General features: G+C 38.9%; 8 protein-coding genes, 1 non-coding gene and 1 pseudogene across 15 annotated transcripts; 7 read left to right on the top strand and 3 right to left on the bottom strand.

Annotated features, from left to right (window-relative positions):
- The first annotated feature begins 15,571 nt into the window (after nucleotides 1–15,571).
- On the top strand, nucleotides 15,572–16,513 carry LOC114682696 (olfactory receptor 12D2-like). The gene has a single exon (XM_028856667.1). It carries the CDS (start codon nucleotides 15,572–15,574, stop codon nucleotides 16,511–16,513), a length of 942 nt encoding a protein of 313 aa, XP_028712500.1.
- A 14,519-nt stretch (nucleotides 16,514–31,032) lies between these two features.
- Nucleotides 31,033–31,974, top strand: LOC114682697 (olfactory receptor 12D2-like). Its single transcript, XM_028856668.1, has one exon. The coding sequence runs from the start codon at nucleotides 31,033–31,035 to the stop codon at nucleotides 31,972–31,974; it is 942 nt and encodes a 313-aa protein (XP_028712501.1).
- Nucleotides 31,975–49,085: 17,111 nt separating this feature from the next.
- Nucleotides 49,086–53,571, top strand: LOC114682660 (olfactory receptor 12D2-like). Its single transcript, XM_028856623.1, has 3 exons — nucleotides 49,086–49,179; nucleotides 50,986–51,189; nucleotides 52,643–53,571. Exons 1-3 carry the CDS (start codon nucleotides 49,086–49,088, stop codon nucleotides 53,569–53,571), a joined length of 1,227 nt encoding a protein of 408 aa, XP_028712456.1.
- A 13,305-nt stretch (nucleotides 53,572–66,876) lies between these two features.
- Nucleotides 66,877–67,998, top strand: LOC114682686 (olfactory receptor 1361-like). Its single transcript, XM_028856658.2, has one exon. The coding sequence runs from the start codon at nucleotides 67,043–67,045 to the stop codon at nucleotides 67,970–67,972; it is 930 nt and encodes a 309-aa protein (XP_028712491.1). The 5' UTR covers nucleotides 66,877–67,042; the 3' UTR covers nucleotides 67,973–67,998.
- A 1,606-nt stretch (nucleotides 67,999–69,604) lies between these two features.
- On the bottom strand, nucleotides 69,605–71,168 carry LOC114682687 (annotated as a pseudogene).
- A 1,300-nt stretch (nucleotides 71,169–72,468) lies between these two features.
- LOC114682685 (patr class I histocompatibility antigen, A-126 alpha chain) lies at nucleotides 72,469–77,766 on the bottom strand. Of its 6 annotated transcripts, XR_003733076.2 has the most exons (9): nucleotides 77,640–77,765; nucleotides 77,166–77,435; nucleotides 76,678–76,953; nucleotides 75,443–75,718; nucleotides 75,234–75,338; nucleotides 74,285–74,317; nucleotides 74,102–74,149; nucleotides 73,647–73,844; nucleotides 72,469–73,053 (listed from the first exon to the last, which is right to left on the bottom strand). XR_003733076.2 is itself a non-coding variant. In XM_028856656.2 (8 exons), the coding sequence occupies exons 1-7, from the start codon at nucleotides 77,710–77,712 to the stop codon at nucleotides 74,106–74,108; spliced, it is 1,077 nt and encodes a 358-aa protein (XP_028712489.1). In that variant the 5' UTR covers nucleotides 77,713–77,765; the 3' UTR covers nucleotides 72,469–73,946; nucleotides 74,102–74,105. The 6 variants fall into 6 exon arrangements, 5 of the variants coding, with proteins under 5 accessions (XP_028712489.1, XP_028712487.1, XP_037055444.1 ...); XM_028856656.2 differs by having other exon boundaries at nucleotides 72,469–73,946; XM_028856654.2 differs by having other exon boundaries at nucleotides 72,469–73,844.
- Nucleotides 77,767–83,332: 5,566 nt separating this feature from the next.
- On the top strand, nucleotides 83,333–83,414 carry Trnaa-agc. Its single transcript has one exon. It is a non-coding gene; the product is annotated as a tRNA-Ala (tRNA).
- A 5,154-nt stretch (nucleotides 83,415–88,568) lies between these two features.
- LOC114682695 (olfactory receptor 12D3) lies at nucleotides 88,569–89,621 on the top strand. Its single transcript, XM_028856665.2, has one exon. It carries the CDS (start codon nucleotides 88,569–88,571, stop codon nucleotides 89,538–89,540), a length of 972 nt encoding a protein of 323 aa, XP_028712498.1. The 3' UTR covers nucleotides 89,541–89,621.
- Nucleotides 89,622–97,385: 7,764 nt separating this feature from the next.
- LOC114682666 (saoe class I histocompatibility antigen, A alpha chain-like) lies at nucleotides 97,386–103,599 on the bottom strand. 2 transcript variants are annotated; one of them, XM_028856637.2, is made up of 7 exons: nucleotides 103,452–103,599; nucleotides 102,989–103,258; nucleotides 102,484–102,759; nucleotides 101,499–101,774; nucleotides 101,277–101,378; nucleotides 98,320–98,352; nucleotides 97,386–98,010 (listed from the first exon to the last, which is right to left on the bottom strand). In XM_028856637.2, the coding sequence occupies exons 1-6, from the start codon at nucleotides 103,522–103,524 to the stop codon at nucleotides 98,327–98,329; spliced, it is 1,023 nt and encodes a 340-aa protein (XP_028712470.1). In that variant the 5' UTR covers nucleotides 103,525–103,599; the 3' UTR covers nucleotides 97,386–98,010; nucleotides 98,320–98,326. The 2 variants fall into 2 exon arrangements, with proteins under 2 accessions (XP_028712470.1, XP_028712469.1); XM_028856636.2 differs by lacking the exons at nucleotides 97,386–98,010; nucleotides 98,320–98,352 and having other exon boundaries at nucleotides 100,698–101,378.
- Nucleotides 103,600–114,834: 11,235 nt separating this feature from the next.
- Nucleotides 114,835–115,895, top strand: LOC114682639 (olfactory receptor 5V1). Its single transcript, XM_028856608.1, has one exon. It carries the CDS (start codon nucleotides 114,882–114,884, stop codon nucleotides 115,833–115,835), a length of 954 nt encoding a protein of 317 aa, XP_028712441.1. The 5' UTR covers nucleotides 114,835–114,881; the 3' UTR covers nucleotides 115,836–115,895.
- The last annotated feature ends 28,284 nt before the right edge of the window (nucleotides 115,896–144,179 follow it).

Here is a 144,179-nt window from a genome sequence, read left to right as displayed (position 1 = left end):
GTATTTTTATTTAATGTTCATACATGTATATGATGTGTTTGGATCGAATCCACCCCATTCCCTTTTCAATTCCTCCCCTATATATCCTTTATGTTTCCCACCAAACTTTGTGTGCTTTCTGGTAAGGAAGAAGATGTCTATAGAGTTTACCGGGTATTAGACACTAGAATGCAGTTGCACAATGAACTCACAATGGATGAGACTGCAGGCACAAGACTTGAATAAGATGAGGCCAGACAAGATTCCATGAAACCTACCCCTGTCTGAGTATATTAGGCAGTTGATAGCTACTGGGAGAGGGAGAGTCACTTTTCTTTAGGAATGTGGGCCCGGAGAAGATACCCATGCTCTAGTGAATGAGCCCTCACACCCATGCACATAAAGGCAGTATGAAATGGATTCAATGTGTATTCAATTAGATTATTTTTATGGAACCTTGTACTTTCCAGAGTCCATGGCCTTACCCCTCCAAACAAACAAAACAAAACAACTAAAGATATTAAAAAGAAATTGATAAATTTTCTCATGGAAGGGATTTTTTTTTTTTTTTTTACAAAAGTAAGAAGCTCTCTCCCTCAGTTCCAGAAACTGGGCCACAAGACTGCAGAAGCTACAGCTGAGTCAATGAGGCCCTTTGCTGACAACCTAGGGCAGATCTGATGGAGATGTCACCACTGTTAAGTTCTCACAGCCAGCAAACCTTTCCTGCTGAGCCAGAACTCCTCATGACCGTAATGTAAAGATTGTAAGAGTTTCACAGAATCATTAAGTGAATGTCTGTTTTCCTACTCTCTTGTCATTTCAGTTTGGATCCAAGGAACAATGATCTCTTCTGACTAAGAGGTGGTACCCTTGTTAGATTTTCCTTTTCAAATAAGTGCTGTCCATTCTTTAGTTTACAATCTTTTCCAGGACTGGGGAGATGGTGCATTGGTTAAAAGCACTGTCTGCTCTTACAGCTGAATGTGATTCAATCCCAAGTACCGCATGGTGGCTCACACTATTTGTAACTCCAGTTCCAAGGCATTTAGATGCCCTCTTCTGGCCTCCTGGATGAGTGTGGTTCATAGACATACAGGTAGACAACACCTCCCCCATTAAAACAACAACAATAAAATATTTTTGAAAATGCTTCAGATTTTGCTTTTTTTTTTTAAATCATAGGGCATGCTTTTTGTTTTTGTTTAAGTTGCCCAGGTTGTGTGTGTATGTGGATTTCTAAAAATTAATTAATTAATTAATTTATTCTTCTCTCATATATTATATCCCAACTACAGTTCCTCTCCCCCATTTCCCCACAGTCTCTCCCTCTGACCTCTGCTTTGCCCCAGATCCACCCCTCTTCTGTTTCCCTTCAGAAAAAGGCAGGCCTCCCCGTGATATCAACCAAACATGGCATATCAACTTGCCATTATACTAGGAGCCTCCCCTTATATTAAGGTTGGACTAGGCAACCCAGTAGGAGGAAAAGGGTTCAATAGCATGTAAAGAGTCAGAGACAGCCCCTTCTTCCACTATTAGGAGTTGCACAAGAAGACCAAGCTACACAACTATAATATACATGCAGAGGGTCTAGGTCAGACCCATGCAGGCTCCCTGATTGTTGGTTCAGTCTCTGTTTGCTCCTATGAGCCCTGGTTAGCTGATTATGTGGGTTTTCTTGTGGTGTCCCTGAACCCTCTGGTTCTTACAATTCTTCCTCCCTCTCTTCTGTAGGATTTCTTGAGGTCTGCCTAATGTTTGGCTGTGGGTCTCTACAACTGCCATCATCAGTTGCTGGATGAAGCCTCTCTATTGACATTTATGATCTAGGCTCTGGTCTATGGTCTATGAGTATAGCAGAGTGTCATTAGGAATTATTTCATTGGCTTTTCCTTGCCAGCCATGTTTGGTTCAATCCTAGGTCTCTGGGCTACCCAGCCTATGGTTCCTGTCTCTTCAGGCAGTGTCAGGGGTGGGCTCCCTCTCATGACATCGTTCTCAAGCTGAACCAGTTATTGGTTGGCCACTTTCACGGATTCTGCTCCACCTTTACCCCAACACATTTTGCAAGCAGGACAAATTGTAGGTCAAAGGTTTTGTGGTTAGGTTGGTGTCCCAATTCCTCCACTGGAAGCTTTGCCTGATTAAAGAAGATGGTCAGTTCAAGTTCTGTATCCCCCATTACTAGGAGTCCTAGCTAGCATTACCCTTCCAGGTGTCTTTCCTAGTAATCTCTCTCTTCATCCTTCCCCTACCTGATCCCTCATGTTCCAGTTTCCACCTGCCGCTTGTCCACCCACAATATCTATTTCCCCTTGGGAGGGGAAATAGAATAGATCTATGTGTCCCTCCTACACTCCTCCTCTTTACTGGGTCTGTGGATTGTAGCTTATTATTTACTTAAGAGTTAATATTCATGTATAAGTGAATACATACCATACCAGAAAGTATTTCTTTCTGGGTCTGGGTTATTTCACTCAGGATGATTTTTTTCTAGTTCCATTCATTTGCCTGCAAATTTCATGATGTAATTTTTTTCCCAATAGCCAAGTAATACTCCATTGAGTAAATGTACCACATTTTCTTGATCTATTCTTTGGTTGAGGGACATCTAGGTTGTTTCCGTTTTCTGGCTATTATGAATAAAGCTGCAATGAACATGGTTGAGAAAGTGTCTTTATGGTAGTATGGAGCATCCTTTGGGTATATGCTCATGAGTGGTATAGCTGAATCTTGAGGTAGATCCATTCCCAATTTTGTGAGGAACCACCATATTGATTTCCATAGTGGCTGCACAAGTTTGCACTCCCACCAGCAAAGGAGAAGTGTTCCTCTTGCTCCACACCCTTGCCAGCATGAGCTGTAACTTGTATTTTGATCTTAGCCATTCTGACAGATGTAAGATGGAATCTCAGATCATTCTGATTTTCATTCCCTGATGGCCAAGAATGTTGAACATTTATTTGTTTCTCAGCCATTTGAGATTCCTCCATTGAGAATTATTTTTAGATATGTATCCCATTTTTAAATTGGATTATTTGGTTTGTTGATGTCTAGTTTCTTGAGTTCTTTATATATTTGGATATTAGTCGTCTGTTAGATGTGGGGTTGGGGAAAATCTTTTCCCATTCTCTAAGCTACAAATTTGAATGACAGTATCCTTTGCCTTACAGAAGCTTTTCAGTTTCATGAAGTCCCACATATTAATTGTTGATCTTAGTACCTGAACTATTAGTATTCTGTTCAGAAAGTCTTCTCCTGTGCCAATGCATTCCAGGCTATTTCCACTTCCTTTTCTATCAGGTTCAGTATATCTAGCTTTATGTTGAGGTCTTTAATAAACTTGGACTTGAGTTTTATATAGAGTGATGATAAGTATGGATCTATTTGAATTTTTCTACATGCAGCCATCCAGTTTAGCCAGAACCATTTGGTAAAGATGGTATCTTTTTTCCAGTGTGCATTTATGGATTCTTTGTTAAAAATCAGCTATCCATAGGCATGCAGATTTATGTTTGGGTCTTCAATTTGAGTCCATTGATCAATGTGTCTGCTTTTATGACAATACCATGCAGTTTTTATTACTACAGATTTTTAGTACAACTTAATGTCAGGAATGGTGATACATCTGGCAGTTCTTTTATTTTCAGGATTGTATTAGTTATCCTTGTTTTTCTGATTTCCATATGAAGTTGAGAATTATCCGTTCATGATACATGAAGAATTGTGTTATAATTTTGACGGAAATTTCATTGAATCTATAGAGTTCTTTTGGCAGGAAGGCCAATTTTACTTTGTTAATGCTACCCATCCATGAGCACAGGAGATCTTTCCATCTTTTCATATCTTCTTCAATGTTTGAAAAAGACTTGAAGATTTTAATTATACAAGTCTTTCACTTGCTTGGTTAGAGTTACTCCAAGATATTTTATACTATTTGTGGCCACTGTGAAAGGTATTGTTTCTTTGTTTCTTTTTCAGCGTGCTTATTGCTTGTATATAGGAGGACTACTGATTTTTTTGACTTAATCTTGTGTCGGACCACTTTGCTGAAGGTGTTTCTCAGATGTAGGAGTTCCCCAGTAGAATTTTTGGGCTGGCTTATTTGTACTATCATCATCTGTGGATAGTGATATTTTGATTTCTTCCTTTCCAATTTGCACCCCCTTAATCTCCTTCAGTTATCTTATTGTTCTTGTTAAGACTTTAAGTACTATATTGAATAGATGTGAAGAGAGTGGCCAGCCTTGTCTTGTTCCTGATTTTAGTGAATTGTGTTGAGTTTCTCTCCATTTAATTTGATGTTGGCCATTTGCTTGCTGTAAATTATGTTTAGGTATAGCCCTTGTATGCCTAATCTCTGCAGGGCTTTTATAATGAAGGGGTGTTGGATTTTGTGAAAGGCTTTTTCAGCATCTAATGAGATGATCATGTGGTTTTCTTCTTTCAGTGTGTTTATATGTTGGATTACATTGACAGAATTTCATATGTTAAACCATCGCTGCATCTCTGGGATGAAGTCTGCTTTATCACAGTGGATGGTTTTTTTTTTTTAAAGAAATATGCTCTTGTATTTTGTTTTGCCAGAATTTTGTTGAGTATTTTTGCATCAATGTTCATGAGGGAGATTGGTCTGTAATTTCCTTTGTTGCATCTTTGTGTGGTTTAGGTATCAAGGTAACTGTAAGCTCATAAATAGAATTTGGCAATGTTTCTTTAGTTCCTATTGTGTGGAACAATTTGAGGAGTATTGGTTGTATTAGCTCTTCTGTGAAATTCTGGTAGAATTCTTCACTGAAACTATCTGGCCCTGGGCTTCTTTTTTTTAAAAGACTTTTATTGATTGTTTCTATTTTCTAGGGTTTATAGGTCTATTTAAATTATTTATGCAATTTTGATTTATCTTTGGTAAGTGGTATCTATCAAGAAAATTGTTTGTTTCTTTTAGATTTTCCAATTTGTGGAGTACAGATTTTTGAAGTATGACCTAATGATTTTTTGGATTTCCTCAGTGTCTATTGTTATGTCCTCATTTTCATCTTTGATTTTGTTGATTTGGATATTCTCTCTCTGCCTTTTAGTTCCCTTGGGTAAGAGTTTGTCTGTCTTGTTGATTTTCTCAAAGAACCAACTCCTTGTTTCATTGATTCTTTGTATTGTTCTCTTTGTTTCTTTTTCATTGATTCCAGCCCTCAGTTTGATTATTTCTTACTGTCTGCTCCTCTTGGGTGTGTTTGCCACTTTTTGTTGTAGAGTTTTAAGGTGTGCTGTTAAGTCGCTGGTATGAGAACTCTCCAATTTCTTTATGAAGGCATTTGGTGCTATGAAGTTGCCTCTTAGCATAGCTTTCATTGTGTCCCACAAGTTTGGGTGTTTTGCATTCATTTTTATTGAATTCTGGAAAGACTCTAATTTCTTTCCTTTTTTTCTGTGTTGACCAAGTAGTCATTCAGTAGAGAGTTGATCAGTTTCCATAAGCCTGTAGGCTTTCTGCTATTTCTGTTGTTGTTGAAATCCAGCTTTAATCTATGGTGGTCTGATAGGATACAGGTTTGTTTTTGTTTTTGTTTTTTTTTTCCAATTTTCTTGTATCTGTTGAGACTTGCTTTGTATCAGAGTATGTGGTCAGTTTTGGAGGAAGTTGCATGAGGTGCTGAGAAGAAGGTATACTCTTTTGTGTTTGGATGAAATATTCTGTAGCTATTCATTAGGTCCATTTGTTTCATAATGTCTATTAACTCCCTTATTTCTCCATTTACTTTTTTTTTCTGTATATCCTGACTATTGGTGAGGCAACACATTTAAATCTCCCAATATGTGTGAGGTTCATTAGGTAATTTAAGCTTTAGTCATGTTACTTTTACATGTGTGGGTACCCTTGCATTTGGGGCAAAGATTTCAGAATTGAGACATCATTTTGGTGGATTTTTCCTTTGATTAATGTGAAATATCTTTCAACACCCTTTGATTAATTTTTGTTGGAAGTCCATTTTTAAATTGGGGAATTGAGTCAATTGATATTGAGAGATAGTCATGACTAATGATTGTTATGTTGCTGTTGTTGGTAGTGTGTGTGTGTGTGTGTGTGTGTGTGTGTGTGTGTGTGTGTGTGTGTGTGTGTATGCTTCTTTCTTTTGGTTTTGCTGGTGTGAGATTACTTATTCCCTGCATTTTCATGGGTGTAGTTAGCCTCTTTGTGATGAAGCAGTTTAGTACCTTCTGTAGGGATAAATTTGTGAAAATATACAGTTTAAATATGACTTTGTCAATGACTATCTTGTTTTTTTTCTTTATATGGTGATTGAAAGTTTTTCTGGGTATAGTAGTCTGAACTGGCATCTGTGGCCTCTTAGAGTCTGCAGGACATCTGTCCAGGCCCTTCTGACTTTTAGTCTACATTGAGAAGCTATGTATAATTCTAAGAGGTCTGCCTTTATATGTTCCTTGGCCTTTTCCCCCTGGCAGCCTCTAACATTCTTTCTTTGTTATACATGTTTAGTATTTTGATTATTATATGCTGGTTTGGGGCTTTCTTTTCTGGTCCAATCTACTTGGTATTCTGTAAGCTTCTTGTACATACATAGGCATGTCATTTTTAAGGCTAGGAAAATTTTCTTCTATAATTTTGTTAAAAAGTATTTTCTGGATTTGTGATTTGTGATTCTTCTCCTTCTTTGATTTCTATTATTCTTACATTTGGTATTTTCATTGTTTCCCAGAATTCCTAGATGTTTTATGTTAGAATTTTGTTTAGATTTAACATTTTCTTTGACCAATTTATCAATTTCTTCTAATGTATCTTCTCTACCTGAGATTCTCTCTTCCATCTCTTGAAGTTTGCTGATGATAATTGCATCTCTTGTTCCTGTTTGCTTACCTAGATTTTCCATTTCAAGAACTCTGTCAGTTTGTATTTTCTTTGTATCTTCTCTTTACATTTTCACGTTGGTCTTGAACAGTTTTATTCATATCCTTCACCTGTTTGTTTGTTTGGCTTTCTTTAAGGGATTTATTCATATACTCTATTTGTTTACTTGTGTTTTTCCTTTATTTTTTTTTAAGGAATCTATTCATTTGTTCCTTAAGGAGCCCCATCATCTTCATAAAGTTGGTTTTAAGGCTTTTTTCTTGTGCTTCAGCTGTGTTGACCTATTCAGAGCTTGCTGTAGTAGGATAGCTGGGCTGTGGTGGTGACATATTGGCCTGGCTGTTGTTGATTGTTCTCATGCTTGCTTCTAGGCATCTGAGTTTGGGGTAATTGGACATTTAGGTGCTGTTTTATTCAGTGTTCTCTAGAGTCACAGAACTTATAAAATTAATCACTCTCTTTATATATACATATATATGTATATATACATACACATATATTATTTATGGGAATTTATTGAAATGACTTACAGGCTTCAGTCCAACACTGGGTAGGTGTGAATGGAATATCCAAGAATCTAGTAGTTTCTGAGTCCCATAAGACTGGCCATCTCAGCTGGTCTTCTGTAAATGCTGAAGACCTGAAGAAGTAGGCTCCAATGCCAGTGAAGGAATGGGTGTAATGACAAGGTGAGGGCAAGCAGGTGAAGAATGAATCATCCCTTCCTTCTTCCACTGTTCTTACATGAGCTTCCAGCAGAAGGTGTGGCTCAGATTAAAAGTTGTGCCTTCCCACCTCAAGATCTGGATTAATGGTATGTGTCCTCCTGCCTCAAGATCTGGATCAAAAGCCTGTGCCTTCTAGCCTCATGATCCAGATAAAAGGCATGTTGCTTTCCTGCTTCAAGATCTGGATCACAAGTGTGCTGTCCATTTATGGATTGTAGTTCATTCCAGATACGTTCAAGTTGACAACCAAGAAAAGCCATCACCATCCACCCCTTGTCAACTTGACACACAATCATATCTCCTTATGACATAACTAATTTCCAAATGAAAACAATAACCAGGTCTTAATAACACCCAAACATAAATTAACTATCCCATGTACAATTGCAATTGCATGATATAATTTATCAGGTCATAATTATGCCTAACATGATACAAATATCCCTTGTACAACCACAAATGCATATAAATTTAGAATAGGTGGTGGTGTTCACTGGGGAACATCCTTGTAGTACCTCAAACTTACATATGATGGCCATTGATATTCTCTTAATTGTTGTTTCAACATATGATAAGGAAATTGAAAGAAAACACAAATATCTGTACAAATACATCCTTAAAAAGATACAACAGAAGCATTCATGTTAGTTAAAAATCAATCCTCCTTTCTGAAACTGGTCACATGGTCTTAGATTGTATCTTAGTCGTTTTAGTGCTATGAAGCGACACCATGACCACAGAAACTCTAATAAAGAAAAACACTTCATTAGGTGACTTACAATTCAGAGGTTCAGTCCATTATCGCATGGTGGGACAGCCATGCAGGCAGACATGGTGCTAGAAAAGGAGCTGAGAGTGAAGAAGGAGCTACATCTGGATCCCACAGGCAACAGGAAGTGGTCTTAGACACTGGGTATGGCTTGCACATATATGAGACCTCAAAGCTCTTCCCTGCCTGACCCCCCACCAGTGACACACTTCCTCCAACAAGGCCATACCACCTTCAATAAGTCACACCTCCTAATACTGCCACTCCTGTGAGCTTACGGGGGGGGGGGGGCACGAAAACTACCCCAGGTACTGATTTCTGAGTTTGTCTTTCTTTCATGGGTATTTTTATCCCCTGGTTTCTGTTTCCTCTCTGGTCTTCTGGCCTGAGTGGCCTGTGGTTCTGGTGACCAGCAAGACTTCTGGTCTAGAAGGCCGCCTCCACTTGGGTTTTGGCAGCCTGCATGACCTCTGGGGTTGTGGGTGCCAACATTGCCTCTGGGGTCTTGAGAACTTGTGTGGGCTCAGGTTCCCGAGTGTGGCCTCTGGTAGGGCACAGGGCTTCTCTTTATTTATTTGTTTTTTTGTCATGTTACCTGGGTAAAATTTCAGGACACATGCGGGGTGGTACAGGATTCACACGTATATACTGTACATTGAAGGGGTAGGTATTTCCAGAGTTTCTTTGTTTATATTTTCCTTATTACTGGAAGATATATGTATACTTAATGCAAGTTGTATTTGCTGTGGCCAAGAAACTCTGGTGCACAGCTTTCTTTGTTCTGTGGAGCTGATAAGAGTATAAATGAAATTTTAAAAGCAGGAGCCATGGGTTTGTGGGGGTAGGTGTTTAAAGGGATCGGGGCACAAGAGTATGTAATGGGACAGGAAAGGAAAAATATTGCATATTTTATCTCCTTAGTCCTTTAAGTATATATACCTAAAACAAGAAGGAGTACTCTTTGGGAGGAGGAAACCAGCAAGGGAGGTGGTTGGGAGGGATGTGAGGGAAGTGGGGGAGAAAAATGAGGAGATACAATGATATATATGTATGCAGCTGTCTCTATGAAACTCATTTTTGGACTCTAGGGAGGAGAGGCTGTGATCTGGATGTCTTGTATAAAAAAGAATAAAGAAAAAGAGAAAGAAAAGAAAGTATAAAGAAGACACCTGACTATGGTAGAACCTCAACTGTGCCCATTTTAGCAGCACTAATATTGCAAAATCGGGGTATTACCAAAAGCCATGTACAGATTTTGCATAATTCTCATCAAAACCCCAGTGGCATTTTTGGCAGAGATAAAAGGAAGAATTTCATATGAAGTTTGAAAAGACCCTGAAGATCCAACAAGGAGAAGAAAGAACAGTGCTGGAGATGTTGCAATATTTGATTGAAGCTACTCTGTAGAGAAATAGTAACAAAGATATTACCAGCACAAAACCAGAGACAGACCAATGAAATAGAATAGAGGCCACAGAATTCAACCCACACAGCTACAGACATTTGGTTTTCTTCTTTTTGTACACATGTATACATGTTTGCATGTGTGCAGGTACAGGTGTCTTTGTGTTTATGCTTGTAAAGGCTTGAAATTGACACCGAGTGTCTTCTTTAATTGCTCTCCACCTTATAGAGGCAAGACAAAGCTTTCACTGAACCAGGAGCTCTTTGACATGGCTAGTCCAGCTAGCCAACTTTCCCCAGGGATCCTGTTTTTTGCCTCCTGAGTACTGGCATTTCAGGCTGTCACTATGCAAGTCTGGCTTTTAGGTGGATCTTGAAAATACAAGCTATGTTTCCCATGCTTGTACAGCAAGTGTCTTATCCACTGAGTCATCTCTCCAGGCAATACTGATGGCATCAAAACAGATGTTGGATAAAAGATAGACTATGTAGCAAGGGATACTATGGAGACAGGATATCCTCCCATAGAAGATGGCTAGATCCCCACTCAGTCATGGTGACATATCTCTGTAGTTCCAGCACTTGGGAGATGGAGGCAGGAGAACAAAAAAGATTATTCAATAACATCACCTCTTTGCAAAAATCAAAATGATGCATCTGCCACTCATTAAAAAATCTTTTATGTACAATCTATCTTCCATTAAATGGAACAAGATGCATTAAATGCATTTCCGGGCAAATTTCCTAGGTGAGGGAGTGAACTCAAAATCTAAAGAGATGAAAGAAAATTGTTTATGATAATATAAAAGTCCACTAAGACCTGTGTTGTTCATGAATCGGAAATTAAAGAACAAACAAAGGGAAAAACCCTGGAAGAAAGAAAACAAAAGGAGCATAGAAGAATTGTCTAGGGACATTTCCCCTATTGAAGGTGGGAAAAAGTGCCCTGTTTATTTTCACATCTATCCTGCTCAGCACAAGGGACATGCTCCCTCAGGATTTTATGCCTAGAGCTTGGTCTCCTTAGAGTGCTGGCAGAATTTCAGGATGGCTTAGAGATTTTTCTAAATGAAGACTGCCAGCCAGATTCACAACATGAACTGTCACTTCAGACACTTCACAGACTGCAGTTTCTGGACATGCATCTGAAAACCATTTTGTTGTTGTTGTTTGTGTGTTTGCTTTTAGCAGTCAGTCAGGTAAGAGAATGAATTAGGACTAGAATTTCCTGTTCTTTAGGGGTGGTTTGTCAGTTGGCAACATTAAACACTGATAGGCAGGGTCAAGGCTGGTTTCCTTTCTTCTGATAGACTCCTCACTGTGTGTGATGATTATAAAGGCTCTTCAGCTTCTGTATTTCATTGCTACGTCTCATCTAATTTCACTGTACTCAGTTCCCTACACATTCTCCAAATCTGCAAGCTCCAAATATTGAAAGTGTGGTGAACAATTCAGGTCTGATTGTATAGAGCAATTTCATTGATTCTTTTCCTGAATAGTTAGGTAACTATTTCCCCCGTATGCATACTATTTTGATTTCTGGTTCAGAGAATTATAAATAAATTTTGTCATGGGACTTGATTTTAAACAGAAATGTCTGTTGTATTTATAAACACATTGAATATGGATCACTAAAGAAGCTAACCAGAATTGTTTGAAAGCAACCCTTCACAGAATTACACTAGTTATTACATGATTTCTCAGACTGCCTCCCAGCTATAAATGTCAGAATCCCTCAGGATATCTATAAGTTTTCACAGTTTGTTAATTTTGTTTCTCTAGTTGCACAAATTATTTTCTTCCTCTAGTGATTTCTTACTCCTTGAGTGGGTCCCATTTGTAGGAATCACCCCACTGCCAGTCTCTGTCCAACTCTATGTGCAGCCTGGGGATTCTCTCAGTGCCTCCCAGCAACATGGGTTCCCCCTCCCCCGACACTGATTCTGATTCTTCTCTTCTGTACACAGAGTGCACCCAGCACATCTTTAAATGAAAGGAATTAGAAGAAGCTACTTCTCACAGCTATGTCTGCTCTGAACAATGTATCTCAGGGAGATAATTCAGGTGTTTTGCTAATAATGAAGAAAGCAATAACTCCAGAACCCTTTTAGAAAACTTTGAAAGTGTAGTCAATTAATAAACTTTTTCACAATTAATTTATTCATAATCACTGAAGATTTTCCTTTCATTGAAAGAAACACTATTAATTATGCAACTGAATATAAAAGGATACATTACTCATAGAGAATAGGAATTTGAAAGAAAGGAATAGAAAGATTGTATTTAAAGAAAGCTAGACAAATATAACATGTTTTTGATAAAAGAAGAGCTGGAAAGTTCCAACATCTAGGGAGAAATCTGTGATGAGGCAGATGGAATTCTGGGTCTCAGAAGAGAGCACAGTTACCATTGCAACATTGATGGAGCTAGAAGAGAGAAGGGGAAAATCACTGTAATATCTGAGGAGTGATCTTATTTTAAGGTAAGTGAAAAAAAAGATCCAATAAATAAGACCACAAGAGAAGACAGGATTTCAAGGGTGCTGAAGCCATGGGTATTTGACAGTTTTTCTGTTGAAAAGAGGGAGGGATTGCTGAGTTCACAGAGGAAGAGCAGTTTTGATCCAGGGTCTCTGGGATTAAAAAAACAAAACCAAAACTCAGGGTGTGTAGGGGACCAGAAGCACAATAACGCATAATTTATAATGTAAGAAGTAACTTGGGCCAGTTATAGCAACACAGGACTATAATTCTTGCCCTTGGAGACTGAGGCAGGAGGATTGAAGCAAATTTGAGGTCAACATATGTGTATATGGAGACCATTTTCCAATAAACATACAAACAAAAAACAAACAAAAAAAGAGGTCTGGGGAAAATGTCTCCATCTGTTAAGTGCTTGCTATTCAAGCATGAAGATCTAAGTTCAGATCCCTAACACTCAGTTAAAAAGCTTGGTGTGGTGATGTGTGTTTGTAAACTCAGTTCTGGAGAAGCAGAGGCAGGAGAATTTATGGAACTCTCTGTCAAGTCAGTCTAGCCGAATGGGGGAGCTCCAGATTCAGTAGGACATGCTGTTTTGAAAAACAAGTTTGAGGAAGATGTTTGATATCAACCCATTGCTTCTACATTCACTCACATACCATCAGGAATCCATTTGAAAATAATTAATGGCTCAGATTTTAGGAACATGAAGTTCAACATCAAATACAGTAGTAAAAATAAGCATAAATACCGTCAGACTCTGTGACTAATATGATCATTTTTCTCCATGATGCTTTTTGGGTTTTGGGTGAAAAACAAGTCTATACAAGAACATTTCTACTTTTTTTGCATTTTAAGTAGAGAAACTATAATTACCACTATATTAAAAAGCTGGTTTTCCTTTTATTTTTATTGTACATTTAAAAATACTAGTTATTACATTTTAAAATTAGCTCACAAGGTAGTGCATTTCCACATGGGATTTTCATACATCTTTCATTTTGGTTGATTCTGTCCCCCCCCCCACTACCTCTTGTCTTCTTCCTGTCCCTTCTTCTTTCTGTTGTACCTGTTGGTACTACCCTTCCACATTGTTCTATTGTCTTTCATACTCCTTACTTTAAAGGTTTTATTTTTAAGTCACATGGTCCCCTTCTGGTTTTCTTTACCCATGTCCATACCCACTTGTTTCCACATATTTAATAATTAGAGGCTAAACTGTATATGAGAGAACATGGTGCTAGGTGGTGATAGTGTATTCCATTAGTCCCAGAACTTGGGAGGTGGATCTCCAGGTTCAGTTCCATAGTGAGTTCCAGGAACAGCCAGGGCTACACAGAGAAACCCTGTCTCAAAAATACCAAAGAGAGAGAGAGAGAGAGAGAGAGAGAGAGAGAGAGAGAGAGAGAGAGAGAGAGAGACGGTTTTTGTCTTTCTGTGTCTGGGTTACCTTGCTTAATACCATATGTTTAGTTCCACATATTTTCTGGCAAGTTCATAATTTTATTTTATTTTACAGATGGGTAAAATCATTGTTTATATGTATCGAATTTTCATTATTCGTTGTTACTTGATAAGCATCTAGGCTGATTCCTTTTCCTGACTATTATGAATACAGTACATGAACATGGATGTGCCTGTATCTTTGCAGTAGTATGTAGTATCCTTTGTGTTTATCCCAGGATCAGTTTGTCTGGGTCACATGGTGATTCTTTGATTTCTCTAGAAATAACAGACTGATTTCCATAGTGGCTGCATCAGTTTACATTCCTCCAACATCCTTCACTAGCATTTGAAGCCATCTGCTTTCTTAATGATGGCCATTTTGACCGGGGTGAGATAGGTCTTGAAGGAATTTTAAGTTCTATTTTCTTGATATGGATTGAAATTGAACATTTTAAAAATATTTATTGGTTGTTTGTATCTTTTCTTCTGAGAAATGCCTGTTTAGGTAATCAGTCCATATTGATTTGTAGAGATTGTTTTTGTGGTTAACTTTTTGCAATCCTTTACATATTCTAGATACTGACCCTTTGCCTGAAGCATAGCTGGAGAATATTTTCTCCCATTCTGTAGGGTCCGTTGAAGGCATCTTTGCTGTGCAGAATATTTTAATTTCATATAATAACATTTGTCAATTATTGGGTGATATCTTTCTTTTTAAAGTGTCAGTGGTTGAGATGAGTCCATCAGCTCCTATTCTTCTCAAGTTGGAAACTTTCAAGTCTTTTTACTCACCAGGAGATGTCTTCCTGGTGGAGTATTTAAAAGATGCTCCCTGTTAGATCCAACTTAAGAAATGAGAAGAAAATTGGTTCAAAATGTAAATGCTTGCAGCTAGAAAATATGTTAGGCTAGTGATCTACTCAAAAATCACTCAATAAAAAGAAATGATTATTGATAATATAGTAAATTAAAAGATATTTGATCACAATTCACGACAGACACTTAGGATTGTTATTTAAAATACTAATGGGTAGATGAACCAAAAAATTTGAGAAGGTGCCATGGAAAACAATGTCTTACTCTCAACATACTTTGATTGGAAAAGAAAATCCATGGCCAAAAAGACTGGTACATGAATGGTAGTGTTGTGCAATAACTGTCCTTTCTTCTCTTTTATTAATTTTAAATAAATTTATTTTTTTGTATTTTGTTCATTTATTTTACATACTGACCACATTTCCCCTCCCTCCTCTCCTCCAGTTCCCTTTCCTCCCACTCCCATCTACCCTCTCCCCCTCCCCTCCTCCTCCATCTCCATTCAGAAAGGGGCAGGCTTCCCATGGGCTTCAACAAAACATGGCACATCAATTTGAGTTAGGACCAAGCTCCTTCCCCTGCATCAAGCCTGGGCAAGGTAATCCAGCATGGGGAACAGGTTCCCAAAAGCCACTAAGCACCTGGGACAGGTCCTGATCTCACTTCTAGGAGCCTTATAAGTAGACCAAGTTACACAACTGTCACACACATGCAGAGGGCCTAGGTTGGTCCCATGCTGGTTCCCTAACTATTAGTCCAGAATCCATGTGCTCCCATGACCTCAGATCAGCTGTCTCTGGGGGTTCCCCCATCATGACCTTGATACCCCTGGGTCATACAATCTGTCTTCCCTTTCTTCAGGAGGACTCTTGGAGCTCAGCCTAGTGTTTGGCTGTGGATCTCTGCATCTGCTTCCATCAGTTACTGGATAAAGGCTCTCTGATGACAATTAGGATAGTCACCAATCTGATTATAGTAGAAGGCCAGTTCAGGTACCCTCTCCACTCTTACTAGGAGTTTTAGCTGGAGTCATCCTTGTGGATCCCTGGAAGTTTCTCCCCGTCTTTTCTTTTAAGTAATGTCAAATCAAACCTCAGTCACTGAATTTCTCCTCCTGGGAGTGACAGACTTACAAGAATTGAATCCCATTCTCTTTGCTATTTTCTTCACCATCTACTTTGTCAATATAACTGGGAATGGAGCCATCCTGATGATCATCATTTCAGATCCAAGACTCCACTCACCTATGTATTTCTTCCTGGGAAATCTAGCATGTCTAGATATTTGCTTCTCCACTGTGACAGTGCCAAAGATGTTAGAGAACTTCCTTTCCACAAGCAAAACAATTTCTTTTTTGGGATGCATAACTCAGCTTCATTTCTTCCACTTTCTGGGTAGCACAGAAGCCCTGCTGCTGCCAGTGATGGCATTTGACCGCTTTGTGGCTATCTGCAAACCACTTCACTATTCGGTCATCATGAATAACCAGCTCTGTATTCAGATGACTGTTACTATCTGGATCATTGGCTTTTTACATGCCTTGCTTCACTCTGTAATGACATCTCGTTTGAGGTTTTGTGGTTTGAATCATATCCATCATTTCTTCTGTGATGTTAAACCATTGCTAGATCTGGCCTGTGGAGACACTGAGATCAACCTTTGGCTGCTCAACACTGTGACAGGCACCATTGCCCTCAGTCCCTTCTTTCTGACATTTCTCTCCTATTTCTATATTATCACATACCTTTTCCTCAAGACCCGTTCTTGCAGCATGCTCCACAAAGCACTGTCCACTTGTGCTTCTCATTTCATGGTTGTCATTCTTTTCTATGCTCCTGTTCTTTTTATTTACATCCGTCCCTCCTCAGGCAGCTCTCTGGATCAGGACCGGGTCATTGCCATCATGTACAGTGTGGTCACTCCTGCTCTCAATCCACTCATCTACACCTTGAGAAACAAGGAAGTGAGGGGTGCATTGAATAGGAAGATGAGAAGATGGCTCCAACTTGAAGAGATCTAAAGAAATCTTCTGAGGCATAAATTAACCAGGCAATTAAAAAGTTTAGAAACATCTATATTTTTCAATTTTAAGACTGTATGTTATTGAGAAAATTAGACAACAAAAATATATCGGAAAACTGTGTGGTGGTATGAAACAATACTTCTCAGATAATACAAGGGAAACTTCAACATGTATGGCTCTAGCTACAGGATACTACTGATTTTGTTTGAGAATGCCAGTTGATTATCTTGTCTTGTGATATATTCAAATATATTATCACATTTAATTAGGTTTAGAAATATGTCTATACCATCCATTTTTAAGATAAATAAATAGTACTTGTTTGTTTAACTGTGTAGACCCTTTTGGTTAATACATATTTGTGGGGATAATAAAGTGATTATGCTTCTTTCCCTTTTATTAAAAATAGATTCTCTTCCTCTATAATATATCCTGATTACAGTTGCCCTTATGTCTACTTCCAACCTTCCCTCCCCTCTAAATCCAATCCCTTTCTGTTTATCATTAGAAAAGAACAGTCTTCTAGAGATAACAACAAAACCTGACAAAATAAAACATAGTAAGATAAAACCAATACATCACATTGAGGTTGGTCAAGCCAACCCAACAGAAGAAAAAGAGCCCCAAGAGAAGTCAGAGAAGTGGAGGGATTTGGTAGAGACATCTCAATTATATCTGTGTATTCCAAGGAAACTCTCTTTGCATAATGTCTGGCTGTGGGTTTCTGTATCTGTTCTTGTTTGCTGCAGAAGGAAACTTAACCAATGCTGAATGAATAAGGCACTCATTTATGAGTATGGGAGAATATCATTAGGAGTCATTTTATTGATTATTTATATTAGACCAGTAATGCTTGGCTTTACCTTAGGTCTGTAAGATATCTAGTCTCTGGTTCTTGGTCACCAAAGCAGTGTCCAGCATGGGTTCTGTTTTGTGGAGTGTGCCTTAAATCAAATCAGACACTGGTTGAATACTTCTACAAGTTCTGTGCTACCATTGCCCTAGCATATCTTTCAGGCAGGACAGATTGTAGGTCAAAGGCTTTGTGGCTGGTTTGGTGGTTATGTTTTTCTTTAGGTAGCCTGCAGAGTACCTTCCTGCACCAAAGGCACTAGAAGATGGGGTGAAGGCTCCATTTAGGCACCAGTTGGACTTCTCAGTGCTCAATGAGTTGTGTGGGTGTTGTCCCTGGCAATGTGGCCCTGGGTCAGTTTGTGGAGAGCAACCTATTGTATAAGCAATTGTTTGGGGTTTTCCATGGGACCACCTTGGCCAATAACTAAATTGATTTTAACCCAGTTCCACAATTAGAAGCCCCATTTGATGACAAGAAATGAACTCCTGTGACTCTTACTTCCCCATTATTAGGAGCCCTCATAGATATTGCTTGCATATATGTTTGAAAGTTTCCACTGCACTAGGCTTCCATATCATTCCCTCAACTGCCCCTCTATTCCAACTTTCTCTCCTCACATTTCCTCCCTCAACCCTATCTCGCTTTCCCCTACCCATCTGATAATCTGTTTCCATCCACACCTACCCCCAGTCCACCCATAAGATCTATTCTGTTTCCCCCTCATAGGGAGGTCGATGTGTTCCTCCAGTCCCTTCCTCTTTATTTAAGTTTTCTGGGTCTATGGATGTACATTTGTTATCACTTATTTAATAGCTAATATTCACATATAAGTAAATACATACCATATTTATCATTCTGGGTTCGGGTTATCTCAGTCAAAATGATTTTTTTCTAGCTTCATCCATTTGCCTAAAAATTTCATGATGCCATTTTTTTTAAACAGATGAGTAATACTCCATTGTGTAAATTTACTACATTTTCTTTATCCATTCTTCTGTTGAGGGACGTCAAGGTTGTTTCTAGTTTCTGGCTATTATTAATAGAGCAGCAATGAACATGGTTAAGCAAGTGTCCTTGTGGTAGGATGGAGCTACCTTTGGGTATATGCCCTAGAGTAGTGTAGCTGGATCTTGAAGTAGATTGATTCCCAATTTTCTGAGGACCCACCATATTGATTTCCCCAGTGATTATACAAGTTTGCCCTTCCATCAGTGATGTAGTGTTCTCTTTGTTCCAGATCTGTGTTAGCATGAATGTCACTTGGGTTATTGATCTTAGCCATTCTGACAGGTATAAGATGGAATCCCAAAGTAGTTCTACATTTAATTTCCCTGATGGGATGGCAGCCATACAGTTTGGGTAACACCACTCAGTGAAGAAGCTATCTTTTTTTTTGTGTGTGCATTTCTTGCTTCTTTATATAATAATCAGCTGTCCATAGGTGTATAGATTTATTTTGGGGTCTTCAATTTGAGTCAATTGATCAGTGTTTCTGTTATTATGCCAATATCATACAATTTTTATTACTACAGCTTTGTAGTACAACTTGATATCAGGAATGGTGGCATATCTGGCAGTTCTTTAATTGTTCAGGATTGTTTTAGTTATCTTGGTTTTTCTGTTTTTTCACATGAAATTGAGAATTAGCCTTTCAAGATATGTGAAGAATTGTGCTGTAATTTTGATGGAAATTGCATTGAATCTCTAGAGTTCTTTTGGTAGGATGGCCATTTTTACTATGTTAATGCTACTAATCCATGAGCATGGGAGATCTTTCCATCTTCTTGTATCTTCTTCAATTTTTTCAAAGACTTGAAGATTTTATCATACAAGTCTTTCACTTGCTTAGTTAAAGTTACTCCAAGATACTTCATATTATTTGTGGGTAGTGTGAAAGGTGTTGTTTCTTTGATTTCTTTCTCAGCCCATTTGTTGTTTGTGTATAGAAAGGCTACTGATTTTTTTTGAGTTAATCTTGTGTCTGACCACTTTGCTGAAGGTGTTTCTCAGATGCAGGAGTTCCCCAGTAGAATTGTTGGCCTGGCTTACTTATGCTATCATATCATCTGTAGATAGTGGTATTTTGATTTCTTCCTTTCCAATTTGCATCCCCTTGATCTCCTTTAGTTATCTTATTGTTCTTGTTAAGACTTAAGTACTATTTTAAATAGATGTGAAGAGAGTGGACAGCCTTGTCTTGTTCCTGATTTTAGTGGATTGTTTTGAGTTTATCTCCATTTAATTTGATATTGGCCATTTGTTTGCTATAAGTTGCCTTTATTATGTTGAGGTATATCCCTTGTATCCTTAATCTCTGCAGGGCTTTTATATTGAAGGGGTGTTGGATTTTGTGAAAGGCTTTTTCAGCATCTAATGAGGTGATCATGTGGTTTTCTTCTTTCAGTGTGTTTGTATGGTGGATTACATTGATAGAATTTCATATATTAAAGCATCACTGCATCTCTGGGATGAAGTCTACTTTATCATGGTGAATGATTTTTTTTTTTTAAAAACATGTTCTTGGGTTCTGTTTTGCCAGAATTTTATTGAGTATTTTTGGATCAATGTTCATGAGAGAGATTGGTCTGTAATTTTCTTTGTGTTTTGGGTATCAGGGTAACTGTAAGTTCATAAATAGAATTTGGCAATGTTCCTTTGGTTTCTATTGTGTGGAACAATTTGAGGAGTATTGGTGGTATTAGTTCTTCTGTGAAATTCTGGTAGAATTCTACACTGAAACTATCTGGCCCTGGGCTTTTTTTGAGACTTTTAATGACTTTCTATTTTGTTATTTTGTTAAGGGGTTATAGGTCTGTTTAAATTGTTTATGTGATTTTGATTTACCTTTAGTAAGTGGTATCCCTCAAGAAAACTCTGTTTCTTTTAGATTTTCCAATTTGTGGAGTACAGATTTTTGAAGTATGACCTAATGATTTTTTTTTGGATTTTCTCAGTGTCTATTGTTATGTCCCATTTTCATCTCTGATTTTGTTAATTTGGATATTCTCTTTCTGCCTTTTAATTGGTTTGGATAAGAGTTTGTCTATGTTGTTGCTTTTCTCAAAGAACCAACTCCTTGTTTCATTGATTCTTTGTATTGTTCTCTTTGTTTCTTTTTCATTGATTCCAGCCCTCAGTTTGATTATTTCTTGCTGTTTGCTCCTCTTGGGTGTGTTTGCCACTTTTTGTTGTAGAGATTTAAGGTGTGCTGTTAAGTCACTGGTATGAGAACTCTCCAATTTCTTTATGAAGGTACTTGGTGCTATGAAGTTGCCTCTTAGCACAGCTTTCATTGTGTCCCATAGGTTTGGTATGTTTTGCATTCATTTTTGTTGAACTCTGGGAAGGCTCTAATTTCTTTCCTTCTCTCTGCCTTGATTCAGTAGTTGTCCAGTAGAGAGTTGATCAGTTTCCATAAGTTTGTAGGCTTATGTTTAACATAAGTTTCTTATTTCTGTTGTTGTTGAAATTCATCTTTAATCTCTGTTTGTCTGATAGAATACAGGAGTTTATTTCAATTTTCTTGTATCTGTTGAGACTTGCTTTGTGTCAGAGTATGTGGTCAATTTTGGAGGAAGTTTCATGAGTTGCTGAGAAGAAGGTATATTCTTTTGTGTTTGGATGAAATGTTCTATAGATGTCTGTTAGGTCCATTTGTTTCATAATGTCTATCAACTCCCTTATTTCTCCATTTCCTTTTTTTTCCTGAATGTCCTGTCCACTGGTGAGACAGGACATTTAAGTCTCCCATCATGTATGGGGTTCATTGTGTGATTTAAGCTTTAGTCATGTTGTTTTTACATGTGTGGATGCCTTTGCATTTGGGGCATATTGTTCAGAATTGAGACATCATTACGGTGGGGTTTTCCTTTGATGGATATGAAATGCCTTTCCACATTTTTTGATTAATTTTTGTTGGAAATCCATTTTCTAAGATATTACAATAGCTGCACCAGCTTGTTTCTTGGGTTCATTTGCTTGGAAAATCTTTTCCCAACCCTTTACTCTGAAGTAATGTCTACCTTTGATGTAGAGGTGTGTTTCTTGGATAGACCCTGATTTTTCATCCATTCTGGTAGCCTGTTTTTTTTAAATTGGGGAATTGAGTTAATTGATATTGAGAGATAGTCATGGCTAATGATTGTTGTAATTCTGTTTTTGGTGTGTGTGTGTGTGTGTGCGTGTGTGTGTGTGTTGTTGTTGTTCCTTTCTTTTGGTTTTGTTGGTGTGAGATTATTTATTCCCTGTATTTTCATGGGTGTAGTTAGCCTCCTTGTGATGGAGTTTTTCTTCTAGCACCTTCTGGGTGCTTCTAGGACTGAATTTGAATATAGATATTGTTTAAATATGAATTTGTCATGGACTATCTTGTTTTTTTGTATATATGGTGATTAAAAGTTTTTCTGGGTATAGTAGTCTGAACTGGCATCTGTGATCTCTTAGAGTCTGCAAGACATCTGTCCAGCCCTTTGGCTCTTAGTCTACATTGAGAAGTAACATATAATTCTAAAAGGTCTGCCTTTATATGTTCCTTGGCCTTTTTCCCCTTGTAGCCACTAACATTCTTTCTTTGTTATACATGTTTAGTATTTTGATTATTATATGCCGGTTTGGGGCTTTCTTTTCTGGTCCAGTCTACTTGGTATTCTGTAAGCTTCTTGTACATACATAGGCATGTCATTTTTAAGGCTAGGAAAATTTTCTTCTATAATTTTGTTGAAAAGTATTTTCTGGATTTGTGATTTGTGATTCTTCTCCTTCTTTGATTTCTATTATTCTTACGTTTGGTATTTTCATTGTTTTCCAGAATTCCTAGATGTTTTATGTTAGAATTTTATTTATATTTAACATTTTCTTTGACCAATCTATCAATTTCTTCTAATGTATCTTCTCTACCTGAGATTCTCTCTTCCATCTCTTGAAGTCTGCTGATGATAATTGCATCTCTTGTTCCTGTTTGCTTACCTAGATTTTCCATTTCAAGAACTCTGTCAGTTTGTATTTTCTTTGTATCTTCTCTTTACATTTTCAGGTTGGTCTTGAACAGTTTTATTCATTTCCTTCACCTGTTTGTTTGTTTGGCTTTCTTTAAGGGATTTATTCATTTGCTCTAATTGTTTACTTGTGTTTTTCCTTTATTTTTTTTAAGGAATCTATTCATTTCTTCCTTAAGGAGCCCTATCATCTTCATAAAGTTGGTTTTAAGGCTTTTTCCTTGTGCTTCAGCTGTGTTGACCTATTCAGAGCTTGCTGTAGTAGGATAGCTGTGCTCTGGTGGTGGCATATTGGCCTGGCTGTTGTTGATTGTTCTCATGCTTGCTTCTAGGCATCTGAGTTTGGGGTAATTGGACATTTAGGTGCTGTGTTATTCAGTGTTCTCTAGAGTCATAGAGCTTATAAAATTAATCACTCTCTTTATATATGCATATATTACATACACACATATACATTATTTATGGGAATTTATTGAAATGACTTACAGGCTTCAGTCCAACACTGGGTAGGTGTGAATGGAATATCCAAGAATCTAGTAGTTTCTGAGTCCCATAAGGCTTGCTGTCTCAGCTGGTGTTCTGTAAATGCTGAAGTCCTGAAGAAGTAGGTCCCAATGCCAGTGAAGGAATGGGTGTAATGACAAGGAGAGGGCAAGCAGGTGAAGAATGAATCATCCCTTGCTTCTTTCACTGTTCTTACATGAGCTTCCAGCAGAAGGTGTGGCTCAGATTAAAGGGTGTGCCTTCCCACCTCAAGATCTGGATTAAAGGCATGTGTCCTCCTGCCTCAAGATCTGGATCAAAAGCCTGTGCCTTCTAGCCTCAAGATCCAGGTCAAAGGCATGTTGCTTTCCTGCTTCAAGATTTGGATCACAAGTGTGCCGTCCATTTCTTGATTGTAGTTCATTCCAGATACATTCAAGTTGACAAACAAGAAAAGCCATCACCATCCACCCCTTGTCAACTTGACACACAATCATATCTCCTTATGACATAACTAATTTCCAAATGAAAACAATAACCAGGTCTTAATAACACCCAAACATAAATTAACTATCCCATGCACAATTGCAATTGCATGATATAATTTATCAGGTCATAATTATGCCTAACATGATACAAATATCCCTTGTACAACCACAAATGCATATAAATTTAGAATAGGTGGTGGTGTTCACTGGGGAACATCCTTGTAGTATCTCAAACTTACATATGATGGCCATTGATATTCTCTTAATTGTTGTTTCAACATATGATAAGGAAATTGAAAGAAAACACAAATATCTGTACAAATACATCCTTAAAAAGACACAACAGAAGCACTCATGTTAGTTAAAAATCAATCCTCCTTTCTGAAACTGGTCACATGGTCTTAGATTGTATCTTAGTCGTTTTAGTGCTATGAAGCGACACCATGACCACAGAAACTCTAATAAAGAAAAACACTTCATTAGGTGACTTACAATTCAGAGGTTCAGTCCATTATCGCATGGTGGGACAGCCATGCAGGCAGACATGGTGCTAGAAAAGGAGCTGAGAGTGAAGAAGGAGCTACATCTGGATCCCACAGGCAACAGGAAGTGGTCTTAGACACTGGGTATGGCTTGCACATATATGAGACCTCAAAGCTCTTCCCTGCCTGACCCCCCACCAGTGACACACTTCCTCCAACAAGGCCATACCACCTTCAATAAACCACACCTCCTAATACTGCCACTCCTGTGAGCTTACGGGGGGGGGGGCACGAAAACTACCCCAGGTACTGATTTCTGAGTTTGTCTTTCTTTCATGGGTATTTTTATCCTCTGGTTTCTGTTTCTTCTCTGGTCTTCTGGCCTGAGTGGCCTGTGGTTCTGGTGACCAGCAAGACTTCTGGTCTAGAAGGCCGCCTCCACTTGGGTTTTGGCAGCCTGCATGACCTCTGGGGTTGTGGGTGCCAACATTGCCTCTGGGGTCTTGAGAACTTGTGTGGGCTCAGGTTCCCGAGTGTGGCCTCTGGTAGGGCACAGGGCTTTTATTTATTTATTTATTTGGGGTCAGGTTACCTGTGTAACATTTCAGGACACATGCTGGGTGGTACAGGATTCACACGTATATACTGTACATGAAGGGGTATGTATCTCCAGAGTTTCTTGGTTTATATTGTCCTTTTTACTGGAAGATATATGTATACTTTATGCAAGTTGTATTTGCTGTGGCCAAGAAACTCTGGTGCACAGCTTTCTTTGTTCTGTGGAGCTGATAAGAGTATAAATGAAATTTTAAAAGCAGGAGCCATGTGTTTGTGGGGGTATGTGTTTAAAGGGATCGGGGCACAAGAGTATGTAATGGGACAGGAAAGGAAAAATATTGCATATTTTATCTCCTTAGTCCTTTAAGTATATATACCTAAAACAAGAAGGAGTACTCTTTGGGAGGAGGAAACCAGCAAGGGAGGTGGTTGGGAGGGATGTGAGGGAAGTGGGGGAGAAAAATGAGGAGATACAATGATATATATGTATGCAGCTGTCTCTATGAAACTCATTTTTGGACTCTAGGGAGGAGAGGCTGTGATCTGGATGTCTTGTATAAAAAAGAATAAAGAAAAAGAGAAAGAAAAGAAAGTATAAAGAAGACACCTGACTATGGTAGAACCTCAACTGTGCCCATTTTAGCAGCACTAATATTGCAAAATCGGGGTATTACCAAAAGCCATGTACAGATTTTGCATAATTCTCATCAAAACCCAGTGGCATTTTTGGCAGAGATAAAAGGAAGAATTTCATATGAAGTTTGAAAAGACCCTGAAGATCCAACAAGGAGAAGAAAGAACAGTGCTGGAGATGTTGTAATATTTGATTGAAGCTACTCTGTAGAGAAATAGTAACAAAGATATTACCAGCACAAAACCAGAGACAGACCAATGAAATAGAATAGAGGCCACAGAATTCAACTCACACAGCTACAGACATTTGGTTTTCTTCTTTTTGTACACATGTATACATGTTTGCATGTGTGCAGGTACAGGTGTCTTTGTGTTTATGCTTGTAAAGGCTTGAAATTGACACCGAGTGTCTTCTTTAATTGCTCTCCACCTTATAGAGGCAAGACAAAGCTTTCACTGAACCAGGAGCTCTTTGACATGGCTAGTCCAGCTAGCCAACTTTCCCCAGGGATCCTGTTTTTTGCCTCCTGAGTACTGGCATTTCAGGCTGTCACTATGCAAGTCTGGCTTTTAGGTGGATCTTGAAAATACAAGCTATGTTTCCCATGCTTGTACAGCAAGTGTCTTATCCACTGAGTCATCTCTCCAGGCAATACTGATGGCATCAAAACAGATGTTGGATAAAAGATAGACTATGTAGCAAGGGATACTATGGAGACAGGATATCCTCCCATAGAAGATGGCTAGATCCCCACTCAGTCATGGTGACATATCTCTGTAGTTCCAGCACTTGGGAGATGGAGGCAGGAGAACAAAAAAGATTATTCAATAACATCACCTCTTTGCAAAAATCAAAATGATGCATCTGCCACTCATTAAAAAATCTTTTATGTACAATCTATCTTCCATTAAATGGAACAAGATGCATTAAATGCATTTCCGGGCAAATTTCCTAGGTGAGGGAGTGAACTCAAAATCTAAAGAGATGAAAGAAAATTGTTTATGATAATATAAAAGTCCACTAAGACCTGTGTTGTTCATGAATCGGAAATTAAAGAACAAACAAAGGGAAAAACCCTGGAAGAAAGAAAACAAAAGGAGCATAGAAGAATTGTCTAGGGACATTTCCCCTATTGAAGGTGGGAAAAAGTGCCCTGTTTATTTTCACATCTATCCTGCTCAGCACAAGGGACATGCTCCCTCAGGATTTTATGCCTAGAGCTTGGTCTCCTTAGAGTGCTGGCAGAATTTCAGGATGGCTTAGAGATTTTTCTAAATGAAGACTGCCAGCCAGATTCACAACATGAACTGTCACTTCAGACACTTCACAGACTGCAGTTTCTGGACATGCATCTGAAAACCATTTTGTTGTTGTTGTTTGTGTGTTTGCTTTTAGCAGTCAGTCAGGTAAGAGAATGAATTAGGACTAGAATTTCCTGTTCTTTAGGGGTGGTTTGTCAGTTGGCAACATTAAACACTGATAGGCAGGGTCAAGGCTGGTTTCCTTTCTTCTGATAGACTCCTCACTGTGTGTGATGATTATAAAGGCTCTTCAGCTTCTGTATTTCATTGCTACGTCTCATCTAATTTCACTGTACTCAGTTCCCTACACATTCTCCAAATCTGCAAGCTCCAAATATTGAAAGTGTGGTGAACAATTCAGGTCTGATTGTATAGAGCAATTTCATTGATTCTTTTCCTGAATAGTTAGGTAACTATTTCCCCCGTATGCATACTATTTTGATTTCTGGTTCAGAGAATTATAAATAAATTTTGTCATGGGACTTGATTTTAAACAGAAATGTCTGTTGTATTTATAAACACATTGAATATGGATCACTAAAGAAGCTAACCAGAATTGTTTGAAAGCAACCCTTCACAGAATTACACTAGTTATTACATGATTTCTCAGACTGCCTCCCAGCTATAAATGTCAGAATCCCTCAGGATATCTATAAGTTTTCACAGTTTGTTAATTTTGTTTCTCTAGTTGCACAAATTATTTTCTTCCTCTAGTGATTTCTTACTCCTTGAGTGGGTCCCATTTGTAGGAATCACCCCACTGCCAGTCTCTGTCCAACTCTATGTGCAGCCTGGGGATTCTCTCAGTGCCTCCCAGCAACATGGGTTCCCCCTCCCCGACACTGATTCTGATTCTTCTCTTCTGTACACAGAGTGCACCCAGCACATCTTTAAATGAAAGGAATTAGAAGAAGCTACTTCTCACAGCTATGTCTGCTCTGAACAATGTATCTCAGGGAGATAATTCAGGTGTTTTGCTAATAATGAAGAAAGCAATAACTCCAGAACCCTTTTAGAAAACTTTGAAAGTGTAGTCAATTAATAAACTTTTTCACAATTAATTTATTCATAATCACTGAAGATTTTCCTTTCATTGAAAGAAACACTATTAATTATGCAACTGAATATAAAAGGATACATTACTCATAGAGAATAGGAATTTGAAAGAAAGGAATAGAAAGATTGTATTTAAAGAAAGCTAGACAAATATAACATGTTTTTGATAAAAGAAGAGCTGGAAAGTTCCAACATCTAGGGAGAAATCTGTGATGAGGCAGATGGAATTCTGGGTCTCAGAAGAGAGCACAGTTACCATTGCAACATTGATGGAGCTAGAAGAGAGAAGGGGAAAATCACTGTAATATCTGAGGAGTGATCTTATTTTAAGGTAAGTGAAAAAAAAGATCCAATAAATAAGACCACAAGAGAAGACAGGATTTCAAGGGTGCTGAGCCATGGGTATTTGACAGTTTTTCTGTTGAAAAGAGGGAGGGATTGCTGAGTTCACAGAGGAAGAGCAGTTTTGATCCAGGGTCTCTGGGATTAAAAAAACAAAACCAAAACTCAGGGTGTGTAGGGGACCAGAAGCACAATAACGCATAATTTATAATGTAAGAAGTAACTTGGGCCAGTTATAGCAACACAGGACTATAATTCTTGCCCTTGGAGACTGAGGCAGGAGGATTGAAGCAAATTTGAGGTCAACATATGTGTATATGGAGACCATTTTCCAATAAACATACAAACAAAAAACAAACAAAAAAAGAGGTCTGGGGAAAATGTCTCCATCTGTTAAGTGCTTGCTATTCAAGCATGAAGATCTAAGTTCAGATCCCTAACACTCAGTTAAAAAGCTTGGTGTGGTGATGTGTGTTTGTAAACTCAGTTCTGGAGAAGCAGAGGCAGGAGAATTTATGGAACTCTCTGTCAAGTCAGTCTAGCCGAATGGGGGAGCTCCAGATTCAGTAGGACATGCTGTTTTGAAAAACAAGTTTGAGGAAGATGTTTGATATCAACCCATTGCTTCTACATTCACTCACATACCATCAGGAATCCATTTGAAAATAATTAATGGCTCAGATTTTAGGAACATGAAGTTCAATATCAAATACAGTAGTAAAAATAAGCATAAATACTGTCAGACTCTGTGGCTAATATGATCATTTCACTCTATGATGCTTTTTGGCTTTTGGGTGAAAAACAAGTCTATACAAGAACATTTCTACTTTTTTGCATTGTAAGTAGAGAAACAATAATTACCGCTATATTAAAAAGCTGGTTTTCCTTTTATTTTTATTGTACATTTAAAATACTAATTATTACATTTTAAAATTAGCTTACAAGGTAGTGGGTTTCCACATGGGATTTTCATACATCTTTCATTTTGGTTGATTCTGCCCCCCCCCACTACCTCCTGTCTTCTCCCTGTCCCTTCCTCTTCCTGTTGTACCTATTGGTCCCTGGTACTTCCCTTCCACATTGTTCTATTGTCTTTCATACTCCTTACTTTAAAGGTTTTATTTTTAAGTCACATGGTCCCCTTCTGGTTTTCTTTACCCATGTCCATACGCACTTGGTTCCACATATTTAATAATTAGAGGCTAAACTGTATATGAGAGAACATGGTGCTAGGTGGTGATAGTGTATGCCATTAGTCCCAGAACTTGGGAGGTGGATCTCCAGGTTCAGTTCCATAGTGAGTTCCAGGAACAGCCAGGGCTACACAGAGAAACACTGTCTCAAAGATACCAAATTGAGAGAGAGAGAGAGAGAGAGAGAGAGAGAGAGAGAGAGAGAGAGACGGTTTTTGTCTTTCTGTGTCTGGGTTACCTTGCTTAATACCATATGTTTAGTTCCACATATTTTCTTGCAAGTTCATAATTTCATTTTATTTTACAGATGGGTAAAATCATTGTTTATATGTATCGAATTTTCATTATTCGTTGTTACTTGATAAGCATCTAGGCTGATTCCTTTTCCTGACTATTATGAATACAGTACATGAACATGGATGTGCCTGTATCTTTGCAGTAGTATGTAGTATCCTTTGTGTATATCCCAGGATCAGTTTGTCTGGGTCACATGGTGATTCTTTGATTTCTCTAGAAATAACAGACTGATTTCCATAGTGGCTGCATCAGTTTACATCCCTCCAACATCCTTCACTAGCATTTGAAGCCATCTGCTTTCTTAATGATGGCCATTTTGTCCGGGGTGAGATAGGTCTTGAAGGAATTTTAATTTCTATTTTCTTGATAGGGATTGAAATTGAACATTTTAAAAATATTTATTGGTTGTTTGTATCTTTTCTTCTGAGAAATGCCTGTTTAGGTAATTGGTCCATTTATTGATTTGTAGAGATTGTTTTTGTGGTTAACTTTTTGCAATCCTTTACATATTCTAGATATTGACCCTTTGCCTGAAGCATAGCTGGAGAATATTTTCTCCCATTCTGTAGGGTCCGTTGATAGCATCTTTGCTGTGCAGAATATTTTAATTTCATATAATAACATTTGTCAATTATTGGGTGATATCTTTCTTTTTAAAATGTCAGTGGTTGAGATGAGTCCATCAGCTCCTATTCTCCTCAAGTTGGAAACTTTCAAGTCTTTTTACTCACCAGGAGATGTCTTCCTGGTGGAGTATTTAAAAGATGCTCCCTGTTAGATCCAACTTAAGAAATGAGAAGAAAATTGGTTCAAAATGTAAATGCTTGCAGCTAGAAAATATGTTAGGCTAGTGATCTACTCAAAAATCACTCAATAAAAAGAAATGATTATTGATAATATAGCAAATTAAAAGATATTTGATCACAATTCACGACAGACACTTAGGATTGTTATTTAACATATTAATGGGTAGATGAACCAAAAAATTTGAGAAGGTGCCATGGAAAACAATGTCTTACTCTCAACATACTTTGATTTGAAAAGAAAATCCATGGCCAAAAAGACTGGTACATGAATGGTAGTGTTGTGCAATAACTGTCCTTTCTTCTCTTTTATTAATTTTAAATAAATTTATTTTTTGTATTTTGTTAATTTACTTTACATACTGACCACATTTCCCCTCCCTCCTCTCCTCCAGTTCCCTTTCCTCCCACTCCCATCTACCCTCTCCCCCTCCCTTCCTCCTCCATCTCCATTCAGAAAGGGGCAGGCTTCCCATGGGCTTCAACAAAACATGGCACATCAAGTTGAGTTAGGACCAAGTTCCTTCCCCTGCATCAAGCCTGGGCAAGGTAATCCAGCATGGGGAACAGGTTCCCAAAAGCCACTAAGCACCTGGGACAGGCCCTGATCTCACTTCTAGGAGCCTTATAAGTAGACCAAGTTACACAACTGTCACACACATGCAGAGGGCCTAGGTTGGTCCCATGCTGGTTCCCTAACTATTAGTCCAGAGTCCATGTGCGCTCATGAACTCAGATCAGCTGTCTCTGGGGGTTCCCCCATCATGACTTTGATACCCCTGGGTCATACAATCTGTCTTCCCTTTCTTCAGGAGGACTCCTGGAGCTCAGCCAAGTGCTTTGCTGTGGATCTCTGCATCTGCTTCCATCAGTTACTGGATAAAGGCTCTCTGATGACAATTAGGATAGTCACCAATCTGATTATAGTAGAAGGCCAGTTCAGGTACCCTCTCCACTATTGCTAGGAGTTTTAGCTGGAGTCATCCTTGTGGATCCCTGGGAGTTTCTCCCCGTCTTTTCTTTTAAGTAATGTCAAATCAAACCTCAGTCATTGAATTTCTCCTCCTGGGAGTGACAGACATACAAGAATTGAATCCCATTCTCTTTGCTATTTTCTTCACCATCTACTTTGTCAATATAACTGGGAATGGAGCCATCCTGATGATCATCATTTCAGATCCAAGACTCCACTCACCTATGTATTTCTTCCTGGGAAATCTAGCAAGTCTAGATATTTGCTTCTCCACTGTGACAGTGCCAAAGATGTTAGAGAACTTCCTTTCCACAAGCAAAACAATTTCTTTATTAGGATGCATAACTCAGCTTCATTTCTTCCACTTTCTGGGTAGCACAGAAGCTCTGTTGCTGCCAGTGATGGCATTTGACCGCTTTGTGGCTATTTGCAAACCACTTCACTATTCGGTCATCATGAATAACCAGCTCTGTATTCAGATGACTGTTACTATCTGGATCATTGGCTTTTTACATGCCTTGCTTCACTCTGTAATGACATCTCGTTTGAGTTTCTGTGGTTCGAATCATATCCATCATTTCTTCTGTGATGTTAAACCATTGCTAGATCTGGCCTGTGGAGACACTGAGATCAACCTTTGGCTGCTCAACACTGTGACAGGCACCATTGCCCTCAGTCCCTTCTTTCTGACATTTCTCTCTTATTTTTATATTATCACATACCTTTTCCTCAAGACCCGTTCTTGCAGCATGCTCCACAAAGCACTGTCCACTTGTGCTTCTCACTTCATGGTTGTTATTCTGCTCTATGTTCCAGTTCTTTTTATTTACATCCGCCCCTCCTCAGGCAGCTCTCTGGATCAGGACCGGGTTATTGCCATCATGTACAGTGTGGTCACTCCTGCTCTTAACCCACTCATCTACACCTTGAGAAACAAGGAAGTGAGGGGTGCATTGAATAGGAAGATGAGAAGATGGTTCCAACTTGAAGAGATCTGAAGAACTCTTCTGACGCATAAATTAACCAGGCAATGAAAAGTTTAGAAACAGCTATATTTCTCAACTTTAAGACTATGTTGCTGAGAAAATTAGACGAGAAAAATATATAGTAAAACTGTGTGGTGGTATGAAACAATATTTCTCAGATAATACAAGAGAAACTTCAACATGTATGGCTCTAGCTACAGAATCCTGATTTTGTTTGAGAATGCCAGTTGATAATCTTGGCTTGTGATATATTCAAATATATTTGCACATTTAATTAGGTTTAGAAATATGTCTGTACCATCCATTTTTAAGATAAATAAATAGTACTTGTTTGTTTAACTGTGTAGATGCTCTTGGTTAATACATATTTGTGGGGAGAATAAAGTTATTATGCTTCTTTCCCTTTATTAAAAATAGATTCTTTTCCTCTACAATATATCCTGATTACAGTTGCCCCTATGTCTACTTCCAATCTTCCCTCCCCTCTAGATCCAATCCCTTCTGTTTATCATTAGAAAAGAACAGTCTTTTAGAGATAACAACAAAACCTGACAAAATATAATATAATAAGATAAAACCAATACACCGCATTGAGGTTGGTCTAGGCAACCCAACAGAAGAAAAAGAGCCCCAAGAGAAGTCAGAGAAGTGGAGGGATTTGGTAGAGACATCTCAATTATATCTGTGTATTCCAAGGAAACTCTCTTTGCATAATGTCTGGCTGTGGGTTTCTGTATCTGTTCTTGTTTGCTGCAGAAGGAAGCTTAACCAATGATGAATTAATAAGGCACTCATCTATGAGTATGGGAGAATAACATTAGGAGTCATTTTAGACCAGTAATGCTTGGCTTTACCTTTGGTCTGTAAGATATCTAGTCTCTGGTTCTTGGTCACCAAAGCAGTGTCCAGCATGAGTTCTGTCTTGTGGAGTGTGCCTTAAATCAAATCAGAAACTGGTTGAATACTTCCACAAGTTCTGTGCTACTATTGTCCTAGCATATCTTGCAGGCAGGACAGATTGTAGGTCAAAGGCTTTGTGGCTGGTTTGGTGGTTATGTTTTTCTTTAGGTAGCCTGCAGAGTACCTTCCTGCACCAAAGGCACTAGAAGATGGGGTGAAGGCTCCATTTAGGCACCAGTTGGACTTCTCAGTGCTCAATGAGTTGTGTGGGTGTTGTCCCTGGCAATGTGGCCCTGGGTCAGTTTGTGGAGAGCAACCTATTGTATAAGCAATAGTCTGGATTGTTTGGGGTTTTCCATGGGACCACCTTGGCCAACAACTAAATTGATCGTAACCCTGTCCCACTGTTAGAAGCCTCGTTTGGTGACAGAGATGAGGAGTTGGGACTCTATCTTCCCCATTATTAGGATCCCTCATTAGAATTGCTTTCATATATTTTTTAAAAGTTTCCACTGCGCTAGGCTTCCATATATCCCCTCAAATGCTCCTCTATTCTAGCTTTTCTCCTCACATTTCCTCCCTCAACCTTATCTCCCTTTCCCCTATCCAACTGATCATCCAGTTGTGATCCCCATTCACCCCCCAGTCCACCCATAAAATCTATTCTGTTTCCCCCTCATAGGGAGGTCCATGTGTTCCTCCAGTCCCTTCCTCTTTATTTAAGTTTTCTGGGTCTATGGATGTACATTTGTTATCACTTATTTAATAGCTAATATTCACATATAAGTGAATACATACCATATTTATCATTCTGGGGCTGGGTTACCTCAGTCAGAATGATTTTTTTCTAGCTTCACCCATTTGCCTAAAAATTTCATGATGCCATTTTTTTAAACAGGTGATTAATACTCCATTGTGTAAATATACTACATTTTCTTTATCCGCTCTTCTGTTGAGGGACATCAAGGTTGTTTCTAGTTTCTGGCTATTATTAATAGAGCAGCAATGAACATGGTTAAGCAAGTGTCCTTGTGGTAGGATGGAGCTACCTTTGGGTATATGCCCTAGAGTAGTGTAGCTGGATCTTGAAGTAGATTGATTCCCAATTTTCTGAGGACCCTCCATATTGATTTCCCCAGTGATTATACAAGTTTGCACTTCCGTCAATGATGTAGTGTTCTCTTTGTTCCAGATCTGTGTTAGCATGAATGTCACTTGGGTTATTGATCTTAGCCATTCTGACAGGTATAAGATGGAATCCCAAAGTAGTTCTACATTTAATTTCCCTGATGGGATGGCAACCATACAGTTTGGGTAACACCACTCAGTGAAGAAGCTATCTTTTTTTGTGTGTGTATTTCTGGCTTCTTTATATAATAATCAGCTGTCCATAGGTGTATAGATTTATTTTGGGGTCTTCAATTTGAGTCAATTGATCAGTGTTTCTGCTATTATGCCAATATCATACAATTTTTATTACTACAGCTTTGTAGTACAACTTGATATCAGGAATGGTGACATATCTGGCAGTTCTTTCATTGTTCAGGATTGTTTTAGCTATCTTGGTTTTTCTGTTTTTCCACATGAAGTTGAGAATTAGCCTTTCAAGAAATGTGAAGAATTATGCTGTAATTTTGATGGAAATTGCATTGAATCTCTAGAGTTCTTTTGGTAGGATGGCCATTTTTACTATGTTAATGCTACTAATACATGAGCATGGGAGATCTTTCCCTCTTCTCATATCTTCTTCCTTTTTTTCAAAGACATGAAGATTTTATCATACAAGTCTTTCACTTGCTTAGTTAAAGTTACTCCAAGATACTTCATATTATTTGTGGGTAGTGTGAAAGGTGTTGTTTCTTTGATTTCTTTCTCAGCCTGTTTGTTGTTTGTATATAGAAAGGCTATTGATTTTTTTGAGTTAATCTTGTGTCTGACCACTTTGCTGAAGGTGTATATCAGATGCAGGAGTTCCCAAGTAGAGTTTTTGGCCTGGCTTACTTATGCTATCATATCATCTGTAGATAGTGGTATTTTGATTTCTTCCTTTCCAATTTGCATTCCCTTGATCTCCTTTAGTTATCTTATTGTTCTTGTTAAGACTTAAGTACTATTTTAAATAGATGTGAAGAGAGTGGACAGCCTTGTCTTGTTCCTGATTTTAGTGGATTGTTTTGAGTTTATCTCCATTTAATTTGATATTGGCCATTTGTTTGCTATAAGTTGCCTTTATTATGTTTAAGTATATCCCTTGTATCCCTAATCTCTGCAGGGCTTTTATATTGAAGGGATGTTGGGTTTTGTGAAAGGCTTTTTCAGCATCTAATGAGGTGATTATGTGGTTTTCTTCTTTCAGTGTGTTTGTATGGTGGATTACATTGATAGAATTTCATATATTAAACCATCACTGCATCTCTGGGATGAAGTCTACTTTATCATGGTGGATGATTTTAAAACAAAAAACATGTTCTTGGGTTCTGTTTTGCCAGAATTTTATTGAGTATTTTTGGATCAATGTTCATGAGGGAGATTGGTCTGTAATTTTCTTTGTGTTTTGGGTATCAGGGTAACTGTAAGCTCATAAATAGAATTTGGCAATGTTCCTTTAGTTTCTATTGTGTGGAACAATTTGAGGAGTATTGGTGGTATTAGTTCTTCTGTGAAATTCTGGTAGAATTCTTCACTGAAACTATCTGGCCCTGGGCTTTTTTTGAGACTTTTAATGACTTTCTATTTTGTTAAGGGGTTAGAGGTCTGTTTAAATTGTTTATGTGATTTTGATTTACCTTTGGTAAGTGGTATCCCTCAAGAAAACTCTGTTTCTTTTAGATTTTCCAATTTGTGGAGTACAGATTTTTGAAGTATGACCTAATGATTTTTTGGATTTTCTCAGTGTCTATTGTTATGTCCCACTTTCATCTCTGATTTTGTTAATTTGGATATTCTCTCTCTGCCTTTTAATTGGTTTGGATAAGAGTTTGTCTATGTTGTTGCTTTTCTCAAAGAACCAACTCCTTGTTTCATTGATTCTTTGTATTGTTCTCTTTGTTTCTTTTTCATTGATTCCAGCCCTCAATTTGATTATTTCTTGCTGTTTGCTCCTCTTGGATGTGTTTGCCACTTTTTGTTGTAGAGATTTAAGGTGTGCTGTTAAGTCACTGGTATGAGAACTCTCCAATTTCTTTTGAAGGTACTTGGTGCTATGCAGTTGCCTCTTAGCACAGCTTTCATTGTGTCCCATAGGTTTGGTATGTTTTGCATTCATTTTTGTTGAACTCTGGGAAGGCTCTAATTTCTTTCCTTCTCTCTGCTTGATTCAGTAGTTGTCCAGTAGAGAGTTGATCAGTTTCCATAAGTTTGTAGGCTTATGTTTAACATAAGTTTCTTATTTCTGTTGTTGTTGAAATTCATCTTTAATCTCTGGTTGTCTGATAGAATACAGGAGTTTATTTCAATTTTCTTGTATCTGTTGAGATTTGCTTTGTGTCAGAGTACGTGGTCAATTTTGGAGGAAGTTTCATGAGGTGCTGAGAAGAAGGTATATTCTTTTGTGTTTGGATGAAATGTTCTATAGATATCTGTTACGTCCATTTGTTTCATAATGTCTATCAACTCCCTTATTTCTCCATTTCCTTTTTTTTCCTGAATGTCCTGTCCACTGGTGAGACAGGACATTTAAGTCTATCATGTATGGGGTTCATTGTGTGATTTAAGCTTTAGTCATGTTGTTTTTACATGTGTGGATGCCCTTGCATTTGGGGCATATTGTTCAGAATTCAGACATCATTACGGTGGGGTTTTCCTTTGATGGATATGAAATGCCTTTCCACATTTTTTGATTAATTTTGGTTGGAACTCCATTTTCTAAGATATTACAATAGCTGCACCAGCTTGCTTCTTGGGTTCATTTGCTTGGAAAATCTTTTCCCAACCCTTTACTCTGAAGTAATGTCTACCTTTGATGTAGAGGTGTGTTTCTTGGATAGACTCTGTTTTTTCATCCATTCTGGTAGCCTGTTTTTTTTTTTTTTTTTTTTTTAAATTGGGGAATTGAGTCAATTGATATTGAGAGATAGTCATGGCTAAGGATTGTTATAATTCTGTTTTTGGTTGTGTGTGTGTGTGTGTGTGTGTGTGTGTGTGTGTGTGTGTTGTTCCTTTCTTTTGGTTTTGTTGGTGTGAGATCATTTATTCCCTGTATTTTCATGGGTGGAGTTAGCCTCCTTGTGATGGAGTTTTTCTTCTAGTACCTTCTGGGTGCTTCTAGGGCTGGATTTGTGTATAGATATTGTTTAAATATGACTTTGTCATGGACTATCTTGTTTTTTTTTGTATATATGGTGATTAAAAGTTTTTCTGGGTATAGTAGTCTGGGTTGGCATCTGTGATCTCTTAGAGTCTGCAAGACATCTGTCCAGCCCTTTGGTTCTTAGTCTACATTGAGAAGTTACATATATTTCTAAAAGGTCTGCCTTTATATGTTCCTTGGCCTTTTCCCCCTTGCAGCCACTAGCATTCTTTCTTTGTTATGCATGTTTAGTATTTTGATTATTATATGCTGGTTTGGGGTTTTCTTTTCTGGTCCAATCTACTTGGTATTCTGTAAGCTTCTTGTACACACACAGGCATGTCATTTTTAAGGCTAGGAAAATTTTCTTCTATAATTTTGTTAAAAAGTATTTTCTGGCCGGGCGTTGGTGGCGCACGCCTTTAATCCTAGCACTCGGGAGGCAGAGCCAGGCGGATCTCTGTGAGTTCGAGGCCAGCCTGGGCTGCCAAGTGAGCTCCAGGAAAGGTGCAAAGCTACACAGAGAAACCCTGTCTCGAAAAAACAAAACAAAACAAAACAAAACAAAACAAAAAAGTATTTTCTGGATTTGTGATTTGTGATTCTTCTCCTTCTTTGATTTCTATTATTCTTACATTTGGTATTTTCATTGTTTCCCAGAATTCCTAGATGTTTTATGTTAGAATTTTATTTATATTTAACATTTTCTTTGACCAATTTATCAATTTCTTCTAATGTATCTTCTATACCTGGGATTCTCTCTTCCATCTCTTGAAGTCTGCTGATGATAATTGCATCTCTTGTTCCTGTTTGCTTACCTAGATTTTCCATTTCAAGAACTCTATCAGTTTGTATTTTCTTTGTATCTTCTCTTTACATTTTCAGGTTGGTCTTGAAAAGTTTTATTCATTTCCTTCACCTGTTTGTTTGTTTGGCTTTCTTTAAGGGATTTATTCATTTGCTCTAATTGTTTACTTGTGTTTTTCCTTTATTTTTTTTAAGGAATCTATTCATTTCTTCCTTAAGGAGCCCTATCATCTTCATAAAGTTGGTGTTGACCTATTCAGAGCTTGCTGTAGTAGGATAGCTGTGCTCTGGTGGTGACATATTGGCCTGGCTGTTGTTGATTCTTCTCATGCTTGTTTCTAGGCATCTGAGTTTGGGGTAATTGGACATTTAGGTGCTGTGTTATTCAGTGTTCTCTAGAGTCTTAGAGCTTATAAAATTAATCACTCTCTTTATATATGCATATATATATATATATATACATACACACATATACATTATTTATGGGAATTTATTGAAATGACTTACAGGCTTCAGTCCAACACTGGGTAGGTGTGAATGGAATATCCAAGAATCTAGTAGTTTCTGAGTCCCATAAGACTGGCTGTCTCAGCTGGTTTTTTGTAAATGCTGAAGACCTGAAGAAGTAGGCTCCAATGCCAGTGAAGGAATGGGTGTAATGACAAGGTGAGGGCAAGCAGGTGAAGAATGAATCATCCCTTCCTTCTTCCACTGTTCTTACATGAGCTTCCAGCAGAAGGTGTGGGTCAGATTAAAAGGTGTGCCTTCCCACCTCAAGATCTGGATTAATGGTATGTGTCCTCCTGCCTCAAGATCTGGATCAAAAGCCTGTGCCTTTTAGCCTCAAGATCCAGATCAAAGGCATGTTGTCTTACTGCTTCAAGATCTGGATCACAAGTGTGCTGTCCATTTCTGGATTGTAGTTCATTCCAGATACGGTCAAGTTGACAATCAAGAATAGCCATCACAATATAGATGTTAATTTTTATACATACATAGTGGCAAATATTTTCTCCTGTTCTATAGGTTGTATCTTTATTCAAGTAATTCATTCCTGTGTTGCAATTTCATGAAGTCCCATTTACCAATTATTGATCTTATTTTTTGAGGAACTGGAGTCCTACTGAGAAAGTCCTCACCTATGCCTATATATGTTAGTGTTGACAATTTGACAGCATCTAGAATCAGCTGTGAGATGGACCTCTTTGAGGGTATGCCTTTGGGGGCTTATGATAATTAGGTTAATTGACATGGAAAGACTCTTCCACTGTGGGCCATCCTTCCCAGGGATCTTTGACTGTATAGAAAGCATAAAAAGGGATGAACATAGGCATTCATCTTTCTCTGCTTCCTGACTATGGACACAGTGTGACTGTCTTGTTTTGTGCTCCTGCTACATTGACTACCCTGCAAGGATTGACCATATCCTTGAACTGTGAGCCGGATTAAGCCATTTATCCTCTAAGTTATTTTTGATATTTTTAAATATCAAAATATAATTTTAAGTACCAAAAATAATTAAGTTATTTTAAGTTATTACAGAAACAGGAAACACAAGTAAGACAACTTATATTTTAAAGTGTGTCCCCTATTCTTTTCTCTAATTCTTTCAAAGTTTCACATCTTACATTGAGGTCTTTGATCTATTTGAAATTTCTTGAAGGGTAAGACATATGATGTAGTTTTATTTTACATATGGATACCTTGTTTTGAAACACCATTTTTGTCTAATGTGTAGTTTTGACATGCTTGTAAAAAACAGTGGGTTTATATCAGGATCTTTTATTTTATACCACAGAACTATCTGTTTCTGTGTCAGTATTATGCTATTTTTTCCTATGGCTCTATAGTATAACTTGAAATCAAGTATGGTAATATGTCCAGCACTATTATTATTTTTTTATAGAATTGCTTTCCATGGGTCTTTTGTGGTTTCATATTCCTTTTAAGACATTTTTTTCTATTTCTGTGAATAAAAGTTTTGGAACTTTGATTTGGATTACATGGGATATCTAGTTTGCTTTTGGTAAGATAGCCATTTTTACAGTATTAATTCTTCCAATCCATTTGCATGATTAACCTTTCCATTTCCTAGTGTTTTTCTCAATTTCTTTCTTCAGTATTTTAAAGTTTAATTGTAGGGCTCTTTTACATTTTTGGTTAGGTTTATCCAAAGATACTTTTTTTGAGGCAATTATTATTATTTTTTCGTTCAATAGGATTTTATTATTTCATTTCTTAAGCTATAGTTTAGATTTAGTTAATTTATTTGTATGCATCTAGTCTATTATAAGACTCTTCCTTGTATTTTACAATACCTTCCATCATTACGGTATTATAGTAATAGGAAACAGGGAAGTAACAGAATATGAAAAATGCTATCATTTCTTTTTGACAAATAAATAGGAGTGATGATTTCTACTTGGAGGTTTTTATAGCTGAACCTGTTATGGAAGATAGAGAATGCAATGAAAGACAGGCGTTCTCTCCTTCTTGAACTTAGAATAGCAATACATAAGAAGCCACCCTAGAATACAAGAATAATAATAGTTTAAAACATTTTAAACTGTGTGTTCCATCCTTGCAAATTTCATGAACATTTTATTAATAATACAAGAACAATTGCATTTACCTTTGAGAAAGAGAGGGAGAAGGGATAGGGAAAGGCATATTTTTACTTATAAATGCCCGGCCTTAGCTTGACTTGTTTCTAGCCAGCTTTCCTTAACTTTAAATTATCCTGTCTACTTTTAGCCTCTGGGCTTTTATCTTTCTCCGTTCCTGTACAACTTTCTTTGTTTCTTACTCCATGGCTTGCTGTGTAGCTGGGTGGCTGGCCCCTGGAGTCCTCCTCCTTCTCTCACTCCTTCTTCTTTTCCTCCCAGATTTCTTCTATTTATTCTCTGTCTGCCAGTCCCACCAGCCTTTATCCTGCCTCACCTATTGGCCATTCAGCTCTTTATTAGTCCATCAGGTGTTTTACACAGGCACAGTAACACAGCTTCACAGAGTTAAACAAATGCAGCATAAACAAATGCAATACATCCTTGCATCATTAAACAAATGTTCTACAGCATAAACAAACTCTGTGTATGATTTATTTGGGAGCTGGGTGGCAGGCCCTCCAAAGAGCTGAAGAGCCAAAAGAGCAAAAATAACCAACAACAAGAGTGAGGAGGTTATAATTAGGAATATATATGTATATATGTGTATTCATTATATATACATATACATGTATATATATATATAACAACAATTATTGAAAAAATAGGCCATACATTTAAAAGGGAGAAAGGGATTGGGGTGCTTCTAAATTCTTAACAAATCTTGAGGCAATTATTAATGATATTGTTTCAGTTTCTTTTCCTCAGCATGTTTGTTATTAGTATACAGGAAAGGTGTTTTTTTTAAAAAATTGTTAGTGTTGTATCCTTCTACTTTGCTGAAAATGTTTGTCAGCTCCAACAGCATTCTAGTGGAGCATTTATGCTATCATTTATTTGAACTTTATCACCTGAAGATAAGCATATGTTCTTATTGTTACCTCTTTAATTTGCAAAGGGGACATTTTAATCAAGTGACCAGGCAGTCTACCAAATGGGAGAAAGATCTTTGCTAGCTGCACATTGACAAAAACCCAATAATAATAAACCAGTCATCCAATCCAGTCAATTAATAGTTTAATGAAATGAGCAGACAGTTCTCAGAAAATGACATACATATGGTCACTAAACATACGGTGAAGTATTCAGCTTCACTAGCCATTAAGGGAATGCAAATTAGAGCTACATCAAGATTCCATCTCACTCCAGTCAGGATGGCAATCATTAAAAAAAACAAAATATGCTGGTGAGGACAAATAAGGACCATTATAAACTGCTGGTAGGAAAGTAAACTTGTTAAGAATTGGTTTTTAGCATAGAAAAGAAATGCACACTTAATGATAATGGATTGGTGGCCCTGTCTTCATGAATTAACTTCACCAGGTGCATTAGGTTTGTAAATGACACGAATTGCAATTTTAGGACTGTCTATCCTTCTTACGTCTTGTCCTACTCTCAGAGATCAAGAAGGAATATGGCTAACTTTACAACAATGACTGAACTTCTTCTGGGCCTTTTCAGAAAACCTGATGTAAACATAGTATGTAGTGCACTTTTTTTGGCTTTAGATTTGGTGGCTTCAATTGGCATTATCTTCATTATTGCTGTTATTTCTATGGACTACAGTCTCTGTTTACTTATGTATTTCTTCTTGAAACCTCTCCTACTTGGATCTCTGCTACATTTCTGTGATGGTGCCAAAGTACACCTGCAGCTCATTCATGCACAGTGCCTACATTTCCCTGTGGGAGTGAACACTGCAGGGTTTTGCATTCATGATCTGTAGTTGTACTGCACTGGCCATACTCACAGTTATCTCCTGTGACTGTTAGGTATCTGTGTGCTATGAAGTCATCATACATGTCAGCATGTTCATACAGGGGGTATTAGTTATCTGGGCCAGTCATGCACACAGCTGTGACATTCTCCACTTTGCTATGGGCCCAATATCATTCATCAGTTCTGTGTTTCCTCCAGGTCTCAAAACTTTCTGGTTCCAGTGATTATATATTATATATGACACATATATTCCTTACTGTGCTAAGTATGACATTGGTGGAAAGCAGCACCAGAGTCACCTTCAGCAATGGAATACTTAGATTAACATTCCTTCAATCTCAGAAATGAACCATAAACCAATTCATGTTTCTGGGAATAATATTATTAGACACTATAAAAAATAGTCACCAACTATTCAGGCTATACAAAAATAGGGCACAATAACTGTTAAACTCTCAGAGATACTAATAGCCCTACCCTTAAAATGGTTAACTGACAAGCCTGACTGGGTTGGACAATGGCCTATGACATCAGAGAAACTACAGGCCTTAGACTAGCTGATTCAGGAGCAGCTAAATGCTCAACATCAACCAGCCCTCAGAATTCTCTATATTTGTTATTAAAAAGAAATCTGGAAAAAGGAGGATGCTGACAGACCTCAGAGCCATAAATAAAATGATACAGCCAATGGGCTCTCTACAACCTGGAATGCCTCTACCTTCTCTGTTACCTAAAGAATGGTCTATTATAGTTATTGACTTAAAAAACTGTTTCTTCACTATAACTCTATAAGAAAAGGATAGGGAAAAATTTGCCTTCATGGAACCTACTTGTAATAATTCTTAGCCTGTTAAGAGATACCAATGGAAGGTTCTCCCACAGGAAATGTTAAATAGTCCCACCCTGTGCCAATATTTTGTGTAAAAACAATTGGAAACAATTAATGTACAGTTTCCACAATCTATAATTTACCATTATATAGATAATATCTTATTAGCTGATTCAAAGGTAGGTACTTTAGAAAAGATGTTTGAAGAAGTAAAAATTTTTGCCTCACTGAGGATTACAAATTGCTCCTGAAAAAATACAGAGGAGATTAATTACTTAGGATATAAAATAGGCCTACAAAAATTAGACCCCAAAAGGTAAAAATCTGGAGGGATCAATTGTGGACTCTTAATGACTTTCAAAGATTGCTAGGAGACATTTCCAATTACAGCTCACAATTGGGGCAAGTCCTGATGAACTGAATAATTTGTTCAATACCTTAGACAGAGACAAAGACTTAAATAGTCCAAGAGAATCATCAGCTGAAGCTGAGACAGAATTGGCTTTGGTGGAAAAGAAATTACAGAGTACATATGTGGATCATGTGAATCCAGAGCTTAACTGCATTCTGGTTATATTATCCTCTAAGCAATCCCCTACAGGGATTTTGATGCAGATGGAAGATATTATATTGGAATGGACATTCATACCACATAGACAGAATAAGAAATTAAAGACACATGTGGAAAATATTTCTGATTTGATTTTAAAAGAAAAATTAAGACTTCATCAATTGACAGGAATGGACCCAGCAGGAATTATAATACCTTTAACTAATGAGGAAATTTCCTCTTTATGAAAAGATAATGAGTATTGGCAAAGAGCTTGCAATAATTTTTGGGGAGAGATTAATAACACTTATCCCAAAAGCACGAGAATTAAATTCACAAAAAGAACTAGTTGGGTCCTTCCTCACAGTGTATGGAGAACACCAATATCTGGAGTCCCTACATTCTTAACCATGCAAAATAAATCAGGAAAGGCAGGATATAAATTAAAAAACTTAAACAAAATGTTTCAAAGCACTTACATTTTTGTACAAAAGTCAGAATTGTATACCATTCTTATGGTACTAATGAACTTCATAGAGTTACTGACTCAATACGCAAAAAGAGCTGTTTTACACATTGAAACCACTGAATCTATTCCTGATAAACAGAATTAACTTTGCTATTTATACAATTACAGGAAATAGTCAGGAATAGGGATCATTGTAGTTGGAAGTTTTTCTGTGTCCCAGCAGGTCAGCGGTTGGGACAAATCTCTCCCATTTGTGACCCCAAGTAAGCACACAGTTATATTAATTATAACTGCATATAATAAATATAATATAATATAATATAATATAATATAATATAATATAATATAATATAATATAATATAATATAATATAATATAATATAATATAATATAATACAATACAATACAATACAATATAATATAATATAATATAATATAATATAATAAATAATATATATATATATATTCACATGGGTCTGCCAGGTCCTCTAGCACAAGGTAATGATGAAATTGATTGGTTATGAATCGAAAACATGTCGGAGGTTTCAGAATTTCATAAAAAATGTCAATAGCATTTAAAAAAGGATTCTCCATCACTTGGCAACAAGCCAAGGAAATTGTAAAAAAAATGTCATACTTGTTCCTTCTATAACCAAACTTCATTATCGGCAGAAAGTAATCCTAAAGTTATACATAGAAATGAACTTTGGCAAATGGATGTGCTTCATTTTTATAGAATTTGGAAAATTAAAATATGTACATCATACAATTGATACACTTTCAGGATTTCAGTGGGCAATTGCTTTGAGTTCTGAAAAGGCTGATTCTATAATTATATATCTATTAAAAGTTATGGCCATAATGGGTATACCTGTACAAATTGAGACTGATAATGCTCCAGCATGTGTCTCTAATAAAATAAAAACCGTTTTTTGCATATTATAAAATAAAGCATATTATAACTATACCACACAATCCTACATGACAAGCAGTTATAGAAAGATCTAATCACACTTTAAAAGAAATGCTTAATAAACAGAAAAGGAGGAACTAAAACCCCCAAAGATAGATTGCGTAATGCCTTATTAACCTTGAATTTTCTTAATGCTGATGAGAAATAAACAACAGCTGCAGAGAGACATTGGACAATAGAAAAAACACAGAAAAATAGACTTTAACACAGAGTTAAATCAGCCTATGTACTTTAAAGATAATTTGATCTCAGAATGGAAACTGGGATATGTGTTATGTTGGGGAAGGGGTTTTGCTTTTGTTTCCACAGGAGAAGAAAAGCTATGGATACCATCAAAATTGATAAAGATTTGATTCGAACAGGAGAAAACTCTTGATAAAGAGAAATGATAGCTCATCCACCGATACAACAGTTCTACAAATTGTAAAGAAAACTCACCAAAGAAGGATCAGGGCAGGGTTTTGTTTTTGTCTTTACAGGAAAATAGAAATACCCATCTTCAAGAAATCAAAAGACCTTGGATATCTAGACATCTAAATAAGAAGGGAAAACTTACAGAAAAAAATATCAGGCAAAGACAAATCTGACCTAATGGTACCTATATTATCTATGGGGTAAAATCGCACTACCTAAACATTCATATCTCCTTACTTCTATAAAAGTTGTAGTCCTGACTCAATTATAGTCAAAGCTGGCCTTGGAACTGGAGCTTAGCTCTCTCCTTCTCTAAATCCAAGCATGTTGTTAAAAGAAAAAAATCAAGAGTTTCTGTCTCATATCAGAAGAGCCACCTGTTTGGGGACAGAAGAAAATCAAAACTCTAGGGACTATTGTTGTCAAAATTCTATTTCTCCTGATATTTATTCTTGAATCTTTGGAAATTTCTTTAGATATACTACTATCCTAAAATTTAAACTTTCCACTTTGATATTAATAATGTTTAAGTTTTCCACAGGAAACAATAAATTTTCCTAAAAGCGATCTCTGAAGTTTTCAGAAGGAAGATGGGGCCCCACAACAATGATTTTATCTGGTTCATAATGATGCCATGGAGCTGATAAACATCACTCAAAGATTGGTGTTGGACTATAAACTGTTCAGGACAGTTCCAAGGTGGGTCTACCATCTTACACATCTAGACAGAACTTCAGGTAAGCTTTACTCATAACTCTGAGACTAGCTACAGCTAGTCCTCATGAGACTTAACCATTGTTTCAGTTTTTCACAGGATCCCACAGAGATACCATCACCCCTAAACAGCAGGAAGCAATTTTAAGAAAATGATGTCCCCTCTCCTTCTCCCAAAAGGTTTTGTTTTCTCAGGGTTATGGATAATTGTCATCTGTTATGAGTTGGTTAAAAGTTTTAATAGGATTGGGGAATGGAATAATAAAGTTTAGACTCAGGAATTTCATTTGAAAAAGAAAAAAAGGAATACATAGGATAGGATAATAAGATAGACTAGTGTATCTACTTGTAAAATAATTTAGTAACTATTAGGTTTAGATAATTTGCATTGATATGGATTCTTGTATATTGATATAAAAGTAAAACTATTTTTGTATTTCTGTTTAAAATAGTTTGTATATTGATACAACTTCAAAACTATACATGTCTTATTGTACACATGTTCCTACTTCTGTTTAAAGTATATATATATATATATATATATATATATATATATATATATATATATAAATTATATTTGTCATGCTGTATGTTTGTTCTACCTCTATTTAGGATATTTTGAATATAGATACAAATTAAGGAGATTGTTGTCATACCACACTATACATTTCTACCTTTTATTAAGATTTTTATTGTATATTGTCACAAATTTGAAGTTATTGTCCCAGTACTGTACATCTGTTTACAGATTGCTTATTTTATGATGTAAATCTTTAGTCTTTATACTATGTAGATTTACAGGTCAATAGTCACCCATGCTTGTCATAGTCATGTTAGCTAGGTTTTTTAGATATACAGAAATATATGTCAGATGGATAGGTAATCTTCAAACACTTCATAGACCTAGAGAATGTATCATTTAAATCTTTTAATAACTTAGAATTCTGTTGAAATGAGATCCAATTACTACTGGCAGCACAGATCTACTCCCAAGAAGATGTTGGGCATTGAAGACACTTCATATGGAATTTGTCTTCTTCTTGGCACTAATGTCCTGTTAGGCATAGAACTGCCCTTGCCTTGGCTGCTGACAGTAAGCATGCTGTCCTTTCTGGACAAGCAGGACACCAGGAAAAGTGACTGCTGAGCCTCGCCAAGATAGAGTAGGACAGTCTCTCAAAATTTCCCACTTTTGAAAATGGTCTGTCAGATATTCAAGGCCTGTAGCCAAAAGTGGATGCCCCAGTGTTACAGAGAAACATTGAGTGACTGTTCAGGCAGCCAGCTGTCTCTGTCATTTCTTGCATTTTTTGGAAGTTGCTTGCTTGCACTTCCTGTTCACCCAGGTAATATTATTTTCTTTCTCAGGTCTTTGATGGTGTTGAAGACTAGAATATTACAGTTACATTCCTCTCATATTCTAGCTTACAGTATATCAGATACTAGATTCAGATTCTCCAGGATAGGACAGCTATTGCAGTGATCTCTGGAATTTGCCATTTACCTATGCCATTTACCTGACATTTAATATGTGTTTCTTGCTTGATGTTGTTCTTACTGGTTGTAGTTCCATTTTTGTTTATGTTATTACCATTTCTTTCTCCTGGACAATACTTGATAATTGTTCTTATTGTATATAGTTTTGTATTAGGTTTAGAACCTTCTTATTTAGACAAAAAGGGGAAGTATTTGGGAATTCACTCTGCCAATGACCTTAGTGTACCTGGCTTGATAGAGGTGTGGTTTTTCTCTGGGTAAGTAGCTGCTTAAAACTGAGGAGAGAGCATGTGCTCACACTCTCTGGTGGTGGTTGGATTTCAGATTGCTGCTTCCATTCACCCTCAGTGTGGGAGCCTGTTCTCGGGTTCCTTGTGGCTTTACCCAGCAGGTCTGCATAGAGAGGATGATTAGGACCACGGGCTTGAGTGCAGGTGTCTGAGATGGTCTGCATTGGCTGTACTGGGGGGAGGTCTTTTGCTCCACCCCTTGGAGTCTCTATAAATACCCTGGGGCAGAGACAGTCAGGGCTGTTGGAATAGGTTCCAGGCCCTCTCGAGGCTATCCTTTATTTTCTATCTGTTTATTTCCAAAATCTAAATCCTTCTATCTAGTATTTCCTGCTGCTTGAACTCAAGAAAACTCTGGGGAACCGTGGGGTTGGTGGGTAAATGCCCCGCACCCCAGGCAGAATGGAGGACCATGGTGGCTGTTTACTTTGTTCTATATTTATAAGTACATTTTCTCTCCATTTTATATCTTAATAAATCCTTGATACCCTTTTAACAGACTCTCATGGCTTACGTTTCTACTTGCCTGTGCCACATATCTGTAGTCATTTTGCTTATCCCTACTGGTGTCTTGGAGTTTCTAATCCAAGCTCAGAATCTCCAACTGCATTAGACTCTATACTTACTATTGTTTTTACTGTTATTCCCCCAACACTCAAGATGAGACTCACATGGTGGAAAAAGAAAACCAACTCTTGAAACTTGTCCTCTGACCTACACATGCTGTAGTTCATGTACACCCAAATACATACATATACATAGACACACACAAGAAATAAACAAATTTAATAAAATATAAAATAATCAAACAGTCATTGTATTAATAGACTCTAAATAAGAAAAGGAGGGAGTTTAGAGCTATGTATGTATACTCATAAACACAGTAGGTTAAAATCTCACAAACCAGATGTGGAAAAAAAGTAATTATCTCCAACTTTAAAGAATCCAACTTCTCTTCTTGGCTTTCTTGCCCCACACACCTCTTTGGGCAGAAAGCAACTGGCTGAAGCATGACTGTTGGAGGCAGTGGGCACCACCACCTGACGCTGCTGTTGAGGTCAGAGGCAACTCTTAGTACAGGCTTCTACATTGCCCTCTCCAACAGTACCATCACTGAGAGGTGAACTTACAAGATTTCTACCATGTGACCGCAGCAATTCTACTCTGGATATTACAAAAAAAATTCCAATTCAACATATCACATAGACACTTGCACATCAATGTGCAATACTACTCACAATATGTAAGTTATGGAAAAAACCTAGGCATCTGTCTACAGAGAAACGTATAAAGAAAATGTTATATATCACACACACATATAAAGGAATTTTTTCAGCTATAAAGAACAAAACTATGCTATTTGCACAAAAGCCTGGTAATTAGAAATAAACATTAAATGAATTAAGATAATGTCAATTGTGATTCATATATATATATATATACACATACATGTTATAAGGATACAGAAAATCATGTGTGTATATATGACATGAAACAGAAGCAATACTTTCTAGACTCTAGATTCTAGAGGAACCAGGGAGAATAATGGAAGGGGGCACAAGGAAGAAAGAATAGAAGCATAGGAATGTTTAGGACAGAGGAAGTGCAACAGATATCACCTATTTAAATGAAAAGTTCCTTAAATAGCCTAATGCATTCAGTGAATAAATACTACTGGAAAAGAATTTAGAGTAAATATATGGGTAAAAGAAATCTACAAATTAGAATCAACTGTGGCTGATTAACTCATATAAAAAAATAACTTGAAATGACTTGAACTTTAGCATAGCAAATATAATTGTTCATGTAACAAATGGAGAAGTTGCAACATTTGGAAGACTAAGGGAAAAATAAACATGAAGGGCCCCATGCTAAAAGTATTACTGAAAATTTCAAGATGATGTCCACAAAGCACGAGGCTTAGCTGATGTGGCTCATAGGGCAGGTGCCCATGAAGCTTGTGAAAAATGGAGGACCACAGAGGAATTGCCCTAGATTATGCCTTTCTTTTGCAAGCTGGGGAAAGTACCCTGTTTATTTTCATATCCACTCTACTCAGTACCAGGGGACATGCTCCCTTGGGGTTTTTATGTCTGCAGATCTGTCTTATTAAAACACCAGCAGAATTGTGAATGTCAAAGGGGTTTCTGGAGAGGAAGTGTAGGCCAGAACAACAACATGAGCTGTTACTTCAAATATTTTACAACCTGTGAAATTTATGTATATAAACCTGAGAATCCTTTGGTCTGAATAATCAGCCAGGTAAGAGAATCATTAGCAGTAAACTTGAAAGTTTCCTGTATTTTCTGTTCTTTACGGGGTGGTTTGTCTGTTTACAACATTAAACATCAATACCTGGAGTTCAGAGTTAGTTTCCTGTTTTGAGATGGACTCTTTTCTGTGTGTGAGGATTGTGAAGGTTCTTTAGTTTTTGTACAGAATTACCACATCTCATCTCAAGTCATTCTCGTGGTTACTTTAATACCCTAAAGCCAACCTGAAATCCCCAAATATTGAAAGGTCTGAACAAAATCACTGGTATTCACTATTCCATTTGCTATTTTTCCTTAAAAATTAGGTAAATGGGTTTTTTGATATATAATTTTAGAACTGTTTTTTGGTCCAAAGACTCATAAGTAATCTTGGTCATATGGGTTGAATTTTTAATAAGAATGTCTGTTGTGTTTATAAACAGACAAAATAATCAAGACTATCAAAGAAACTACCCTGAGTTGTTTGAATTACACTAATGATTACATCATTTCTCAGATTCTCTTCCAGCTATAAAGTTTAGAACCCCCTGGGGCCCTTTCAAGTTTTCTCTAGTTCATTAATTTTCTTTCTTTAGATGAACAAATTGTTTTCTTCACCCAATGATTTCTTACACCTTGAGTGGTTCACTATTTGTAGGAATCACCCCAGTGCTGCCTCTGTCCAAGTCCAGTGCAGCTTGGAGATTCTCTCAGTGTCTCCCAGCAACATGGGCCTTCCACACGCTGATTCTGATTCTTCTCTTCTGTACACAGAGTGGATCCAGCACATCATTAAATGAAAAGAACCAGAGGAAGTTACTTCTCATAGCTATGTCTGCTCTGACCAGTGTACCTCAGGGAGGTAATTCAGGTACTTTCCTAACATTGAGGAGAAAAGCAATTTTAAAAAGTTACTTGTCTTTTAGTAAGTGATGATTGTACAATTAGATATGAGATCTTTGCAATCAACTTATTCATAATTCTTCAAAAATTTTGACATTTATTGAAAAATACTGCTATTTTGATTATGCTAGTAAAATGAAAAGTATTCATTTATTTAGGAGAAAGTAAGACTTTATTTGGTAGGAAGGAATGCCAGGAATTAATTTCATAGAGAGGAATCAGTCTTAAAATGAAGAGAGGTGAACATTTTTGGTAACTTTGGAGTAGGTTGATTTAAGGCCAGAGAGTTATTAACCATGGTCCCATTAGTGGAGCTAGAAGAGAGGCAAGTAAACCTTCTCAATATTTGAATAATGAATTTAAATAGATAATAGAGAAGACAAGATTTCAGAGACTAAAGCCATAGGGATTGGCAGTTCCTCCTAATGAAATGATGGAGGGACTGCTGGGTCCACAGAGACAGAGGTTTTCTTATTCAAATAATTTGGGATCAGGAAAAGGTTTTCTTTAGTCTTAGGATAACCAGGAGAATAGAAATGTCATGAAATGCAATTTATAATGCAAAAAGTTCATTTGGTCAGCATGGCAGTATGACTATAACTCCAGCACTCAAGAAACTAAGGCAGGAGACTGCTTGAGTCACCGTGGTCTTCATTTGCAGACTCTGTCTCAAAAAACATCTTAGAAATCTATTTCTAAATTTCTTAATGGTTCAGATTATTGGAAGACACTAAGCCCATCATCTGCTACAGCACTGAAAAATGTTATGCACTTATCTGGTCAGACTCTTGAGGTTAATATGGTCATGTTTCTTACCTCATCTGGCTCAATGATGTTCTTACATCTTCTGGCTTGATTATGAATAAGAAACAAATCAATACAAAGATGTTTCTGCCCCTTGTACATTCTTAAGATGAGGTGGAGTTACTATGTTTTGATAAAGCTGTCTATACTTTCTGTAAACTCTGTAATTGAAACAAATTCATTTCTGCCTATTTTCTTCATGTTAAAGCCCTTCAAGATTGTTCTTACTTCTCAGAGGTTGTTTGCCTTGTAGAATATTTTAAAAGCTGCTCCATGTTAGAGACAACTTAAGGGATGAAAAGAAAGTTGCTCACAACTGGAGAAAAATGGTAGGATGATACCTGCTCTGAATCTTCAATAAAAAGGCATTATTAATGAAAAATGTAATAAATGAAAAGATGTTTGAAAGGAATATACAACAGAAACATAGACTTAATATTTATTGGGCTGATAGGCAAATATTATATAAGATCTTCGCAAGATCTTTGTGTGGTTATAGAAAACAATTTTCATAGACTATGTTTGTGTTGGCAAGAAAATTACTGCCTAGAAAGACTGATGGACATGAAGGTTAGTGTTCCACAAACTATCTTATCTTTTCTTTTAAGTGTTATTGAATCAAACCTTAGTCACTGAATTTCTCCTTTTGGGAGTGACAGACATGCAAGAATTGAACCCTATTCTCTTTGCCATATTCCTTACCATGTACTTTGTCAATGTGGCTGGAAATGGAGCCATCCTGATGATTGTCATCTTGGATTCAAGACTCCACTCTCCTATGTATTTTTTCCTGGGAAACCTAGCATGTCTAGATGTCTGCTACTCCACTGTGACAGTGCCGAAGATGCTGGAGAACTTCCTCTCCACCAGCAAAGCAATTTCCTTCTTGGGATGCATAACACAGCTTCATTTCTTCCACTTCCTTGGGAGCACAGAGGCCTTGCTGCTGACAGTGATGGCATTTGATCGCTTCATGGCTATCTGCAAACCACTCCACTATCCTTTCATCATGAATCGTCAAGTGTGTATCCAGATGGCTGTCACCATTTGGGCCATTCCTTTTCTCCATGCTCTGCTTCACTCCATAATGACATCTCGTTTGAGCTTTTGTGGTTCCAACCATATTCATCATTTCTTCTGTGATGTTAAACCATTATTGGAGCTGGCCTGTGGTAACACTGAGCTCAACAGGTGGCTGCTTAATTCTCTCACAGGTTCCATTGCCATTGGCCTCTTCTTTCTGACATTTCTCTCCTATTTCTACATTATCACTCATCTGTTTCTCAAGACTCGTTCTTGCAGCATGCTCCACAAGGCACTGTCCACTTGTGCCTCTCACTTCATGGTTGTTATTATTTTCTATGCCCCTGTTCTCTACATCTATATCAGTCCAGCTTCAGGGAGCTCCCTGGAAGAGGACAGAATCATTGCTGTCATGTATACTGTGGTCACTCCTGCACTCAATCCACTGATATATACTCTAAGGAATAAGGAAGTGAGAGGGGCTTTCAATAGGAAAATCAGAATACAGCTTTGACTTGAAGAAATACAGTAAATTCTTCTGAAATACAATCAATTAATGCAAACACTGAAGTGTGAAATTACTTGATTCTGCAGTTGTTATATGTATATGTATATATATATATATATATATATATATATATATATCAGAAATGACCAGGCAAAAGAATACATATATGAGAAAATATGGCTCAATTGTATTTAAAATCACAAACTATATAAAAAAGAAAAATTGAAACAAACCAGGTACTTAATATAAATGCTAATGCAGAATTTGTTTGGGAGATAACAATTGATGAAAATGACTTGGTATCCTTTCATATATATTGTATATAAAATCAAGTATGCAAATATATCTGTATTGCCCATGTTTTGAATAGATGGATATGAATAGGTACATTATCTATAAGGCTACTTTAATTTATAATCCTATAGTGTGATAAACACAATCTCTTTAGAAGGCAGTAAGTACTGGGAATTGAAGCCCATCCTTCACACATTCTATGCCTGTGCTTTGTTACTGAACTCTCTCCCTAGCCCTCTGTTCTATGTTTCTCTCTCTTTCTTTCTTTCTTTCTTTCTTTCTTTCTTTCTTTCTTTCTTTCTTTCTTTCTTTCTTTCTTTCTTTCTTTCTTTTGAGACAGGGTTTCACAAAAATTTCCAGGCTGTCCTGAAACTGACTGTGGCCTAGGAAGACTTTGAATATGCTGTTTTCTGGGTCAGCCTCTCAAGTTGATAGAGATATAGTCCTTGTCATTGGATTTATCTACAATCAAGAAAATATAATTTTTGGAACTGGATGGGGCAAAGAAGAACAAAGTATAATGATATATGCATATGAAGAAATCACAATAAAACCCATTGCTTGTACACTCTAAAATATGATAACATTATAATGATTTTACATTTTGAAGATTTTAATGTAAAGACATTGCTGTTCAACTAGAAACATAAAGTTCAATTTGACATAGAAGTTAAGGGTTAATTTAAAAAGTATGTCCTAATTTCATATTTATAAAATAGGAAGGCAATTAAGAATTGAGATAAGTGGCAGAGTTTCCTGAGAGGTGAATGTGGATTCAGATTTGAAATTTGAATTTTTTTAACTTAATTTATTTGAATTTCTGCAACCATCCACCTGCCCTCAGTCCATTTTGGGTCATTTCTAAATATAAACCTGTCAATTTAAAATTTCTTCTTCAATTTTCATTATGCGTTGTGAGTTTTTGTCCTTAAAAATTAATTTTTTAAAATTTTAATCCTTAATTCTTTTTTTTTTGGTTTTTCGAGACAGGGTTTCTCTGTGTAGCTTTGCGCCTTTCCTGGAACTCACTTGGTAGTCCAGGCTGGCCTTGAATTCACAGAGATCCGCCTGGCTCTGCCTCCCGAGTGCTGGGATTAAAGGCGTGCGCCACCACCGCCTGGCTAATCCTTAATTTTTTAATGTTTCATGACTTTAGAGAGTCTGTATCTGGGCCACAAACCACATGTAATGTGAAATTTGGGGATTTGTATTTCCCGGTGGTCTCCCACCAGCAATATCCACAGCCTCAGCCTCACCTTGTCCATATCAAAACATTAAAAAAAAAAAAAAGAAAGAAAAAGAAATTAAAAATTTCAAGTTACATCGAGAATTTTGGTGTTCTATGGTGGAGATGTGTAAACTGAAAAGTATTATTTCATACGTGATGGTGGAGATTGTCTTATTTCTCCACAGAGAGAAATTCTATAGTCTTATAGAGTTGTATAAAAAAAATTGTGAATATCTACAAAAATGTGAAAAAAATGAGATTTTAAATGGAGAAAAATATTTAATTTTTTTGTTTGTTTCTTGGGCTTCTATTGATGCAGGGTGCCAAGAACCTGGAGATTTATGATGTTGCAAAATTCTGGGTTTCATTTCAATTTTAATTCAATTTTAATTTTGCCTTAAGCGAGGATAGAAGCGGTATGTGGCTGGGTACATATGTATAAAGTTTTCAGCATCATTTTTAATAATAACACATCATGGTGTTTTCTATGTTGAAAAAGGAGAATTGAAATAGGTGACAGAGAGAACTGTAAATGGTAGATGTTAAGTAATTCTGGGCATATTCACAAATCTGAGGCAAATCAAGTGTTACCCTCAGGAAGAGGTGGACATGGTACAAAGGTTCAGGAGTGCAGTGGTTAACAGTAGGCAAATAGAGAGAGCAGAGAGCAAATAGATCCAGAAATGTTGAACTCAAGGTCTGTAAAAGAAATAACAGACCCCAACATAGGATGCTAATCAAAATGATGGGAAAGGGCATATTTCTCTTCAACAGTGGGATTTTAAGCAAAAGACAAAAGAAAAGCCTCTGTGGGCTCCACAGGTACACTATCCGACACTTTAAAAACACAGTTTAAGATCTACTTGGCAAGAATATGCAATAGAACAGGACTTCGGCCCTTCCTAGCTTGCTCACTGGTGTTATAGAGGTGTTCACTTTGAGAAGTCTCACAGTAAAAGCCTTTGCCCAGGGAGAGCAAAAGCCCCTATTTTTACACCTCCAAGCTCCAAAGACCTCCAGAGGTCTTTGGATTCTCTACTCACTAAGTAATAGCTCTGAAAGTCAGGGTGAGCCCAGGAAACTGTCTGTGATGTGACTTAGATTCACAGATAAAGATATATGTGGTTGGAAGTGTAGACTATGCTGCAGAGGGAGACTGAGGGTAGTTACATTTGGCAACAGCAGATCAACTTCTGGGAGGAGGAGAAAGAGCAGCTGTGTGGTACTATTTGTGAGGTGTTCAGGGTGATGACAGAGACAAGCACTGAGTGATTGTGAATTCCCTGGTGATGCCTATAAAACTTCTAAAGACTAACCTTCACAATCCATCCCTTACAAGCTTGACACAAGACACATCGTTTATACCATAACATTCCACCCTAGCCCCTGAAATCTCACATTCATAACGCAAAAGCACCATTTTGGGGCCTTTGAGTTTCAAAAATGAGGCCACTGGCATGAATACATGATTTTCAGGCAATGGTACTGTTTTGAGAGGCTGTGGAAACTTTGGGAGGTAGAACGAAGCTTGAGAAAGTAAGTTTCTAGAGATGTGCCTTTGATAGTCACTCCAGTTCCCACTCTCCCCTCTTTCTGCCTTCTGTGACCACGAGGAAAGAACTTCTTCCACCACTCTCCTGCTGTCACAATATTTTGCTGAAATGACAGAATCAAGAAACTATGCCCTGAATCCTCTGAAACTGTGAACCAAATTTCCTTCTTCTTCTTCTTCTTCTTCTTCTTCTTCTTCTTCTTCTTCTTCTTCTTCTTCTTCTTCTTCTTCTTCTTCTTCTTCTTCTTCTTCTTCTTCCTTCTTCTTCTTCTTCCTCCTCCTCCTCCTCCTCCTCCTCCTCCTCCTCTCCCCATGTCTCCTCCTCCTCTTCCTTCTTTAACCAGCTCAGGATACTAACTAACTTTCATTGACTCCAGGCTGAATAATTCCCCTAGGTTATCACAGACCCTGTTTAGCATCAGAGGAACAGATCTGTCTGGGGCATGGAAAGAAGAATCCTGAATCCACATGCCAGTGGAGAGGAAAGAACTAGAAAGTGGATTGTTTTAATATTTCCAGAATATTTGATGAACTGACAGATATAAGTAAATAAATGTGGGATATTCCTTTACACTATGTGACTATATGTTGCTGTGATTGGTTTAATAAAGAAGCTGACTAGCCAATAGCTAGACAGAGGTTAGGTGGGGCTGGAAGACAAAAAGAGAGTGTGAAGAAGAGAAGGAGTCTCGGGAGTCTCAAGGAGATGGAGAGGAATCATGAGATGAACTTGCTATACTGAGAAAAAGTACCAAGCCACATGGCAGAACATAGATAAGAAATATGGGTTAGTTTATGTTGTAACACTTAGCTAGTAACAAACTTGAGCTATTGGCCAAACATTTATAATTAATTACAAAAGTCTCTGTGTGCATATTTGGGAATTGGATGGTGGGACAGAAAAGTCCATCTGCTGTAAAGCAAAGGATAACTAGGCTATAATCAATAACCTCAGAGAAGCTAGGTAACAAGGAGGACCTTTAGAGAAACATACATGGACTCCCCCCTAGGAAGGGGAAGTAGATAAGATCTCCTAAGTAAACTGGGAGTGTGTGGGGTGAGGGGGAGGAGGAGAAGGGAGGGGAGACAGGAACAAGAGGGAACAGGATGGTCGAGTTGGGGGAGGGACAAAGAGGGAGAGCAAGGAAAGAGATATCTTGATAGAGGGAGACACTATGGGGTTAAGGAGAAACTTGATGCTAGGGAAAGTCCCAGGAATCCACAAGGACGACCCCAGCTAAGACTCCAAGCAATAGTGGAGAGGGTTCCTGAACTAGCCTTCCCCTGTAATCATATTGATGACTTACCCTAATCATAGAACCTTCATCCAGTAATTTATGGAAGTAGATGCAGAGATCCACAGCTAAGCACTGGGCTGAGCTCTTGGAGTCTAGTCAAAGAGAGGGAGGAGGTCAAGTGAGCAAGGGGGTCAAGATCATGATGGGGAAACCCACAGAGACAGCTGACCCGAGCTAGTGGGAGCTCAAGGACTCTGAACTGACAGCTGGGAACCTGCATAGGACCGAACTAGGCCCTCTGAATGTGGGTGCCAGTCGTGGGCTTGGGCAGTTTGGGGGCTCCTAGCAGTGGGGCTAGGATCTATCCCTAGTGTATGAACTGGCTTTTTGGAGTCCTTTCCCTATGGAGGGATACCTTGCTCAGCCTGGATGCTGTGGGGAAGGGCTTGGTCCTGCCTCAATTTGATATGTCAGACTTTGTTAACTCCCCATGGGAGGCCTTAACCTTTCTGAAGAGTGGATGGGGGGTGGGTAGAGTGGGGGGGAGTGGGAGGAAGGGAGGGAGGGGGAAATGTGGTTGGTATGTAAAATGAAAAAACACTTTTTAAATTAAAAAAAATTCATCTACAATAAATAATAACTAGCCTAAGTTATTTAAAGTGAATTATGCTCCTTGTAACTAGCAACATAGCAAGAAAATCTACTCAGTGATTCACTCCTCATTTTATCTACACATGGAGAAGATAGAACTTCATTGACTTGTAGCACATCTAATTTACACTGTCTAATTTATTACAGTTGTAAAAGCTTCTCTATCATGGCCACACCTTGTCCATGCATAAAAGAATCCTTCACAGATTCTGTTAAAATAACTTACCTTTTATGACCTGGACCAGAAGTTCCATCTTAGGGATTGTTTCCTGAGGGTGAGGACCAGGGATGAGGAAAATAAAGAAGACAAGAAAGTTGAGGTTAAGAGATTTTTCATGAGCTGATGGATCAGGCCAAGTAAGCTTATTAAGAATTGTATCATTTTATACTTGCAAGGTAAAAATGGGACAGAGGACAGAAGAAATCCATCACATAATGAGATGAAGTCAGTCAGAGCTAATCAAGCAATGTTGCACAATGAAAACAGGGCCTATCTCAAGTATATCACAGACCAAACGTACAGCATCTTGGGACTGGTAGCCACAACTCTTCCTGGGGGAAAATGTCAGGTTTCCAGTAACTGAACCATAACTCCTTCAAGGCCCTGACCCAAGTCCTAGACTGCACCTTGCCAAGTCCATCCCTAGGCAAGAACCAGTATTCCCTTTGTCCTTTCATCAGGGCCTCTGAGAAAACTTTGGATTGGCTTGACTTTCGACATGTTAAACTCTGCATATAATTCAGTAGCTTATACACAGCTCATTTTTTCCCCTTTCCAACCTAGTATCTAAGTAGCCGACTCACTGCTTCCATGGTTCACTGTTTTTCAGGATGCCTCCCATGCCATGCTAAATGTACATCAAATAAGATTTACACATTTTCGTCCTGTTAATCTGATCAGATCAATTTGATTCTTGAACTCAGTCATTTTTGTAAGAGGATGGAAGAAGTAGGATAATTACTGGAACTTCATGGTTCCAGCAGGTGCTCAGGTGCTCAGAATATACAGGAGATCATGGTCTTGGGGATGCACTAGCTCTTCTCTATGCTACCAACCTCTGGATATCTTTTTCTTTTCCTTCCTTCCTTCCTTCCTTCCTTCCTTCCTTCCTTCCTTCCTTCCTTCCTTCCTTCCTTCCTTCCTTCCTTCCTTCCTTCCTTCCTCCCTCCCTCCCTTTCCCTCCCTCTCTCCCTTCCTCCCTCCCTTTCCCTCCCTCCCTCTCTCTCTCTCTCTCTCTCTCTCTCTCTCTCTCTCTCTCTCTCTCTTTGATTTTTTTTGAGACAAGGTATCTTTGTGTATAGCAGCCCTGACTGTCCTGGAACTCACTCTGTTGACCAGGCTGGCCTTAAATTCACAGAGATTCACCTGCCTCTGCCTCCTGAGTGCTGGGATTAAAAGCATGCACCACCACTGCCCATCTGGATATCTTTATTAGAGAGAAAAAGAGACTTTTTTTTTTTAACACATTGTCTTGGTAGTCCCTAATAGTTAAATATGATTCCTAGCTGACATCAATGTAGAGCTACTGGTGAATTGTGAAATTCATCATCAAATATTGTATAAATGGAATGAAAAATAATTAGGAGAATGGACCAAGAATTCTCATTTAGATAGAATTAGGTTTGCAATACTGTCAGAATCTAGGGTTGGTGATTAGTGAGTAAGACAAATGTTTGAATCTATATTTATTTAGAAAAGTGCAATTTAAAACTCATACATCAGAGTAGTTGTTTTTTGAAACCAGGAAATATTATGCTCACATGTACACTATTCAAGTTTTCCATAGTCAAGGAGGTACATCAATGACTAGAAAAAGACCATGAGTTTCAAATATCTTTCTGATTTCACATCTGAATCATGGTCAGTATTTTACTACTGTTTAATTAGTGACTTTATTCTTCAAATACATCAACAGGCAAATTTCTCATTGGAAATTTATTACAGATTTTTCACTAATGAGTAACTCTGGGAACTGGCTCTCAAAGGCCAAGAAAGATTTATTCTATAGGTGAACCTTTTCTGATCCCAAGAGGCATAATACAAATAATGCTAGGCTTCCAGACTTTATCATCTCTGCTTTCATATATGACCTCAGCAATGTAGGCAAAGGGCAGAATGCTCTTAAGTCTAAGAACATTGGGTAGAGTGGATGTTTCCAAGTTCATTATTTATTGGTGGACATTAGAGACATTAGAAGGTAAGTGAGAAATGTGGTATTTTATGGAGTAAAATGAGCTCATATTTCAGACTGGAACACAGAAAGTGTAGTATAGGACATCACTCTGTTTGTATGTTAGTTTCCAAAGTTGCATGTAAATAACTCCACCTAAAAGAAAACATCTTTCACAGTAAAATTGCTCCTACAAATATATATATATATATATATATATATATACATATATATATATATATGACAGATACATTCATCTATCTGTCTATCTATCCATCCATCTATCTATCATCTGTCTGTCTGTCTATCTATCTATCCAATCTAGAGTTGAGGAAAGAAGCTAGAATTGAAAACTTGAACAGAGTGATTTGCTTACAGATATGTGAAGCATGAAACTGGAAATAGAAAAGAGTTACAACAATGAATTTAAAAGAAATTTAAAACAGGAAGAGAAACCAGATAAGGAGACTGAGGATGAGTCAGAGAGATCACTAGAAACCAGAAGGGTTTTGTGGGTAACTTGGAAGTCAGACAAAGAAAGGGTCTCGAGTAAGGTAAAGAGGATTTTCAATTGAGCTGTCTTTTTGAGAAATTAATAACTTAAGGACTGAAATTTAAAACTGACATTGATAAGTTATTTTGGGAAATATAAGTGTAAGTATTTGCTTTAAGATGGTTCAAGAAAGCATGAACGGAAAACTATTGAATTAGAAAATAACTAGTGATTGAGATGGGAGTTTTCGGATGAATATGATAAGCAGTAGAAAAACGAGGCAATAGTTCTACAAGCCAAGGGACTCATCCCGTATTACCATGTATCCCATCTGAAGCTACGTCTTTAGATACAACCATAGATGCTGAACCAGTTTTCAGATAATCTCAGTACTGAATCTCAGTTGCTCGGAGAGCTGACATGATCTATATATTTTAATAGATAATACAGCAGTGAGAGTATTTAACATGGGGGAGTAACAGCATGAGAGGCATGTCATTGCCTGATGGAGGGGAGGATTTTCCCTAAGAAATGAGAGTGTAAGAGTAGACTTCATCTTGTATGAGAATAATCTCCCCATTCCCAGTACAAAGGAAAAATGGGATAGATGGGAAAGTGAGTAATGCAGGTATGACTGACAGAACACTGCCTATTTTAAAATTCAATATAGCTAACTTGCAGCATCAGCATGTTGGAAATACAGATTCTCATATCTCGGCCCCGGTCTCCTCTGTCAGAATCTCTGGGGTGGAGTGTGATGCCTGTGACTTAATAGCATCTCCAGATGAGTGTTAGCTTTGTGAAAGTTTGAAGTTCTCTGCTTTCATTTAAAAGCATACTCAAGGAAAAACTAATGCCTCCTTATTCTAAAACATTTGTCTATTAGGACATCTACATACTGTGAGCAGCTAGAAGTTAATGAACATATAAATGAAAAGAAAAGTGCAAAAAGAATACTGTGGTCATACTACATGGATTTTTTGTCTTTCAGATATAGTTTATCATTTCCAGTTAGCATAACATGACTCAGCTGCTTTTAAAAGTTTAATTCTTAACTTATATGCCTTTACTGTACAGCACAAAGTTTCAACCAGAAACAGCTAAAATTACATCTTCCAACTAGGATTCAATTCCCCATATTTTTTGAGTGAAGAATATGTGCTCCTAAAGCACCACAAAAACAGTCATTCTCTCTTTCTCTTAAAAAAAATTCTGCTTGGGTCCTCTTTATGGTATTTTTTTTTTTTTGGTTTTTTCGAGACAGGGTTTCTCTGTGTAGCTTTGCGCCTTTCCTGGAGCTCACTTGGTAGCCCAGGCTGGCCTCGAACTCACAGAGATCCACCTGGCTCTGCCTCCCGAGTGCTGGGATTAAAGGCGTGCGCCACCAACGCCCGGCTCTCTTTATCGTATTTAAGGCTTTATCTACATTTACACTAATTCAAACACTTACATATGTACATTACAAGCTAGAATCTACATTTGAGGAAGAATTGAGGCTTCAGCTTTTCTGAGCTCATACCACTTCATTTAATATAATAATTTTCAGAACCATTACTTCCTTGAAAATTTTATCTCATTATTATTTATAGTGATTACAATCTCATTATGCACATGTACCATATTTTCTTTCTTCATTGAAAATAGATCCTTCTTTCATATAATACATCCCAACCACACTTTCCACTCCCTCTGTCTTACCCTTCTCTCCTCTCCACTTCAGAAAGGAGCAGGCCTACAAGATACAATAACCACACATGACAAAACAAGATACAATAAGACAAGGCAAAGGCCCTTATATCGAAGCTGGACAAGGCAACCAAATAGGAGGAAAAGAGTCCCAAGAGCAGGCAAAAGAGCTAGACACACACCCACTCCTACTGTTCGTCCCACAAAACATTAAGCTAACAACCATAACATAGAGAGGACCTGGTGCAGACCCATGCAGGCCCTGTACTTGCTGTTTCATTCTGTGAGTTCATGTGAGCCCTGCTTAGTTGATTCAGTTGGCCATGTTCTCCTGTGTCCTCTATCCTTATGACTCCTAAAATTTTTCATCTCCTCTTCCATGGGTTCCCCAAGCTCCAAGGGTAAGGATTAGAAGAAGACCTCTAGTTTAGACTCTCTCTCTGCATAATGTCTGGCTGTGGGTTTCTGCATCCACTCCTGTGTGCTTCAGGAGAAAGCTTCTCTGATGATGACTGGACAAGGCACCCACCCATCTATGTGTATGGTAGAATATCATTAGGAATCATTTCACTGATTTTTTTTGTTTTTGTTTTTGTTTTTGGCGAGTCATGTTTGGCTCTACCCTTGGTCTCTGGGGCTATCCAGTCTCTGGTTCCTGGCCATCCAGGCAGTGTTGGGCATGTACTCCCTTTTGTGATGTAGGCCTCAAGTTAAAGCAGCCATTGGTTGGCCACTTCCATAAGTTCTGTGCCACCGTTGTCCTGGCACATCTTGCAGGCAGAACAGATTGTAGGTTGAAGGTTTTGGGGCTCAGTTGGTGTCCAAATTTTTCTTTCAGTAGCCTGCAGAATATCTTCCTGCATCGAAGAGATTGAAACATAGGGATGAAAGTTTCATGTACATATCAGCTTAACCTCTCTACATTCAATGAGATGTGTGGATGTTGTCCTTGCCAGTGGGACCCTGCTGTCAGTTTTCTGAGAGTGACCCTCTGTCTTGGCATCAGCCTGTGTTGTTTGGGGAGTCTCCCCCTTGGCAACAACTCAACCCCAGGCTTCTACTGGAAGCCTTGCCTGGCTACAAAAGATGGCTAGTTCAGACTCCATATCCTTCCTTACTAGGAAGAAAGTGTAAAAACACAATTAAGTAGAAAATACAGTAAAGCAAAAACACTGCTGAGGTGTAAAAAGAAGGGGAAATACACAAAAAAGAAAGAAAGGAAGGAAGGAAGGGAGAAAAAACAAAGAAAAAGAAAAAATGATAAAATAGATAAAAAATACAAAAGATAAAATGGGACAAAGTGTTGGAGCAGCCTCTCTGTCAGCTTATTTCTCAGTAGTGCATAATATATTTCCCCACACTTTAAAGGTACCCTTTCATTTCCTTGGTGGGTTTTCAAAGTCATTATTTTCTTTGGAACAGAATAACATTTTTCTTATTCTGACTTTCCTTGACAAGATCATATGGAGGCAACTTCCAGACTGACATCTTATCCTGAAGACCAGTAATACTCCATACAAAAGGCATGCACTCATTGACTTTAAAAAATAAATTATGGTTTTTATTTTCAGGAAATTCACAACTTAACTGAAAAGAGAAAATTTATATGTTACAGTAATTGGAAAACCCCTTCAGACTATATCAACTTAAGCGCCAGATCATCCTGTCTATGTATTTAAGAAGAGATAAGATAATAAAAGGTAAAGTATTAAATAGTGATTTAATCATGGGGAAGAAGATAAAATTATCTTGAAGCCCTGGTAATAATGGGTTCAGGTTAACAAGAGTGCATGATGTCAGGAATGACAATTAGTGAAATGATGGGTGACCAGCCAGAAAAATACTGCCTCACTCGCAGTGGAAGAGGTAGGCAGAGGCACACATAGGAGTTCCTGGTAACCAAGCAAATAGGTATGTAATTAATAGGAAACAAGAGATGCTAGAGGTATTTGAGCAATAGAAAATCAAGGCAAAAATAGAAAGTACATAATTCTGTAAAATGTTTGCAGCTTGAGTTATAGTAATCTGACTATAATGAGTGTAGTCATTTATACTGTTGGTGTAATAAGCTTTGAGTGAATTAATGAGAAAATATCCAGTTAAGGTAAGAAAAGAAAAGGTGAGCAAGGGACTTCAATGAGGAAAATTTTATAACACTGAAATGTTATAACATCAGAGAACAATGTTATAACACTGTCTAGATATGAGAGAATGAAAGAAATAGATGCACCTATGTTTTCAAGTCATGTTAGCAGGACAATGCCTAGAACAAAGGTGTTTCTTCCTGAATTACTAAAATAAAATGAACCACAGAAGAGGACAGTGAAATGCCTACTTCTGCCTCTAATCTCTGTTAGCCAATTTATCCATTTCTTGGTAAGTATTTTTTTTATAACAAGCATTTTTTTTAATGACAAGCACTTTGAAGAGGCAAATAAGATTTTGCTCTTCAATCATAATATACCTCATTTCCTTGGGAAGGAGACATATACTAACTTAAAACTTACTAAATATTTAAACAAAATATATATGGTGACTTTCTCCCTATCACACTTGTGGTAATCTGTGGGGGTGCATAAGAAGACATCCCAGGAAAGAAACTGAGCTTGTAAGGATGAGCCCTATGGTTGAAACCAGGTGTTTTCTCTTCAAGTCATCTAAAAGCTCAGTGAGGTACTGAGATGGTGGAAACTGAGTCTGACTGTGGTAGAACTTTTGGTTGTCTCTTGGATTAGGTAAACACACCATGATTAAATAGTAATGGCTTAAGAAGAGCTACCAGAAGTCTCTCTCTCTCTCTCTCTCTCTCTCTCTCTCTCTCTCTCTCTCTCTCTCTCACACACACACACACACACACACACACACACATACACACACACACACACACACACGTGCACACACACACACACACACACACACCACACACACACACACATATACACACACACACACTTCCAAAATCTTGCTGTGTGTTGCTCTCGCTGGCTCAGACTCCACCAAAATGGGTTCTCTTATCTTTTTCCTTGACCTATGATTCAAAATAAATCTTTTTTTGTTAGTTTGCAGCATTTCACTAGCAACAGAAACTGACCAAGATGGAAAACTGGTAATGAGAGTTATAGTTAGAGTTTTTTGTCTGGCCCATGGTCAGGACAAATCTCCCTCACCCGCCAGTCCTGCAGCTGCTCAGACCCAACCAAGTAAACACATAGAGACTTATATTACTTATAAACTGTATGGCCATGACAGGCTTCTAGCTAGCTGTTTTTATATCTTAAATTAGTCTATTTTTATTAATGTATAAGTTGTCACATGGCTCATGGCTTACTGGTGTCTTAACATTTTTTTATGGTGGCGGCTGGCAGCATCTCTTTGTCTCTGTCTTTTACTTTTTAGAATTTTTTTCCCTTGTCCAATTTATATTTTTTTTGCCTGGCTACTAGCCAATCAGTGTTTTATTTATTAACCAATCAGAGCAACACATTTAATATACAGAACATCTCACAGCAGATAGTTGTGACTTGCTGATGACACATTGAATGTGGACAGTGAGGTATGATAGAGTTGATAAGACATCCCCAAATCAAAACACTGAGACCCTTAGAAGTCACACAAAGACTAATAAGGTCTCCTAAAAAGTATAGTTACCCAGGTAACTGCTTGTAAGCAAGTAAGTTATGTGATTCTATTTTTTGAAGGAACTGTCTTGGCAGCACTGTGAACAACACGTTAGAAAGTCACTCAGGAAAACAGCAGTACTCTCCCTAATCAGCTGGAGCTGCAACCAGAGCGATGACTCTGTGGATGGCCACTGTGTGCAAAGCACTGTTAAGTACTAAGATGCAGCCTCTGCCTTCAATGGAATCAGAGTAAAAAAGATTCACAGGAAAGTAGTTATTCTATCACGTAACACACAGTTTAAAAAGCACAGCTTTCACCTAGAGAATTCCAGGAAGCCACTGCCCATCCACCAATTGTCTTATGTCTCCCCATTTTTAATGAACTCCAACTCGTGTCCTTGTTAGCTATTCTAGTTTCCACTGCTCAGTTGGTGCTGTGAGAGAGACCCATTGCCAAGGGACCAGGTCTGGGTTGATGTCCACTTTTGCCCCCAGTGAGTGAATTGTCTTCATACCAATTTTTTTATGAAACACAAGACTCAGTATGAACTGCAGTCAGGCTCCTGGCTTTATCCTCTTAGGACTGTCCAGAGACCAAGAGAGATGGCAGCCTCTCTTTAGCATCTTTCTATCTCTCTACTTGCTGGGCCTCCTAGGGAACCTGCTACTTCTGTTAGCTATTGGTGCTGATGTCCACCTCCACACCCCTATGTATTTCTTCCTCAGTCAGCTCTCCCTCATTGATCTTTGTTTCATTACTACCACAACCCCCAAAATGCTGGAGACTTTGTGGACTGGAGATGGATCAATCTCATTCTCTGGATGTCTGACTCAGTTGTACTTCTTTGCTGTTTTTGCGGACATGGATAACCTACTTCTGGCGGTCATGGCTATCGACCGCTATGCTGCCATCTGCTACCCACTGCACTACCCACTTCTAATGACTTCTTGCAGATGTGGGGTTCTGGCTAGTGGGTCATGGGGAGTAGCTCATTGTGTGTCTCTGGTCCATACCTTGTTGATCTCCCAGTTATCTTTTCATAACAACCAAGAGATTCCTCATTTTTTCTGTGATTTTGGCCCTCTTTTACGGCTTTCCTGCTTCAATACCCAACTCAATGAGTCCCTGATGATGGCTTTGGCTGGGGTTTTAGGACTAGGTGCATTTCTCTGCATTGTAAGTTCTTATGGTTGTATTTTCTATGCTGTGGCTAGGGTTTCATCAGCACAAGGGAAAAGGAAAGCCCTGGCCACATGCAGTTCCCACCTCTCTATGGTCCTCCTCTTCTACAGTACAGTCTTTGCCACATACCTGAAGCCCCCATCTAGTTCTCACTCATCTGGGGAGGTGGTAGCTGCTGTCATGTATACCCTGGTAACTCCCACTCTGAACCCCTTCATTTATAGTCTGAGAAATAAGGATGTTAAGAGTTCACTGAGAAAATTTCTGAACATGGAGAAGTCTCAGGGCTAAGGATCATTACTCAGAGAGGATAACACCCCACATCACTACCACACATGCAAAGTGAGTCAGTTAACACAATGGCTCATGGGAGAATTATATGATTGCTATGACTAATCTTCAGTGTTAACTTGACTGGATTTGTAATCATCTAGAACATACATATCTGGGCATGTCTGTGAGGATTCTCTGGAGGGATTTCACTGAGGAGAGAAGACTCATCCTGAATGTGGGTGGCATCACTTGTTCCATAGAATGGTCCTGGACTTATTATAAAGAGCAAATGGAAAAACCTACCTTAATGTCATTATATTCATCTCTCTTTGCTCATTGATCACAGACATGACCTGCCACCCCATCCTCCTGCTGCCAGGCCTTCCTCATGCTCATGTACTGTATTCTTCAAACCATGAATAAAATAAAACTTTCAATCCTAAATCACTTCTGCCAGGTATTTTGTCACAGCAACAAGAAAAGTAACAAATCAATGATCTATTGGAAATAACACTATGTTGTGTTTGCCATTCTTTGTCTTACACTCATGTTCTTGAAACATGAATATCCACTGCAACCAGTACAATCATTTGCTAATTATTAGAATTTCTACCAGTGCTTTAGTAACAACATCTCCCTGATATCCTTATTGTCCTGAAATTGGATGCTACTGACAAATCATGTTAAAGGGAGCTGTAGAGTTCACAGAAATTAAATCATAAGTAAGAGGCCAGGAAGCTGGTGAGGCTGACCATAACCTAGGTCAATATTGGAGAATATCTTACAGGATTCCTTTTAATATAATTTATTATTATTGTTGTTGTATGTGTATATGTATGATATGTGTAAAGTTACTTATGATCTAACATTTTGTGGGAAAGCAAATTGCAAATTCCATCATCAAATTTGCATGCTCAAACCCAAATACACACAATAGGAAAGAACACTTCTGTGGTGGTATTCTATTTGTACTGAAATGTGATTTTCATTGTATGTTAATAAATAAAGTTTCCCGGGGGTCAGAGCTATTAGAGCCATAGAAAGAGCGTGGCAGTGGTGGTGCATGCCTTTAATCCCATAGATCTCTGTGTGTTCAGGGATACAGCCAGCATTGGAGACATATGCCTTTAAAACCTGGAGGGCTGTACTTACAGGCAGTGACGAGGCAGTCATGTGTTTGGGTTTACAACCAATGAGAAGGCAGAACAGAAAGACTATATTAAGGACAAACACACAGGAAGTAGCTCTCTTTTCACAGAGGTAGGAGCACCGCAGGAAGGGTAAGGTTTTAGCTCTGAGCTCTGACCTCTTGGCTTTCTCTTTTATATTGGTTCTGTGTTTCTTATTTAATAAGATGGTTGGTTACATCTACACACATCAAACGTCATACTACAATAATATAAATGAGCATTGCTCTAGATTTGTTTCTGTATTGGTGTTTTGTTTCTGTAATTTTCCTTTCACTAATCATTAGTAGCAGTACCGCATATAGCAACAGGCTACAGAGTGACAATTTAGTACATGTCTGCACTAATGATTGAATCAGTGTACTATTTATGGTGTATCTAATAAACAACTCAAAGTAGTTTACATAATTTTTTAAATTAACATTTGAAAATTTTTGAACTATTATCTTTCTCTTGGGCATAATTCAGAAGACCTAAATGGAAATTCTGGGGAAGAATGAAGTACTCATCCCCAGCCCATTGTGGGAGACTTTTCAAGCAAGACCCTGAAAGTCCAATAGAAAATCTTCACTGCTCTCCTTAGGTTACATTTCAGTTGCTTTGCAGTAGAGAAGCCTTCTTAGTGCCTGATGTGCATCCTGGTTCCTCAAGGTATAGATGACGGGGTTGAAGATGGGAGTGACCACTGTGTAGAGCAGGGCAACAACCTTGGTGAGGAGCTGGGAATGGACAACAATGGGCACAATATGAAAGACCATGAGTGTTCTATAGACTATGGACACCATAGTCAGATGGGAGGAGCATGTAGAGAAAGACTTTGTTCTTCTGGCTCCAGAGCAGCCAGATTTTCTTTGGGCCAACAGCTTCCAAATAATGACACAGAGACTTCTTATTAAGTATGAAAGCTTGGCCTTAGCTTAGGCTTGCTCCCAACTAGCTCTTATAACTTAAATTAACCCATTTATATTAATGTACATTCTGCCACTTGACTCATTACCTTTCTTCAATACAGCATATGTCTGACTTTCACCGAGTCTCACTGGCAAGTCTCTTACACCAGATTCTTCCCCCAAGTTCCTCTCTCTCCCCAGAAGTCCCACCTATCCTCTCCTGCTTAGCTATTGGCTGTTCAGCTCTTTATTAAACCAATCAGAAGGTGCCTTGGCAGAGACACATCTTCACAGTGTACAAAAAGATTACCACACAACATAGCACAGTCACTACAATCTGAGCATAGGATATCAGAACCTGCCCAAAGGGGACAGTCAGGAAGAAAACAGAAAGAACAAATGTAGTCACCTAGGCCACTCCAGTATCTGAGCAGGCCAGGACCATCAAAGGTGAGAAATCACTGTAAAAGTGGTCAACTTGGTTGGGGCCACAGAATCTCAGGGGGACCACCATAGCAACAATCAGTCCTACCATGAAGCCAGACAGCCAGACTATGAGCACCAATCCCAGACACCATTGAGGCCCCATCAGGAGTGGGTATTGTAGGGTAGTGATCAAATACCACAGACAGAAGAAAACACTCATCCATAGCCTGAAAGCCAAAGATGAAGAACTGGAACAAGCAGCCGGTCCCCAAGATGGCAGACTCCTGTAGGAAGCCCTCCAACATTTTGGGCACCACTGTGGAGGGCTAAAGGATCTCAAAGGACAGGCTCACCAGAAAGAAATAAATGGGGGTGTGAATCCTCTGGGAACTGTCTACCACCACTACAAAGAGTATGTTCCCTGTGATGGACGCATAGATGATAATGTACACACAAACCAGAGAGTCTTCATGGAAGTCAAGGGATATAAACTCAGTGATAGTTTAGTTTCCTGTGGAGACATTTTCCATGGAGTCATTCAGTTTTCTGCTTGATAGTAACTGGAGAAATCTTAGTGTATCTCTGCTTTCCATTGCAATCCTATAACTGATAGGGCTACAAGATGATGCAGAGAATGTGCAAAATGAGGATGGCTTACCTTACCTTGCACCTATTCCTGTTCTTTCTTTCTGCTTTAATTTTTTCCTTTTATTTTATGTACAAGAGGGTTTTTTTTTTTTTTTGGCCTGCATATATGCCTCTACATCATGTGCATGCCTAGTACCTGGAGACTAGAAGAGGGTGTCTGGAGTTACAGATGGTTGTGAGCTGCTGCATGAGTGCTGGTAATCAAAACTGCTTCCTCTAGAAGAGCAGTCAGTGTTCTTAACTGCTGAGCCATCTCTCCAGCCCCACATCCTTAAAAAAAATTATTGCTTCCCTAGCTTTCATCCTTCCTCCAACTCTTTCATTGTATAAACTTCTTGTTTAAACAAACTCATAATTCTGGTATTTCCAGACCTTTAAATACAATTCTAACACCATAATCTGTACAGTCAATCACAGTTTCCTTCATGTATAACTTGTAACATCTTCCAAATGCCCACTAAATGTATCTCTCAACCACAAACTTTCACCTTGCAAAAACCACCCCCAAATGTTACAAGTGAATTAGAAATTCTGCTGAGATATCATGGTCACTGTTTCTTAGTCATCTTTACTTCAACAACTTCTCTGGACTCCATGTTGTAGTTGCTGAAGTCTCATCAACTCCCTTGACAATGTCTTTTGTCTTTTTCTTTTAAAATAGGTTTTTAATTGAAATAGAACTACATCACTTTCTTTTGTCCTCTTCCTCCCTTCCAATGGTTCTCAACCTGTGCCCCCCTGGGGGTTGCATATCAGATATCCTGCATATCAGATATTTACATTATAATTCATTATAGTAACAAAATTACAGTTATGAAGTAACAACAAAATAATTTTTAAAAATAAATTTATTTTACATCCCTGTCAGTTTCCCCTCCTTCCTGTCCTCAATCCCTTTCCCCACCCCCCACCCCTTTTCCCACACCTCAATCCACTCCTCTGTTTCTGTTTAGGAAAGGGCAGGTCCCCCATGATAATCAACAAAATATGGCATATCAAGTTGCAATAAGACTAAGCACCTTCCCATGTATTAAGGCTGGGCAAGGCAACCTAGTATGAGGAGTAGGGCCCCTAAAGCCAGTAAAAGAGTTGGAAAGAGCCTATGTTCCCACTGCAACAAAATAATTTTATAGTTGTGGCTCGCCATATTAGGTGCTGCATTAAAGAGTCACAGTATTAGAAAGGTTGAGAACCACTGCTTCAGCCCATTCCAGTTTACCCTCCCTTGAACTCTCCTGAATCCCTTCTCGATGCTCAACTTGATAGCCACTTTTTCTTTGATTATTGTTAAAATACTATGTATGTATATGTTTATATATACACATATGAAATCTTCCAAGTCCATGTTTGTTGTTTATGTATGTGTAGTTTCAGGGCTGACCACTCTGCATTGGATGACCAATGAGTGGATTCATCTGTTTAATTACTTTTCTATTGTCATGCAAAAATACCATGACAAAGTCAACGTATAAAAGAAAACAATTAATTGGGGGCTCACAGTTGCAAAGTGTTAGAGCCATGGTTACCATTTTGTGGAGCATGGCAGGAGGCAGGTTGGGATGGTTCTGGAGCAGTAGCTGGAGCTTACATCTGGAGACACAGTCAGGAGGCAGGGAAAGCTAACTAGGAATAGTGTGGACATTTTAACCCTCAAAACCCAGCCCCAGTGACACACCTCTTCGAACAAGGCCACACCTCTTAATCCTTCTCAAACAGTTCCACCACCTGGGGACCAAATATTCAAATACTTGAGCCCATGGGGCCCATTCTTATTCAAACCACCACATTCTATTCCATGAAGCCCATAGGCTTGTGGCCATATCATATGCAAAATGTGTTTAGTCCAATTTCGAAAGGCCCCATAGTTTTTCACAGTCTCTATACAGTTTAAGATTTCTAAGTTCAAAGTTTCTTCTGAGACTCAAGGAGATTTCTTCTTTGGAATCCTCTGTAAAATCAAAAGCAAAAAGCAAATCACATACTTCTTATATACAATGGCACAGAATTTACTCTACCATTCCGATGGAGGAAATGGGGCATAGTGAAATCCTGAAGCATTAAAATTACTAGGGTAAAAAATTCATGAAAGTTATAACTCATCACTGTATTTTAGATAACTGTCAATATAAAAGCTCTGTACAGACAACAACCAAGATCTAATGAGACTGCTAGTACAAGAGCCTCAGGGCTCAATCCTTGTTCCCTTTCTCATCTCAGTCATTCCTTAGGTGGCTTCATCAATGCTCTAGACATTAAATATGTTACATGGTATCGCCTGCCAAATCTATTTCATTCTGCTGAGGGTCAAGGGCAGAGGAGATGACTGCATCCACGCCCACATATGCAGCACTGACAAAATCCAGCCACACTCTGCTCTCCAGACTTCTCCTGCCCACCTATAACAGATTCAATATATTAAACACATGGATTTTGGAAGCTTTCAGGTTTATTTTCTGTCAATTTTGCAAATCTTCCTCTCTTAATGACCCAACAAACCACACCTAGAAGTTAAAAACAATAAAACTATATCTACATCCTTACTTTCAGTAGGGAAATAGGAAGCCACAGCTTAGAAAAACCTGAAGTTCCATGAGGAATGGGGAAGTCCCAGCTCTGCCTGTGGTAAAGCAGGAGAAACTGGGGATAAGACACAGGCATGGGGAAGAGACTCAGGCCTCAGAGTTGGTGTCAGCTGCTCACTTCATCACATTGTGCTGACAGGAGACAGTGAGATGTCAACTGCAGAAAGAGAAATTGGGAGACTCCTGGAGTCATAGTGGAGAAGGAGAGATCTGAACACATCCTATAAGACTCAGAACCACACAAGGCAGCAGTTTCATACTGTAGAAAAAAACAGGAAGAGATTCAGACTATTCTCTGGGAATGGTGACACTCTGAAGAGCTCAACTCAAAATGTCCCAATTTTTAGAGTTATAACCCAGGACTCTGTGCTCTATCCCACTACATGTCACAGGTTAGTCCCTGCAAGATCTTACCTTTCTAAATGGTGGCAGAAGCATCAGAGCCTTCAGCACTGTTCCTGCCTGGAGCAGAACAAATGGGACTTGATCAGAGCCCACAGAAGACGGGGATAAAGAAGGAGTGATGGGCTGGCTCTGCTCCCCCACAGGCTCCTGTCGACTCTGCCCCATATCAGGACCATATCCCACCATACTTACTGGCAGTCTGAGTATAACTGATGCTTCTTTCACCTGTGGAAAGAAAAAAGTGAGTGAGAGGCCAGGAAAAGCAGCAGGGCCACAAAGATCTATTGAAAGGGGTTACTCATAACCCAAGGGAAGCTGCCAGAACTAGGACTGCAGACCAGGGAAGGATGTGGAAACATGGTGAGAGAGGAAGGAAGAGCAGCAAACTCTTCTGGAGGACTGTTCTCAACAGGGACCTTCTGCTCTGACTTTTGACCCTGGAAAAAGAATATGGCCTTTATTTCCCATGCACTTTTCAGTAGATTGCCAGCACAGAGGCTTAGGCCAGGTGAGTATTTATTTGTGATGCTGTTTCCTAGTTTGTGTTGCTCAGTGTGACTTTCATTAGTGTATCTGAGGGCTTGTGCATGCAAACATGTAAGCTATTGCCTGCTTTATGGGATACAATGGCCTCTGTTCTGTAATACTTTAATGTACCTTAAGTAAAAACCTCTTAAAAATGTAAGTAAATGTCTTTAAAAAATATTTTCCAAGAATTGTAATTTTGACCTTTTGAGATTTAAATATTTGGGATTTAGATGTAAATTGTTTAAATTGTGTATTTTGAGTCTGCATGTGGTTGGTTTGCACCTGTAATCCTAGTACTAGGGAGGCAGAAATAGGAGAATCCCTGGAGTTTACTGTCTAGCTTTTCTAAGCAAATTGGTGAGGTCCCATCTCAGAAAAGATAAAGGAAGATACACAGTACACCTCTGGCTTACACACACATGCTGCACTGAATAGCTACACTATACACACAAGCACCCACATCATACACTCATAGACAGACAATAAAATACAATGAATTATGTCATTTGAGAAGGTGGGCCAAAGGCCTTCCCAGAGAGGAGGCAAGGAAAATTCTACCTAAGACCTGGAGTCCGCAGGTGTGAAAGGAGACTCAGGCCACCCCTTTGCCTACCTGAGCCCTTCCTCTTGCACACCACAGCAGTAGTGATCACCGTTCCGAGGAGAACCAGACCAGCAATGATGATGATGATGAGGATAGAGGATTGAGAGGATCTCTCTGGGAAAGGAGTTGAAAGTCAGGGTCATGATCCCCAGTTCTCAGCCCTGATCTTGATCTAGGCTCTTACTTTGCCTGACTCTGTTGCCCTTACCCATTCTTACCCCATCTCAGGGTGAGGGGCTCAGTTAGGCCCTCATGCTGCACATGGCATGTGTATCTCTGCTCCTCTCCAGAAGGCACCACCACAGCTGCCCACTTCTGGAAGGTCCCATCTCCTGAAGGCCTGGTCTCCACAAGCTCCATATCCTGAGTCCAGTCTTCCCCATCCCGCTGCCAGGTCAGGGAGATCTCAGCAGGGTAGAAGCCCAAGGCCCAGCATCTCAGGGTGATGTCACCTTCAGATCCAGGGTGATAGGCCACATGTGCCTTTGGTGGGTCTGAGGGGAAGAGTTGGAAAATTCAAGCATTTTTCATTTTTTCGGAGGTGGGGGGACTCGTCAGGGCTCATTCTGGAACAGACAGAATTAGGGTGAGGGAGGGGTGCAACCACTATATCGGAGCCTAGATTCAGATATCTAGCATAAACTATTTCTTGGAATGTTCTAGAATCAGGGTGAGTATGCTGGATAGTTTTATGTCAACTTGATATAAGCTAAAGTCACCTGAGAGTAGGAAATCTCAATTAAGAAAACGTTTCCATAAGATCGGGTGTAGGCAAGCATATAAGTTATTTCTTAATTGGTGACTGATGTGGGAGGGCCCAGCCCACTGTAGGTGGTGTCATCCTGGGCAGGTGGTCCTGGGTTCTATAAGAAAGCAGGCTGAGAAGCCATGAGGAGCAAGCCAGTAAGCAGCACCCCTCCATGGCTTCTGCATCAGCTCCTGCCCTGTTTGAGTTCCTGTCCTGACTTCCTGAGATGATGTTTCTTTGCAGCAGTAGAAACCCTAACTAAGAAGGTGAGACAGTACCAAGTAGGAGACTCCAGATTTCTCGATTCTGGTCCTGATTGGGTTGGGCTGAGAGACTCGGCATTGGTGGAGTTTGACCACCAAAGACATTAGGGTGGGCAGAGAACCAGGCCTGGGAGAGGACATGGTTCACAATGGGCTGCAGATTGAATCGAATTGCTTGGTTGCTTATTTCAGGGATGTTTCCTTCTTCCATTCTGGGGCAGATTCAACTGTTCAGAAAGAAGGGTGAGCTCTGGGGAGAGTTACTCTCTGAAGTGGGATCAGGAAAGTCAGGAGCACTCTTTCTCCTCCAGATGCAAGAGGCAGTATTCATTCCAGCTGATGCTGCACTTCCTTCCTCCCCAGACAACTAGGGCCTCCCTCACTCCTAGGGTTGAGGGGATGTCTTTGCTTACTAAAAGTGGTTCCTAGTTGTTCTTCATACCAGCTCGCTGCAGAGTCTCCTTCCCATTCTGCAGGAATCTGTGGAGCAGCTCCAGGCACTCTCCCTCCACATAGGCCCTGAAGTACTCTGCAGCACCATCGGACTCCAACTTGCGCCTTGAGATCTGAGCCACCATGTCCCCGGCAGTCCAGGAGCGCAGGTCCTCGTTCAGGGTGATGTAATCCCGGCCATCGTAGGCGAACTGATAGTATGCGCCAAGAAGGTGCATGTCTGACCCCACATCGCAGCCAACCATCCACTGCAGGATGTGAGAACCTGGCAACGACAGGGCTGTCAGCCAGGGCCACCCGACCCGCTCCACCCATTTGCAGGATTTGGATCTAAACTGAAAGTGAAACCGGGTTCAGGGTTTCTGAGGGCTCTGAAGCCTACCTTCATACCTCGAACCTGGAACCCAGGGCGACTCGAGCTCGTCTGTGGGGACACGTAGGAGTTGTGACCTCCGACCCATGCCTGCGGTCACTCACCATCTTCACTCTGGTTGTAGTAGCGGAGCAGGGCCCGAAGGGTCGCTCTGGCCTCTAGTGCAATGTTCTTCACTTTGTGTTTCAGCTCTTCCCAATACTCCGGTCCTTCCCGCTCCATCCACGGCGCACGTGGCTCCATTCTCGGGGTCTCCTCATTGCTATCGCACCGCTGGAACTGCTTGTCGTCCACGTAGCCAACAGAGATGTACTGGGGCTCCCCAGGCCCCGGTCGTGACAGGGCGGTGTGGAAATAGCGCAGAGAGTGGGAGCCTGGGGGCGGCTTGGGGTGAGACTACGACCCTCTGAGAATCCCGGCAGGTTAGCGCTGCCGCGGAGGTGGGGATGCGGAAGCTCAGGCCGGGTGGAGAAGGGAGCAGGAGGGCCTGACACCCCCCCCCCCCCCCCCCCCCCCCCCCCCGCCATGCGGTTGCTCCTCCCCTTAGAGGTTGTTTCCCTCCGGACTCCTGAACTCACCGGCGCCAGTATGGGTAACAGCCAGAGCGACCACCAACAGCAGGAGGAGGGCCCGGTGGTCTAAAGTCGCCATCCTTCCGGGGTATCCCAGGCGTCACTTTAAATCCCGGAATTGGGGTAACGCTGATTGGATTCTCTGGGTATCCGCCACCCAATTGCAATGAGAATTGGGGAGGTGTCATCAGTGTCCATGCAAAAGTATACGACAAAGGTTGAGTTATGAAGAAGTGAAAACTGCGAGGAAATGGGGAACTCTTCAATGCTGGGTTTCCCCCTTCTTTGACCCACTCTCTCTTCAAGTAGAGCCAAATGCTGCAACCTGGGTTTTACCTTGGCTGCTGTTCTCCTGCACTGAGTACGTCTTGTCATATTTCCTGGAACCCTTGTAATATTTCAGGATCTTTGTATGCTCTTTTTTTTTTCTTTTATTTTACAATACTATTCAGTTCTACATAACAGCCACAGATTCCCTTGTTCTCCCCCTTCCTGCCCCCCTCCCCTTCCCCCCAGCCCACGCCCCATTCCCACCACCTCCAGATCAAGGCCAACCCCGAGGACTGAGATCGACCTGATAGACTCTCTTAAGAAACAAACAAACCAACAAACAAAAAAACCAAAACAGTTTTTTGTTTTATGTGTATAACTGTTTTCATATATATATGTCTGTGCTTTATGTGAGTGCCCAGTGCCAGCAGAGGCTAGAAGAGGGCATTGGATCCCCTGGAAATGGAGTTACAGACCCCATGAATTGCGATGTGAGGGCTGGGAATAAAAGCCGGGTCCTTTGGCAGACTCCACAGATAACTTATATGAGTTAGGTCTGCCAATAACAGTCACATTTGGAAGTTAAAACTGTTAAGGCCACATTTGGAGGCACACACCTGAAACCCAACCCCAGGAGGTAGAGACAGGGGCCTTGGAAGGAGTTCAAGGTTGTTTCCAGTTCCATAAGGAGTTCAATATCTGTTGTGGAATATTTGTTTAAATAGTCAAAGATGTGTTGCATTTATTTATGTTGTGGAATATTACTTTAATGATGTGAAGATGTGTTACATTTGTTTATGTTGCATTTGTTTAATTATGTAAAGATGTGTTGCTTGCCTGAGGCACCTGATTGGTTTAGGAAAGAGCTGAACAGCCAATAGCTAGGTAGAGAAGGGCTGGGCTGGGCTGGCAGACAGAAAGAATAAATAGGAGGAATCTAGGCTTGGTAGGAGGGAAGAAAAGGAGAAAGAGAGGAAGATACCAGCCAGACAGGAAAGAGGCAGGAAAGTAATACAGAAGGAAAGAAAGGTAAAAAGCCCCAAGGCAGAACATAGATAAAGAGAAACAGGTTAATTCAGGTTAGAGAAGCTGGCTGGGGGCAGGTCTGAGCTAAGGCCCAGCATTTGTAACTAAGAATAAGTCTCTACATCTTATTTGGGAGCTGGGTAGCAGCCCCAAAAGAAAGTCAACTACAAATACCCTAGTGGGTTATATGAGATGAGAAGAGAGGGAAGCACAGAGGGGAAAAAGAGAGGGAGGGAGGGAAGAAGGAAGGAAGGAAGGAAGGGAGAAAGAGAGAGAGAGAGAGAGAGAGAGAGAGAGAGAGAGAGAGAGAGAGAGAGAGAGAGAGAGAGAGAGAGAGAGAGAGAGAGAGATATGGGGGAGAAAGAGAGCAGAACTTGTTGATTCCACCAGCAGAGCCTTCAACTCTGCAAATCATAGTTTTAAGCTGGGAGGTCTGCAATCTGATCAGTAAACACACTGGAAAGGAGGACCTCTGTTTCTCTAGCATGTTCTTTGGTGCTCTGGTGGGAAATCTTCAAAGAGGTCTTGCAGTCAAACCTTTTGGTCATCAAAAGTAGAAGCCCCTGAATTTTTCATATCTGCAAGCTCTAAAGTCCTCCCTTTCTACTGGTGATCCAAGTGAGAGTCTCTGGAGTCAATGCAGGGACAGGAAACTGACTTGAATACAGATTGATTAACACTGTTGGCAAGCTTGGCTGCACTGCAGGGAAAACAGTGCTGGGAGGCAGAGAAAACAAGGATAACATTAAAATGAATCTAAAGTTGATTTTAGTGATGTTTGATGAATTGACACAAATTATATTATTACTCTATTTACACTCAGAAATGATATTAATCACAATTTCACAAATGAATTTATTAGATGGCTTGCAGTATTTCAATAGGTCCACTTGCCACTTCTGCCAAGTGTTTATATAAACACCAATCCCCACAAGTTAGCCAAACACTCCCATTGCTCAGTCTTCTGTGTTTGACTGTAAATGATCAACAGTGTTTGCAGAACTCAGTTTAAAGTGAGGAATTTTAATTTGCAGTATATTACTCTAAATTTCATGACTTTTTGCATTCACTAGTTGTTGGATTTCACAGGGAATGTGGTGGTACCATCTCATCTTTGATATTATTGCCACTCCTTTCTCCGTCATAATTGGCAAAGCATTTTACCAAAATTTTATTACTTTTAACATCAATGGAACTGTTTGACTAGAACAAAAAGAAAAGGAATAAATTAATACTTATGGGAAAAGGAATTTGGACAGAATGAATCCTTGGAGAGAAGACCCCAAGATATTAATGCCCAAGATACTGCTGGGGAAGTATGAGAGGGTTCATCCTGGTTTTCCCTGTCAGGATAAAAGGTGAGGTCTGCTGAGATTTAGTACTGTTTTTATAAATAAGTTCTTATATCCATTCTAAAGTATGTACAGCAGCTTGGACTACTGGGCAAATGTAATATTTGCAGAAATATTCTTTCATTCCCTCCTCTTTCTATTTCTCTCTCTTTTCCTCCTCCCCCTCCTCCTTCCCTCTCTCCCTTCCTTTCTTAGACAAGTTGTCATATAGCACAAGCTTGTCTGAAAAGCACTATGTAGCCCAGGTGAACTCTTTGAACTCTTGATCCTCTACCTCCTCAGAGCTTGACTTATGGGGAATGTGCCTTCACATGGACTGTTAGGGTCATTTTTTTTTTCTTTCTGATGAAAGGAAGTTCAGACCACAGCAATGGGTGAGTAAGGGTAACTGGGGGTCAGCTTTTACTACAGTTTGTGAGAATTTCAGTATAAACTGAGTAGGTTCACTGTACAAGTCAGTATCTGGAAGTCTTTTATTTTTCTAATTTGTTTATAGATTTTTTTTGGCATGCACACATGGTGGGGGTGGGGGTGTTCAGATCTCAGGGTAGGCTGTGTGATCAAGCATATGATATGTTGTAAGTATATGTCAGTGTGTGTGACTTTAGTGGATCTGGGGGTGGAGGTGGGCATGTGTGTGCATGTAAGAATGAGGATTAATCTCTTAGTGTCTGTCAACATCAGTGCTCATCAGAGAAGCAGGTTCCATTTCAGTGTTGGCAACAAGGTAGGTTGTATTTGGTGTTAAACAAACATATGACTGTAGGAGTGTTTTTAGTGGAAGAGGGATGATTCTATTTCAGAAAAAATGAAAATAATTTGTGAACTATAGTAGGATGTACGTCTTACATTATTTCATGTGTGTAGCCCCAAATCCTTGACCATGTGTGTCAGTTATTATGTCCTTCTGCTCTGTACATGATTTTTGAAATTCCCCGACATCAACAGTTACATTTAGAATATTTCTCCTATGTATGTGTCCATGGAAGGCATCTTCTTGCTGCCTGTGTTGACTCATTTATCATGTAATGAAATTTTCACACTGCTTCTGATGCTAACTAATCCGAACAGGTTAGCCAGACAACGAAATGCGAAAACAACTGTCCTTCCCTTGCTAAAGCTATTTACTTAATCCAAGACATAAATCACTCATGCTCTGGTGTGTTGCTCCGATGTGCTCCGATGTTCAGTTAGGCATAACAGTTAGGGGACTCTGTTGATAAAGTGCAGATGCAAACTGTTATAAAAGGTAAATAAGACCTCATGAGGTTTGTCAATGAACACTGAATAGTTAATATTAAGCTGTTAGTGAACCTGTAAGTAAGTAAGTGCACAGAGGGCAGGTAAAATGTTAGGTATTGCTTTGGATGCTAGGGTTACAGTATTAAAGAAAAGAGAAAACATTTTGTTTCTTTCTAGAACTTGCATTTAAGTTGAAGATAAGTAAGATGCAACACATCAAATTAATATGCATTCCATTTATCAACACAGTATGGAAAGGCAACAATGTGTGTATGTGTGTGTGTGTGTGTGTTTGTTTGTGTGTGTTTGTATTTGTGTATCTCTGTGTGTATTCACATGAGGTAGCATGAAAACCACAGTTTAAGATGAAGACCTAGAAAAGTTGAGGGAATTATCCATGCAGATTTATCAAGTGTGAGAATATTCACCCCAGTGAAGAACTGGTGCTTACTTGGAGGTCAGTGTTGTTGAGGCAGGAAGTTGAAGAGCAGACAGAGATGCACAAGTCAAGAGGAGGAAGGTGTTGCAGGGTCTTCTAGGTCATCATGGTGAGTTTCATAGGAATGGGAATAATATCATTCCAAGACTCTATATGTATTTTATATTTACTAGTAAATGCATTAGGAACATTGTTTATTCTAATAGTCACATGATAGCAATTTGTGACTAAAAAGATTGACTAATTTAATTCCACTCAATTTTTATATGGTGTAGGAATTGCAAAAATTTGAAAGAATATACTATAACTAAAATCTTCAATGACATTATGCTGTGGTAAAGGAGACAAATATGAATCTATACTTATAAGAATAACTGACTACAGAATTGGTGAAATTTCTACTTTATGCCTTTTGGTTTATTGATCTTGAGAGAAAGAGGTGTGCAGAAATAATCTCTCTTTCATAGATTGCAAAGTATAGACCATGACTCACTCCAAATCTCAAAGTTCTTGAACGGAGTAAGTGAACTAAAAATTGTGTATTCTCAGTCCATGTCTCTATTTTACCACTTTGTCTTGAACAGTTTCCCCTTCCTATTTTTAAACAAATGATTTTATTTATATTTTAAATATACTATGTGTAAATATTTAAGAAAAGAAAAAAGGTTCCAAAAGGAGTGCATTCCCTGTACCTTTGTCTACTTGCTATCCGGGACCTTTTCCAAGAGGTCATGACTGTTATTGGATTCTTCTGGTATGTTCAGAGAGACTGACTATCCACAAAAGAAGATTCAATGAGAAATCTCAGCACATTGATCACCTTGTACTGAATCTTGATTTTTGTCATTCAACAAATCATCCTGGAATTCAGGATGTATGTCCCTATGTGTGCATCTGTATGTATATGTACCTGGAAGTATATATATATATATATGTGTGTGTGTGTGTGTGTGTGTGTGTGTGTGTGTGTATGATTTTTACATTTTTTTGAGTTTATCTGGCAGTTAAGCTTTATTTTTGAGCATATTTATATACACATATTTATTTAAATTCTACATACTAAATTTCCTTTTATAAATGTAATAATTTGGTCATAGTTTTGGGTATTTGGATTCTTTCAATTCACTTGTGTTTAAAATGGTCAAATGAACTTAATGGTATAATATATAATTTTTAACATGCTGAGGGACATGTGCAGGTAAATTGTAAAAATAATGTATTTGATTAAAATATTTCAGTTCTTATGGAATTGAAAATTTATCTTCATATAAATAATATAAAATTTCACCATGACAAATTCCTATTTAAGCATCCTCAAAAAATAAATTTGTTTGTAAATATTATGATGTTGTCAAACATGTGAGCTACAATCCTGGGGTCGGGGATTTAGCTCAGTGGTAGAGCGCTTGCCTAGCAAGCACAAGGCCCTGGGTTCGATCCTCAGCTCTGGAAAAGAAAAAAAAAAAGAGCTACAATCCTAACTGTAATCTTTATAACATGCAGTTATGACTTTAAACAATGCAGAAATGCTGTGTTCCTGTACTCCATTCTTCCAGAGGTAACCAATTAAAACAGAGGGTCACAGCCAGGTTATTGAGATGCTGCAATTCATCAGTCTAGTGATCACCCAGCCATCTTTTCACTCATCCATTCTGTGTTTGTGTTTACTCCTTCAAAATTTCTCTGTGTGTCCCCACAGCTAACACTGCACTTAAAATACAGAATAATGTCCTCACTGTGGGGACCAGTTATTATTCTTTTTATGTTCACATCCACACATCTGCCCCTTTTTACACCTCATTCTACAAAGTTGGGAACTACTTATCTGTTCTCAGTTTCTAAATATTATCCACTTAAAAACATGCTACATAAACACAAAACCAGAGTGTAAAACCTCTTGGGAGAGTCTAACATTAAGAGATTTCATTGAACTGTTCATTCTTTCCTTGTAATTATTTTTGGCTTTACAAGACAGTTTCACTATATAGCCCAGACTGGACTGGAACTTACGACAGTCCTCCTTTCCTGCCTCTCAAGTGCTGGGACTGCAGACATGAGGCATCACATCCAGTTTGTTCATTCCTGTTAAGCAGAATTGTTTTCTCTGGTATATACAGTTTGCTTTGCTATTCATTCATTGGAGGACTTCTGCCCTCTGAGTTTTTGTTTTTTATAAATGAATATTCTATAAACATTGATGTGTAAGATTTTATGTGACTATGTTATACATCTTCATTTTACTGAGGAAAAAGCTGAAGTTTGGGAGGGACTACAGTGCAACTGTGGCCGTAAATTCTTTTTTTTTTTCCTTACATGACACTGTGTTTGTTGATATTTGATTGATTTGTTTTCCGTATTCTTAACATTGATCATATCTGCAGAGACTGTCTTTTAAGTTGGTAACATACATCTGGTGGAGTTCATCATTTCCATAGCCTTTTAAAATGTTATCTTTGTTGAATTTTCTCTGTTGTTCATTTTTTTATTGTAAAATTTCTATTTTTATTATTTCCATCTTTTCTTCAGGTTTAACCTGGCTTATTTTATTTCAAGTTTCTAGCATTCATTCCTTTACTTATTAACTTTAGGAAGTGAAAATTTAGATAGTTAAAATTTTTGTTTTGTTTTTATTAAGGCATAATTGTGCATATTCGTGAGTGCAATGTGAGATTTCTTTTTTGAGGTAGGGCTTGACTATGTTGTGGGCTGGAACTTGTTATGTAGACCAGTCTGGGCTTGAATTCACAGAGACCCACCTGCCCCTGCCTCCTAAATACTGGAATTAAAGGCGTGGGCCACCACACCCAGGCCCAGTGTGATGTTTTGATATTTATGTTATTTTATAATGATCCAGACATGGTAATTAGCATGTCCATCTCCTCTAATGTTTATTATTTCTCTGTGGTTTTTCAGTATTTATCTCTTTCTTATATAAGAATTAAAGGTTTACTGTTTCACTACGTAATAAAATTTTGATATGTCTCATTTTCCTAATCACCGAATGTATTTTCTAGTTTCTATTTGGGTTTTTCCTTTTATATATGGATTATTTAAGTGATATTGCTTAGTTTGAAGCATTTTGTAAGCTTTTTAGATCTCCTTTCTTATAATTTTCTGATTCTGATGGAGTTCATCATTTTCATAATCTTTTTAAATAGTAGATTAATCTTTGTTGAATTTTCTATATTGTATGTTTGCTTTTTATTGTAAAATTCCTATTTATTATTTCCATCTTATTTTCTTCAGTTTCAAAGCAGTGTTTGAATAGTTCAGCTTTCTGAAATAAAAACAACCAAGATAGCTTGGTTTAAACCTCTAGCTTTAAGATAGACTCAGTCTATGCTTGACTCAGTAAATGTTCAATGTGCCCAAGCAATATCATGACTTACTTTTGAGCTCAGTGCTTTACATGTATTAAACAAATGTGGAAGTTATGTTGTTCAGATTTTCATGTCTAGTTATGTAATCAGTTGTATAGAGAGGTATATTAGAACATCTCCTGATTGTAGATTTGACTGCTTATTCTTCATTCTTTTAGTATTTAAAGCTATTTACTGGAAGTCTGTATTGAATTCTGATATTCTGGATCACTATCAGAGACTCTTCCTATGGTACCAAATTCCTTCCCCAATGCCTCAACTCCGTCCAAGGGCTCTGCCTTCTGTTTGTTGAGTCTGTGTGGTTGTTTTCTTTCTCAAATGGCAGTTTCCTTTGTGTAGCAGGAATCTTAAAAGTTCTTATTGATAAAATCAAACCCGGAGCCAGGTATTGGGGTGAACTGGAAGATCAGAGAACAAGCCACAGCTACCTCACCTGGTCAACTTCTCAGCTGGTCTTGTTTCCTCAGACTGGAAGCTTCTGTGTCCTCATCCCAATGGCTCTCAGCTGAACTGCTGCTCGAAAGCCTGAAGCTTAACCAGCCAAATGCTTAACCAGCCAAATGCTTCTAGTTTCTGGTCCTCACGCCTTATATACCTTTCTGCTTTCTACCATCACTCCTTAGGATTAAAGGCTCGCTTTCTGGGATTAAAGGCATGAGTCACTATGCCTGGCTGTTTCCAATCTGGCCTTGAACTCACAGAGATCCAGAGGGATTTCTGTCTCTGGAATGCTAGGATTAAAGGCATGTGCTATCACTGCCTAACTAGTGGCTTTTCTGTTCTCTGACCCCAGATAAGTTTATTAAGGTACACAATATTTTGGGGAACACAATACCACTACATTTCCTCTCTTTTTGTCTAAAATTAAAGAAAGCTTATAATTAATACAAGAAAAACTATCCAATAAGTATATACAATATATACAGCCAAAAATTACATTAATGATGTCTAGTCCTTTAACATTTGACAGATTCAGATAAAAACTCCATTATATATATTAACAATGTCCAGTCCAGTAACATCTGATAAACTCAGACCAAAAAATTTTCATTACTTATCTTATTTAAAACAAGTAGTTCCTTTTTAAAAGTAGATTCCATAAGATCTCCCTTTTTATCTTATCATATCCATATTCTCTCTTTTTCTTTTCATAATACATTCAGTAGTCTACCTTTTGTCATTTTTATATCTTCCCCTTTTTCTTCAGTGTAGATTCAGTGATCTACCTATTTATCCTATTATTTCTTTATCTTTTTTCTCATAGTAGATTCAATGATCTATCTCATATCTTATTCTCTTTTTCTTTTTGCTTTCTAGGGGTGAAGATATCTTTAGGGAATCTTGAAAAGAAAAAAAAAATAGGTTAATTGTCAAGTCCTGTATCATTTGTCCAGTATCTGCATAAAAGGAAAGTTCAGGGCTTGTTTCAAGTCTTTGTTAAAGTAGTCTGTCAAGCTGGATCATCTCAGCTAGTCATCTCAAAATTGTCCTAAGCAGTTTGTAGTCCAAAGCAGATTTTTCCGTGGTGTTAATCAGCTTTATGGCTTTACCATAGTCCTTTTGAAGATTTCAAATTTGCTGTTAGGTGTGGTCATGGTTCCATGCAGACTTTTTGTGTGTGTGTGTGTGTGTGTGTGTGTGTGTGTGTGTGTGTGTGTGTGTGTGCCTCCTCTGTGGTTTGGAGCAACCACAGTCTGATAAATGTCTGTCTCTCGGAACCCTGAACATTCTTCCCTAGAACAGAAAATCTTCACAACAATTTCTCCCCACCATTTGTCTTGCCAAACTTTTCCAAACTGACCTTTGTCAATGCTTTCTTGTAACGTGATGGTCCTGGCAATTCTTCTCTGAACCAGCAGCAGTAAACCCTTCGTCCCTGGTAGCAGCATCGCTGCAGTCACCAACACAATGAGAAGGAGCTGGCAACGTGGAGCAGTAGCCACTGCTTCCATGGTCCCACCACTGTTTGTGGCTCAGTCCAGGCCAAAGCTTCTCCCAAGCCTCCTAGGCAGGCCTAAAACTCGGGAACCTACTGCCTCTGCCTCCTTCAGCAAATCCTACCAGCATGTGCCACCACAACCGGCTGAGAGTAGCTTGGGCCTGAGCTGGGGCTCACAAGGCCACAGGCAAACAGCTTTTTCATGAATTTGTAACACGAACGTTGGGTGCCAGATGTAGATATAACCAACCATCTTATTAAATAAGAAACACAGAACCAATATAAAAGAGAAAGCCGAGAGGTCAGAGCTCAGAGCTAAAACCTTACCCTTCCTGCGGTGCTCCTACCTCCCCGAAAGAGACCTACTTCCTGAGTGTATGTCTTTGCATAGTCTTTCTGTTCTGCCTTCTCATCCTTTGTTCTTAACTTACTCTGCCCTTCTCTTCACCCTTGGTGTTCAATGTTGTACTTTGTCTTCTTTGTGCTAGCTTCCCTCCTCTCAACAAAATCTCGCTGTGGGGTACTCTCCTGGGCTGAAAATGGTGTGTTGCCATACTGCTAAAATCTTAGCATTTGGAGGTTTTCTCAGCTACACTCAGAGCCCTACAGCTGTGCTGCAATCCTGTGATGCAAATTACTCTGCTTTTTCTTTACTTACACGATATTTGAAGTTTGTGGGCTCTCTTTTCCGCTCCCTGTCCCTATAATTTCTGTCACCTTGTCCCTTTCTATTTCTTTTTCTCTCTCCCTCTCTTGAAACATGGTCTCACATTGTAGCCCAGGCTGGCCTCAAACTCACAATCTTCCTTTTATCACACTGAAGATTTAGGTGGCCAGAGGAGATCCCTTGTTGAGTGTTTGGGTTTCAGAAGAAGTGGAGAAATTTCCACTGGGCCATGTCTGTATGATTGTCAGAACCTAAACCGCAAGATAAACAAGTACACCCTTAGTCTATGTGCTTTCAACAGGTCTAAACCTTGATTATGATACAATGTATGGGGTTATGGCTGGATCCTGTAAAAAAGTGCCCTTATCTATATCTGGTTTAGTCTTAACATGCTTCTCTTATTAGTCACACACTTTTTCACAGGTTCAGAATTTATCATATATACTGATCTCTATCTTTGTTGTAAGTAAAATAGTCATGACTCCTAAATATTCTTTTCACAGTAGCTCACCCTAGGTTCCTCCATAGAGTCAGCTTATTTTTCACACTTAGTCCCTACAGAGTAATATTTTAAATTCAGAAAATACAACATATTGCTTTCCTTATATTTTCCCTTAGTGATGGAGAATGCCACTTCAGTGGATGAGTTCCTCTTGCTAGGTCTGACCAGTGTTCAAGAGCTGCAGCCCATCTTTTTTGTGATGTTCTTAATCATTTACTTGCTGAATTTGGTTGGAAATGGAGTGATATTAATGATCATCATTTTGGAGAGAAGACTTCACTCCCCTATGTACTTCTTCCTAGGAAACCTTTCCTGCCTGGATATTTGTTACTCTTCAGTGACTCTTCCCAAGGTTCTCATCAACCTCATCTCCAGGCACAGAATCATATCTTTCCTTGGCTGCATCACCCAGCTACATTTCTTCCACTTTCTGGGAAGCACAGAGGCCATCTTGCTGGCCGTGATGGCCTTTGATCGTTTTGTGGCTATCTGCAGCCCGCTCCGATACACTGCTATCATGAATCCTCAGTTGTGCATCCTGTTGGCAGCTATGGCCTGGATCACCAGCTTCTTCTACGCTCTGATGCACTCTGTCATGACTGCTCACTTGAACTTTTGCCACTCTCACAAACTCAGTCACTTCTTCTGTGATGTCAAGCCCCTCTTAGAAGTGGCCTGTGGCAATACAGTGCTGAACCAGTGGCTTCTTTCTGCTGTTACAGGCAGCATATCCATGGGGGCCTTCCTCCTTACACTCCTCTCCTATTTCTACATCATTGCCTTTCTTCTTTTTAAGAATCAGTCCTGCAGAATGCTAAGGAAGGCTCTGTCCACTTGCACCTCCCACTTTATGGTGGTTTGTCTCTTCTATGGACCCGTTGGCTTCACATATATCCGCCCTGCCTCTGCATCAGCCTCCTCCATGAGTGAGGATCGGATGGTGGCCATCATCTATAGTGCAGTCACCCCAGTGCTGAACCCACTGATATATACCCTTAGGAACAAGGAGGTGATGCTGGCTCTGAAGAAGATCTTTGGGAAGAAGCTGTTTAAAGACCACCAGGTACATGGAAGAGACCAATGTGCATGAAGACATTTCACTCTAATAAATGGGGAGTTAACTTTTTTCCCTCTCTCAGGATTCTTGAGGATTTCAGGCAAAATAGGAAGTTCAAATCACATGGGAATAAACAGAACAATTTATAGTATATTAAAATAAGAATTTTAATGTGTCAAGGGGGTTTCACAATATCCATAGCACATATACCAGGTTAATTAAGGGAAGTGGAAATCTAAATGAAAGCAGGAGTGACTGAGAGAGATGAGACCAGGTTATTGATATATTAGACAACTTGTCTGGTCTTTGCCAAAGGTTCCTGGAAGATAGCTGCAAAAACCTTAAGTGTCTTAGTAATTCATGGGCCATCTGGCTCACACCTGAGTTTATGTTCACAATAAGTTTTATGATAGGCTCCATAAAGCAAACCTCAGATGGGAGTTTGTTTATGACAAAAAGATTATATGATTAGGAATCTGGGGATTTGGTGACAATAGCTTGATTCTTTAGTGAGGAAGTTTAGAGATTAAGTTCAGTTATGAGGCAAAAAACAAAAATGAAGCTATGTAAGGAAGTCTTAGTAGGAACATAATACCAAGGTAAGGTCCACATGTTTGAACATCAGTGTTTGGAAGGGTTGTACACCTTGAGGACCTCACAGAACTTTCCTTCTGTCCTTTTTTTTTTTTTTACCAGCTCTAAGTGTATGCTTGTCTATGATAAACTAAAATCATGAGTATAACATTTTTCTGAGTTCATGAGTCTTCCCTGAAACAAAGGAAAACTATTCAACTGCACAAAGGAAGAAATCTATCACTGTATCAACAGAGGCAGAGCTGGAAACTAATGTTAAATGACATATGCTGAGCATACCAAGACAGCAGGGTGGTACTGTAAGAATGGAATCTACTTGTGGGCAGAGGCATCTCCTACCTTGCTCCCTTAAGGGTTAATCCAGTGGGGCTGGTTAAGAACCTGGCTGGGGACTAACCCTAGGAAGGTGAAAAGATAATGTGCTTTTCCTTCTCAGAATTCCTGCTCACTAGTGCAGTCCCTAGAGCCTAGCCTAGCCCTCCATGAGACTGCTCACCTTTCTGACTGCTGGTTCAGAAAGGTGTAACGATTTCTCTTTCTGCTCTTTAGGTTTTTTCTTTTGGATGCTGGCTAGAGCCCAGGTATGCCTAAGTAAGTGAGGCAGACATTTGTATTGCCTTATCTCAAGTAACATGGCTTGTTTCTTCACTTCTCTAGGTCTTTCCCCCCTCTCTCCCTCTTGCTCCCTTCCTTCCTTCCTTCCTGGCAGCTGTGAGATTTGCTGTTTGCCTGCCCTGGGGTTTCCTTTTAAGTGCTAATAAATTTCCCTCCAGCTTCCATTTGAGTCTGCTCTTTACTTTCTAGCTTCAGTTTGTATGTTTTTAAATTTGCTTAATAATAAACCCAGATTTGCTTAATAAAAACCCCAAAGAGGGGACTCTGACTTCCCAGGTATCACATGATGGATCTGCTGGGACTCCTCAAAATTTCTGGTAACATTTCTTTCCTGACTTTTAATTCTTTAATTGGCAGAGAAAACGAACCCATTTCTGTACCCCTAGACAGCAACAATGTTTGGATATGGAACCTAAGAGCTTTTAGAAGTTGTGACTAATGGTTACCAAAGGCTGGGGAAAGTACTGGTGAACGTGGGTTGGAAAGAGGTTGATCAGTAGGTACCAAGTTAGTTATAATAAGGAAGTTCTGGTGTGCTTTGCCCAGTTGGGTGACTGTAGACAACAACTAATTGCTGTACATTTCATAAAACTAAAGATGAAGAGATTCTTGGGATTAGCAAGTGCAAGAAGAGGGTGAGGGACTGAAGATAGCCATGAGAATCATTGGATATCAGGCCCTTCTTGGGATATTCTGCCCTTCTCTACTCAGAAGAGGGAGGCAGAGAGCCATGAATGCAGAAGTTAGAGCATGAAGGGAGACCCAAGCCTTGTGAAAAGCAGGTAACTGTTTCCTAAACACTTGAGGATCCAAAGGCCCCCAAATGTTTTACCCCCAGATAAAATATCAAGAACAGCTACCTAGTGACCAACTAGCCTCATAATCTCCCTCCAAACAGCTGAAGCCTTAAGAATTGAAGCAAAGAGAAGACAAAAATGTTTAGTATCCACCTGCAGACAGTTTTTGTTTTTGGCATTATTATTTCTTTTTGTTTTATGAGGTGTTAGGGGTGGGACATAGGGTCATGCAAGATAAATGACATCAAGTCACAAGACAGCATATAAGGGATACAGGAGGTGTCTATCAAGGCAGCATGTGGTCAATGTACTATAAACAAGAGTATCTGTCCTTCGCCAAGGTTACATACTAATAATGGTTATTCAGTTAGAGGGAGGTGCTTCTTCACTCTTGTAGGTAGGTCTTCATACATGTTCCTATAAGTAACACTAATTCAGCTTCTTAATTTATCAAGTTAGATTTTTAGGAATAAGTTCTTTAGTCTGTTATTAGTACCCTATCTGAGGTGAACAAATATTGTTTTTTTTTTCTCATCTTCCCAAGAAGTTAATGCAACATGCAAAGATGAGTTTGAGAGGAGCTGATATATCAGTATAGATTAAAGTATATTAGCATAATTTAATTAACAAATAAAAATTGTATATTTATTATGTATAGCAAGATGTTTGTATGTAAATGCACAGTGGAATGATTAAATAAAGCTGATTAATATGTATATGATTTTGTGCACTAGCAATACCACCAAGCTATAAATAATTTTTGAGGAGTACAATTAATATCTATTCTTTTAGCAACTTTAAAATGTACAATTAATTGTTGTAAGACTAGAGTTACTCTGTTGTACAAAATATCTCCCAAGTCTGCCATCTAATAAAAACTCTTCTTACCAACATCTCTCCATCTGTGCTGGGTTCTATTCATTGCATAAACTGGGCACGGTGGAAGAGGCCTTTATCCCTTCAACTCAGCATATCCTCCACTGACACTCTTGTCACATATACTCTGTCAGGATCCTACGCTTCTCAGCTGAAGGTAATTCCATCTTTGTAATCACGTTAACATCATTTTAATGTATTTTTTTTTACCCTTTTTTTTTTAAAAAAAAAATATTCTGGATTTGGTCTAGTAATAGAAGCCATAAAATTCATCTTCAAAATGCATAGACCATGCCATCATTTTCATTATCTCAGCTATTCATAAACAGCTCCAGGAATCAACATCACCAATTGTCATCTGGAAGACTGGATAGTTTCCTGTGCTGTTCCCAACATCATACCAGTCTTGCCAGTCTGTCTGCTTTAATTCTATTCTCATCTGTGAAGCTGGAGTGATCCTTGCAAAATAGTCACATATAATGTTTGTTTAAAACTGCCTCATCACACTAATCATCCTTCTGGTCTGTTTTAGACTTACAAGACCAGCTGTGCCTCTGAACTCCTCTCAGTGACTGCTCACCAACCCTAGAACCTATATCTCTCTAGAACATAGCTAAGATCCTCCCCTGACAGTACCGAAGGATCCCCTTGCTTTGAGAAAAATGTCCTGAAGACATTCTTATGACCAATTTTCTCATTTTCTTTCTATTTGTCCTTATAGCTGACCTTTCCAATGAGGTGCACACTGACCACCACTCCAGTAAAATAGCTATCTTCCCTGAACCCACACTTACACTCTGAATATCCTTCCCTGTAACATTTACCACCTCATAACGTGATCGCCAGCCTCACTTATTACTCCACAGCGTGTACCATGTGCCACTTCTCACTAGAACACACGTCTCACGAGGGGTGGTTTACAAGCCTGTATTCAGTTCTTTGTTTTATCCTATATATCAAAATTTTACATCTTGTAGAAAATGTTCATGAAATGTTATCTGAATCAGTGATCACTATAGAGGCACTCCCACTCCTGCAGGCAGGATTTTTCCTGATGTGACTTAGGCCAGCCTTGCTCCGTGGCCCCTGCAGCACAGGATCCCCTCACCCCGAGCTCAAAGACACATGAGCTTCCTCAGAAGTGTTGCTGTCTTTCTTTCCCTTCTCTTTGTTCTTTCTAAGACAGTCTTCACATTCCATAGTTTATGCATACACTTCTTACTTAAAAATGTATAACTCATCTAAGCACTTAGAAGATCGAGGCAGGAAGATTGAGAGTTCAAAGCCAGCCTGAGGCATATTGTGAGACTCTGCCTCAAAATGGCTGGGAGCAGAGTGCCTAGTAGAGTATTGCCTAGCATAAGTGGTGGTAAAATAAAGAATACTTGATCTATGGGTTGGGTTTTACATCCCCATAAAAACTTAAACTACACACACACACACATACACACACACATATATATATATATATATATATATATTCATGATCTTGGGATTGAGCAGGGCCTTACAAGAGCTCAGAGCAAGAAAAGGGATGGGTAAGCAAAGGAAACAGCACTTTAATATGATTTTATGTAAGTTTACTAAATATCCCCTTCTTTGCTAATTTAAGATTTGGATTCATTAAAAAGATTGCAGAAGAGATGGATAATTCAATCCATGAAACAGCACTGCAGGAAGGAAAGAGTTAAAGAAGCTTGAAAATGCACTTCTCTAGTTGAGCCCATCTGCTTTTAGGACCTTCCCTGGGTCTTTTGGGGACAATGATAGACAAAACACCCCATTTTGTCAGTGATGAAGACATGCGGAGGAGAAAGTGCTGTGGATATTGTTCTATATAAATAAAACACTGATGGCCAATGACCAGGCAGGAGGTAGGTGGGACAAGGAGAGAGGAGAATTCTGGGAAGCGGAAGGCTGGGGGGGAGAGACTGCAGCCACCGCCAGGAGAAGAGCATGTAGAGACGCCGGTAAGCCACCAGCCACGTGGCAAGCTATAGATTTATAAAAATGGGTTAATTTAAGATAAAAGAACAATTAGCAAGAAGCCTGCCACGGCCATACAGTTTATAAGTGATATAAGCGTCTGAGTGATTATTTTATAAGTGGATTGTGGGACTGCGGGGCTTGGGGAACCTGGCGAGAAGCCCTCAAGCTACAAATGGCGCCCAACGGCTCGAGTTTCCACCTTAAACCTGAGAATATTTAATAACCAATTCTAAACAGAGCCAAAACCAGGTTCCTGCTTCTTGTCTCATATAGGCAGCTAGATGCGGCAAAACGCAAGTTTGGACACTGGCGGGTTCCTGGCGGGTGCGTTTGACCGGCAGTATGGCGGAAATGAGGCATCTGCCAGTGGCAAATTAAGCTGTATGGTAGATTTAGTCTTTACTAGTATTTTAAAAAAAAAAAAAAAAAGAGGTTTCTGGGCTACACGCTGCTTTGATAAAAGCTTAGACCCACTATTTCTGAGACTTGATGACTCCCAGAGCTGGCGGAAAACGTACCACTGCCATGTTGGGAAGCTGAAGTGGGCGGAGCCAGCAGCCACAGCGCCGTTTCAGGCTTACAATGGTACAGTTTAAAGCAATAGGCTCAAGGCTCAAGGTAATATAAAACATAAGCCACATAAAGATGGCTACCACACAGAGAATCTGGATTATGTTCTCTTTGATATTCATAACAAAAGAAAAACATTTGATTACAAAACCTGTTGAGTTATGCCAAAATGTATATTTTAAAGGTACCTTGACTTCAAAATTTTGATATAAGGATATGTTACTTTGGAAAAGAGGTTCTGCTTTTGTTTCCACAGAAAGCCAGAGGCTGTGGACTTGTTCCAGATTAAGATACATCAGGTTTCACCAGCCAAGACCCCCTGAAAGGACTCCGATGACACCATGGCCCAGATGATCCAACATCCAGATCGGTTTCAAGGCAACTGGTTCACACAATACAGCCTCACGGACTACCCCATAGGTCTAAAATTTTCTTTGCGTCCCCATAAGATACAGCGCCCCCCCTCCAGCAGGAAGTAGTAAGAGATGCTACGCCCAAATTCCCAAATATACCAAGCTGGCTTTAGAGGTGGAATTGGCTCACTCCCCCTCTAAACCCAGACATATTGCTTTTAAAAAAAAAATGGTTAAGTGATTCTTGTGTCCCAAATCAGAAGAGCCCTCTGGTGTGGGACAGAGAAAAACCAATATTTTTATTTAAAACAGGTTGATTAAAAATGTGATCTCTTTCTAAAAAACAAAAGGGGATATGATATATAGGAGGATATGGAGATGATAAGATAAAAGGGTAGATTAATGAACCTACTTTTAAAGAACAACTTGTTTAAAATGTTTTACATTGGTATAGAGTTTAGTTTATGTTTAAAATGTTTTACATTGGTATAAATTTTAGTTTATTAATACAAACTTAAAGTTAATTTTGTTATACTGTATATATATATTTCTATTCTTGTTTGAGGTATTATGTTTAACTCATTTAAAATTGTAATGGATGATTAAAAATAGATTAATAATCAGTCATCTATGATAATCATATTTGTAGCCATGTTAGTTAAGTCTTCTAGGTATACATAGATATATTTCAGATAGATAGGTAATCTTCAAAAACTTCATAGACCTAGAGAATATGGCATTTAAATAACTTAAAATTCTGTTGATGTGAGACACAATTGCTCCTGGCTGCACCAATTGATCCCGAGAGAATGTTGGGCTTCTAAGACATTTCCATTTGGAAGTTTGTCTTTTTGGCACAAAATGGCCTACTGGGCAAAGAACTGCCCTTGCCTTGACGGCTGACAGTACAAATGCAATGCTGTCCTTTCTGGACAAGCGGGACACAAGGAAAGCGACCACTGTACTCTGCCAAGACAGGGTAAGATGGTCTCTCAGAATTCCTGCTTCTGAAAATGGTCTGTCAGATACTCTAGGCCTGTAGCCAATTTGAATGCACCAACAATGCTGAGAAACATCAGGTGACTGTCCAGGCTGCCAGCTGTCTTGGTCTACTCTTGCAAGATTCCCGAAGTTGCTTGCATCCGTCTTCCATTTCTCAGGTACCATTATGTTCCTTCTCAGGTCTTTGATGTGGTTGAAAACTAGATAGTTGTAATTTCCTCAGTTATGATAAAAGATAAGTTAGATATAAAACCTTAAACTCACAAATATAAGATAGATAGGACATCTTCTTTAATATTGTAACTATAATTCTTGCTCGGTAATTGTTTTGTTATATGTTATTTTACCATGTTAAAGTTAAAACCTTCCTTTTTAAAAAAAAGAAAAAAGGGGAAGTGCTGTGGATATTGTTCTATATAAATAAAACACTGATGGCCAATGACCAGGCAGGAGGTAGGTGGGACAAGGAGAGAGGAGAATTCTGGGAAGCGGAAGGCTGGGGGGGGGGGAGAGACTGCAGCCACCGCCAGGAGAAGAGCATGTAGAGACGCCGGTAAGCCACCAGCCACGTGGCAAGCTATAGATTTATAAAAATGGGTTAATTTAAGATAAAAGAACAATTAGCAAGAAGCCTGCCACGGCCATACAGTTTATAAGTGATATAAGCGTCTGAGTGATTATTTTATAAGTGGATTGTGGGACTGCGGGGCTTGGGGAACCTGGCGAGAAGCCCTCAAGCTACAAGAAAGAGATTAAAAGCATGCTAAGGAACTAGAAGAGGCATCATGCATACAAATAAAAAGTGAGGACACAAAGATGGAGCCTGAGAGCTGGATTTAGGCCTGAGCAGAGACTGAGAGCTGTTTCTGCAAGGCCCAGGTATTTCTGAGGCCATGTGATTACAGGTCTTGGTGGAACAACATTATACTGAAGGTCAAGAATGGAGGAGGTGAAAATGCCCTAGTTAAGGATGACTACATCTAAAACCACAGAGGACAGAGCCCTGGCCAAGCCTAGCCACGTTCTGTAGCCCTGCTCTTTTCCTGTCCAATCTGCAACACTCAGAACATCAAACACATGGGTCTTGGATGTTTTCAGATTTTATTTCATGTCAAGTTTTGTGAATACTCTGCTCTTTTAATGAACTATATATCACACCTTATATCCAGAAGTTAAAAAGCAATCCCACACCTACAGCTGTTATTTTTATTATTATTATTTTTTTTGAGACATGGTTTCTCTATGTGTAGCCTTGGCTGTCCTAGAACTCACTCTGTAGACTAGGCTGGCCTTGAACTCATAGAGATCCACCCACCTCTGTTTCCTGAGTGCTGAGATTAAAGGTGAGTACCACCATACCCGACAACATCCTTATTTTCCATAAGGAAGTAAGAAGCTGCAACTCAGGGAAAGCTAAAGCTCAGTAGGGGTTGGAGACTTTCCATCCCTGCATTTGCTGAAACAGGAGGAGTGACATATCCTCTTGGAATGGGGTTTAGTGCTCAGGGTTGAGCTAAGTTCCTTACTTTCTCACACCGTACTGACAGTAGACAGACACTTGGACACAGTCAGATGCCAGTTACAGAAAAAGAAGTCTCCTCTGTTGAGAATTCTCTGTTTAGTGGAGTTCTTGAAATCATCACATGGAGGATAAGAGATCCAAACAAATCCTGTGTGGATCTGTATCACATAGGGCATGGTCTTATACTGTGGAAGAAAATAGTCAGAAAGGAATTCAGCTCAATCTCTGTGATTAGTGATACTTTAAATAGCCTATTACATATTCTCAATGTCACTTGAGTCCCCACTCCATAAACTAGGAGTCTGTTCTCTGCTCTATCCTCCTCCCATTTCATATCCTCTATCACGTCAAAGTTTTGCCCCATAAAAATGTATCAAATCCTTGGGAAGTATCTTGCGTGAGGCAGAACAAAACAAGACCTGGTTAAAGGGGCTAAGGTAGGAATTATCAGCTAGCTGAGCTCCTCCATGTACTTTACCCCCCACCATACTTACTGGTATCCTAAGCATATCTGTGTCTTCTTCGACCTGTGGGAAGAAAGCAATTTATGAGAGGCTAGGGAAGCAGCAGGGCCATTAGGGTGTAGAAAAAAAAATCCTAGTCCTGACACCAGGGAATTTCAGAATTCTGACTGTAGATCCAGAGAAGAATGAAGAAGCAAGTGGAGTGATGTGCAGCTGCCCTCCAGCAGTCTGCCCTCAGAGGGACCTTCTCTGACCTCTAGCATCTGGGAATCAGGCCCACAATATACATGGTGATAAATCTGTCCTGTATCTTTCTATGTTATTTATGATAGATTATCTGCACACAAGATCAAGTTTGCACATGCATATGGTGTGGACTTTACATCCCAGTCAGAGCTGACCATAATTCTGAAAGACACCACTGAATACCACAAACTCTAATACAAAACATTTATGTATTTTACTTTGTGTGTGTGTGTGGTGTTTGTGCATGTGCACATGCCTGTGTGAGTTAATGTGCACAATGAGTCTGCAGGGCCTGTGGAGAGAATGGCATTGTATCACCTGGACCTTAAGTTATAGGAGGTTGTGAAGCTCCTGGTGTGGGTGCTGGGAAACAAATCACAGACCTCTGCAATAGCAGTAAGCACTCTTAACCAGCTCTTCAGCCCCAATACTAAACATTTTTAAGGATTTAGAGTTTTATGGGTCTGAAGGAACAGGTGAAGTCTGTGATTGGTTGGCAAACAAATGTGTGCATAGAAGATGTACTGGCTGTTTTTTTGTGTCAGCTTGACACAAGTTAGAGTCATAGGAGAGGAGAAAACTTCAATTGAGAAAATGCTTTATAAAGTCTGGCTGTAGGGCATTTTCTTAATTAGTGATTGATAGGGGATGCTCCAGTCCATTGTGGGTGGTGTCAAACCTGGGCTGGTGGTCTTAGGTGCCATAAGAAAGCTGGCTGAGCAAGCCAGTAAGCAGCACTTATGCATCATCTCTTACCTGCCCTGTTTGAGTTCGTGTCCTTACTGCTTTTGATGATGAACTGTTATATAAAAGTTCAAGAGAAATAAACCCTTTCCTCCCCAAGTTGCTTTTTGGCATGGTGGTTCATCATGGCAATAGAAACCCTAACTAAAACAAAGGATTAGAAAGAACATGCAGAATAACCCTTCCCCCACCCCAGGCTCTTTATGCTGACTTGTGGCCTATGTATGCATGCAGAATAGTCCTCTACATATGTAGAAGTGTGGCATAGCAGACTGGTAACTATAACAGGGCATGCTCAGCTCAGGGTCTGTCAATCATACAAGCACTTGAAACTGAGAAGGACCACATGGAAGTAAATGTGAACATATTCTCTAAGGATAGCCAGATCAAAGAAGAAAAAGCTGCTTTTCATTTCTGTTGGCATGCCCCATGACTAAGTCTTTGAGGATCAAAGGATATTGAAAAGACCTATGTGGGGAACCAGGGGACTTTAGGTATTTGCACTCGAGTAGTGCAAACAAAGCACTTTTCATTTTTATTACCAAAGCAAGCAAAACATGATGTGATGTTTACAGTTAGCTTAAGCAAATACAAGTACCGTGAGGGAATACATCTAGTGTTATGACTTGTCATCTTTGACCATGTGAAAAGAGACAAGAATATTTCTCCCAGGTCTTTGCCTTTCCCACAGAGATGATGTGGACATATCAGGGCATTTTATTTATGTCTTGCTTTGAAAGGTATTCCCTTATCACATTTTATGCAATTCTTTCTAGATGGCCACTTCGTCAGAAAAATATTCTGCATTCTGTCTGCCTCATCCATAGTTCACAGTAAGTTCACAGCTATTTTACACAGACTTCCACACATTATGATTCAATTCTTCGAAGTATAATTAATCATTGCTAAAGCCCACCAGCTCTATGGATTGTATCCATGAACTGTTACTGATCTAGCCCCATGATATATTTTTTTTTCCACATCAAGTTTAGTTTTAGTTTTATTTAAAAAAACTCAGAATTAAATTAAAAAATATTGTGTATTCCATTCGTACAGCATTTCTAACAATGGAGGTTTAATTGTATAAAGGTTTTCTAAGGTCTCTAATTCAGTTTACATATTTGGCAAAACTGAGTCTGTGAAGATGCATCACAGTGTGGAGTTTGTGAGCATGGTATAAGTATGCAAGACTGAAATATCTTCAATAAGTGGAGGCATCCTTTTTGTACATCTGCATTGGTATAAGATAAAAATTTTCAAGATCTTAGGTCTTTTGGTGACTGTATATTGGTGATACTCCACTGTGGGGTTTTTTTTTTTTTTTGGTTTTTCGAGACAGGGTTTCTCTGCGTAGCTTTGCGCCTTTCCTGGAGCTCACTTGGTAGCCCAGGCTGGCCTTGAACTCACAGAGATCCACCTGGCTCTGCCTCCTGAGTGCTGAGATTAATGGCGTGCGCCACCACCGCCCGGCTCATTCCACTGTGGGTTTTGATTAATGTTCTAGAAGACTTATATTGTATATCCCAGTATTTCAGACAACTGTAGGTGTACTGCTCCTTACATACAACTGACAACCGTAGGGATATACGTTTACACATTCTGTCTTTGTGAATATGGTTTATCTGCTCACAATGATACATCAATGTGACTTTTATGAGTGTATCTGAAACTATACACATGCAAATGTGTATGCTATTACTGATTTTATTGAGTAAAGTGGTCCCTGTTCTATCATGCTTTTATGTTTTTCATTTGTTTGTTTAGTTTTTAGTAAATATCTTTTAAAATGTAACATTGTTTTTAGCTAAATTAAAATTAAAGACAAAAATATTGTATTTTGGGCATTTTGGTCTTTTGAGATTTGGGGTTACAGCATTCAGAATTGAGCCTTTGGTAAGTAATGGGCCACACCCCTTCCTATCAAGGAGGCAGAGAAAACTATCTGGGTCTTGGAGTCCCCTAGTTGGAAAGAAAGCCCAGGCTGCCCCTTTCCCTACCTGAGCTCTTCTTCCACATTACAACAGCAGCCACCGAAGCTCCCAGGAGAACCAGGCCAAGGACAACTACTATGATGGGGGTGAAAGACTGGGGAGGCCTGCCTGGAAAGAAATGAAAAATGTAGGATCCTGACCCCAAATCTCAACCTTGACCCTGCTCAAGGTCTCCAGAAGGACTTCTGCTTTCCCTGACAACAGACTCTGTGCCCACACCCTACTTACTCCATCTCAGGGTGAGGGGCTCAGGCAGCCCCTCATGGTGCACAAGGCATGTGTATTTTTGTTCCTCTCCAGAAGACACCACTACAGCTGCCCACTTCTGGAAGGTTCCATCTCCCGAAGGCCTGGTCTCCACAAACTCCATATCTTGAGTCAAGTCTTCCCCATCCCGCTGCCAGGTCAGGGAGATCTCAGCAGGGTAGAAGCCCAAGGCCCAGCACCTCAGGATGATGTCCCCTTCAGGTCTGGGGTGATGAGTTACATATCCTTTTGGGGGATCTGAGGGAGAAGAGTTAGAAAATTTGCACATTTACATTTTGGGGTGCAGTGCTCAGTGGTATTCTCGTGACCATTTTGGGAATAGTCAGTAGAATAGGGTGGGAGGGGTGTGCAATCCCACACAGCACTCTGTACTCAGGCATCTGGAATAATAGATAACTTGTTTTCAATTCTAGAATCAAGGTGAATCAGCCTAGGGTAGGAGACTAGGTTATCAGGGAAAAAATACCTCTTGTCCTGACTGAGTGGGGCTGAGAGACTCTATATCACTGAAACCATATTATACCACTGAGTGAGAGCAGAAAATCTAACCTGAGAGAGGCTCTGGTTCACAATGGACTGCAGATTGAAGGGAAAGGCAATTAATTTTAGGGATCTCCTCTTCTGTCCTGAGACAGACTCTGAACTGAGACTTTGAGAGAAGAATGAGCCCTCGGGAGAATCATTCTCTGATGTTGGACCAGGAAACCCAGGATCATGCACCTCCCCCCCTCCCCCCGTGTGTATGTGTGTGTGTAAGACAGAGACAGAGACAAAGAGACAGAGTCAGACACACACACACACACACACACACACACACACACACACACACACACACACAGAGAGAGACAGAGAGACAGAGAGACAGAGAGAGAGAGAGAAAATTACAGCTGATCCCATTTTCCTCCCTTCTCAAGTTCATTAGGATGAGTCTCTTTGCCCCTAGTACCTGTGCGCAGAAGAGTCTCATTTCCCATCTTCAGGTATTTAAGGAGCCACACCACGCAAGGCCCCTGCAAGTAGACCCTCCAGCGCTCAGCCTCATTAGTTGCCTCCCACTCTTGCTTGGTGATTAGAGCTGCCATGTCTGCCGCGGTCCAGGTGCTCAGATCCTCATTCAGGGTGAGGTAATCTTGCCCATCATAGCCAAACTGACGGTATGCATGAAGTAGGTGCCCGTCTGGTCCAATGTAGCAGCCAGTCATCCTTTGGATGGTGTGAGAACCTGGCCCAGTCCCACAAGTCAGTCTCACCCACTTGGCCCAGGTCTTTCATCCTCCCTGCCCACCCAACCAGATTTGGCCCTAAACTGAGAATCATAAAGAGCTCATAGTCCCCTCAGCTCTTCCAGGACAAGGCTCTGTGTGGTCTCATAGCCTCAGGCTGAACCTCGGACCTGGTGACATGAGGATGTGAAAGGGGCTTGGCCACTACCTGGGCCCAGGGTCACTCACTTTTCTCGCTCTGGTTGTAGTAGCCTTGCAGTTTCTGAAAGTATGCTCGAATCTGCAGTTCTGCTGCTTTGCCAATGTGTGTCTGGTCATCCCAGTAATCCTGTCCCACCTGCTCCATCCAGGGCACCCGAGGCTCGAACCTTGGATTCACTGCCCCACTGTTGAAGTGCACGAACTCTGTGTCGTCCACATAGCCAATGGTCATGTAGAGGGTCTCCTCTAAGCTAGGTCTTGACATTGCGATGTCAAAGTACCGCAAAGAGTGGGAACCTGGGGGGAAGCGAGAGTTTGATGTCTGGCTTGACCCTCCTTCTATGGGGACCCAGGGCAAACCGTGGAAGGGGAGCAGGAGGTGCAGGGCTCAAGGGAGTGGGGTACGGGCAGCCCCGCTGGGAGCGTCTGGCTGGGCAGGCTTTCCAGGTGTTCTCCCTGTAAAAGACTTCCCCTCAAGACCTGAACTCACCTTTAAAGGTCTGGGTCAGGGCAAGGGAAGCCCCCAGCAGCAGATGGAGAGTGCGGAGTAATGAAGTCTCCATTCTCTGGATTTGGAGAGAGTCAAGTTCCTGTAGGTTCACAGTGACTACATACCCGGAACTACAACAGCAGGGCTCTAGGAACCTGATAGCCAATAGGAATGAGAAATGGAGCCTAGTCGTCAGTATCCGTGCAGAAGGTCTTCATTTGGCTTACAAGAAAAGAAGGGAAACTGCAGGGTTGTGAGAAATGCCTTTGCTCGGGTACCCAAGGAGACTCCGGGAGCCTCTCTCTGTGTACCCTGGCCTTTACCCGGACCCCTGACCTGCACCCAGTGCTCATTGTTACATTATTTTTAAGGTTTTAGTGTCTCTGTATGGCTTTAAGAATTAGGGTGAATTCCTAATTGTGGTTCGTCTCTTTCAGTATTTATCACATTAGAAATAAAACCTTAAAAATAATTCACTTAAGTGATTATACTAGCCTATTATAGGAGTATTGTTTTATGAAAGACAACTATTTTCCAAAATATACTGAGACGAGTGTTTTTTTTTTTTTTTATCACACACTACAATTCTTCATGTCTTTTACTGCTGGATTTTCTTATCTACTTCTGCTTTTAACCTGTTATGTTGGTTGAGTATATGAAAAAATCAGCCTGAAAACAGTATGTGTGGAGAATTGTTTTTAGCAATGTGAATGTCCATCTTTGTTGTAACAGTGAAAGGACACCAGTGTTAGCTTCTTCAAGGCTATTTGCAACTCAGAGCCTCAAATTTACTACCCTGTGAATCCATCCAGGAAAGGTGGTGGCTCATAGACACCTGGAGTCTGAAACAGAATGTGAGGTGTGCATGAATAGTGTGGAAATGTAGGGAAGGAAGCAGTGAAGAGGAGGAAGGAAGTGAAATCCAGATATACTGCCCTTAGATTTGTAAAAGAAATTAATGTACCTTGACACCAGGCACTAGGCAAAGCAGCAGAGAAGAGGAAGATACCCTTTGGAGAGTCAAAGAGAAAGGCAAAATGTTTCTAAACTCCACAGGTACAGTATTTGGGACTCTGCAAAAATACGGTTTAAGATCTGGGCAGCAAGCAGACACTGGCGAGGGACTCTCTGCAGCTCCTTGCATGTTCACAGGTGGAAATCATTTTCAAAGAAGACTATAAAGTCAACCCTTTTGGCCATCAAGAGCAGAAGCCCACACATTTTTATGTCTTGAACCATAAATGCCTCCCATCTACAGTCAATAAGCAAGTGAGCACCCCTTCTCCAAGAAGCACTGTGTCCACTGATTTGGACTCAGATTCACAGACACATCAGGGGGAGTAGGTAGTGCTGCGGCTGAAGCTAAGGATGCGGCCATATGGGAAAGGCTGCGATACCCCTGGGAAAAAATTACTAGCTGTATTTGAAGAGTGACAGAGGCAGCTTTAGGCAGGTAAATTCAGAGTGTATACTTTGTGAACCAGGAGAGATTACCTTGGTTTCATTGCTTTCTGTACTCTCAGAGTCCTAGAAAATATTTAGTGGAAATGTACCACTGTTGGGGAATTTCCCAAGCCCACACTCTTAATGTCATGTTCCTGTTAGTATGTGGGGGTGGAAAGTGGGTGATTCATGGGAGAAAGGGGAGGGTGACTTCTGAAGTTGTAGCATTGCTGAAAGAGGAGCTGGCAGGAATTCAACCCAATAATAGTAACCTGTCACCTGCATCAGACAGTACACTGGGCAAGAAAGTGAGAAAAATGTCCCCAGAGCCCTTTCTGATCCAACCTGTTAAGTCATCAGAGGGAAAATAACTCCATCAGGGTTAGGGTTGGGGTTAGGGTTAGGGTTAGGGTATGTTAGCCCATGTAAAAGTAAGCTATAATAAAGGTTACATTTGACAAATGTATAGCCAACATTATACTAAATGAGAAAAATGAAAGCATTTCTTCTAAAATCGAGGACAAGACAAGTTGTCCCCCTATGTTTATTTGACATAGAACTTGAGGTTGTAGCTAGGTCAATGAGGCAAGAGAAAAGAAGGAATTACAAATAGGAAAAGAAGTCAAATTATCGTAATTTGTAGATGACATGAGCCTATGCATAGACGGTCCTAACAACTTTGCCAGAACACTCTTATAAACGCTTTTTTAAAAAAGTACCAGAACGAAAATGAACTAGCTGACAAATGAATCATGAAAAATATCTCATTTACACTGGTTTCCTAAAGATGAAACATGTAGGAATGAACCTAATGAAGGAAGGGAAAGACGTTTACAAAGAAAAATTTAAGATACTAAAGTAAGAAACTGAAGGAGATGCTAGGAAATAGAATGCTCATATTTTGGCAGAATTAATGTTGTAAAATGAACATATTACCAAAATTGTAATGATGTTTTTAACCAAACTATAAAAACATTCCCAAGGTTCATATGGATACGCTAAATACTCAGAGAGCCAAAGGAATTCTAAGCAGAAAGACAATTCTGGAGGCATTACAACACTTGATCTCAGTTTATATTACAGAGCCATAATTGCAGACACAGAACGGAACTAGCAAAAAAGCTTTTGGAACATGAAATAGAACTGAGGATCCAGAAGTTTACCCACACAGCTAGAGTCATATAATTTTTCACAAAGGTATAAAATATATAAAAACATATTGAAGAAAACTTTTTAACATATGAACTATAGGAAATTGGATTTCTTCACACAAAAACTATAAAACCCATATCTCATATTCTTGATGGAAATCATTTCAGAATGGAACAATGATCTTAATATAAGATCTAAAACTTTGAAACTGGTAGAGGAAAAAAGCAGGAAAAAAGCTTCAAGTTTTCTGAAAAAGACTGTACTATTACAAAAAGAAATCCCAAGAATTGATAAATGCAATTACATGAAATAATAGAGCTTCAGTATAGCAACAGTAACTATCACAGAATGAAGAAACAGCCTATAAATGGAAACTTTTTATCAACTCTGTATTAGATAGAGAATGATACATAGCATATATAAGGAACTGCAAAGAAAAACACCATTCCCTTCCAATTGTGCAATCAATAAACAAGTGAGCCAAAAGAAGAAATAAAAGTGGACTGGCCAACAATACTTGAGATAGTATTTCACATCCGTATCCTGGGAAATTACCAGTTAGAATTGTTTTGAGATTCTATTTTGCCCCAGTCAGAATAGTTATCATAAAATATATGACAACAAATGCTGCTGGTGGTATTGTAAACTGGTGCAGACACTATGGAAATTGTTACAGAACTTTATCAAAAATCCAAAAATAGAACTACTATATGACCCAACCGTATGTCTCTTAGGTATATGTCAGGAGAATTTAAGGTGTCATACCAGATATTTGCATCTTTTGTTTGTCTTTTTGCTGCACTTAAAAAAATAGCCATGAAGTAGAAATCTCTTAAATTCCATCAACAGATGAATGAGTAGTGTAAATGTGATACATATACATGGTGGACTTTTTACTTGAAAAAGAAATTAGATCACAGCATTTGTAGAAATGTGATTAGAACCAGAAATCACCATGTTAAGTGAAATCAGACAGACTCAGAAAAACAAATGTTTTGTCTCATATGCATAATCTCTCTCCATATTTTGTATGTATGTATGCATGCATGCATGTATTGTATGGCCATAGATACACATGGGTCATGAAACTAGAAATGAGTCCATGAGAAACAAGAACATTTTCTTAGAGGAGAAGGAAAGGAGCGGGGAAGGAGGGGAGAGTTAGTAAGTTGGTAATGGATTGCATGTGACATAATTATGGAAGATGGGACTATTTTGTGGAGAGGAAGTAGATCAGCAGGCTTTGGGTATGAGGGAAGGGAGTATAGGAGGGATGATAAGGTGGAACAAATGTGATACTTATGTCTCAAAAATGTAGGAATGCATAAATAATTCTCCATGCTATCATAAAACATTAATAAAAAGGAACAAAAACTAGGGTCAATAGGGAGACCAAAAGGGAAAAAGAAAAAAGAAAAACTAAGGAAATAGAGGATCTTCTTTCTAGGTCTCTAACATTGGTATTTACCTGGGCAGCTTCAGTAGTAAAGGGTCACATTTGGACCTCACTGTGCTCCCTCTGCTCTCATTATACAGTGAATGCTGTTTGAAGGCTGACGGTAGATGGCCAAGAGCATGTTAGTGTCAGGACTGCATTTTCTTTAGACGTTTCTCTTGTATACCAACGACTACCGCTTGTTACCAGTGGGTTTTGCAGCTCACAGGTTAGGCAAATTTTCACCTGCTCCAAGGTCCCCCCCCTTACACACCCAGTGGGAACAAATGTCCAAACCAAGGCTATATAAAATAGGAGATATTTATGTATGTATTTTAGGGGGATAAAACTGGAACGCTGAACCCGGTATTGGATGGAAAGATAAAAGATCTGGGCACTATGTTAAATTTTATATATCTTGTAAATTAACCCTTTAACCATACTTTAAATGTAAACAAACCCATACCCATATCTTTATTTTCAACAAGGAATTTGAAGCTCAGAGAATGCTATCATTTCATCAGAGTGGCAGCTGGGGAAGAGAAAAAGGGAAATGTGCAGAGGGGAACAGTGCTCAGTGTTGGCCTGGTTTTCTCACTTTCTCACATTGTACTGAAAAGAGACATATACTGGGCACAGTCAAGATATCAGTTTCAGAAAGAAGTCAGGAGCTCTTGAAGTCACAGTAAGGAAGAAGGAAACTAGAACAAATTCTGTGCTGCTCAGCTCCACATAAGGAACTGCCTCATCCTGTGGAAGAAAATATGAAAAACAAAATGAAAGCAGGATGTGAGCTCTTCTGTGTCTGGAGGGCACTGTCACATGAACTGGCCTGCAGAGACTGGGGCTGCTCTTGACACTCTAGGACTCTCTAGGGATATTACTCTGCACTCTTAAAAGCACTTCTGCACCATCTCTTGGAGTCTGTGTGGTGATCCCTGCTGAGTGCTTTTGATCATAGCTAAGTAAGTAGTTTTTATTTGCTTAGTTATAACTCCATTATTCTCAGAGATAGACTTTTTTGCCTTGATCTTTTGATGAAAGACTGAGTCCTGGGAGAGGAAATTGTAAGGACCAGAGGGCTTCTAAGGTGAAGAATCCAAACATTCTGTCCCAGGATGAGAGGGGCTGGAATGGGTTGAGTGTGCAAACTGGGGAGATTCTTTAATGTTGGTTAATTTCCATGTAATGGGTCTTTGCTGGCCTGCTGATTCCTTATTCAATAAACGGCACTAAACTACTGACTGGATTGCAGAGAATAGTCAGGAAGATACTTTTGAGTTTCTTTTTTTTTTTTTTTTTTTTGGTTTTTTTTCAAGACAGGGTTTCTCTGTGTAGCTTTGCGCCTTTTCTTGGAACTCACTTGGTAGCCCAGGCTGACCTCGAACTCACAGAGATCCGCCTGCCTCTGCCTCCCGAGTGCTGGGATTAAAGGCGTGCGCCACCACCGCCCGGCACTTTTGAGTTTCTTACAAGAATCATCTAATACTGTTGCATCTAGCTCTTATTGATTGTTGGGCTTTTGTATGACAATTTTATATGATTGTTATGTGCTCTCAATTATAAGTAACAGATGATACACTCCCCCCCCCCCAGTGCTCTGCAGAAGATATAGTTTTGATGATCTGTGCTATATAAAGATTCTGCATTTCTAAGGTTGTTTTCTTGAGTACACTTTATAAGGAGAGATACTAGATCCCTTAGAAATGAAAGTTCCCAGAGAGGCAGTTTTTTTCCTCATGAATATTTTTAAAAACTGTCCCCATGGGTGCTTAGAAACCATTCTTGAGTTCTTAGCATGTAAGATTCCTAAAAAATTTCTGTTTTTTTTTCTTGTATTATATTGTTTCCTAGTTTTGCAAGAGAAATAGGTCATTCCCCATGTATCTCTGAGTGAATATTTGCTCTTTGATTTATTGAGCACAGATTGCTTGGTGGTGAGCTAACCTACTTCATTTGGGACCACTTACAGGATTTGGTTCTATTTGAAAATGGAAAGACTGTTTTTCTGGTTTTAGTGTGAATTTGTTAACTGTGTCACCTTAGCACTTCTTTATAATAATACATTTCTTAACTCCTTTGATTTCTATGAGAATAGTGATATGTTTGTTAGGAACGTTTCCCTAAGTGCTTCAGCATTCTGACCAGGTATAAGAGAAGTACATTTCTTTCTTTCTCTCTCTTTCTTTCTTTCTTTCTTTCTTTCTTTCTTTCTTTCTTTCTTTCTTTCTTTCTTTCTTTCTTTCCCTTTTTTTTGGGGGGGAATTTACTAGGATATGACATTCTAACAGGTTTGGGCTATTGCTGAATGTTTTAAGACATATGTTCATTATTCTATTAGAAAATACACAAGACAGAGTATCTATTCTGAAAATATTAATGGTCAGAATAGGTGATAAAAGTAAAAAATAAACAAATTGTGTTTAAATTTTGTAGATGATATTGAAACAAAGGTCCCTAGAGTTTCCGGATGGGAGTAACATCTTTTGTAATTAAAGAGAAAGATGGCATTTAAATTGAGGTTTGAACAAATAAAGATTGGCAGTCAGAAAGAGGGTCAGGAAGAAACATACAAGTTGAGTATCTATAAATACTAAACTTATGAAGACGAGCCTGAGAAAACTTTATTGTTTAAGGCAAGTAACCCTAGAGAGAAACATTCATGGTTTTAGTTATCCTATACAGCTACTTTACCACCTGAGAGCTGATGGACTGGAACAAATAAGGATAGGAGAAAAGATCTCAGGGCACAGGAGTCTTGGGTGTTTTCCTAGGAGTCAAAATATGTGCCTTGGGGCCTTACTTGGAGAAAGCAGTTTGTTCTTGAGTGTGAAGCTGACACTGAAGTGGGAGGTAGAACGGTGACCCAGCTGCTTTCTCTGTCACTCATCTGTAGGTAGATTGTGGATGTCATGTCATCAGGCCTGTCCAAGAAGAGACAGTCATCAACAGGAAAGTAACTCATGAGAAACAGTCAAGAGAGATAACTAGGGCTTTTCCTGTATTTACAAACAGCTTCTGTGTTCCAGGCTTTATACTCCAACTTCAATTCAGTGCTTCCCTGGATTTCTTCATTCGACTATTTTTTCCTTGTCAGTCTTTTTGTTTACTTAATCAGTGTGGCAAATTAATCGAGTCCTTAAAAAATGTTCAACTCCATGTTACTTTTTTTCTCTACTCATCCTCTCCCATGCACATGCATGTTGGTGTATTACAATTTATCTCTCCAATACATACATTTCTTCTGAAGTTCAAGTACCAATTCTCTCAAGAAATATTTTCGTGGATATCTTAAAGATGCCTCCAGTTTAACATGGCCACAACTGAACCATGATCTACCCCATCTCTAGAATGCTTCCTGATGTCTTTATTTCAGTGAGCAATTCCACAGAGCATTTGTAAAACCAGGAGCACAGTACACTCATGGCTTCAAACTGATGAAATGTACCTCTCAATATTGTCATTTTTATCAGTATCATTTTATGAAAATTATTTAATCCCTATAATTTATTTAACTTTTTTCTTTTAACCTGGCATATCCTTTTATATTTACTTTTGTGTGTGTCAGAATGAGATGCCATGAGACTCATCACAAGACTCTTTTAAAAAGTATTTAACATATGTCAGTTATTATCCTAAACTTGTCTTTCTTGCTCATTTTGAATTTTAAAGACTGCATCCCCTGATGTCACCCAGCTGCTCCATTTCTTTCCAACCCAATTGTTTTATGCAAGACAACCTTCAATATACCGTTTTAGTGCATGATAAAATGTTGTCTTATTTGTCATCTTTAGTAAACATGCCCATATGCAGCAGGCAAAAAGTTATGGAAACATGTTTGCTAAATAAAATGAACAGAAAACATGAACCTCCAGAATTGGCTTAAATTTTCTGTAGAAGTACAAAAACTTTTTAAAAAATAACTTGAAAGCAGAGGCAGTGATAAGTACTGGGATAAGATATGGACCAGAGAATAGAATTTGGACATTTTTCTGTTGTGGAATGAATCTTGTAGCATTAAATTCATTTATTTTTTATGAGAGATATTACATTATGAAAATGAAGATCTTTATCCAATTTGCCTTCCCCACCACTGAAAATCTTCACAGTAGTTCACAAGAAGTGAAGGAAACAATAAAAATACAAACTGCTTTTCAAACTTGTAAATTTTTTTTAAATTTATTTATTAAATTTAATTTTACATATCAGCCATGGATTCCCTTGTTCTCCCCCCCCCCACGCCTTTCCCCCAGCCCACCCCCCATTCCCATCTCCTCCAGGACAAAGACTCCCCTGAGGATTGAGTTCAACCTGGTAGATTCAGTCCCGGCAGGTCCAGTCCCCTCCTCCCAGGCTGAGCCAAGTGTCCCTGTATAAGCCCCAGGTTCCAAACTGCCAGTTCATGCACTGAGGACAGGACCTGGTCCCACTGTCTGGATGCCTCCCAAGCAGATCAAGCTAATCAACTATCTTATTTATCCGGAGGGCCTGATCCAGTTGGGGTCTCCTCAGCTATTGGTTCATAGTTCATGTGTTTTCTTACGTTTGGATATTTGTCCCTGTGCTTTTTCCAACCTTGGTCTCAACAATTCTCGCTCATACAAACCCTCCTCTTTCTCACCAATTGGACTCCTGGAGCTCCACCTGGGGCCTGACCGGTTCCCTCAGTCTTTGGATGGTGTTTCTAGCATGACAATTAGGATGTTTGGCCAGGTGGCCTTCGAATACTTCAGAGATCTATTCAGAGGGCCTGATCCAGTTGGGGGCCCCTCAGACTTGTAAAATGTGTAAAACTGTGTATAGGTCAGGGTAATCAACAAAATACATAGTTTGAATAAATGCAAAATATTATCTTTTATTTAAAATGACATAAAATAAAATTACATTTTATTTATCTTATTTATATAATTTATGTGATAAACATCATAAACACACATATATGGTATAATTTGGTAATTGGGTTGTTATGTAGTAATTTTCCTTGTAATTAAAAATATTTTCATTAATTGACTTAGCCTAGACTCTGGAAGAGTATCTTTTACCAACACAAACATAAAATTTGAAATAATATTCAGCTTGGCCAAGAATTGCACAAACACACTAGGATTTGATTTTTTAAAATAAGTGTTCAAGTAGAAGAAGACTGGATGTTTGGTAACAATTAGGCTTTAATTGTTGATTCAGTGGGGCTGGACATAGCACATTAATAAGTAAAAGAATAAACTATAAAATTGTAATGGTGTAGTTAAAATATCCAATTGTATGATCTTTAATTGTCTTAAAAACAAAACAATGTATTTTTAAAGAACATTCTGCGGTCACTAAGTAAAACAAATTAAAATTTCTGCCACCAATTTTATGTACATCCTTGTGGGAGAAGGAAAAATGTCTTTTCATCTGCTATGTTACTTCTGCTGATTCTGTGATTCATAGAAAATGAGAGCGATAATGCTGTGCATTCCACTGGGTTTGTGAACCAGTAGCTGAAGCCAGGTGTGGTGTCACATGCCCTTAATGGTTTGGGAGCCAAAGGCAGGCTGATCTGTACAAATGCAAGGCCAGTCTAGTTTGCGTAGTGAGCAGTAATGCCAGCCAGTGCTACAGGGTGAGACCCTATCTCAAAACCAAACCAAATCAACCAACCAACCAGCCATCCAAATGAACAAGTAAAAAGATAGTGGCAGAAAACTCTATATAGTACTTAAAATGGTTCGCCAAACAGGAAGGGAATCTTGAATCAGCCAATGGCTCTTGAATTTCCAAGATTGGTATCATCTTGGTTAGTTTATTGTCAGCTTGACACAAGCTAGAATCATTTGGGAAGAGGGAGCCTCATTTGGCAAAATACCCCCACCAGATTGTGAGAAAGTTTCTAGAGCTTTTTTTTTTCTTAGTGATTGTTGTGGTAGGGTCCAGCTCACTGTGGGTGGCTCCACCTCTAGGCAGGTGGTTCTGGGTTGTAAGAAAACAAGCTGAACAAACCCTGGATAGCAAGCCAGTAAGCAGCACTTTTTCATGGCTTCTGTTTCATTTCCTACCTCCAGGTTCCTGCCTTGAGTTCCTGCCCTGATTTCCCTCAGTGATGGACAAAGCTCAAACAAACTCTTTTCCTCCCCAAGTTTCTTTTGGTTATGGTGTTTATCATAGCAATAGAAATGTAACTAAAACAGGCATCAATCTTTGAAAAATTTATAAAAGTACAAGTGACAAGATCCCAAACTCAGATAATCTAATTTAGCATGCTCACTATTGAAATTTATCAGGCACCAAGTAAATGAAATAATGTTATTCATTAATAAGAATGGGAAATAAAAAAGTTTGCCATATTTTTAATCACTTCTAACACTGAACAATGATGTTCAGTAGAATCAGAAATATAGGTAACAACAGGATAAAAATAACCTATATTTTTTACTATTTATTTAGTTACTTGTTTATTTATCATGTGTTTGGTGTTCTGTGGTGCACATGTGTGTGTAGGTCAAAGGATAACTTGAGGCAACTGAACCTTTCCTTTTACCAGATGGGTACTGAAGCCTGAACTCAAGTCCTCAGCCTTGTCTGCAATCTCCTTTACTTGCTGAGCCATCTCTCTGGCCTGGTAGTTACTTTGTAAAACCACTTTCCTTAAATGACTGTAGCTATTTGCTGTATCTAATGTCAGACCAGCATTATTGATTTATGTCTAATTCAGGATTAAAGCATTTATATGGAATAATATTAACTGATTATTTACCATAAAATTTCATTGCATATATATATGCAATATATATATATATATATATATATATATATATATCACACTTAAAAAAATCCAATCATCTGTTGGCAGATATTTAGGTTGGTTCCATTTGTAGTTATTGTGACAAGTACAGAAACAAACATGGATGTACAAATACCTATGTGGTATATTGACTTGAATCTTTCTGCAAACACATTAATTTTAATGAGAAAAAGACACATATTGTATGTTCTTATGCAATGATAGGAAGGAAGAGCAGAGATCGCTGTACTGTAGGATCTGAAGCCCAGGCATTCTATAAACTATACCATGCAATGTGTCTACACATTACCAAGAAAATGCAGAAGAGCTTGACCTAGCCATTATCAAGACAGCATCCTTCAATGACAGAGAGTCCTGCTGTGGTTTATTTTCAATTAAAAATAGTAGTACTGTGTATTTCATAGGGACTGGATTACTGGGTGAAACACTGGGAGTATGTATATATGTCATGAGTGGCAGGTATGGGTTGTGTCTTGCAAAGAAGTGTTCCACTTGTGGTTTGGTATCCAATGTAGTTGGTGATGACATTATTGATAACAGCCCTTGTTTTCTTGGTTTGCAGGCTATTATCTATGCATCTTTTTGTAAAATTTACAAAGAGAAAGCAGCTGACATCATGGAAGGAAAGAATCAAACAGCTCCATATGAATTCATCATCTTGGGGTTCTCCAACCTGAATGAACTGCAATTTTTACTCTTCACCATCTTCTTTCTGACTTACATATGCACTTTAGGAGGGAATGTTTTTATCATCTTGGTGACCATGGCTGATTCCCACCTACATACACCCATGTATTATTTCCTAGGAAACCTCGCCTTTATTGACATCTGCTACACCACTACTAACGTCCCCCAGATGATGGTGCACCTTTTGTCAGAGAAGAAAACCATATCCTATGGAGGCTGTGTGGTCCAACTCTTTGCATTCATTTTCTTTGTAGGCTCAGAGTGTCTACTCCTGGCAGCAATGGCATATGACCGATACATTGCTATCTGCAAACCTTTAAGGTATTCATTTATCATGAACAAGGCCCTGTGCAGCTGGTTAGCAGCCTCGTGCTGGACAGGTGGGTTTCTCAACTCAGTGGTGCACACAGTTCTGACCTTCCACCTGCCCTTCTGTGGTAACAATCGGATCAATTATTTCTTCTGTGACATACCCCCTTTGCTGATCTTGTCTTGTGGGGATACTTCCATCAATGAACTGGCTTTGTTGTCCATTGGGATCTTCATAGGTTGGACTCCTTTCCTGTGCATCATCCTTTCCTACCTTTACATTATCTCAACCATCCTGAGGATCCGCTCCTCTGAGGGGAGGCACAAAGCATTTTCCACCTGTGCCTCCCACCTGCTTATTGTTCTTCTCTATTACGGCAGTGCCATCTTCACATATGTGCGGCCCATCTCATCTTATTCACTAGAGAAAGACAGATTGATCTCAGTGCTGTATAGTGTCGTCACCCCCATGCTGAATCCTGTAATTTATACACTGAGAAATAAGGACATCAAAGAGGCTGTGAAGACCATAGGAAGAAAATGGCAGCCACCAGTTTTCTCCTCTGATATGTAACCTCTCTTACCTGTAGTCAATAATCTTACATTAGAAAGTTAACTTTTATACCACTCAGCTGTTGCTAGTCATGTTTCACTTAAAACCTGATTGCGATATTTGGACACAGATTGCAAGAGTTGGCACACTCAACCCTAAGTGTACATATCTGAGCTTTTGCTAGTCTCTTAAGGAGTTACTTCTTTTAGTTCTATTCTTTTTATTCGTCTTTTCCATTTTGGAATCTTCATCAAAAGATGATTCCCCTCTTATGCCATATTTACTGGGCAGATTTTATGGTTTACTACTTACCACAAATGACTGTCCTCCAAGCCAAGTAACTGCCATCTTTTGACATTCAACTGCAATTCCTTACAAAAGATCATACCATCTGAGATTGTTTACTGTTCATACCCTCTTATGGAGGGTTGAGAAGTCACAACATCCTAACTGAGTTTCCAGGTGCTCCCTACCACCTGTTGTATGTAATATGGACTCAGGGAGGGGCTAGAGTATAAAGGCCAGGGGAGGAGTCTCCATCTATGGGGCTCTGGAGGAGTCCTAATCCTCGCTTGGTAATGCTTTTCAGATGCAGCCTATTGGAGGAGGAGCATCCACACTCTTGTAAGTTACCTTTCACCTATGCTCTGTAAGTAAGCTCAAAAAACTCATTCCCAGAGTGAACTTCGGCACAGTTGTACCTTTGTTTGCCCTTAGGACTTAGGAGAAGGGGTAGATATTATTTACATCTCCCTGTGGCTAGGAATTTTAGCAACAATACTATATTTCCTATGTGTAAAAGAATGAGGGGCCTATGAAGTGGCTCAACAGGTAAAGGTCTCAAATGGCAACCTACAATTTGTTCTCTGGCCTTCATTCACACACCAGGGCACATATGTGGACACACACACACACACACACACACACAAGCACACACAATGAAAAAATAAAAAATAATGTGAATGGCACTCCTTAATTGTTTGTCATACATTTATTCTTTGTAAGTAATGCTTTCAAAATTTATTTATTTATTTATTTTTCTATGTATTCAAAACTTTATTTCTGTTCAAAAAGAAAGGCTATAACAGGAAATATATGATTTAAGTGAAAAGAAAAACATTTTTTTAAAATCCAAGTCTAGAAAAAACAGAAATCCCAAATTATTTTTAAATAAAACCATGTAAACATTTTGTCATGCCAGGATGCCAAGATGGTTGTAATGTACTATCACAGGCTTCTCGCTGAAGGCACAAGTGTCAGTGTTGGCCCAGTAGACATACTGTGAGATTAGAATATATTGATCATCTAACCTGCTTTGTGCTGTTATTAATTTTGTTCTCTGACCCTGCCATATTCCACAAAGTTCTAATGCATTGGATCAAAGTCTATTGAACTTTCAAGCCTAAAGTGCTTAAAGACGTTATCTCCTACAAGTCAACACTGGGCTACCAACATTTGATAAGAATACTCTGTGTAGACAATTAAGCTCAAAACCTTGACACAAGAAAGGCTTTCATCTTTACAAAGAAGAAGTTGAACATAGTTGGTATAGACATGGGAATCAAAATTGCTACAGCTGTAACTTTAGTAGCAAAGTCCTTGGAAATACCAATGTAGGGTCACTGTAGTATGACAAAATGGAAAAATTTCCTATTGTAGACCACTATGGTAATACTTTTTTTTCCTTCACTGGCATTGGAGCCAACTTCTTCTTCTTCTTCTTCTTTTTTTTTTTTTTTTTTTTTTTTTTTTTTTTTTTTAGCTCCAGCCATCTTTATTTAAACATCAAAAACAAGCATGCTTTTCCATAATAACAAACATGTTTTTTCCATCCTCCATTAACCCCCAGCAAAAACAAATATGTCAAATGTGTTTTTCCCAACTTTAACATCAAAACATCTTTAAACCCAAAACAACAGTTATCATTTTGCTGGCTTGGTCAAATATCGAGTTGGGTACATCCCGTCTTTACAAAACTAAAAGGTAATTGACATAGGCACACATTTTCAAGAACAACAATATCATTCAAAACATATTTACAGAAATAGGGGTGATCTGCCTCCGATCCTGTCAGCTCTGAATCAGAACAGCTCCCAGGCTCTTTCAGACAGCTGGCTTCCCCAGACAAGAAACCTGAGAAGCATCAGCTCCCAAAGAATTTTAGGGGAAAATATTGGAGAAAAATTGGGTTTCCAGGAATGATCACATCTGTTCCATGCAAGATTGACAAAATGACACTAAATCCACCAAGAGAATCATCAATATCACGAGAGAGAAGAGAGAATGCAGGCCGCATGGTCCCAGCAGTATCCTGCAGTATCCTGAAGTCCACTGGTCCTTGCCGAGTAAGACTGTCCCTGTGGGCTTTTACCTCATCTGGACCTGTTGGACAAGCACTCATATACTGGTCCAAAACTAGGCCGCAGGGTTCCCAACAGAGAATCATTGGTCTGAGGGCATATAATCAACCCAATATGGCAGGAATTTAACAAAGTTGGTCATATTGCTCCCACAGTCAAGAAGCAAGGGTAGATTAATGCTAACACCCAGCTGCTTTCTCCTTTTTTCCTTTTTATTTATCCTTGGACCTTAGGCCATAGGATGGTGCCACCCAATTTCAGAGCTGGTCTCAGTTCAACTTCTCTGGAAATGTCCTTACAGATATGCCCCAAACTGTATCTCATAGGTGATTCCAAACTTAGTTAACTTGACAATGAAAATTAACCCTCACAGCCCCTATTATCCAACATGACAGATTTCTACTCAACTGCCACTTGTATGTTCAAGAGATACTTTTGAGTCATATTACATTTGCCCTCATCGTTACTCCTTCCACATTAAAAGCCTTTCTTCTGAGTTCAGTGCCACCCTTTTTTTCTCCTACTGTCTTCTGGCCACAGCTGGGTTTCTTTCTTTCTTTCTTTTTTTTTTTTTTTTGAAAAAGAAAATATAACTTAAGATATTTGAAAAAAACAAAGTGAATACAGGTTCAAAAATAATTAAGATACATTTTCCTAAGGCTACCTAGAATTAGGCTTTAAAGAATTCTACCATTTCAAGTTTACCACTAGTTACTAGATACCAATTTACAAACAAGATATTCACTTTTTTGTTCCTTTATCAAGAGAAAAATCTACCTTCAGACTATGATGGTGGTGATGGGGAGGGACTAGAAAACAAGATTCAAATAATCCCATGTAAATATCATATTTTTCAAATGGAAGAACTCCAAACTGCACTAGAAGTTCCAATCACTAAGACACTTTCCATTGAAATGATTTAAGTACAAATATATGGCACCAAGGTTTAGGCCTAATATAGGCCTGAAAACCAAGTCCTTGTTTTCTGGAAGAAAGGCCTCAAAAGTCCCACTCAATTCCACATAACAATGCTTCAAAGATCAATTAGGTTTTCATTTCCTTAATATTTTTGTTTTTGACTTCTAATCTTAAAGACTAGATTAAAACTTAGCTCAATTCCCAGAAGGCATTGCTTCCCTTTGCTCTATGAAAGAGTCCACCAAGACCTCTTCCTCAAAACCATCTAGCCCCCAGGCTCCAGCCTGTGCTTGTGATGCATCTTTCTCAACATCCTGAAAAGGTAATGTAGGTAAAATATGCTCATAAACATTAAAACTAATTATTAGAAAGACGTAACTAGCTTTATAATTTAAGTTTTAAAACATAAATACTTGCAGCTTGATCTGCACTGACAATGATTGTCGGAGCCTAGAATTCAACATTTACAAATTCTCCTTCACACACACAAAACACACTATTATCACACAACTTGTGTCTTGAGAGAATCTTCTGCTTTTTAAATCTTTGGCCTCCCAGTCAATCCCAAGTTCAACCAACTTTAACTAAAACTTCACTCAGAGTTTCACCAAGCTTTTCACCCACACATTAATGCTTGTCGTATCTTTCATCAACTGTCAAAATCTGAAGCCTGTAAACCATGTGCAACATCTTAAGCCAGTAAAGCACCAAAATAAAAAAAAATTTAAAAACCCACCAAAAATCACTTTTCATAGTGATTAACATAGAAGCACAAAATATTGACCATAAGTCAGGAAGCAATTACCTGGACAGATACAATGTCCACTGTTGAAAGAATTTTTCTTCAATTTAAATGTCTTTTCTCATCTATAAAGAAACCATAAAGTACTAACTTTACTTATATAAAGCAAGAAAATTCTTCAAGTAATTTGCTACGCCAATTTTTATCAGCCTAAACAAGGAACTAAAAATAGCAAGTGAAGTGAAAAGGGCAGAACACCTGACCGGTTTCACACAGGTAGACACCCCGGAGAACATCACCTACCATCCCGCCTTTCTTCACTGCACTGCACAAGCTAACAGATTAAGTATCTGTTTTCTTACATTAACTCCCTAGGATTTGCTAAGGTTTTTTGCAAGTTACTAGGTAACACATACAGTCCTAAGGAAATAATGTCACTTAAAAATCAGCACACTAATTAAAGCGAGCTTGTGTGTGTCTACTGCCTTAAACTAAAAGTGAGGCATCACTTACAAACTGTGACAAGCTGCCCTCCACCGGCCGACTCACTACTCCTGCCCCTTGGCTGCTTTTTCAAGGAAGTATACATTAACCAGATGGCAATTGAGGTGCTTGCTGTAATCCTTTTCCTTTCTGAAAGACCCATCACAGAAAATACAAACAAACTCTCCCTAGGTTATTTTAACTGCCAATTCCTCCTTCCCACTTTTTGAACTTGCTTCTTGTGGCACTGGCTGAGCCCCATCCAGCCCAGAATCATCACTTCCCTTGGACATATTATCACTCAGGTCACTTCCATCATGGCTGTGGATGCCTTCGTCTTCATCAATGTCCAGTGACTCATTTTCAGCCAAAGTGATAGGAGACGAGGCCGTTACGGTTGGTGATGGGACCGGAGGCAATGGTGACGCCGGTTCGGGTGCTGAGGCTTTCACAGGGACACTGTCTGGGTTCTGCTCAGTGTCCACTTCCATTTCACAAAGCCCAGCTGAACCAGTCTGACACTTAGCATGTAACGTTTCACCACCTGACCCATTTGAGTTTTGTTCCAAGGATAAGACACTGGTAGATTCCTTGGGAGCAGCAAGCATAGCTAGACTCTTGCCAGCTTCCTCTGTTCCCACTTTCTTGAGAGGGGCCATTTTATTTCCTTCCCCATCAGAGCCAATTTCTTGGTCCTTGGGTGTCTCGTCTCTTCTTGAGTTTCCCTTTGGAAGATCCTGTGCATGCCTGCTTCCCTTCAGAAGCTGGCTATCTCTAACAGGCACTAAGCCAACTTCAATAAGGACTTGCTCCTGCCGCACCACCTCACTCCGCATGCCCAACCTCTCCTTGGTACTCTCTTTTCAGGGAGAAGACCTTTTGGTGACTGGTTTCACTTGAAGAGGTGGCTCCATGACAGCAGGAGGCTCCTTCTGAACAGATCCCATGTGAGGAGGCCCTGTCTGAGCAACCTCCACCTGAGCATGGTCCAAAGGACAAAGCAGCCTCTTCTGACAATGTCCCTGCTGAGATTCCATGGGAGGAGGCGGCCCCATCTAATCAGGCTCCATGGGAGGAGGCGGCTCCCTCTGATCAGGCTCCATGGGAGGAGGCAGCTCCCTCTGAGCAGGCTCCATGGGAGGAGGAGGCTCCATCCGATCAGTCTCCATGGGAGGAGGCTGTTCCATCTGAGTAAGCTCCATGGGAAGAGGCTGCTCCATCCTTGGAGGCCCCAGGGGAGAAGGCAGCTCCATCTGAGCAGGCCCAGTCTGAACAATATCCATGGGAGAAGGAAGCCCGGGCTGAGTAGAGCCTGTAGGGGTGACCACCACCTGAGTGAGCGCAGGACTGGAAGAGACCTCCTCCTGAGCCAGCTCCATGGAAGGAGCCTCTGCCGGAGGAGCCTTCTCCTTCTGCGTCTCCCGAGCAGGTCTGCTGCCTTTCTTACTTGATTTACCTTTTTGAGGTTTCTTCTTTGCACCTTTTTTAATGGAAGTATTTTGCTTTTTATTGTCCCCCTTAGTCTCCTCCATCTTGCTGTCATCCTTTGGCACCTCTATACTATTTTTGGATTTGCTTTCCATCTTTTTTTTTTTCTTTTTTGTCACTGGTTCCTCGTTCACAGGCTCATCTGCCAGATGGGCTTCAGCATCCACCTTTCTTTTGTTCTTCTTGGCTTTACTGACTTTTTCTTTATTATTTCCTGTATGTACATCTATGTGTTTCGTCTCTGCTGCCTTAGTCTCCGTCGCGGATTTCCGAGTTCTGGTGGTTACCTGGACCACTGAGGCACTGCTACAAGACTTCTCTTTTGAAACATCCTTTTTCTCTAGATATTAGGATAGCTACACCAGCTTGTTTCTTAGGTCCATTTGCTTGGAAAGCCTTTTCCCAGCCCTTTACTCCAAGGTAGTGTCTGTCTTTGAAGTTAAATTGTGTTTCTTGTATGCAACAGATGGATGGATCTTGTTTTCTTATCCATTCTGTTAGCCTGCATCTTTTTATAGGTGAGTTGAGACCATTGATATTGATGAATATTAATGACCAGTGATTGTTAATTCCTGTTATTTTCTGTGGTTGTGTTGTGTTGTCCTTCTTTGGTGTTTATTGGTGTGGGATTATCTATTGCCTGAGTTTTCATGGATGTGTTTAGCTTCTTTGGGTTGAATTTTCCCTTCTAGTGCTTTCTGTAGGGCTGGGTTTGTGGACAGGTATTGATTAAATCTGGTTTTATCCTGGAATATTTTGTTTACTCCGCCTATGGTGATTGAGAGTTTTGCTGGGTATAATAGTCTGGGTTGGCATCCGTGGTCTCTTAGTGTCTGCATGAGATTTGTCCATGATCTTCTAGCTTTCATAGTCTCTATTGAGTAGTCTGGTGTTATTCTGATGGGTTTACCTTTATATGTTACTTGGTCTTTTTCCTTTGCGGCTCTTAATATTTTTTCTTTGTTCTGTGTGTTTAGTGTTTTGATTATTATGTGTCGAGGGGACTTTTTTTTTGGATCCAGCCTATTCGGTGTTCTGTAAGCTTCTTGTATCTTCATATGTATTTCTTTCTTTAGGTTAGGAAAGTTTTCTTCTATGATTTTGTTGAATATATTTTCTGTGCCTTTGAGTTGGTATTCTCCTTTGGTTTGGTCTTTTCATGGTGTCCCAAATTTCCTGGATGTTTTGTGTTATGACTTTTTTGTCTTTAGTGTTTTCTTTGACTGAAGAATCTGTTTTCTCTATCGTGTCTTCAGTGTCAGAGATTCTCTGTTCCATCTCTTGCAATTGGTTGGTTATGCTTGTTTCTGTAGTTCCTATTCGTTTAGTCAGGATTTCTATTTCCAGCATTCCCTCAGCATGTGTTTTCTTTATTGTCTCAAATTCATTTTTCAGATCTTGGAATGTTTCTTTCATCTGTTTAATTGCTTTTTCTTGGCTTGATTTGATTTCTTCCCATTTTATGTTCGTTTTTTCTTCCATTTCTTTAAGGGAGTTTTTTATTTCCTCTTTAATGGAGTTTTTCATTTCCTCTTTAAGGGAAGTTTTTATTTCCTCTTTAAGAGAGTTTTTCATTTCCTCTTTAAGGAAAGTTTTTATTTCCTCTTTAAGGGAATTTTTCATTTCCTCTTTAAGGAAAGTTTTTATTGCCTCTTTGAGGGAATGTTTTATTTCTCCTTTAAGGGCCTCTATCATCTTCTTAAAGTCATTTTTAGGGTTGATTTCTTCTGTTTCTTCTGTCATGGTATGTTTAGGTCTTGCAGGTGTAGTATCACTAGGTTCTGATGTTGCCATATAGGTCTTTATGTTGTTGCCTGTATTTTTGCACTGGCGTCTACTCATCTCTTCCTCTGTGCGGTGCAGGTGGTGTCTGTGTCTGAGAGTGCCTCTCTTGTTCTAATTTTTAGTCTTGGTTTAGTAGAGGTTCTTGGTTAAATTGGTGCTATTGGGCTGTTTCTTCAGGGACAGCTGATTTCAGTCGGTGAATTATATACTTATGATTCTGGTGATCTGGTTTGGTGGCTGGGTAGCGCCTTCTTCTGTGTTCCCAGGTCACGTTTTGTTCATTTGTCGACTCCTCAGCTGATCTTGTTTCTTCAGACTTCAAACTGTAGGCATCTGAATCCTCTCCCAGATGGGTTTCAGCTGAGCAGGGTAGTCTCACCAACACCTCCAAGTTGTTGGGTTTCACAGGATCAGCAGTTGGGCCCTGGGTTGTCCTCAGACAGAGTGTTCAGATTCGCTCTGGCTCCGACCCATGGAGACAGCCTCCTCCCCAGGTGTTGGGGCCAGGGGCATCCCTGCTCCAAGCCGCGTCTGCCCGTCTCCGTCCCTGGGTCCGTCCACCTCTGCGGTCTGCCGCCACAGGCCTACCTGCATCTGCCTGCCTCCGCCGCCGGGCCTGTACATCCCCGTCAGCTGCCGCTGGGTCTGTCCACCTCCTGCTATTAATTCTTAATGGTTGTGGTCCTGTCGATCCAAACTATCTCTCTACTGGACTCATCAGCACCTTTCTTCTCCTCCTAGCCACTAGTTTGTGAAGTACCGCTCGCCGCCCTCTTCCTCAAAATTTATTTTTTAAAATAAGGATAGCTTAGAATATAGAAGAAATTGTAGCTATTTTATTTCATCAAATAAGGATGTACTAATTTATGCACTGTATACCACACCACATTAGGTAAAATGAATAGCAAAGACATTCAACATTTAGTTTCTACCTTTTTCTCCTTTTTTAATTAAACATTTTCGTGTAATATATTTTGATCATGTTTTTTTACTTCCCTCAACTCCTCCCAGATACTTCCCACTGCCCACCTACCCCATTTTATGTTTTCTTTCTCTCTTAAAAGCAGAGACAAACATCAAAATAAACAAACAGTGAGATTAAAAGGCCAAAAAAGAAAAGAAACACACACACATACAGAGAGAGAGAGAGTGAGAGAGAGTGAGTAAAAGAGAGAGAGAGAGAGAGAGAGAGAGAGAGAGAGAGAGAGAGAGAGAGAGAGAGAGAGAAACATGTAATTGGCTTTTTGTTGGCCAACAACTCCTGGTCATGGGGCCTGACCTAGAGTGTAGTTGATACACCCAACGTCACTCCATTGGGGAAAACTGATTTTCCCTTTGCAGATAGCTCCTTAGTATGGGTGGGACTTTGTGTCTACATCCTCTTCTCTATACTGGGATTTTGTCTGGTTTGAATCTGTGCAGGTCTTCTGCACGCTGCCACAGTATCTATGGATTCATATGCTTACATAAATATGAATACCACTAGATTATATTCAGCTTGTTCTTTGATTTTGACAGAGAAATGTAACTGTGACGATATGTTATTTCACTTCCAGATAATTGGGTAATTAATTTTAGTTTTGTCATCTGCTACATGGGCCAAATTGAACACCATCATGTTGGAAAGACAGTCAAGTATTTCAGATCATATTCCTAACTCTATCAAAAGATGGAATATCCCAATGGGATTTTTTTTAGGTTCACATAGCTATTGTATAGGCTTTCTTAAGCTTAGGAAAATTTTTCTAGAAATGTGGAAAACCATGATAAAATTACAATATGTAGAAAATGAAGTAGGGATTTTGAGAGGGAGTAAAATTTTTTAGTAATATAACAACTGGTAAGGAAAGGTATTAAAATACTGTTTTTATATTTTATTACCAAGCAAGTAAGAACTACAGACTAATTTTCTGGTGCACATAGACTCAAAAAGGCTATAAAATACTTGCAATCTGAATTCAAGATTAAATTAAATCACATTAAAATCATACCTTGTGTTCAAAGTTGTTTTTATCTGTGGGAGACAAGTTGTGGCAATTTGACCTTTAAAACTAATAATCACAATGTGTAAATCAAACATGTAATATACAATATGAATAAAATTAATGGCAAAAAATCATATAATCATAAGAGATGTAAAAAAAAGCATCTGCCTGTGTGCAACAGCTTCATAATAAGCTGCCTTGAAGAAAATAGGAATTGATGGAACATACCTCAAAATAACTTTTATTGAATACAGCAAATTTGCTGTTTGACCACTAAAATAAAAGAGAGATACAACATAGATAAAAATTAGAAAGTAAGAAGTTAACTTTGCTTATTTGTAAATGACATGTAAATGACACTTAAAATACCCCACAGAGCCAACCAGAAAAATTAAATATGATAAACACTTTCAATAAAGTTGCCTGATAAACAATCAATATATAGAATCAATAGTTGTATATACACCAATAACAAACTTGGTGAGAAAATATTGGGAAAGATAACTTATTTATAATAGCTTAAGAATAATATAACTAGGAAAAAAACCTAACCAAGGAGGTAGATGATCTCTATCAAAGAAAGTTTTAAGCCACTATAAAAAGAAATTGAAAAAAAAAAAACTAGATGATGAAAAGATCTTCCACACTGAGAGACTGGCAGAAATAATATTGTAAAAATGGCTATACCCCCCAAAGTGATTTACAGAGTCAATGCAATTCTTTTATTTTGTGGAACAATTTGAGGAAGTGATGGTGTTAACTCTTCTTTGTTGATCTCATAGAATCCAGCAGTGAATCCACTTTGTTTTGGGCTTTGAGATGGATCTTGTTATGTAGTTTAGCTCCAACTTACAGCATTTTTCTTGCCTCTGCCTACATAGTGTTGGGTTTTCAGATGTGTGTCATCACACCCAGCTCTATATGTCTTTCTGCATCCACCTATATTTGATTTATAAAGTCAGGAGTTTCACCATCCAGTTCCTATATATATATAGGATATATTTTCTGATATATTTTTCATTGAATCCTTATGTTTAGTTGACTTTTTATTTCTTCCAATCAATTTTGGTTTGAATTCTACATTATCAGTTATCAGAATGGCTACATCAAGTTGGCTTCCATTTGCCTGATATGTTGGCCTTCATTCTTTAACTCTTGTCTGTGGTGTCTTCGGCAGTGAAGGGCATTTCTTAGAGACAACAGGTAGTTGGATCTTATTTCTTACTGTAGACTACTAGTCTACATCATTTAATTGGAGAGCTAAGGCAATTTACAACCAGAGTTACTATCAGAGATGTTTACTAAGTCCTGTGATTGTGTTGGTTGTTTCTGTGGTTGGTTGCACTATTTTCCATTCTTTTGATTTTTTATTAGTGTTAGGAATTTTTATTTAGTGTTAGTAATTTGCTGGTTTATTGTGCTGGAGATGATGGACATCTTATCTCCCCTTTGTTTGCCCACTCCTCTCATAAAATATCTAGGAATAAACTTAACCAAGGAGGTCGATGACCTCTACAAAGAAATGTTTAAGTCACTAAAAAAAAAAAAAAAAAAAAGAAAGAAATTTAAGAAGACACTATATGATGGAAAGATCTTCCGTGATGAGAGATGGGCAGAAATAATATCACTCTGAGTATAGGAGAGACAGAAGAGGGAGAGGAGGAAGAGAGGTGAATATGAACAGGACTGTGATTTGTTCAGCTTCACTGTAATGGAAGTGTAGCTCTGTATTGTAAATTGATAGCTTCAACTCCTGAGTACTGTTCCCACTGAAATCCATGCTGCTATTACCATGAAACTGGGTGGGCAAGGAAACACAACACAACAAAACAACAACAATAAAATATAAATGAAAGAAATGGAACTTGAATTACAGCACTTTCTTTTCCTTGGTGTTCAAGCTGATAGCCTTTGGACATGTCTTGTGACATCAGCTCCTTCCTGAGTCTACTGCTTATCTGCTCTGTGGTTTTGAACTTGAGAATCTCCATAATCAAGTGAGCCAATGTACTAAAATATCCACTGCCTCATATGCTCATGCGATTGTCTTCTGGTTCTTTTTCTCTAGGGAAACCATGACAGATACAACTTTTGGCTTTTATCTTTCTGTTTCTGAGTATAAGAATTACTTTTCAGGTTCCTGGACTCAGACAGAGTTAGAGAGCTCTTTCTAGAGTTTTCTCTCCCTCTGCTATAGAGGTAGCTGTGATGTTTTGGTGTTTTGATTCTGATTTTGTTAGATCCTGTCCTGAGAGAGGTTGGAAACCTCTGGTGGTTCTTAAATTCTTGTAGTTTTTCTCAATCTGCCTGCTCATCTTCACTTTCCAAATTGCTTAAGTAGATTCTTTAGGTTGTTCAGGTTTTTATGGCTGCATTCTTTGGAGGAGGCAGAGTGAGTGTGATTATGTTACTAATAATCAGAACCTATATTTTTACATTTTAAAACTTTCAATGAAATAAATCAGTCAGTGTTTACTTTCCTCTGATGTAGTGTCCCATTCTGTTTTAATCTCTGTGGACAAGGAAGGGATTGAGATCACTGGCCACTATAAACACCTGTGAAAATAGGCACTGAAACCACTACCCTGATTAGACTTACAGTTGGAAGACATAGGATTTAACTTGGATAAAACATGACTGAATACCAGAACAATTTCTGTAGTGACTTCCTTCTTGTAAAATGAAGTAATTTAGAAGGAAAATAAAATGCAAAATACTTTGAAAAATAACTTTGGAAAAGAACACATCATTATTATGTTAGGTGACTGATGACAGCTGCTTCTAGAAGGTTTATTGCTTGTGACTCTACTTAATATCATTAATTCATACTTCAACCCACTTATCATCATAGCAGCAGGGAGGTCCTGAAATTGTCATCATTATTGATAAACAATCGAGTTCCAGAATTGTTACCCAGATCAGAATTGTTTCCTTTGGTCAATTTTTGATATGCACATCTTATTAAAAATCTGTAGTCTTAGCATTTATACTACTTTATATCGAAAATTATAAACAGAGATTATTGGTTTTTTGTTGTTTTATTGTTGTTGTTGTTATTTTGTTATTTTTAGACGAGATTCCTCTGTGTAACCCTGGTTGTCCTCGAACTCACTCTGTAGATCAACCCACCTCTGTCTCCCAAGTGCTGGAATTAAAGGCATATGCCACCACCATCTGGTTGATTATTATTTAATAAAATATTTAAAAAACTGAAAAAGTCTATTAGAAATATTTTATTATATTATTTTAACCTATTTAAACACAAAATAAAGAATTAAACAATTTGGAACTCAAATTCTTTGATCACCAGCACAGTCTTTTTAAAACACAGCTAATCTGCACTGAGATTCTTCATTCTTAGACATTTGTACTGGGAAATAATACACTCACTGTATACAGAGCACACTGCAGCTGATTAGAGCCTTTGGTTTTCACTTTTCCTGCAACCAAAATGGTCTCCTGGAAATTTGTTTCTGTCAAGAAAGTTTGTTCTCTAGTGGGTCCCTTGGGGACTCATTAGGGAGCTCTCGAATGATCATGTTATTGAAATGCTATAAATATTTTAATAAGGTCAGCAAGTGCATAATTGCTAAGGTTCAAAACTCTTCTCTGAAGAGGAAGGCAATTCAACAGGTCACACATTAATCATTTCCTAAGTCATCCCCAGGGGCGGCTTCCTTGTTAAGTAGCCTCTGTCTCAACTTTGCTTTATGATTTTTAGCAATTATTCTCAGAAGAGGCCGTTAGGGACAAGCCACTTAATAACAATAGTGAGACAAACTCTTGGAAAGTTTAAGTTCTCCTCAGAGGAAAAAAAAATAGGTGACTGTGCACAAACCTCCAGTCAACTATACACAAGAGTTATTTCTACTGAAAAAGGAAGAAAATGAAAGAAACCTCAAAGCTGCCTACTCTTTCATTAAGGCCACTTATCTCAGAATGTATAAAAATTGGAACCTCATTAATAGCAAACACATAGATGTATATAGATGTGTGTGTAAATATATGTATATATCTATAGCAAATGAATAATTTATATGTATACACATATATGTCTATGCATATGTGTACATGCACTTTCTCATTCATTTACTCATCTTATTTTGTTTGTTATTTATTCACTCATCTTACTTAGTTTGTTATTTAGCTATACTAGAGAATTGCTATAACAGTTATTTCCTGTTACTATAATAAGGTACCCCAAAAAGAGCAATTTAAGGACAGAAGGTATGTTAGTCAGGGTTTTTAGAAGAATATAAACTGAAAAGGGTTATTAGATTGGCTTTTATGGTCTGAGTAGTCCAACAATGGCTGTCCTCACACTAGAAAGGCTGAGATTGGTACATGCTCAGTCCAGGAGGCTGTGAGATTGGATGCCTCAGTAGTCTCAGTCTGGCAGTGAAGGTCTGGGGATTCTTGGAGAATCAAATGTCTTCAGGTCATGTTGGAAGGCCAAGGAGGCTGGGTTTTGATGTCACCAAAAGATGACAATAGCAGAAGCAGGATAGATGAACTAAAAAATAGAGTAGTTTAATTCTAGATAAAGTTAATGACTTAATCATCACAGAAAGGTTTATTTTGGCCACAGTTCCAAGTTATAGTGTATCTTGCTCAGGAAATGATGGTGGTGGAAGTTTGGAGCAGCCGGAAACATTGTATCTACAGTTAGAAGCAGGGAGTGATGAAACCTTGTGCTCATATCTCATTTTTTTGTGGTCCAGGACCCAAGCCCAAGAAATGGTGCTACCCAGTATTAGAGTAGACCTTCCCACCTCAGTTAACTTAATCAAGACAATCTCTCACAGGTGTGCCCAGAGACATGCCTCCTTAGGCAAGCCTATCAAGTTCATAAATATTAGTGATCATGTTTTAAGTTCTAATTCAAGCACAAATAATAATTTAAGAAACATAACACTGAAGAATTTCACTTTATATTCATATTGAAATGTTTAAAATTATGTCTTAATTCTACAATGTGACATGCTTTCCTGCAGTTTACTTTTATGTTATGGGTTTATTGTCTGTGAAAACACAGCCTTATTTCTAATATTTGTTATTCAATCATCCATAAATTATTTTTATACTGCTATGAAAATACAGATGCACATTGTAAGCTTATTTATACTTTTAGATGCACTATAGCACGGTGTACATTTATAAACACACTCATAGACATACATAATAAAATTATAAATTTTGTATATTTTATTAGATTAATTCAGCCCACAAAACATGAATCACCACACTTAGTAACCTACAAAAGTGATATTCTGGTGCAGAATATAAAACTTTATTTGAAAAAAAATGAGAGGTATGATGGTTTTCTCCTCCTTAGAAACATTTCATTGCATAGTTCAGTTGCTCCACTATAGAAATTCTGTAGTTGCATTTGGAACAGCCAAATTCATCCCTGTGACTCTTTCGCTGGCTTTCACTGCACCCAGAAACTAGTGACAGTGTTCTTTTGAAGAAAATGGATGGAGGCAGTAAAAGACGAAAGCAAGATAATTTCAGTGCATAATCCTTTGTGTATTTACACTTTACTTTCTAAGCTATATGAAAAATACTATTAAGTTATCCTAAATTATGAATACAAAGAAGGATTTCATGGGGCAGAGTTGTATTGTATCTGAACATTTTGATGTTACTAATTTACTTGTTTTATGAGTATTAAAATTATGTAATTTATTAAAAAATTTAAAACTGATCTGGTTTCGTTTCAAACTTATAAATCAAAATTTAAATTTTCTCCGACTTTCCAGTTGTATTCTCCCCCATCCCATTAAAACATGTTTCTGGTAAATAAAGAGGTGAATATACTTAATATGAATAAAAATCAAAGCAGTGAAGAAAATCTCTTACTAGTTTGTATTAGTGCATTTGAATAATTTTTATAGCAATGTATTAAGTTAATGTGACTAAGAATTAAATCTTGTTTTAAAATTAATTCGTACAGTGGGTAGCTCACTCAGATCTCAGAACAGTTTCACTACTGTCCTGTTAGATCCTTATTCAAATGCATCCATCATCATATCAAATAAAAAGAGACATCTGGACAAAACATGAGTTGTTAGTGCAGTGACCATTATTTTGTATATCAGTATAATATCCATTTTCAAACAGCAAATACAATAAAGTATTTCAGTTTTTAGCTTGGAAATGTTATTAGTCATTAAAAATGAGATTTATGTTATTTCCCAAAACATGAACAAAATATGCTAAAAATAAACTAATCTCAAAGGAACAAATGCTGTGCAATTCCACAGAAAGAAGACATCTCTAATAGTAATATTCAGTGTACATTGAAATTAGCAATATGTCATGTAATGTCAGAGAATGAGACAGTGATTGTCTTAGATAAGGAATGAAGAGATGTTTTATAGTGTTTAAAATGTTTCTGTTTGAAGAACAAGCTCTAGATGTTTCTGCACCACATAGTGACAATAGTTAACTACTCAGCACTGTGGATGTCATAGTTTATTTAGAGGGCATAGCTCACAATAAAGCTTCTTGACATGCACACAAACACAACAGCAGAAAACTTTGGGAGGTGATAGATATATCCATTACTTCAATTATGCTGATGATTTGTGGGAATGTAAATCATTATAACAATTCTGAAAAACAGCATGGGGGTTCCTTAGAAATTAAAACTAGAATTTTAATTTTATCAAACCATCCTACTGCTGGCTATAGGAATCCAAAAGAGGTATATTATATAAAAGGAAGTAAAACTATTATATCACACATTATATATATGCACATATATAGTATTTAAATATTTACATATATAACACACATTGTATATGCATATATAAATATATTTACATATATGTAGTGTTGTTTATAACTGTCAGGATATAAAAAATTGTGTTCATCAAATGAATTGGTAAGTGAAACATACTGTGGATATGCAACAGAATACTATGCATGTATAAAGTAGAAAGAAACCCTTCCATTTGTCATAATAGAGATGCATCCAGAGGCTGTGATGTTAAGCATTAACTGAAATAGATTATCTACAGAGAGATAAATACCCTACCATCTCCCTCATTTGTGGGAGTTAATTTTGTAAATGATAAAAATACAGTGTTAGTTATTATAGACTGGAGTGGTTAGAGGAAGTATTGCAGAGATGCTGGTCAAAGCATACAAAGATTCGGGTAGACGGCACAAATTCATGTCTACTGCACCACATACTCACTGTAGTGTATAGTGATATACTGTATTCTTCAAAATGCTGATGTGAAAGTTACATGATAACTATGTGAGGCAGTTTAGATGCTAATTGGGAGGACTTAGTCATTTTACAAAGCAACTATACTTCAAACATCATGTAGAACATCATAAGTATATACACTTCCATCATTTTTACTCAGCTCAGGGCCAGCACATGGGATGGTGCCACCTACCTTCAGAATTCATCTTCTCTCTTTAGTTAAACCATTCTAAAAATACTCTCATAGGCACACCCAGAAGTGGTTTTTGTTTTTATGGTGATCCTAAATCCAGTCAAATTGACAGTTAAGACTATCTATCATAGATCTTCCTGGAAACCCACTGGCCATACCAGCCAGGGAAACAGGTAGTCTTAACTCTCTTTCCCCTCCTCGAGTTTCAGTTTTCTAATCTTATCCTTAGTTTTGTAGAAGACCATCTGTTGGGGCCTCTCCTACCTCCCTGCCCTCATTCTGAAGGGACTAAGCATATCTTCTCCTACAACCTTCCTTCCTCACCTCATCCCTTTGTCTGACCCATCAACACCAGAGGCATTCTCCCTGGAAACCCACTGGCCACACTGGAAAGGGAATCAGGTAGGTGATCTTCAGTATTCTTCTTGTCCTCTAATTCCAATTTTCCAATCTCATCCTACCCCTGCAGTAGACTACCTGCAGGGCCCTGTCTTCTCTCTCTTCTTCCATTCCTTGGGGACTCCACAGATCCTTGGGACAGACCCAGTTTCCCCCTCTCTTGTGGATCTTCTCACCCCTCATCCTTCCAGCCTATCCCCATTTCTTCTTGTCAGCTCTCAACACCTAGAAACAAGTTCTGAGAATTCCCAGTGTCCCCACCTGGCAGGGACACCGAAGCACTCTGAATCAGGCAACCCACAGCCATCACACGCTCCAAAGATCCAGTGAAAGTGACAGAAACCAAGGAGTGGAAAACTCACCCAATAAAGACAAGGCCTAGAATTACAATCATCTTAAACTCAGATGCTTAGATGCCAGTGTAAAAACATAATCAAATATCAAGCACTATATGTCTCTGCTAGAGCCCAACAACCCTACTAAAATAGGTCCTAAGAAAGTAACATATCTAAAACATAATAAAGGCAGTTTACAGGAAGCCTGCAGTCAAGGTCAACTTAAATGGAGAAAAACTCAAAGCAATTCCACTAAAATCAGGAACAAGGTAAAGTTGTTTACTCTCTCCAGATTCTTGTATTCAATGTAGGATATATAGTCTTAGCAAAAACAATAAGGCAACTGCAGAAGATCAAGCGGATACAAATAGAAAGGGGAAAAGTCAGATTTTCTTTATTTTTCAGATAATATGATTGCATACATAAATGACCCTATTTTTTTTTCTTTTCAAAACAGAGTTTCTCTGTGTAGTTTTGGTGCCTGTCCTGGATCTTGCTCTGTAGACCAGGCTGGCCTCGAACTTACAGAGATCTTCCTGGCTCTGCCTCCCAAGTGCTGGGATTAAAGGTGTGTGCCACTGCCACCCGGCAACCCTAAAATTTTTACTAGGAAACTCCTATAGTTGATAAACACTTTCAGCAAAGTAGCAGGGTACAAAACTAACACATAAAAATTAGTAAACCTACATGCAAAAGACAAATGGATTAAGACAGAAATGAGAGAAACAACACCTTTCACAATAGCCTCAAAAATGTAAAATACCTTGACTTAACTAACCAAACAAGAGAAGAGCTTTTATAACATAAACTTTAAGACATTGAGAAAAGAAGTTGAAGATATCAGAAGATGAAAATATCACCCATACTCATGGATCAGTAAGATCATTATAGTAAAAATGGCCATCCCACCAAGCAACCTACAGATTCAATGAAATCCCCATCAAAATTCCAATGCAATTCTTCACAGAAATTGAAAGGACAATTTTCAGCTTCATATGCAGACAAAAAAAATAGGATAAAACAGTCTTGAACAACAAAAGAACTGCTGGAGGCATCACTATCTCCAACTTCAAATTTATTGCTATAGGGGAAATAGTTAAGATCTCCTGGGTAAACTGGGAGGGGGTAAAAAGGTGAGGGTGGGGGATGGGAACGGGAGAAATAGAGGTGGCCGAGTTGGGGGAGAGATGGAGAGGGAGAGCATGAAATAAACATCTTGATAGACGGAGCCACTATGGGGTTAAGGAGAAACTTGGTACTAGGGAAATTCCCAGGAATCCACAAGGATGATCCCAGCTAAGACTCCTAGCAATAGTGGAGAGGGTGCCTGAATTGGCCTTCCCCTGTAATCAGATTAGTGACTATCCTAATTGTTATCATAGAACATTACATTCAGTAACTGATGGAAGCAGATGCAGAGATCCACAGCTAAGCACTGGGCTGTGGGAGTTCACTTGAAGAGAGGGAGGAGGGATCATATGAGCAAGGGGGGATCAAGATCATGATGGGGAAAACCACAGAGACAGCTGATCCCAAGCTAGTGGGAGCTCAAGGACTCTGGACTAACAGCTGAGAAACCTGCATGGGACCAAACTAGGCTCTCTGAATGTGAGTAACAGTTGTGTGGCTTGATCTGTTTGTGGGGCCCTGGCAGTGGAACCAGGACTTATCTAGGGTGCATCAACTGGTTTTTTGGAGCCCATTCCCTATGGTGGGATACCTTGCTCAATCTTGATGCTGGGCGAGGGGCTTGGTCATGCCTCAACTTGGTATACCATGCTTTATTGACTTCCAGAATGTCTGGCAGATTCTTTTATGAAGCAGGAACTCTGAAACACTGTCTCACCTTGTTTTGGAAAGTTCAGTATGGTGGTATTTTATTTGAACTGAAATGTGATTTTCATTGTACGTTAATAAATAAAGTTGCCCAGGGGTCAGAGTTATTAGAGTCATAGCAAGAGCATGGTGGTGGTGGTGGTGGTGGTGGTGGTGGTGGTGGTGGTGGTGGTGGCACACGCCTTTAATCCCAGCACTTGGTAGAAGAGCTAGGTAGATCTCTATGTGCTCAGGGATACAGCCAGCATTGGAGACATATGCCTTTAAGACCTGGAGGGCGGCCGGGTGGTGGTGGCACACGCCTTTAATCCCAGCACTCGGGAGGTAGAGGCAGGCGGATCTCTGTGAGTTCGAGGCCAGCCTGGGCTACCAAGTGAGTTCCAGGAAAGGCGCAAAGCTACACAGAGAAATCCTGTCTTGAAAAAGCCAAAAAAAAAAAAAAAAAAAAAAACAAAAAACAAAAACAAAAACAAAAAAAACAAAAAACAAAAGCAAAACCTGGAGGGCGGTACTTACAGGCAGTGACGAGGCAGTCATGTGTTTGGGTTTACAACCAATGAGAAGGCAGAACAGAAAGACTATTTAAAGATAGACACACAGGAAGTAGCTCTCTTTCGGGGAAGCTAGGAGCACTGCAGGAGGCAAGATTTTAGCTCTGAGCTCTGACCTCTCGGCTTTCTGTTTTACATTGGTTCTATGTTTCTTATTTTAATAAGACGGTTGGTAACATCTACAGTTCAGCAATCATTTTCTTGTGGGTTCTGCATGTCCAGTTTATACAGCCTGTCAAGCAGTCCAGGCCAGACCAGTTTCTTGCCCAAATGACTAGCTGTGCCACATCAAAACAAACTTCATAATGAGTTTCTTCAATGCCCATCATCCTTTTGAAGTAATTGGTGCTACCAGGAGCAGATGTGTCTCACTGTTGAGAAAAGTCTAAGTTCTTAAAACATTTTAAATGCCATATTCTGTAGGTCTTTGAAGTATTAGAAGATTACCTCTCCATCTGAAATATATCTCTGCACATCTAGAAAACCTGACTAACATGACAATAGGTTTGACTATTATATATGACTGTTAATCTGTATTTCTTAATTATACATTATAATTTTAAATGAGTTACATAAACATAATACCTTAAACAAGAGTAGAAAATACACATATAGTATAACAAAATTGACCCTAAACCTGTATTAATAAACCAAAATCCACATCAATGTATTTTGAGATTAACAGTTGTTTTTGGATTAAAGTAGATTCAATAATATACCTTTATTCATCATTTTTATATCATATCCCCCTTTTTTCTTTAGAAAGAGATTGACTATGACCATTAACCATTTATAACCAACCACCTTTAAATGAAAACAAACATTCATAAGTAATATTTTGGGAATTTGGATGTAGTTTTTTTAGACTAGTTCCTGCTGATTGGTGGATGCTGGTAATCTTTGAGGGACCATGAGAAAATTTAGAATTATGGTTAAATCTTGGCTGCAGTAATCTGTGAGGGTGCATTGGCTCAACCAGTTGCCTTGAAGCTGTTCTGGATGTTGGATCATCTGGGCCCACTCGCTCACTGAAGACCTCTCAGGGGATCTTCCTTGATGGAACCATAATAATCTGGAAGGAATCCACAGCTACTCATCTTCTGTGGAAACAAAAGCAGAACCTCATTTCCAAAGTAACATATCTTTTGACTTAAACCTTGGAAACAAGGTATTTCTAAAATATATAGGTTGGTTTAATTTAGCAGCCTTTACAATCAAATGTCTCATAGTAGTTAAAAATCCCAAAGACAACATAATAATATACCATATTCAGACTCTCTGTGTATTTTCCATCTTTATGTGGCTTATTTTATTTTTTATTATTCTATTTCTTTTTTAAAGATTTTTTCTACCCATTTCCTTTTTCCTTCCAAGACTACATATATTTTTAAACACATCGTAACACATTTAGAGTTTTTTTCCCCCCATCTAAATCTGTCCTTATTGTATCTGTAATCCTTTTCTGACAAGAAGAGTTTTTAAGCTTCTAAGCCACGTGGCTAGGACCAGAGTGGTGGCCTTGACTGCTGGATCTACCCTACCTGGCTTTCCAATATGATTGGAGATACCAACGAGTCACACTTACCTCCTTAATTCTGGGAAGCAGTATTAAGTAGTGTGTAGCTGTGTTCTTAAGCCTACAGCTGTGCTCCCAAGCCCATAGGCAGTGGCTGGGAGAAGCCTCTTTGTATTAAGGCTATGAGAGACTTTGTGAGTCCTCCATGTTGTTGCTGAAGTCTGCTGTGGCTAGGGGATTCAGTTCTGCCCTTAATGAGAGACATGAACTAGGAGCTATTCTTGGCCTTGTTTTAGAACAGTTTTTCAAGCTCTCAGGTTTTATGTGGAAATTCTTGCCAAGCATCTGGGTGTCAAATGTAACCAAAAGCTTTTCTGTGTGCTGCCCAGCCCCACAGCAGCTTATAAAATAATCACTTAGAGGCTTACTATTAATTATAAACTGTTTAGTCTATGGCACAGGCTTATTGCTAGCTAACTATTAAATCTTAAATTAACATATTTCTATCAATCTATGTATCACCATGTCTCATGGTTTTATCTATGTTCTATTACATCTTGCTCCCTGGCAGCTCACAGTGTCTCTCCTGACTCTTCTTTTCTTTTCCTTGTATCTTTGCTTGGATTTCTTGCCTGGCTACAACCTGTTTCACCATAGGCCAAAGCAGCTTCTTTATTAACCAGTAGTAACAACGCACATTCACAGCATACAGAAAGACCATCGCACAGAAGCTTGCTGCTACCAAAGGAGAAATGTAAACACCAAGTCAGTCACAAACTCTATGGTCTACATTGATGTCCTGCATGCAGTATATGCCGGGGCAATGGTACCACAAATCTTGTATGAATAACCAGCCAATACCTATTTTAACTTAAGGCCTTTTCTCAAGATGGAATCCATACATTTTTTGGGTGACTAAGAACCAGAGACTAGATAGTCCAGGGCTCTAGGGTAAATTAATCTTGGTAAGAACTGTTTTCTTTTTTTCCAGTTTTACCACAATGTTGTAGGGCAACTTGAAAAATTATTTCTCTGGTCTTCAATTCTGTTGTCTGAGATGCCTAAGTTTTTTGGCTAAAGCTGTAGGCTCTTTTCCAGTTCTCACATATAAATTTGGCACACAATGGGTACTCGTCGAGTAAATGCTGACTAATCCTGGTACTCATAAACCTATGTGGTTTAAGAAAGAAAAATGATCCGGTGGGTTGGCAAACAAGTTTAGAAGATTGTGGGTGAATAAACTTACAAATCAAGCATATCTCTGAAAATAAAAGATTACTGCTTACAATTCTTTTGTATTTTTAGTATGACAATTCTGATATGTATGTCTTACATTTCCTCCTGAAGGGTTTATAGTGAGATTAAGTTGCATTTTTTCCACACCAGTAGCACATTCTGTACATGTTTATGAGTGCCCTCCTTTGCCTTTGTACATTCCTACACTCCTACAATGTTTCCTGGGGTTTCAGTAGCTCATTATTACCCCTGAGGAACATAGATTTTTCATTTTTAATTATTTTTTGAGAATTTCATATGATTTTCTTTCTTTCTTTTTATTTATTTATTTGTTTATTTTGATTTATTTTACATCCGAGCCTCTCCTGCCAGTTTCTCCTCCTACCACCCCACCCCTGTTCTAAGCCCCCAATCCATTCTTCCTCTGTTTCTGTTCAGGAAAGGGCAGGTCTTCCATAGATATCAACAAAACATGGCATAGCAAGTTGCAGTAAGACTGACTCACTTCCTTAGGCTGGGAAAAGTGACCCAGTATGAGGAGTAGGATCCCAAAAGCCAATAAGAATCAGAGACAGCCCCTGCAAGTGTTCTTTCCCTTCCCTCAACCGCTCCCAACCAGATCCTCTTCCACCTCCCTACCCCCCCTCCCCCAACTTCATGTTTATGTTCTCTATTAAAAAAGAAAAAGACACAAACAAAAACAACAAAAAAATAAAGAAAATGCAACCACAGAGTCTTATTTGTGTTGGCCAGCTACTTATGAGCATGGAGTCTGCCCTGGAGTGTCATTAATATACCCAGTGTTACTCCATTGAAGAAAACTGATTTTCTTTTTCCCAGTAGCTAACAGTTGCAAATAATTTCTTGACTAGGGATGGAGTTTAGTGTCCACTTTTCCTTCTCTGTGGTCTGGGGTTTTCTTTGGCTTGAGCTAGTCAAGGTTTTGCATATGCTTTCACCATCTATATGAATTTATATGTGCATTAGCCCTGTTGTGTCTCGAAAAAGCTGTTTCCATGAGATTGTCCACCACTTACGGCTTTTATAATTTTTTTGGCTAATCTTCCACATAGATCCTTAGTCCTTGAGGGGAGGGATGTCATAAAGACATCCTATTTAGGGCTGAATGTTCCAAAGTCACCTTGCCCAGCCTTAATACATGGAGAGATGAGTCAGTCTTACTGCAACTTGATATACCATGTTTTGTTGATATCCATGGGTAACCTGCCCTTTTCTGAACAGAAACAGAGGAGGAATAGATGGGAGGATGAGAACAGGGGTGGTGTGGTGTGAGGAGAGACTGGCAGGATAGGAGGGAGGGGAAACTGTGGCTAGGATGTAAGAGAGACTTTGTGGCCCATTTGGTCTCCATGTTAACTACTATCTCCTGTAAGAAGAATCTTCTCTAATGAAAGTTGAGTGGTGCACTGATCTATGGGTAGACCATATGTCACTAAGAATCATTTTATTGATATGGCCATTTAGCAAAATAATAGTAGTAGGTTTTCGTCTAGGGCCTATGATCTATCTCAAGTTCTTGTTGGGCATTAGTTTCACCTCATGAAACAAGCCTTAAATCTAAGAACAAAGTAGTTGGTTTCTCCCAAAACATTTGTGCCATTATTGCACTATTTGTGTATGTTGCAATCAGGTTGCGATTGCAGCTTGAAGGGTTCATAACTGGGTGTGATTAATGATTACTTTCCTTGTCTGGTACAATGTATAGCAAGTTCCAGCACTATGGATGCTAATCAGCAGGGTTAAGAACACAGATTTTTTTCATTTCCTTCCTTCCTTCCTTGCTTCTTTCATTCCTTCCTTTGTTCTTATTTATTTGTTCATTTCTTTACTTTTTAAACAGACAAAAATATTTTGTAGAACTCAAGTATGATCTATTCAATACAAAAAAAAGAAGTGCAATAAAGCCCAAATGCATTGAAGATATTTTGTTCCTATTTTTATTTTATTGAAAATAGATTTTTCACACAATATATTCTGATTATGGTTTCCCCTCCCCAACTCCTCCAAGTTTCTTCCCATCTCCCCCCAGTCTGAATCCAACCCTTTCTGTCTCTCATTAGAAAATGAACAGGCATCTAAAGAATGTTAGTAAAATAAAATATGATCAAAAAATAACAGAACAAACAAACAAACTGAAGAAAAACAGCCAAAGAAAAAATCACAAGAAACACATCAATGCAGAGATACACATGTCCACACACACAGAAATCCCATAAAAAATAAAAACCAGAAGCCAGAGTGTCTTAGTTTAAGGTTTTTATTGCTGCTATGAAATACCATGACCAAAAAGTAAGTTGATAAGGAGAGGGTTTATTTGGCTTACACTTCTGTGGGAGCCCATTTTCAGGTCCCTAGTGGCTTTATCCAGCAAGTCTGCATGGAGAGGATGATTGGACCATGGGCCTGAGTGCAGGTGCCTGAGATGGTCTGCAATTGGCTGTGCTGGGAGGATGTATTTTGCTCCACCCCTTGGCAATTCTATAAATACACGAGGGCAGAGACAGTCGTGTCCCATTGGAATAGGTTCCAGGCCCTCTTGAGGCTATCCTGTATTTTCCATCTGTTTTTCCTCCCTCTAAATCCTTCTAACTAATATTTCCCGCTACTCTTAATCAAGAGCACTCTGCAGAAATTTGGGGGTGAGTGGGTAGCCCCCCCACTTCTGTATTGCTGTTCACCACTAAGTCAGGACAGGAATTAACAGGGAAAGATCCTGGAGGCAGGAGCTGATACAGAGACCATGGAGAGGTGCTGCTTACTGGCTTGCTTCCCATGACTTGTTCATCCTGCTTTTTTATAAAACCCAGGACCACCAGCCTAGGGATGGCACCACCCATCATAGACTGTGCTCTCCCCCATTGATCACTAATTAAGAAAATGCCTTATAGCTTTGTCTCATGGAGGCATTTCCTCAACTAAGGCTCTTTCCTCTATGATGACTCTAACTTGTATCAAGTTGACACACAAAACCAGCCAGTACACATAATATATATGCAAAGGACCTGTAAGGTTAAAAAAATTCCCTAACAAAGCATAATGGGACAAAGAACCTCCAAAGATGCCATTGAGTTTGGTTTATGGTGACCATCTACTGCTGAGCTTGGGACCTGCCCTTAAGAGTGAGACCCCATTGGAGAAAACTAATTTTTTGTTTGCAAGAAGTTATCAATTGGAGATAGCTTCTGAGTTAGGGATGGGGACTGTGTACCCTTCTCTTCTCAGTGTTGGACCCCATTTGGTGCACCTGTGCAGTCCTCGTGCATGCTGCCACAGTCTCTGTGAGCTCATCTGTGCATCAGTCCTGGTATGTTTAGGAGGCTTCATTTCCTTAGTGGCCTCCATTCCTTCTGACTCTTACACTCTCTTACCCCCTGTGGTTATTACATTCTCCTGTCTCCTTTTTTGTAGGACCCCCTGAGTCCTGAGGGGAGAGATTTGATAGAGACATCCCATTTAGGACTGAGTGTTTCAGAGTCTTTCATTCTCTGCACATTGTTCAGTTGTGGATCTGTGTTTGTTCTCATCTACTGCAGGTGGAAGCTTCTCTGATGATGGCTGGGCAAGGCTCTGATCTATGAATATAGCAGAATATCATTAGGAGTAATTTTATTGCTAAAATTAATTTTCTTTAGCAAAACAGTAATATTGAGATTTCCTTTAGACCCCTGGTCTATCTAGTCGCAGGTCTTTGGCCATCCAATCAGTGTCTGGGATGGGTTCCATCTCATGGAATGGGTCTGAATTCCAATCAGATAGTGGTTGGTTACTACCACAACTTTGATGCCACCATTGTGTATCTTGCATGCAGGTCACCATTGGAGATGACCACACACAAAGGTTTGTATCTGTGTTGGTGTTTGCTGTTTTACTCTGGAAACTATTCAAAGTACCTTCTAGTACCATGAACATTAGCCTCTAGGGATGAAACTCCATTAATGTAACCTATTCCTGGTACTGGAAGCTCCATTTTGTGATGAGAGATGTCCAGTCTGGGCTCTGTTTCTCCTGTTATTTGCCAATTTCATTAAGATTGCCTTCATATATGTATATAATTTAGGAAGCTCCTACTGTACGAGGTTTCCATCCAACACCCCAAATGGCCCATAGTTTTAGCTGTCCCTCCCTATAGTTTCTTCCTCTCCCTCCTTTTCACCTTTTTTCTCCATTTGACCCTCATATTCCAGTCCCCTCTATAACCACCCATGACCATCTGTTCTATTTTTCTTTCCTAGGGAGATACATACCTCCACCACAGTACATTACTCGATACCTAACTTCTGTGGCTATATGGATTGTAGCTTGCTTATCAATGATTTAACAGGCAACATCCACCTACAAGTAAATACATACCATACAATATTTGCTTTTTGGGTCTGGGTTATGTTACTCAGGATGACTTTATTTTCTAGCTCCATTCATTAACCCATGAATTTCATGATTTCAATTTTTAAAGATCCTGATAAATATTTTATTGTATAAATGTATCACTTTTTTTTTCATTTATCCATTGACAAACATATAGGTGGTTTCCAATTTCTGGCTGTTATGAATAGAGCAGCAATGAACATGGGTGAGCAACTGTCTCTGCAGTACGATTTACAGTTCTATGGGTATATACCTAAGAGTTGTATAGCTGGACCTTGCGGTGTATCTAGTCTAACTTTCTGAGGAAACACCACACTGACTTACATAGTGGATGTACAAGTTTGTATTCCCATCATCAGTGAATGTCAAAACACTCTTCAGATCTCTAACTCCCTTTGGCTTTGTTAACTGCAACACACTTCTGTGTCTTGGGCTGTTTCCACTCCCTGTTAGCAGCTCTCCTTGGCAGATATCCCACAGTTCTGGCATCTCAAAGGCAATCCAGGCTTCAATGTTACAGCTTCACATAATGGCATCTCTAGGACTCCATTCAAGGACACCCCTAACACACGCCTGGCCTCAGGGGCTTTCCTTAGACTCAGGGGCAAAATTCAAGAGGTTTCAAAGGAGAATTTTAGCATGCTTCCTAGAGATCATTCTTGTGATATTTTGGTGAAGAAAATGGCTGCCTTTTGCCCTTTTAGAAGAGTCTATCTGAGGCTAAAGTGAAGAGTTTTGGATTAATTCTATTGCAGAAGAAATCTCAAAACAGCCTAGTATAGACTCTATCATTTGGTTATTAGTGATAACTCTTTTTTTTTTTTTTTTTTTTTTTTTGTTTGGTTTTTTTTTTTGTTTTTCGAGACAGGGTTTCTCTGTGTAGCTTTGCGCCTTTCCTGGAGCTCACTTGGTAGCCCAGGCTGGCCTCGAACT

Source organism: Peromyscus leucopus, chromosome 16_21 (genome assembly GCF_004664715.2).
Source record: "Peromyscus leucopus breed LL Stock chromosome 16_21, UCI_PerLeu_2.1, whole genome shotgun sequence".
Taxonomy (NCBI): Eukaryota; Metazoa; Chordata; class Mammalia; order Rodentia; family Cricetidae; genus Peromyscus; species Peromyscus leucopus.
The sequence above is the reverse complement of the archived record's forward strand: the minus strand, read 5'-3'. Positions and strand labels throughout refer to the sequence as shown.

Excerpts from the sequence above, each read along its gene's own strand:
- LOC114682696 (XM_028856667.1), top strand. The coding sequence starts at position 15,572 with ATGTCAAATCAAACCTCAGTCACTGAATTTCTCCTCCTGGGAGTGACA.
- LOC114682697 (XM_028856668.1), top strand. The coding sequence starts at position 31,033 with ATGTCAAATCAAACCTCAGTCATTGAATTTCTCCTCCTGGGAGTGACA.
- LOC114682660 (XM_028856623.1), top strand. The coding sequence starts at position 49,086 with ATGACTGTTGGAGGCAGTGGGCACCACCACCTGACGCTGCTGTTGAGG. Across the intron at positions 49,180-50,985 it reads CTACATTGCCCTCTCCAACA|GAATCACCCCAGTGCTGCCT; the intron begins GTACCATCACTG and ends CACTATTTGTAG. Across the intron at positions 51,190-52,642 it reads GACCAGTGTACCTCAGGGAG|TGTTATTGAATCAAACCTTA; the intron begins GTAATTCAGGTA and ends TTTTCTTTTAAG.
- LOC114682686 (XM_028856658.2), top strand. The coding sequence starts at position 67,043 with ATGAACTGCAGTCAGGCTCCTGGCTTTATCCTCTTAGGACTGTCCAGA.
- LOC114682685 (XM_028856656.2), bottom strand. The coding sequence starts at position 77,712 with ATGGCGACTTTAGACCACCGGGCCCTCCTCCTGCTGTTGGTGGTCGCT. Across the intron at positions 77,436-77,639 it reads TGTTACCCATACTGGCGCCG|GCTCCCACTCTCTGCGCTAT; the intron begins GTGAGTTCAGGA and ends AGCCGCCCCCAG. Across the intron at positions 75,719-76,677 it reads GGAGACTCTGCAGCGAGCTG|ACCCACCAAAGGCACATGTG; the intron begins GTATGAAGAACA and ends TCTTCCCCTCAG.
- LOC114682695 (XM_028856665.2), top strand. The coding sequence starts at position 88,569 with ATGGAGAATGCCACTTCAGTGGATGAGTTCCTCTTGCTAGGTCTGACC.
- LOC114682666 (XM_028856636.2), bottom strand. The coding sequence starts at position 103,524 with ATGGAGACTTCATTACTCCGCACTCTCCATCTGCTGCTGGGGGCTTCC. Across the intron at positions 103,259-103,451 it reads CCTGACCCAGACCTTTAAAG|GTTCCCACTCTTTGCGGTAC; the intron begins GTGAGTTCAGGT and ends GCTTCCCCCCAG. Across the intron at positions 101,379-101,498 it reads GCCCCTCACCCTGAGATGGA|GCAGGCCTCCCCAGTCTTTC; the intron begins GTAAGTAGGGTG and ends ATTTCTTTCCAG.
- LOC114682639 (XM_028856608.1), top strand. The coding sequence starts at position 114,882 with ATGGAAGGAAAGAATCAAACAGCTCCATATGAATTCATCATCTTGGGG.